This window comes from Pleurodeles waltl, chromosome 2_1, assembly GCF_031143425.1.
Source record: "Pleurodeles waltl isolate 20211129_DDA chromosome 2_1, aPleWal1.hap1.20221129, whole genome shotgun sequence".
In the NCBI taxonomy this organism is placed as follows: domain Eukaryota; kingdom Metazoa; phylum Chordata; class Amphibia; order Caudata; family Salamandridae; genus Pleurodeles; species Pleurodeles waltl.
In genome coordinates this window covers 260,368,601-260,512,779 of record NC_090438.1, presented here as the reverse complement: position 1 = coordinate 260,512,779, position 144,179 = coordinate 260,368,601, and positions in this window count along the sequence as shown.

Below are 144,179 nucleotides of genomic sequence, written 5' to 3'. Positions count from 1 at the left end.
TGTGACAGGAGAATAAGCCAAATGGTCCGCAGGCACGTTTATTGATTAAATGCAATATTTATAGTATGCTATTTCGAAACGACGCAGTGGGTGCTCGGAAAGAGAGATGCTGCAGTGACCCTAAAATGGGTCACACATCATGCTACACTGTCTCCTGTCTTCTTATGAACCCTCTTTTGTCGATGGAAAGGGAGACACTCGAAACAGCAGGGCAAAAAAGACTTAAAAAGAGGTCCGCTCTGGCATGGACCCACATCATATACAGGAAGAGACCTGCTATTTAAATGAGAAGACATCAGCTTATCTTCCATTTGTTTGAGATTAGTAATTCCGTGGTCTAACTTCTAGAGGCTTGCCTTTGAAGTGCACAGGTACCCTACCTTTCAGGTTCCTCATTGTGTGTGGTTGTCTAGGAGGAATACACAAATGCCAGCTACCACCCACACCCAGTCATGTGACTCAGAGATGGCCTGCAGTCACCAGATGGCAAGAAAATATCAACTTCCTAAAAGGGGCATTTTAAAAACTGTAACCTAACCATAAGTAAAGATTTTCCTTTACAATTCCAGAGAAATCTAACATGAAGGGTTTACCTGTTCCCATTTTGAAATTACCCTTATAAAATATAATAAGATATCTCCAATGTTGTGCTATGGAAGAGGAAGGCTTTGCCATAGTGAAAAATTAATTTAAGAGCTTTTCCCTACCAGGACATGTAAATCTTCAAAGTATATGTTCTACTTTTTAAATGCATTGTCTCCTGCCCTTAGGCTGTTCAGTGCCTACCCTAGGGGTTATGCATTTGTATTAAAAAGGACGGTTTGGGTCAGGCAAAAGGTGTATTTTCCCAAGTCAAAACAGCAGTTTGAACTGCACACACACAGGCTGCAGTGGCAGGCTTCTGACATGTTTAAAGTGCTTCTTGAGTGGGTGACACAATCAGTGCTGTCTGCCCACTAGTAGCATTTAGGGCCAGATTTACAAGGCCCTAGTGCCAGGAGAGCATCACTTGCAGTGATGCTTGGGTGGCACTTTTCACTGCACCATATTTACATGGAGGCGTTACGCCACCTTTTGTTGCTGGAAACGCGCCCGGTCCTTAGTAAGTAAACTTACAAGGGGACGTGTATAGGCTGATGAGCCTTTTGAATCGCATGGAGTATCCTAGTCATGCAGTAACCATCAGGTGGTAGCTAACAATCTTTAACCAAGAAATAAATTATGCAAACAACTTTATCACTATAACATTATAATCAAAAATAACCACTACACAAGAAAAGGTTATCAATTTTATTCCCCTACAGTTTACAATACTAGATCATTTGTTAATACAACCTTTATTGCAAATCAAATCTTTATTAAATTCATTAGTATATTATCCATAAACTCATAAGCCATCATATACGACAACGCAAAACCATAATTAGTGTAATTCAGCAATATGATTCGTTGGTCAATTGTCACCGTCAGTGTCACCTATAACAGCCTACCTAACCAAGATTAATATTAGCACGTGAGACTTAATGCAAAAAACAATTTGGAGAAAACATTAATTTGGAGAAAAAAATTGCGCAGTTGGTAACTAGAAGGTAAAGGCAAGAATACATTTTAGTCACAATTTCATAGCTACCTATCCAATTTGGGTCAGCATCAAGTCAGACTTCATCTCCAGGTCATTCACCAGTCATCTAAGGATCAGGCTCACAGAGTGTGAACCCAGTATCAGCACTTCGGTCAGCGTCTCCGACATCAGCTACTCTCCTCGATTTTGTTCTCGAACTCGATCTTGATCTAAACTTTTAGTCCCTTGTTATGACTTTTTATCAAGTTTTCTCAGTCCATCCTACTAATTACTGATTGGCCCTTTAATCGGCAGATATGACTCTATCCTATAGTTTTTGTTTACCCTATCTCTTAATTTATGCACAGTTCAGTTCTCATCGAGTGGATTGGTTCCTTTATGATGTTCTCATCATCAGTCTCTCCGAATATCAAAATTGTTGCATGTGTCTTCTTCAGTCAGAGCTTCCATTGTTCAGGTCCTGGGAAAGTACATTCAGCTCGCTCTCCATAAAATTGTATCAAACTGTTTTCATCCTCTCCTGTTCATCAGTGCATTGCAGAAAATTCTAGCTCTGTTAACATGAACTTTGCACGGTTCAAGGTTGCAGTCCCCAGTTACCAGTCTCTGCACAGCGTTCAGTTTCTCCATGTTTAGAGCGTGCGAGGCCCAGCAGAACTAAGCCTTTAGTTTAGTCAACTTAAGAATATAAAACAAAGGTTATGCATCTAGTTATGGCATATTACTACAATTTCATATACTTTTATAATTAATAACACACAATTTCAGTACATTAGTACACTTTCTATAGAGATGGCTGTCGTACCCCGTTGGCACATTTTTGAACGTGCACATTATTTTTCTACAATTAATTTCTCTACGTATTTTCTCATTAGTAATAAATAACACATAAATGATTAATAATTTTCTTAATCGCATTTCTGCTTCAACATGGCTTAACGCCTCCTTGTAAATATAGGCCCCTCCAATGCAGATTTCTGCATCAGAGGGGTGTGCAATGGGTGTTGCTGTGGGCATTCCACCGCAACACCCATTGCTTTTGACGCTGCCCCAGATTTACAAGAAGGCATAAATCTGAGGCAGCCCAGTTGTGGCGTTAGCATAGCACAACGAGGAAGAATACTTTCATTCCTCCTTGCTTTTTGCTCTTTCTATGTGTACTGTGTTCTGCAACAATCTATCCCCTCAACACAGACACCCTTACACTGTGGTGCAAGGATGCCTGCATTGACTCAGGCAGCTTACTTCAGCCCCTGCGCAGGGGGAAACACAGGGGTGCACCGTAATCCTGTAAATATGGTGCATCCATGGTTTCAAAAGTGGAGCAGCACGACAATGCTATTTTTGGTGCAGCACCATACTGCGCCACTTTGTCGTAAATCTAGGCCTTAATTTACAAACCCTGGGCACAGGTAGTGCCACTTTGCCAGGTTCATAGAAGTAAATTACATTTTCCATTTGGGTATAAGCAAATCGTACCATGTTTTAAGTGGAGAGCACCAACACTTTAGCACTGATTAACAGTGGTAAACTGCACAGAGTCCTAAGGCCATTCAAACATATTTAGCAAAATGGAGGAGTGCAGGCAAAACGTCTGGGGATAACCCTAGAGAAATGGCCAAGTCCAACAGTAGAGCAATGATGCAAATCAACCAAAATTGCTTCACTGTATTGTACTATGGGGTAAGATCAATTCAGAACCATACCTACAAAGATATGATGCTGCTACTCTCATCCCCAAAGTTGGTGCAGAAACAGGCTGCTTCGCACCACACAAGTACCTTTGCGCCATAGTGCAGAGGAATGTGCATGGTGTCTAGGATAGGTTTAATTCCAATACAAAACACTATGCCTAGTCAAAATGTGTAACTTTTCATACATTGGATGAATGCTGTAAAGTGCAGCACACATAAAATATTTAGAAAGTTAAGAAACATTGAACAATTTCTCAAACTTAGCATCTGATTTGAGAATGTGTTATTTTTTGGCTTAAAGCCCTGTCTACCATTTAGTGGAGAAGTCTTTGCATCAAAAATCATGAGTGGTAACATGAAAATGCCCATCACAATTCATGGGATGCCATCTTGATGTAGAGTAGTGCAAAACACTCTTTATGCTACATTACAGGCTACTTTACAGCACAAAGAAGATTTTGTGCTGGCAAGTAAATAGTTTCTCATCCTTTACATTGGTTTGCATCACTTCTTGTTACTCTGTACTAGCACAAACGTTAATAAATCTGCTCCAAGCATGCTTCCTCCTTACTCTGCTTCACCATATGCATTAAAACTAAAGTCCTCCTATATTGTTTATACATTGCCTAACAAATCCGCACTGAGCCCTATAAATCAGTATCAGTGAAATATCACGTAGCTTGGTTCACAGGACCGATGCTAACATTATAGCAACTTTTTATTGTGGAAAAATGGAAATTTAAGACATTCGCTGTCTGCAACACTGTCTGTGTTGGATAATTTACTCCCAAGAGACCATTTACCAAATCAGCAAGTTTATTGACCACAATATTCTAGTAATATTTATAAACCTGACAATGATTTTCTTCTGGTGCTTTACCAGTCTTCCTATATCTTAATGCTAACATCAACTTCTGGAATTGCAATTACTTCTAGCCCATTAATGTCCTCCTATTACATTTTTTGGGAGGTGGAACATATTTAAATATTCATACATCCTCTGGTCAGACCCTGAAGAATTCAAGGTGAGCAGCATTTGGTAATATTGCCCACATTATTCAACCACGTAGAAATTATCATGAAACTTGCTACAGGTTCAGGGAGGGAGTTTGTCCACAACCCAATGTCCCTGTTGGTCCTTTAATCGGGCTGTTAACAACACATTCACCTTTGCTATAAAATGTCTGCTTGTTAAATATTAACTTTATTCTCTGTCTGCAACTAGAATAACACTTAAATCCACCTGGGTAAAATGCATTATTTGTCAACAATATGTTTTCCAGTCCCTAATTCCATCACTAGCCGTCTTAATCACAATGCTTCTCTCATGCTTTCCAGCATATCTTCCTTCCTAAACACCCTACAGAGTTTTGCCTTAATGCCCTTCCAAAGGATGCCACACTAGTTTTCTTCTTTAAAATAGAATGTGTTTCCATCCACTATGCCTCATTAAATATCTTTTCTTGAGGAAAGGTGAGGCTATGGCAGGGCTATGACAGTTCTACAGAGTGTCTTGGTCATCCTTCCAAAATCATGCAGAAAAGATCATCAGCCATCCTTGGAGTACAAATAGTATTTGCAACAAGGAGCTCCAAACAATCTTCTTTTAGGAGAAAGAGATAAGCAAGGGCTGCATAAGAATTATGCTGCTAGGACTAAGAAAATTACAAACAGTGGTGTCCCTATCCCCATGTAAACATGTCTCTTTTACCATTGAGCAAAAGAGTTGCTTGTTCGGTTCTTGAACCTCTTGTCTTCCTCTTATTCAAAGGCCTTATTACTTTGGATTTTCTCTTCTTTCTTCTGCTTCCTCCCACAAAAATTCCCTGTTTTGGACCGGGCAACACACACCTGCCAAGATGGCCTTAACCAGTCTTGATGAGCAGATTTCTTTCTACTTGGTCCTTCGTTATAGATCTCACTGGCGACTATGACTATGACTCTTTGGCCCATATTTATATTTTTTTTGCACCAAATTTGCATCATTTTCTTATGCAAAAGCTGCACAGACTTACAAAATACAATTATATTTTCGAAGTTTGCCCTGCTTTTGTGTAAAAAAATGGCGCAAATGCACTGCAAAAAAAAAATATGAATATGGGCCTTTATGCGCCCTGTGATTTGGATTCCTCACTGTGATTTGCATGTGTAGAAACGCGAGTATCCTATCACAAGTATGTAATGCAACCTCATAGTTCACATGAGATATTATATATATATATATATATATATATATATATATATATATATATATATATATATATATATAGTTAAGATCTAGTTTCTTTGGAAAAAGTGTTTTTTTAATTGCCTACTTGCTAGATCTTTGGCGTCGGTCGATGAATCTTCACAAAATGTTCCAAAAACATTTAACACCCACCGCAGCAGCTGTCTTAAATGTTTCAGGGTGATCCATCAAGCACGGCTCAGAAAAAGGAGGGCTCCCAAACTTGACTTCTCCATGATAATTCCCATAGGGTTCTGAACAGGTCTACTGCCCGAAGTGCTGGACGGAATTACATCAAATTTGGCAGAAAGGTAGCTCTTGGTCCAGAAAGCACCCTTTTTGTTATTTGGTGTAAATCTGTTGAGTAGTTTTTGAGATATTGAAGAAAATTCAAATTTGTATATATAGGGATCCAAAGGCTCTGCAAATCCTCCAGATCTTGTGCTGAAATCTGATTGGCTGCGAACACTTCCTTGTGCCATCCTGGCACTTGGCTTATTTATTTTTGGACACCCTATCTGTATTTATCCATATTTATTTTGAAGTTTATAAATAAATAAAGCTGTACCTCATATATTTCCATATTTACATAACCAATAAAAATGCACTTATACTTGATGTCTAACTGATTTTAGGACATTAAGCAGACAAATATAATAAACAATAAACCCACATGAAAATATTTGCATAAAAGCTCAAACATACGTTGAGATATGTAGTTATTTACAGAAATTTAGTGTGTTTTTAACTCCACATTCTCTCAATCTGCACAACTATTGGGTGGGAATTCATGAACAACAACAGGGAGAGTCACTGAAAGCATGCTCAGTTTTCTGTATTTTTCCACTTCTAAAAATAAATACAGACAGGAAACACATTGTGTTCTACATGTATTTATCTGTATAAATCTGTCAAAATGGGAGCCTTAATCCTAATTGGCTCTGACAACCTACGTGAAAGTCCCTAGTATATGGTAGGGCATGTAAGTATAGAGACCTAAGGCGCGTTAAGGCACTTATGGGTGCCTGCTGTGGTGTCTGTTGTCATTTTAAAGGCAGCCCTCCCTTCAGGCTGCTTTTAAAATACAATTAAGCCCAAATTCGACTTTGGAATGATAAGTACTTCCAAAGTCTCAAACTACCTTATTTTTACATTTACACCACCCCTAAGGTCTGTGTAGATGGTCCAAGGGTAGGGTGCCTTGTAATTATAAGCAAGGACATTATAAAATATGTTGTATATGTCATGGTGAAGGAAAAGCTGCCAATTTCTATTTTTCTCATTGTAGTACATCTCCATAGGCCAACAGTGGCAAGCTTTATTTAAAACTAATAAAGTATTTCTTCTGATAGGAGTAAACTAAAAATGTGATTCAAAGTAACAAAATAATAGTTAAGCTAATTCCAACAGCTTGCCAATGTTGGATATGTCAAAACTATTATAGGTAAAGAGCTTTAGAACTCTTTCCTAAAGTTAGCCCTGTAGCAGCCTCTCCTGATTGGTCAATCTTTGACAGGCTGGCCAGGCTGCTCTGATGAGGTGTGAAGTGACCTGGGCTGAGACAGAGGAGCCATCTGGTGGGTGCAGAACTGCTGCAGCAGATGCCAGAGCAGGAAGGGCACTGGGCAGCCAAACTGGTTTTCAAAGTGGTAAAGAAAGTTGGGACAGAAACCAGACCTCCCCCATTTCCTGCACCCCCGGTCAGGTGGGTGCCTCTGTAGATTAGGAGAGGGGCTGGAACAGGAGAGTAGGGAAAAGTTAGCCCTACCTGTGGGTTGGCTTAGCCAGACCTGAACCTACAGGAAAGATTGTCTCCATTTTGGATTTTTAGGAAACAGTGCTTCCTGGATCAAAAATATGCTTCACGTCTAAGGAAGTGGTCACCAGAGAGGCTGGCACCTGGCACCCCATTGGTCAGGAGTGCCATAAACCTGATAAAAGTGGGAAAGCTGCCCAGCAACTCATATCCCTGCTGGAAGAAATCAAAAGAAGGACTGCCATGCTGAACCCTTGTTCTGCACCAAGAAGGACTGCACTTTGAAGACCTGCACCTACTGCACACTCTCGGCTTCACCACAAAGTGGACTTTGCCTTGCTTCAAAGATCAAGGAGTGTACTCCTTATAAGCAACAGGTACAAAGGTGCTACCAAGAGTCCCATGTATCAACTCCTGCAAGAAGAGCCCAGCTGACCAGCGTCCATTGGTTTTAAGGGTTTGACCAAATGCATTGTGAAAATTGTTATCCCAAATCTCCAAGGAGCAACTCAGAGCTTCTGGAACCTTGGCTGGTATTGTGAATGCTTCAAGATCCCAAAAAGACCATCCAGAAGAAGATCCAGAAGTTTGGAGACATTTGGAACATTTTTGGAAAAAGCTCTATAAGGTGACCAACCCGTCATCAAGAGTCAAGCTGACAATGTCGAACCGCGACCTGGCCTGGATTTCTGATTCGTCCCACTAAAAGCTCTGGAGCTACAAAACCTCCAGGATTTCACAGAGGTCTTGTGCTGAAGCAGGCTGCCATTGATGACTCAAAAACTGACCTGCCAAGGGCATCCACTCGACGTTGAGGAAAAAAGAACCAAAAAAGTAACTAAGTGCTCAGTGTATCCAACTTGGGCTCCATCGCAGTTGGCCTCAAAGTTTGACTTTGACCCGGTCAGGTGGGACCAGATAGCCGCAGTTGGCCCTTTTCACTTTTAAGTACTAGAAAGTACATTTTTAAAATGTATTCTTTAAAAAGTCATATCTCTGGTTCGCTATGTTAGATTTGTGTTGTTTTGGTGCCATTTTAAAGATAAACATATTTTCTATGTTTATACATTGGTGTTGGATTTTTAATGTGTGTTGTGTTTTTACTTACTTACTGTTTTTTTGACTGCCCATGGGCCAAGCTACCAAGGGTTGAGCAAGGATTAATTTATTGAGACCTTAACTGGTCTTTATTTATGATTGTGGTGTTATCACTAAGTGTAGGTATCTACCTGCCCTCACTAATAAAGCACTTTCCAACAAACCTGCATAGGATCCCACAATTGTTGTTCATAAAACTGCAAGCTCTTATTAACACCAACAGGGTGCACACAAAAAGTGTGTAGAAGCACCTTTTGATGAGAGGATGTGCAGTATATTACTGGGCAGTGCAGCTGAGGTTGAAAAATGACTTGCTCTTTGGAGAGAGTTGACTTTTTAACTAGAATTAGCTGGATTCCAGGGCTCTGCTCCCTGGTAATGGTTGTACGGCTCCCTGCAGCATTGTCCTAAATTATGATGGTGCCGAATGATTTCCGGCACAAGGCTTTGCAATGGATGGGCTTGGTTAAAACACCCACCTGGGGTTCGTGTCATTGCTGAAGTCTTCTATACAACTGAGGGGCTCTGGAAATTAGATCTCTAAACTGGGTGATTTTTGGACTACTAGGCATAAGATTTTTTTGGCATAACTGAGCAATGAGTATGCACTGCACCAGTCTCAATTATTTCTATATCTCCAATTGCAACAAGACCTGGAGCATCTAGGAAGGACCCAGACCCAGTCCCTGAAAATAATCTCTTAGAACCCAAACACACAATGGGAGAGATTGGGGGGGAAGGGTATCTCATGTTTATAGAATGTGCTTATTGTGAATGTGCCCGATTGGGTGGGGTGGGCTCAGGGAACATCACATTTTGGTGGGCTGTATGCTGGCAAAGCACAATATCGCAAAGTATTGGACATTTGGGGTGTCTCTTCGTTCCAGGACAAACATACACCGAAAAAACGTACATATGTCCAGCCGCATTGACCATGATAAGCCTGATGCCCCACTGCCAGAGAACCAGCTGATAATGGGAAAGGCAATATACATTTTTTCAGTGTCTGACAAATATTCATTACTAATATAATCTTATAGAGGTGCAGTATGGTTGACTTGAATTTCATTGAGAAGAAGAGTATCTTACCTGTTGCTTGATACTGTGAGTTTTATATTTCAGCCTTGATAAAGTCCATGGGACAAAACACGTCTGCTGCAGCAGTAAGAAGAATGTATCTACATCTGTTTTGATGCTTGAGAATAAACCACGCTAAAAGGAACTAAAACTGTCTGACTAGGACTTTGTAACCTATATACAGTGTGTTTTGGGTACCCTGTTAATTAATGGTACCTCCATTTTACTATTCGAAACACACTTTCAGATGTTAGGACCTATAAAGGATTAGGCTAGAAGATGGGGTATAGTCACTTTAAATATACCTAAAAAAATTCTTAACGTGTGTTCTTTGTATGGAGTCAATTAAGGAGATTCTACACTTTGTAAAGAGATGCATGCAGCTCGCTTGGATAAATCATGGGACGTTCCAATACTAGATTATTATAACTTCATACAGTCTCTGTTGCTTGACTCTACCCATATTAACACACATCTTTGCATGGCTAAAATGAGGAAAAATGTGGAAAGTTATTCTTCTGTTAAGGGACAAATTTGATTGATAGTGATAAGCATGCTGATACATTCTTCTCCCTGGTCCACCAAATTTAATATAGGAGTGATTATTTTATTTTTAGCAGAAGATTAATAGAAGATTAGCATATTATTCTATCCAGCATGGGTATCAAATCACTCTCTGTTATTTCCAAATCAGATGTGGACCTTTACGAAATGTTTGTTGTAAGTAAAGCAGTATATTAATGAATTGCTGAAATATGGACAGAAGTTCAACCAAAAGTCAGCGATTATATGTATAATTTGCGAATTAATGAAAGCATCAATAAAAAGGTTCATTAAAGAATTTGTAAAATGTGCTAAGTGAATGAAGAAATCTGAAAAGAATTAGCTTAGAACAAATTACCTGAACTAGAAATATAACATTCACAGGTAATACTGACACCAGGTGAATCAAAAATTAAATTGATATTGCAAGAAATATTAAAAGTTCAGTCAACATTGGAAATATTATCTAGCAGTGCGCAGTTACACCGGGTGAGGAAATATAAACATTTCCAGTTTGAATATGGAGATTAGATAGGCACCCTGTTAGAGACACAGACACCAATGGACATGAACCTGCATAGTATCCTGCTGAACACTTCAAAAAAATTGGAGCTTGCATTTCAGATCAGTCTGGAATACTTACCAAATTCCTTAGCTTTTATAAACAACCCTATACCACTGGACATCTAGACCCCGAGCTAGCCGGGGGCTATGATGCAGATATACCTACCCTTTCAGAAGTGGATGAGGCCAAACTGACAAGGGAAATCTATCAATAATTAATTGAAGCCAATAAATCTACTTAAACTGAAACAGTAACTGATACAGACACGATTCTGTCTGAAGTTTATAAACTTATAATACCAGTAATAGCACCATTATTTAGCCAGCAGTGCATTATGGCAAGTGGCTGAGGTGCCTGAATCATCCAATAATGCTTGGTTCATAGCGGTTGGTTGGATCAGATCACCCAATTTCACTTCTATGCACAGATTATAAAATATATGCCAGACATATACCTGCTAGTTTTAATAACAAAATTAAAAAACTGGTTACCCCTTTACCGCATGGTTTTGCCCCAGGAAGAAACACAAATGCATATATAAATTTAGTGACAGTCATGATAGATTGTGCTGAAACACTGCAAAAACTATTGGCACTTATAGACATCGATAGGGTGGAATGGCCGATCCTCTGGGGAGTTATGCAACAGATGAGGTTGTCTTTATGCACTTTATATGGAACCTCTTCTTAATGTGCTTATAAAGAATCCATATATTGAATCCAAAAGACTTTCCCAACAACATATTAAGGTTATGGCATACAGAGATGATGTGATGTTCCTCACCCCAAATCCAGAGAGAACTGTATTATAGGTGGAAGAAACAGCAGTGAGAATCAGCATGCTTTCTGGCTATAAAGTAAATATGATTAACAGTGAGGGCCTCATTACAACCCTGGCGGTCGGTGTTAAAGTGGCGGTAATACTGCTAACAGGCCGCGGTAATGAAAATGGGATCACTACCGTGGCGGAAACCGCCAACACAGACAGTCACTTGAACACTCCGACTGCCACGGTGGTAGCAACAAACACTGTGGCGGTAACCACCAAAAGACAGGCGGAAGACAATGTACCGCCCATCCCATCACAACCCACTTATCCGCCAGATTTTCCCGGGCAGTACCAACGCCATCAAAAGCGTGGCAGAAACAGGACTTGGAAGGGAAACCACTCACCTCTCGACACTCAAAGAGGAACAGGACACCATGGAGCTCGAGCTGCACGTCCTGCCCATGCTGGTGTACCTCCTCATCTACCAGGAATATGAAAGGCGGCAGCGAAGACCATGGTGAGTACTGCACCTAGCACACAGGGGAGGGGGGGAGGAAAAAGAGATTGACACACACACACACAACACGCAACACCCCCACCCCTAGCCACAACACCACAAACACAAACACATGCATCAACATTACATTTACACCCGTAACCCTCTGGAAGAAAGCTAGGACAAAAGGAATGGAGTCAAATCAGTGATATATTACAAATAGTCAGATATACGTAAGAACTTGAAAAACAGTATTTACAAAAATATATAATATGTACATAAGGCGGTACATTGTCCATTAAAAATGTCCGTGTGCCACTGGGCCAAAAATCATGGGCCAAGCCTACACTTGACTCCTGCCTCAATACGGAGAGAACACTGCAGGGGCATCAGGTCGAAAACACACAGGCACCACAGGGGGATGGGAAATGGGGGGCACCTCAGCTGGAAGTTGGACTGATGCCACTGCTCCTCGAGGGGGCTTCATGCCCACTGCTTGGTCCTAGGGAGTGCAAAGCCACAGTCTCACAAGTCTCTCAAGTGGGTAGTTTGCCCACTGCTTGGTCCTGGGGAGTGCAAAGTCACAGTCTCACAAGTCTCTCAAGTGGGTGGTTTGCCCACTGCTTAGTCCTGGGGAGTGCAAAGCCACAGTCTCACAAGTCTCTCAAGTCGGTGGTTTGCCCACTGCTTGGTCCTGGGGAGTGCAAAGCCACAGTTTTCCAAGTGGATGGCTTCTTCCACTGGATCTGGAGGGGGCCTTGTGCCCAGTCTGCTTCATCCTGCCAAGGATAGGGTGAGTGGATGCATATCTCCACTGGTTCTGGAGGGGGTCTTGTGCCCAGTGATGTAACACTTGGGGTGTGGCAGCTCACAGACCCTCACCTGGGTGTCTGAGGCACAAGATTTGCAGGGAACAGGTTACATGATAGTCCATGGAGGCAGGGCTAGACTCTATCCTGCGGCGGCTAAGGCTGCAAACTGGTGGTAGTGCCAGTGCTGGTGGGGGTGCTGTCACTGGTGGTGGGAGGCTCCAGCCCTTCTCCTGCAGCCTCGGACTGCTGGCAGTGGTCCTACTGTCAGGGGTGTAGATGGCAGTGCTTGCGGCGGGGCATGCGGCGGTGCTAGCAGCGGTGCAGGTGGTGGTGCTGCCAGTGGTGGAGGGAGGCTTCAGCCCTTCTCCTGCAGCCTCAGACGGCTGCCCACTGGGGTTGCTGCTGCTGCTGGCAGTGGTCCTACTGTCAGCGGTGCAGGTGGCGGTGCTTGCGGCGGTACTAGAGGCGGGGCCTGTGGCGCAGCTAGCTGCGGTGCAGGTGGTGGTGCTAGCGGCGGGGCTGCTGGAGGTGCTGGCCACAGTGCAGGTGGCAGGGCTGACGGTTGTGCTGGTAGCCACCAGGCCTTCACCTGCAGCCTCCGACGGCTGAAGTGCCTTGCCTTTTCTGCCCCTTCAACACCTTGGCAGATGGTGGTGTGACCTTGGCTCTGGAGCTTTTGAGGATGCCTTGCTGGGTGGTGTGTGCTCCTTGCCCTTGCTGCATGCTGTCCCATTCTTCACCTTGACAGGTGGCGGAATGATGTGGTCCTTTGCAGGGGAAAGTGGCACACTGGCTGGGCTGACGGCTGCCCCCTTTGAGCCTCTGTGAGATGCAGGTACCACAGAGGACGTCAACTTGGTGGCTGAGGTGCTGGTCTGGGCTCTGGACACCCTGGCCCGAGATGAAGGACGGGGGAGGGGTAGGGAAGATGTTAATGTTTGCCAGGAAAAGCTTCTTAGAGACACTGGGGCCGGAAGAGTCAGAGGGTTTGGGAGTGGAGGAAAAGGGAGTGGTTGTGGGAGGTGTCTGTCTGCTGAGTGTGGGTGCAGGTGCATGGGCTGGATGCTGTTGTGAGGTGGATGGCTGTTGGGTGGGTGGGTGCTTGCATTTGTGTACTTTGGGAGGCGGGGTCACAGACACACTGGGAGAGGACACAGGGGATGTGTGCATGGATGTAGGGGTAGTGACTGCCCGTGAGGGGTGTGTTGTGATGGGCATGCTGATGATGGAGGTAGTGGGTGAGGATGTAGTGCATGCAGGTGTGAGTGGAGACGCTACTGGGAGGGAGGTGGACGATGAGGAGGAGGGTGACACAGTGGAGGCAGTGAATGTTGGTGTGTCTACATTGGGATGGTGCTTGTGTGAGTGCCTGTGAAATGAAGTGTGGTGCTTGTGTTTGCCTGAGCCACTTTTGTGTGTTGATTTGGGTGAATGCTGGTCTGAAGGTGTGCTTGGGATAGGCTGGGGTTGAGGGGATTGGGTCTGGGTAGAAGAAGTTGGAGGGGGAGGCTAGAGACAGGTACAAGGTCTGCCATCAGTGCTGAGGCCAGAGCCTGAAATGCTCTCTGTTGGGCCGCCATGCCAGAGTGAATGCCCTCCAGGTATGCATTTGTTTGTTGCAAATGCCTCTCAACACCCTGGATGGCATTCAGTATGGTTGATTCTCAAACAGTTAGGGATCTCAGGAGGTCAATAGCTTCCTCACTGAGGGCAGCAGGGCTGACTGGGGCAGGGCCTGAAGTGCCTGGGGTGAAGGAGATGCCCATACTCCTGGGAGCAGGCATGGGAAACATGCTGAGGGGCTGCTGGGAGGGCGGTGTTGGTAGGGGTGGTGGCAGCTGTACCTGTTGTTGGGGTGGGCACAGAGGTGTCCGTCACCGCCAGGGAGCTTCCATCGGATGAGGAGTCGCTGTCTGTGGTGTCCCCTCACATCCCCGTCGTGGTGCTCCCTTTGACCTCCATCCCACTGGTGCCCTCACCGTCAGTGGATTCGGCCTCAAGGCCCATGTGGGATGCAGCTCCCTCCGTCACCAGTGCCTCTGCTCCTCCGCCAGATGATGCTAATGCACACAAGGACAGGGTGACAAAACAAAAAGGGGGGGAGACAGAGGATACACTTGGTCAATGCCAGCAACAACACTACCGTTGGTATACACAACACACAGGGAGCAGCCCTATGCACTAGGCCATGGACTACCAGTTACTAAGACAGTCACCAGCCCATAGGGGAAAATGCCTACCGCCATTAGCTGCACATCTGACACCCACAGGACCATGCCCAGTAGTAGATGCCCACTAACACTATTGCGATAGGAGTGCTTTAGAGGCTGCCCAACAAGGGACCTACCCTGCCATCTTTGCACTGGCCTAAGGGCACCCATAACCCACATCCCCCACCAAGGTAACTCTTAAGGCGCGCAAAGTCAGGATTCAGAATCTGTACTCAGCCCCTTGTGGCTACTGTGATGCCTTCAAGCGCCCATCCAACTCCTGATAGGCCACTGCCAGGATGCAGACCACCAGGGGGGGTCATGGTGCGACGGGCACCCCTTCCTCGTTGGGAGGCCTTCCCCTGCTGTGCCTCCGCCGTCTTCTTTGCCCAGCAGCGCAGGTCCTCCCACCTTTTGCAGCAGTGGGTCCTCCGCCTGTCAAAGACCCCCAGGGTCCGCACCTCCTTGGCAATGGCACGCCAAATACCCTTTTTCTGGTGGGCGCTGACCTGCAGAGAAAAGACAGAAGAAAAATTATTAGTCTTACCGTCTGGACTGTCATACTCATGGCCCACCATATCCCTCCAATCCCCTTAGGCACATACCTTGACCAACATACATGCAGCACTTTGCCCAGGACCCCTCTGCCTCCCCCATATGTGGCTTACACACACAGCACTCCATACATTCATGATCGATGCATCATGCTCACAGTGCACTCACCTGTTTGTCTGGAGGACCGTAGAATAAGGTGTAATGGGGTAGGACCCCATACACCAATTTCTCCAACTCCTCCGCAGTGAAGGCAGGGACCCTTCCCTGAAAACATGAGCCATTGTCGCATCCAGACACAGGTCACAGCAGCCCTTGCAGTGTAGGTCCTCGCCTGTTGAAGGTCAGGTAGCAAGTGAGTGAACAGATAGAAAATGGCGGTCACGTCCGCGGCGGTGCGTACCGTCACCACCAGCGTACATCGCCATTGGCTCATGGAACCCATAGGGCCCAATGATAACCAATGCAAAGTTGGAGGGCGGTCTTCGACCGCATACCACGATGGCGCACAACGCCAGTGGAATTACCTCATTTCCACTTGTCCCTCCTCACAGGTCAGGCAGCCGCCATTTCAGGGGGGCACAAGGCATGACACCTAACTGCGTCACAGCAAACACTGGCACAGCAACTGACTGTCGGATTAGCATACTGGTTCTGTAAAGGAACAAAATCATCATTAGTGCAATAGATGTGTGAATATGACCCTCTGCTCACCATTTTCTTCCATAGGCTTCAACCGCTGAGGGTGAATATGAGATGGCGAGATCCTCTGGTTTACAGACCCTGGTGTACCTTGCGACATACAGACCATTACATACAGACTTGATCGGGCCACAATCCAAGAACTGTATGCCCAATTGGAGGCAGACCTGATGTCAGCTATCCGCCAGCTCACAGGTATCCCCCCTCTAGTGCAGGTCCTGTCAGTGCTCCATTTCTTGGCAAGTGGTTCCTTGCAAACAACAGTGGCCATGGCATCAGGGATGTCTCAGCCAATGTTCTCCAACGTGTTGACCCGAGTGTTGTCTACCCTGCTGAAACACATGCGCAGCTACATCTTATTCCCCCAGGTGGAGGATTGGGCCACAGTGAAAGCTGACTTTAATGCCCTGGAACATATCCCCAACATCATTGGTGCCATTGATGGTACACATGTGGCATTTGTCGTCCCCCCCCCAGAGAAATGAACAAGTGTTCAGGAATAGAAATAGCTATCACTCTATGAATGTGCAGATGGTGTGTTTGGCAGACCAGTACATCTCCCATGTGAATGCCAAATATCCTGGCTCTGTGCATGACGCCTTTTTCTTGAGGAATAGCAGCATTCCATATGTGATGGGCATACTCCAGAGGCACCGGTTGTGGCTAATAGGTGGGCCCAAGGTCCCCACACAGTATAAGTAGGTGTCTGGGTATGGGGTTGTCCCTAAGGGTTAGTGTGTGTCTAACAGTTGTCCCTCAAATATTTGCAGGTGACTCTGGTTACCCCAACCTCCCATGGCTACTGACCCCTGTGAGAAATGCCAGGACAAGGGCAGAGGAACATTACAATGAGTCACATGGTGGTACAAGGAGGATTATTGAAAGAACCTTCGGCCTCCTGAAGGCCAGGTTCCGGTGCCTCCATCTGACAGGTGGATCCCTGTGCTACTCACCCAAGAAGGTGTGCCAGATCAATGTTGCATGTTGCACAACCTGGTCTTGAGATGCCAGGTGCCTTTTCTGCAGGAAGAGGAGCCTGGAGATGGTCTTGTGGCAGCGGTGGAGCCTGTGGACAGTGAGGAAGAGGAGGCAGAGGAAGATGTTGACAACAGAAGTAATATAATTCAGCAGTACTTCCAGTGACACACAGGTAAGACACTGTAACTTCACTTAACGTTTCAGTTTTCTGTTGGACATTGTACATGGCAGCCTGATTTCCCTATGTCTATGGCCACTTACTGTACACTTTGGCATCTCTATTTTCAGAAATCTGGGTCCCACTCTGCCTCCTACTTTGTGTACTGCTGCCCACCAAAGGTCATTCCAATGTATATTTACTGTACATATGACTTTCAATGCTTTGATAATGTTGAACTAATACATATTTGAATCATTGGACAGACTCCAGATTTGTATTTGTTCCAAGGGTGTTTATTTAAGTGTTCATAAGTAGAGGGGTATGTGCAATGGGCTGGGGTGATGGTGGAGGAAAGTCCAGGGTAGAGTCCAGTCCCTTGGTATCACAGGTGCATTGTCCAATGGGGCTTAGGAAGGGGAGTAATGGCAGTTCAAGGTGGACAGGGTGACCTAGTGGGACAGAAGGGTGACAATCAGGAGAGTCCTATTTCCTGGCAGGGGTCTTGGCAATGTTCTCTGGCTTCTGCCTGGATCGCAGGGACCATTTGCGGGGTGGCTCTCCTTCTGCAGGGGGTGTGGTGCTGGTGGCCTGTTGTTCCTGTGGCGGGGCCTCCTGTCCATTAGTGCCGGCGGAGGTGGAGGGCTGTTTTTCAGTGTGGCTAGTGTCAGGGGCCCGTTGGTATGCCACTGCCTCCCTCACGGTCTTGCCATGTCAGCCAACATCCCTGCAATGGTGACCAGGATGGTGTAGATGTTTTTGACATCCTACCTGATCCCCAGGTACTGTCCCTCCTGCAGCCGCTGGGTCTCCTGCAACTTGTACAGTATCTGGCCCATGGTCTCCTGGGAATGGTGGTATGCTCCCGGGATGTTGGTGAGTGCCTCCTGGAGAGTTGGTTCCCTGGGCCTGTCCTCCCCCTGTCGCACAGCAGTCCTCCCAGTTTCCCTTTTGTCCTGTGCCTCTATCCCCTGAACCGTATGCCAACTGCCACTGACCCCAGGTCCATGATCGTCCTGTGTTTGTGGGTTTGCCTGGGGTCCCTATAGTGGTGGACACACTGCTGATTGACGTGTTCTGGGGACAGTGGCATGGGCCCACTGGGTGGATGCTGTGCTAGTGTTTCCTGAGGTGGGAGGCTGTGTGGTGGTATGGGAGTGTGGCAGGGTAACCGACTGTCCAGAGGTCCCTGATGGGCCAGGTTGGTCATCATGATCCAGGTGTGCAGAGCTAATGTCATCACTGTGGGCCTCCTCTGGGGGGGGGACTGGATGTTGCTGGCACCTCCTCTCCGGTGACGTTGAGTAGGGGTCCTGTGGGGATGCAAATACTGTGTTATTGTATCTGCGTGTGCCATCTTGTGCATGGGTGTGTTTCCCTGTATGGTTGTGATTGCCCTGTCAGCTTTGCCTTGTGTGCGTGGTGATTTTGTGGGCTAGGTGATTCTCTCTAATGGGCATGCTGTGGTGATGGGTGTCCATGCAGGTCTGTGATGTGGGTCTATGGATTTGTGTTACATGTAGGGCTTTGTTTTGGGATGGGTGGGTTGTGATAGTGGGGTATATGTGAGTTGGTGGAGTGATGCGGTGAGGGTAGGGGTAGGAGTTTGTGATGTCATGCAGGTAGGGTGGGGGATATAGTAGTAAAGATTTGACTTATCAGAGTCCAGTCCTCCTGCTACTCTTGCGAGGCCCTCAGTATGCATTTTTGCCAAGACTTGCTCCTTCCATGTTGTTAGTTGTGGAGGAGGAGGTGGAGGTCCACCGCCAGTCCTCTGTACGGCTACCTGGTGTCTTGCAACCACGGAACGCTCCTTCCCTTGAAGGTCATTCCACCTCTTCCTGATATCATCCCTGGTTTTGGGGTGCTGTCCCACGGCTTTGACCCTGTCGACGATTCTCCGCCATAGTGCCATCTTCCTAGCAATGGACGTCTGCTGCAACTGTGATCCGAATAGCTGTGGCTCTACCCGGATGATTTCCTCCACCATGACCCTTAGTTCCACCTCTGAAAACCTGGGGGTGGCTTTGGGGTGCCATGGATGCGGTGTGAGTGGTATGTGTGAGGATGTGTGGGGTGATGTGTGAGATGTTATGTTGTGAGTTGCGTGGATGGTGTATTGTGTTTCTGATTGAGTGGGTGCTCCTGGCTTGTCTCTCTCTGTATGATATCTTTTTTTTCATTGCAAGGGGTTGTGGGTAATGTGTATGTGTGTTTTATAGTGTTGTGGGTGTGTGGGTGTGGTGTGTGTATGTGTGTCAGGTGTGTGTAGTTTGAATTGTCCAATGTGGTGTAGTTGTGTAAGTGTGTGTGTATTATGAGCACGGCAGTGTGTACCGCCAATGGTTTACCGCAGTTGAAAGACCCCCACGATGATTCATGGGTCGTGATACTGTGGGCGTATTCCTGTTGGGGTAACGTTGTGGGTTTTGCTATCGCCAGTTTATCACTGACCTTTGGTCTGGCCGACTTGTGAGGGTGTCTGTATAGTGGCAGATTTCTCATTGTGGGTCATAATACCCATAGCGGAATACCGCCACGGTCACAGTATGTTGGCGGCCGTCAGCACAGCGGTAGGTGGCATTTACCGCCAGGGTTGTAATGTGGGATTGAGTGTACATGCATATACAGTACAGAAATAATCCTAAATGCACAGTCGCAAGAGAAATATTTAGGGATTAATCTAACTAAATATTGTTAATTAAGATGAAATACTATCCAAAATTCTCAGTCTACTGCATAAATGAAAAGGATTACAAATATCAGTTATAGGTCGAGCTAATATAATTAAAATAGACTTACTCCCCAAACCTCTGTTTCTAAATAATTCATTGATCATCTATCCCCCAGTTGTTTTTTTTAAGAACAGGAAAGACTTGTGCCATCATACATTTTGGCTCATAATAAGTCTAAGGGCTATTTCTAATTTTCAGTTTTATTACTGGGCTGCCCTCTTCAGAAGACTTAGGGCTGATTTAGATCTTGGTGGTTGCACTGTGAAGCCGAACTGGCCATGGACCCAAAAAGACTGTCAAGTTGATGATTTTCCACCCTCCATATTTAGATGTTTTGTGGCTGAACCAAAGCCTGCCACGATGGAGTCCAATCCATCGCACAATCTGCATCCTGCAGCGGGTGTAGCAGACTCCAATGTTGACAATTAGGGCCTCCATCAACGTCTTAATGATGGAATCCCAGAGAGCATAGTCGTGCTGGGGATGTTTCAGCGGTGGGCCCATGACAGCCAGAGTCCGTTGTGGGACCCGTTCAGGATAATACTATGGCTTTGGATATTGGTTGGATGCTATTAGCTCAAACCTGTTGTACATTGGACAATTCTGAACACTTGCAAAACACACTATAAAACACACTCCATTTCAGACAAAGATCCTTTCCCATCACTCTGCTGCAGACCGTTTGGATGCAGGAATTGCCATACAGGAGCCACATTTTTTCTCTTTGTGTCTCCTCCTCTGTGTCTTTTGTTAATAATATTTTTCTGGATTATCCTTCATCTTTTTGGGCATTATATTTTTTTCTTCTCATAATTATACACTATGGCAGGGAGGAGAAATCCACGTTTTACAGAGGGAGAGGTATCTATCATAGTAGATTAAACCATTACAGTAAAGCCACAATTGTTTAGAGCACAATTAAATATCTCAGAAAAGCCAAATTTGGTCCAGAATAGTTGATAGAGTGAATGTTGTATTTAGCAATCTGCACACACAGGAGGATATTAGGAAGAGGTGGATCAAGGTATGCTGTTTTTCTCCCAAAAACAGGTCCAAAATGCCATCCTTTACACAGGAAGGCATAGTGTTTGAATGTGGTATTTGCACCTATTCACATCATACCCGTATGTGTGTACATGTTGTAAATGTGTGTTCATCTCCACTCTAGTCATTGAAACAGATATGTGTAACTCATTGTTTAAACAAGTGTTGTCTATGGTGACAATAGATGACTACAACTACCATGATGCCCTGCAAAACAATAGTGCAATGTATTGTTGCTCCACCTTCCTTCACTTCCATATGTGCACACATCTCAAAACCTTCTGCACTTGACAGCCATCATGTCATGCTGTGAATTAAAATGTCACTTGTTGTGTATCTCAGGCATGTTGACACCTTCTCATAGCTATGTTGAAGTGATGTATATGCCATAACTGAATTAAGATGCACTGCTCCAACAGAACAGGCTCCATTCCACCAATTAATCCAACATGTGGTTCCCTGAACCCCCTGCACAGTGTGCCTAGCTTTGCACACCACATCGAGGGACACCTCCAACAACCACAACACACACCACCTCAAAAGACACATCCACACACACATACTGAACACAAATTCCCACTCTCACCCACACAACAGACACCCAGTAAGAAACACAAATTAAAACATACAGCACATATATCAGACCATCAGGCACCCACACCTTAAACAGACACATGCAGAACAGTCAGAGCCACTCCCTCTACCTCCCAACCCAAACTCCCTACTAACCACCCTACCCATTTTTTTCCAATGGAGTACCCACTTTTTGCTCTGGCCCTGACCCTTTCCACATTCCAAACCACCCCTTAAAAACCCAAACCAACCCCTTGCACATCCCACCCCTCCCAAATGTAAATCCACCTCTCCCAAACAACTTTCCAACCCTTCCACATCCCAACCCACCCCTTCTAAATCCCAACCCACCACTTCCAAATCCCAACACATACCCTCAAATCCAAAACTACCCCTACCAAACCTAAACACACCCCTCCAAAACCCAAACACATCCCCCAAATCCAAAACCAACCCTCCCAAACCTAAACACACCCCTCTCAAGCCCAAGGACCCCATCTCCCAGTGACATCATTGGGGTGCCTACTCTCTGCCCCATGGATGCCCGTTCCAGAGGAGGTTTATTTTGGCAGGCTAAATGTTGCAGGCATGCAACCAAACTACGGACTACAGGCAGAGTGCCTTTTTTCCTAAGTAAAGTTTATTTAATTTGTTTTTGAGAGAATTATATAATTTTTATAAAACGTTTTGAATCCATTGCCGTGGCCTTTATTAATGAATGTTACTAATTGCTTGCTGATAATGTTATTTCTGTTAATGTGTGTGCTATGCACTTACTCTCATTTGTGACAGTGATCAGCACAGTTTGTGGCTCATTCTTGTTTTGGTGCAAGCATTCACTTTGTTACTGAGCACTTACACCAAAATTAAATGTGTTTTTGTTATTGTGACTGGAGAATGCATGTGTGTTTATTTTGACATGATGTTTCAATGATATGCACATATGCATTAGACAGGGAACCTGGCATATTGCAGTTAAGTGACATCTAATGTGCGTGATATATTGCACAAACCAAGGAGACATGTGACCTTCATACATGTGTGCCATATCTGCATTTTAGAGGTAAGGATGGTGGTACATTCTGTGTACACCCATTTGTAGCTTGTTGTAATGGAATTGCTACATTATCTTGGGATTGTTTAATTCCTATTTGGCATACTGTTTTAGGTAATGCTTTTGATTCTATTGGGGAATTATTTAACACATCCATGCTGACACATTCCTCTTTGTGATTGATGTGACTTTTTGTGTAGGTGTCCATTGCCATGAAGGCAGTTCGTACCAGAGTGGTGGGTGCTACTTATATCTTGAGGTGTGTTCTGGTACATTTTCTAAGTACAACATTACACACATAAGCATTGCGCATCGTTATGTTGTTGTTTGCCAAAAGTATTTACACATGTACGAGTCCAGTGCTACTGTGGAGCAAGAATTCTGAGGATAACAGGTATGACTGTGAATTATCTTCTGTTGTGGTTACAATGGGGTCGATTTCCATCTTGGCCCAGGAGCAGCAGCAATGACAGGACAGGTTTGACAGGGTTTGTGGTGACAGGAAGTGGCAAAAGTAGAAAAAAGTTGAGTTTCCTCCTTTTATCCTTCCCAATCCCCCTACTCAGGTGTGGAGGTTTAGCCACTACAGTTGCATTGGAGGGAATGCACATCATGATTGACTCAGTGGTAAACGTGGCTGGCATCCCACCGCCAGCCGCTTTAGCTTATGGCGCTGTTGACGTGGGTAGAGATTCTCGGTGGTGACTGTGGACCATTGGCGTTCTTTTGACTATGCTCCTGCTAACATTTAAATAGGGCGGGCAGACCTTTACCACCAAGTTCTAAATCAGGCCCTTACTGAGTTAATTAAAGATCAAGCAATACTTATTCACCCTCCCAAAATGTTTGTCTTTCCATATTCTGACTCCAGACATCACCCCAAACATGTCAAATAAAATATCCAAAGTGATCTGCATAAAATTTGGCAATACATATCTAGATGTTTACAGATACTAAAATTACATGGATATGTCATCTTCAATCCATTATGGAATGACAAATCGAGATTCCTAAAAACACTGCGTGGAAGAACATTCACTTTATTTATCACCTACATGATAAAGGTATTAGTAAATACTTTCAAGCTATCCAGAAAGAATGTAACATGCCCTGTGGTAAACTCTTACAATACCTTCGAATTAAGGCATCTTAATGAGTATAAAACAGAGTATCAAACCCCTATCCTCCTCAAACTAGACACTGCTACGAGAAGAGACATCATTAAGAATATCAGGATATATACAATGAGAAATTCGTAGATAATGTACCTGATCAGCTCAAAGGTGGGAAACTAAAATGATCAGAGCTGCTATCTAACGAGACTACAAAAGAAAAAATTACTAAATCAATGGAAATATTAATTGATTGAACTTTAATTGCTAATCTACGGATGCAGTTCTATTAAGATCTGTTTGATTTCTCTGTTACGTTGGTCAACTAGTGTAAATGGTATTCTCAACAAAATGTAAAGTGTCCAAGCAGTAAGTTAGTGGAAGCAGATAGGTGACACATGTTTGCAACTTGTCCTGTTATTAAGCACTGCTGGGAGAAAACACTCATTGAAATATCTAAGGCTGCTGAATGCAATATTATGTACAATCCAATACTGATAATGTTGTGATTAAACAAGGGTATATCCAATAAATCCTAGTTTTTTTTAGCATTAATAATTGCACAACTACAAATTGCAAGCATATGGACAAGTAATGTATCACCTGACTTAAATCTTGGGACTCAGGGAATCACAGATATTTACTATTTTAAAAAGTCTAAATATGGATGCATACCATCTAAAAGGTTCATGTATGCCTGAGGTTATACTGAAATTGATGTTATGAGTATTTAATGATAGTAGTTTTGTGGATCAATTTACACCCGATATAATGATTTGTGCATTTATATTTTAATATGTATGTAATTGCGTTGTTAATTTAGGGGTGGAAACCCCACTCAGGCAACAATCACAATCCTTCTCAGGGTGAACCACAAAAGTCACTAAATTGTGCTTAAACCTCTGGTAGGTTGGCACAAAAGCAGTCGGGCTTAACTTAGAGGCAATGTGTAAAGTAGTTTTGCAGCATTCAAACAGTAATTCAGGAGCATATTTACAAGTCGTCTGCACCTCCCTAGCTTCACTTTATTTAAAGCTCTGGCGGGGCAGACTGTGGAACCATATGATTTTGCCCCAGCTTTATTAAATGATGTAAACCTGGGACAGCACCACAACCTTACGCCTTCCCATGGGTGGCATGACAAGAAAAAATCTAATTATTCTGCAGCACACATAGAAAGAAGAAAATTCCCCTTCCTCCACAAAACAAATCCTACATGGAACGCAGACACCCTTGCACCATGGTGCAAGGGTGCCTGCATTGGCATTAGGTACATAATTGTGCACCAGTCATGGGTGAAAGGACAGGAATGCACTGTATTACATAAATACTGTGCATTTCTGTTATTTCACATTTGCGTAGGGCAGCACAGCAAAAAGATGCATTTAGGCAATTTCTGCCTATTTTGGGTGGGCCAATCTGCCCCCAAGGGGGGCAGAAAGCACTACACACCAGGGATTGGTGTGTATGTATGTGTGTGTTTCATCTGGGGGGCAGCAGCTTGGGCAAGGGTAGCTCCCAAGGGGACAAATTACTGTTGGCCATATCGGCCTATTCTTGGAAGGCCCATCTGCCCCCAAGGGGGGCAGAAAGCCCACCAGAGACCAGGGAAGATTTGTTTTCAAAATAAGAGGGTGGGGGTATGGCCATAGCCTCACCCCAAATTAATGGGGCCAAAGTTGTTCAGCCCACCAGTGGGCAGATTGGGCAATTACCCCTGATCTACACCCTGGAGGGGCAGAAAGTTTACTAGATGCCAGGGAATTTTAAAAAAAAACAAATAAATAGTGGTGTGGTGGCTACTAACCAGTATGTTTTAATTGCTGAAGGGGGTAACAGTCTTTCAGCTCTCCCCCGGCACACTAAAACATCTTATCACATGGCAAGCAAGAGGACAATTGATTATTTTGGGTTTTAGTTTTACATTTGGGCCATGAGAGCTTGGTAACTCTCAAAATTGTCCCACTTGGAATGGTGAGAGCTGCACTTTTTTGACTTTGGGACGCTGCCATGTAGAAAAATCCACAAGACCTAGATACATCTGAAAACAAAACATCTGGTTGAATCCAGGGTAGTGTGCTTCACATGCACCGCTCCATTTTCTTACCCTCAATGCCTTGCAAACCTCTAACTTTGCTGGAAATCACATATTTTTTCCATATTTTTGTGATGGAACCTTTGGGAATCTGCAGGAATCCACAAAATTCCTACCACCCATCATTGTCTCAACTATACCGATAAAAATACTGCTGCACTTGTCAGCCTAAAAATGTTTTTTCCAAACTGCCCTTTTGGACCCGCTTTGGTTCCCCCTCAATTTCAACATGTTTTTGGCTCCTCCCTGTCACAGACACTTGGCCCACCTACACAAGTCAGGTATCATTTTTACTGGGAGACTGAGGGGAACGTTGGGTGGTAAGAAATTTGTCCCGGTGTGGTGATCCCACACAGAAATGTGGGAAACATGTGTTTTTTTAGCTAAATTTGAGGTTTGCTGAGTATTCTAGGTAAGAAAACTTTGGGGGATCCACGCAAGTCACACCTTCCTGGACTCCCTTGGGTGTGTAGTTTTCAGAAATGTCTGGGTTTGGTAGGCTTCCCTAGATGGCTGCTGAGCCCAGGACCAAAAACACAGGTGCCCCCCGCAAAAACAGGTAGTTTTGTATTTGATAATTTTGATGTGTCCAGATAGTGTTTTGAGGCATTTCCTGTCACAAGATCTAGGCCTACCCACACAAGTGAGGTACCATTTGTATTGGGAGACATGGGGGAACGCTGCGTGGAAGATAATCTGTGGCTCCCCTCAGATTCCAGAACTTTCTGTCACCCAAATGTGAGGGAAAAGTGTTTTTTTCCACATTTTGAGGTTTGCAAAGGATTCTGGGTAACAGAACCTGGTGAGAGCCCACAAGTCATCCCATCTTGGATTCCCCTACGTGTCTAGTTTTAAAAAATGCACAGGTTTCGTAGGTTTCCCTAGGTGCCGACTGAGCTATAGGCCAAAATCCACAGCTTGGCACTTTGCTAAAAACAGCTCTGTTTTCTTTGGGAAAATGTGATGTGTCCACGTTGTGTTTTGGGGCATTTCCTGTCGCCGGCGTTAGCCCTACCCACACAAGTGAGGTACCATTTTTATCGGGAGACTTGGGGGAACACTATGTGGAAGGAAATTTGTGGCTCCTCTCAGATTCCTGAACTTTTTGTCACCGAAATGTGAGGAAAAAGTGTTTTTTGGGCCACATTTTGAGGTTTGGAAAGGTTTCTGGGTAACAGAAAGAGAGCCCCACAAGTCACCCCATCCTGAACTCTCCTAGGTGTCTTTTTAAAAAATGCACAGGTTTGGTAGGTTTCCCTAGGTGCCGGCTGAGCTAGAGGCCAAAATCCACAGCTTGGCACTTTGCAAAAAACAGCTCGGTTTTCTTTGGGAAAATGTGATGTGTCCATGTTGTGTTTTGGGGCGTTTCCTGTCGCCGGCACTAAGCCTACCCACACAAGTGAGGTACCATTTTTATTGGGAGACTTGGGGGAATACTGGGTGGAAGGAAATATGTGGCGCCTCTCAGATTTCATAACTTTTTGTGAGGGAAATGTGAGGGAAAAGTGTTTTTTGGCCACATGTTGAGGTTTGCAAAGGATTCTGGGTGACAGAACCTGGTGAGAACCTCAGACGTCATCCCATCATGGATTCCCCTAGGTGTCTAGTTTTTGAAAATGTGCAGGTTTTCTAGGTTTCCCTAGATGCCGGCTGAGCTAGAGGCCAAAACCTACAGCTAGGCACTTTGCAAAAAACACGTCAGATTTCAATGTAAAAATGGGATGTGTCCATGTTGCGTTTCCTGTCGTGAGCATTAGGCCTACCCATGCAAGTGAGGTACCATTTTTATCGGGAGACTGGGGAGAACACAGAATAGCAAAACAAGTGCTATTGCCCCTTGTCTTTTTCTACATTTTTTCCTTCCAAATGTAAGTTAGGGTCAGATATATCATGATATGGCCTTGTGAATCGCAAATAATTTTTTTTAAGAAATCGCTATTTCCGAGTCGCAATAGATATGTGTCACAATTGCAAATCGGAATTAGCGAATTCTTAAAAATCGCTATTTGTGGTTTGCGAGGCCCAAATACCGAACCGCAATTTGCGAGAACGCAAATTGCGATTCGGTAATTGAAAATCGCAAATTGCGAGAACGCACGCCTGGAGGAGCCTGATGACAGCACAAGCAGGAAGTGAGTCATCCCAGGCAGTTTGCAGGTGCCACACCCAAACTAGCACTCAGAGAGAGTCAGCCCAGTCACAGTGAGCAACTCTGTGAAGAAGGCAGGACTGCAGAACCACCATGGACACCTCTGCACAGGGAAAGGAGAAGGGAGAAAGGAAGAGGAAACTAAAGTTTAGTGAGCAAGAGCTGGAGGTGCTCACAGAGGAGGTTGTGAGGAGCCATGACCATCTGTTTGGCAAAAGCTCACTCCAGGTGCCTGAGAGTAAAAAGCTCAGACTCTGGGCAGACATTCAGACCAAAATCTTCGCTGTTGGAGTAGCGCAGCGCTCTGTGGAGGAAATAAAGAAGAGGTGGTACGACCTGCGGTCCCATGCCAAGGAGAGGGTGGCAAGATGACTGCAAGAGGCCAGGAGCACAGGAGGCAGCCCACCCACAGAGACACCCTCCACCCCAATGGAAGACCTAGTGGAGTCGACACTCCTCCCAGAAGCAGTCAGTCGGGTCACTGACATCGACACATCCGGCACACCAAGTACCAGTAAAGGTAAGTGCACTATTGAAATGTAACCCCATATGTGTATGTACAAAAGCCCCTTAGGAATTAGCAAGTAGGGCAAAGCATTGTGAGAAGTAGTCCATTCCACATTTTAGAAGCAGCACAACAATGCCTTATGGGAGTGGTAGTCCACAACCCAGAGCTGAAAGTAGCACATAGAATGTAATTAGGCAGAGCGACACACAGAAGAGCAGGACACCCACAACATTGTGATGAGAAGTAACTGTGCATCTATTTCCATTGTGTGACCTTTGTTGATACATATATTACTGACATGCTGCATATTGTCGTTGCAGGTGGCCCAGGCCCAGCAGCTACAGCATGTGCTGTTGCAGGGGATACAGAAACCCACCCTGCTTCTGACTCAAACACCAGCGATTCACAGAACATAGTGCCCATCCAAAGCAGGGCTAGGGCAGTACCACTACCAGAACTTAGCCAGGACTCTGATGACCAGCAGGATGACTCACACACACCTTCCCCAAGTGCAGATGCATTGGTATGCAGGAGCCCCGGCCACAGCATAGCTCACCCCACAGGATGCCTACGTATGCAGGCGCACAGGCTTTTGAAGCAGGTGAGGGACCATCAGTGTTCGGTGGCCTGGAATCTGCTATGTATCTGCTATGTTAAAGCAGCAGTGCCTGCAAAACAAAAAAATCTCTGCATTACAAAGGCAGATGCAGGCACACAATCCAAACACAATAAGCTGCATGAGGGACAGATCCAAGCATCGGAGAACACCAGGGAGCTGATTAGTGCAGGGAGGGAACTGTGTCGTGAGCTGCGCCACGACAGAGTTAGCCACCGCAGGCAGGAGCGACGTTTTATGGGGATGTTTGGTGGCTTTTGTCGCCCTGTCAATCGGTGGCAAATTCAACAGCCCTCATATCGCGGCGTGCTGTGGCCGCACAGGTGGAGGCAGCGCACAGCAGTAGGGCTGTGGCACAAGGACTGGTGGAGATCACAAATGTGATAGACAATATGATGGGTAACCGCTCAGCCACACCAAGTGAACTGGGACACATCTAGCCTCAGCAGCTTAGCTGTGCCCACAACTGATGCTAGACGTCGCAGTGCCAGGCACAGCACTGTCACTGAGGCAGAAAACAGAGGTGCCAGTGAGGCAACTGCGCACTCGAGTGGCTTGCGTGGACGGAGAAAATTAGAGTATTGGCCAGAGGGGACAGTAAATGTTTGTGCCATACAGGAAACTATGAAGGAATAGTGAAAATCTGTTAACTGCTTTTGTTTATTGTTTCATTTACTTATTGTTGCTACTAGTGGAACTGATATTACCTGACATTAAGGTAATACATTTACTTACTACAAGTACAATTGTCAGTCGATTTGTGTTGTTCATACTTACATCTTAAATGGTTGTGCGTGATGTCAGCACGCCTTTGCCTGCCCTCTGCTGCACTGGTCTGGTCTGCTGGCTGTAGGGGTGGTATGGGATCATCATCCTCATCAGATTCAGAATCACATATTTCCACAGGTATGCCCCTGGTGGTAGCTATATCGTGCAAGATTGCACAAGTAGCCACTATTCTACATGTTGTCTCTGGGCTGTACTGTAGTGCCCCTCCACTTTTGTGGAGGCACCGGAAGTGACTCTTCAGCAGCCCAAAGGTGTGCGCCACCACATTGCGGGTTGCCCTGTGTGCTGCATTCTATCTCCGTTCAGCAGGTGTTGTAGGATTGAGGTAGGGCATCATCATATAGGTGCGCACTGCGTAGGCACTCTCTCCTGGAAGGAACAAAGGGTATAATGAGTAACTGAGCCATCTGACATCAGTACACCATCAATGCACCAGTGTGCAGAGGGTCAATACCTAGTAGATATCCTTCACCAAACTCCCCAGCTAGCAGTCTTGTGTGAATCCCGCTGTGGCGAATGATGTACAAATCATGTGTGCTCCCTGGGTACCTGGCCACGAGATCAGTTATGATATAGGAGGCATTGCATATCACCTGTATATTCATGGAATGTTGGTATTTACGGTTGCGGTACACATACTCTGTGGCTGATGGTGGACAGATTGCTACATGTGGCCCATCTATGGCACCTAGGGCGTGTGGGAACTGTGCTATCTGGTAGAAATCTAATTTTGTCTGCTGTATTTCCTGTGGGGTGTGGGGGAATCGGATGTACTGGTGTATTCTGCTCAGCATGGCGTTGATAAATGCATTGAAAAATCTAGAGATGGTACTCTGTGAGACCCCTCCAGCTGCTGCTATGACCCCTTGATAGCTCCCTGAGGCAAGTAGGTGGAGGGAGCATCATACCTGCACATGGGTGGGGATGCTATGAGTCCTATGTGTTGTACACTGCAGTATGGGTTGTAGATCAGCTATCAGGTCAAGTATCATGGCTGAGTTCAAACTGTACTTCTCAAATATTTCCTCCTCAGTCTGGTCAAAAAGTGTAATGCACACTCTGAAAATGCGCTCCTGTCTCCTCCTCCCTCTCCTCAAACCTGCCAAGATCCTCATTCTCCTCGCCATGATGTAGAGTGCAGCCATTGCGGAAAAGAGGCTGAGGCATTCTGGGCCTCTTTATATAGGTTGCACCTGGTTACCACTTGGTTTCACTTAGTGGTATTTTGCATGTGCAAAATGCCATTCTGTGAAAAATCGCAATTTGAGATTTTTTGGTGCATCGAATTGCGACTTGGTTTTGCGAGTCGCATTTTGCGTCTCGCAATTTCCTACTTTAAATACCGAATCGCTAATTGCGACTCGGTATTTCATGTCGCAAATTGCGAGACGCAAAATGCGATGCGCAAAGCCAAGTCGCAACGCAAAAAAAACACTATTTTAGCAATTTCTGAGTTTTTGGTCTGCGAATGCCTTTCAAGCATCGAATACCACGTTTTTGCATTCGCAAACAGCCAAATTTTGCGATTCCCACCGTTTGCGAATGCAAAAACGTTTGATACATCTGGCCCTTGGTGTGTAAAAAAGATGTCTATTTGGGAAATGCCCTGTAATTCACATGCTAGTATGGGCACCCCAGAATTCAGAGAGGTGCAAATAGCCACTGCTTCTCATCACCTTATCTTTTGCCCATTTTGGAAACACAAAGGTTTTCTTGATACCTATTTTTCACTGTTTATATTTCAGCAAATGAATGGCTGTATACCCGGTATAGAATGAAAACCCATTGCAAGGTGCAGCTCATTTATTGGCTTTGGGTACGTAGGGTTCTTTATGAACCTTCAAGCCCTATATATCCCCGCAACCAGAAGAGTTGATCAGACGTAACGGTATATTGCTTTAAAAAATCTGACATCACAGGAAAAAGTTACAGAGTAAAACGTGGATAAAAATGGCTGTTTTTTTTTTCACCTCAATTTCAATTTTCTTTTTATTTCAGCTGTTATTTTCTGTAGGAAAACCTTGGAGGATCTATAAAAAATACCCCTTGCTGAATTTAGGATTTTGTCTACTGTTCAGAAATGTTTAGCTTTCTGGGTTCCAGCATTGGTTTCACACCCATTTCTGTCACTAACTGGAAGGAGGCTGAAAGCACAAAAAATTGTAAAAATGGGGTATGTCCCAGTAAAATGCCAAAATTGTGTTGAAAATGTGGTTTTCCGATTCAAGTCTGCCTATTCCTGAAAGCTAGGAAGATTGTGATTTTAGCACCACAAACCATTTGTTGATGCCATTTTCAGGGAAACAAACACAAGTCTTCTTCTGCAGCCCTTTTTCCCCTTTTTGTAAAAAACCCGAAATTTTCGCTTTATTTTGGCTAATTTCTTGGTCTCCTTCAGGGGAACCCACAAAGTCTGGGTACCTCTAGAATCCCTAGGATGTTGGGAAAAAAGGACGCAAATTTGGCGTGGGTAGCTCATGTGGACAAAACGTTGTGAGGGCCTAAGTGCGACCTGCCCCAAACAGCCAAAAAAGGCTTGGCACCTTAGAGGGGTTTGAAACACTACCGAGATCAAAACTAGCATAGACCAAATTAGGAATTTCAGCAGCTGTTTTAATGTGATACGGTCCCATTGCTGCATCACATAAAGTGGGTGCTTGGAGCTCAAAGTTATGATACAGTCCCTGCCACAGATTTGGGAAGACTTATTTCCTTAATAGTTGAAGCGCTTAATGATTGATTGCCACAGGTTCTGGGTGGAAATGTGCCAGTATTTGGTGACATCTCTGCAGTAAACAACAGAATATAACACAATAACAGAAGCGAGGGAACATGGCACATTTAAAACAAAACAGACACGTCGTCAAAACAGAGAGCAACACAACAATACGCAGGACGTCTAGACAAAATCACATTGCAGTACAGAAAAAAGACTACCTCCACAACATTCAACAATAAAAATATACACAGTCATTCTTGTTACACCTTACAACCTTCCGAATCTTGTTTTCATAATATGGAGGCAAACGGTGTTTGGAGCAAGCACTGCCTTTATTTACCACTAAGCTCCATATGTCATACAGTTCTGGGCAGAACACATGGCTGTGCCATGTTACTGGGGACATTTTAAGACTGCCTATAGTAGTGACAATGTGTTTACAGTAGCCTAAACCTTAAAACAACAACGTGTCAGTACTGTGTTATAAGCCTTGTTATTTTGCTGCGGTGGAGATATTAACGTCTATTTGGATTTGGAGGTAAGGTGCATTGGCTACGCGTGTTTTAGCAATGTTGGACACTTCCTAGTGGCTTGGTATTGATTCGAAGACAATAATTTATTCTTCTTTAAGAGCTGCCGCAGTGTACTCAGAGGTGGTGAGGGATAGGGAGACAGTGGAAAGGGTGCTCTTCGATGGGAATAGGTAAATATGCATGTCACCCATATGTGTGCATTTAGATACTTTGCTGAACTGGGATGCTCACACCCAGCCAGAATCTGCTGCTGATAGGTATCAATTTGTATCTGCAAGTCAGATGCGTCACTTCCCCATTTTCCTCTGATACAGAAGGAGGGTCCCTGTGAGACTTTCCGGTTTCAGCAAGAGTGGTGTCAAGTATGCCTGGGTTAATTAAGCACAATGTGAATGAGCAACTCAGTTCAATTTAAAAAGGTATTTGTAAACATCAGTGAAGGATGAAATCAGATGTACTTCTCAAGAATAATCAATGGCAAGTATAGGTCTGTGTATATTGATGTATAAAGCCCTTAGGTTTCCTTCTGAGCAAGGTAGCGTGGTTCCCAAAGTGCTCACTTTAAAGATAGCATAACAAATGTATGAATCTTTTCTGGGAAGGGCTTTCACATTCTTCCATTAAAATATGTTCACCATCTCTATGTAAAGAACAGGTGTGACTGTATGTCCATGACTCTAACATATCATCCGATCATCTCATCACTTTCAGACTATAAATAGTTTAGTATTTGACTCTTTCTTCATTACAGTGACACATTCTTAGCATTTTAAACGTTATTTTTTTCCTAGGAGGAATATCCAGCTTACTCCCTTTAATGAACTGGATAAAATACCCAATAAAGTTGTAGTTATTGAGTTTACTGATTCAAATGTTCTCTTATTTCTTAACCATGTCTTGTCAAGCTAGGCTCAATTACGTAGATGATCAAAAAATAACCTACCATAGGCATTGTCAGACTCACGGATTGGTTTACAACTCATGTAGGAAAAGCAGAGCAAAACGCTGCTTTGCATTGCTTTGCATCGCTTTGCATCAAGGGGGCATCACAGGGGTTATACATGGGCGTACCCATGCTTTTCGATGCTAACCTATTGTGAAAGGTCAGAAGAAAGGGCTTAGCGCCCAAAGTTAACACATTTGAAAAGCAGGCGCAAAACCAAGAAATGCTTTAATTTATCCCTGCTTTTCTGACTTTGCATGTGTGCCACACAAACAAAGTAGGAAAAGCATTTTGCACTTGTCTAGGCATAGAATTTTGTACAGAAAGGAAAGCCTTCCTGTACAAAACCTATGCTAGACTCACGTACACACTCTTACTATGGCGCTGAGAGAGCGTAGGTTAAATATTACATATACTAGAAGTGTAATGCTTATATAAATGCCTAACGATGCTGCATAGAAAACGACAATAAATAGTGATTTGCTTAACGTGCATTCGAATTATAACTATGATAACTTGCAGCTACCATTGTGTACACGAACTAATGACATTTATGTGTATTGATTGTTTGCATTATGATTAATCAAGCTTATATTAGCGTTTACGATATTGCATTGAAAAAAAAAAAAACCTATAGGCCTTAAGTTAGCGTGGGCTGTGGATTTAGCTGCCTAGCTTTCATATTAAAGCATTTTTCTCTGCTTTCCAGTGTGCTGACTCGCAAAGGGCCATGACCCTGCATTTGTTCCTTTTCTCCGTTTTATGTAACCATACAGACTCAGTTCTCATCCGCATGCTAGCTGCCTTAATATGAGTTTTATACAATTTTGAAACAAAAGTAGATTAAAGCAATGTACAAGGACATTTGACCATGGACAAAGGAACTCATGACCCGAGGAACGCGCCAAATGTTGATGAAATCCCCCAGATGTGCCACCTCCGAAGACGTCAATTATGAAGACCAATCAAAATGTTATGAATTATCGTGGGGTGACAATTGGAATTACCTAATGTATAATTTGATAGGTTGAAGATAGTGGGGTATAGTGAATGTGCAATAGAAATTTGGGGGAAGGTATTACGAAAAAGGGATAAAAACTCATGTCATCGAAGGGACGTTAGAACTAGGTAGGGAGTGCTATTGATTTCATCCAGAAACTCTGTCACTCTGTCTGGTGACTTTGAGACTTAATAAACCATCCTCACCCATAGACTGCCCTTTACACTTCTCCTCCTTATGAGGGAAGTGTCCCCTGTCCTTTAGACGAAGTTAGACTGATGGAGATTTGACTGATGTCCTGAAGACGAAGACTGATCCTGTGTGCTGACCTATTCCTGGAGGGTAATTATGACAATGCGATTTGCAATTTGTCTGTTTGCTTTTCCTTTCTAGGTACCAACTGCTCATTTTTTTGAATAGAGGCCGAAGCTAGATGTTTTCCAAATTTGTGTTCTAAACTGTTTTGCCTGAAGCCCAACATGCTGATGCTAATTAGGGGTTAGGTTAGGAGTTCACTCTGATTGACGCAAAAGACAATGACTGACATTACGCTTTGCTGAACTGAGATGTAATTGACACTTACTATGTTCTGATCTATGTACACGCCGTGCTACGTCCTTACGTTTGTGATTCTTGCATTAATGAAATCTTATCACAGTTGCCATATCGTGACTATGCTCTTATGCTTCTTGTTGTTAAGATTAACTCTTCTGCTCGTAGATTGTAATCAATAGGGAATAAAACTCATAAAATTCTATCAACAGGTGTGGTTATTCATGGCTGAAAGGTCATGGTTGCGTTGAATATTTGATTAATGTCTTTTTCTAAAATAAGGTGCATTGTAGTAATAAATATTGATGAAATTATTGATATATTGCTTGACATATTGATCAGTTATCTCGTCCTACAGTGTCTCTCCACTGGGTCACAAGATTCATTGGCCTTAAATGAGTCCTAATGTGTATAAAATTGACATAAAAGGACGCATTAAGAGCGCTATGGTGTGTGTGTGGCGCACAACTGCTGAAATAAACATCAGCTTTAAGGGGAAGGACGGAGAATGCCATTTCTATGTGAATACAGCACTCTCCTGCTCTCTCCTTGTCACGCAGTGCAGCACAGCTTTTTTGGATGCTGCACTGCGCTTTGTGACACCTACCACAATCTAGGCCTACATGTTATGATACAGAAACTGACTCAGTTGTGCAACAGGAACTTGTTCCTGTTTTGTGCTTTCCCCGGGGACCTGCAGTATTACATAAAGGGTCATGGGCATGTGTGCTACTTCCTTTGTAATGTGGATCGGGTAAGCACAAGCACACACATTTTGTTCATATATGATCCCAGGGAACCGAACCTCCTTTACCCAATGTATGGGCCTTTTCAAATGTTGAATTATTATTTTGTTTGCTTCTGCACCCACGATTTATTAAAGAAACAGACAAAGGGGAGAAAAGGCTGTCAGAAGGCCAACCATTTTTGTCACTCATATGAAGTAGTGCAGCATCAGTGCACAAGCCCTGATGCTGGCTGTCAGCAGGGGATCACAGGAGTCCTAAGGCCTCCCAGTAACCCAACATGAGTGGGTGCTGTCACAAAATGAATCTACCTATGGGTGATCTCTTACTTCTCTTGGAAATGTTGCTCTATCTGCTAGGTGTGAAAATCAGAGTCACAGCTTTAAAATGTGGCTATGTCTTTCACTGACACTCTCTTTCCAGATCAGGTGCGAACTGCTTGTAATGTCTTTCCCGTGATGAAACGGAGTCGTGTGCACTATCATCTTGGTCAAACTGTGTGGGGTGTTGCGGACACGACCCCTCCTATTTTGTAGTTATGTTGTGACCCGTGGGTCACGTGTGATACCCAATAAATAGGGTGTGGCCGACAGGTGTGGTCAGTGAATGTGGAGAGCTAGAAGTGAGGTGTGACCACGACCGCCGAGCTACTACCCATTGCAAACTACGCAGTGGTCCTGTGATAAATTTCTGCTGCGCCAGGGCGTTTCAACTGCACTATAAGTATACCACACCATCGTGTCCATAGACACAACATTGGCAATGAGTGTGGCTCACCCACTGACCTGTCCTCAATGAGATGGCCACTCGCTCTACTGAGTGGTGCACGGTGCTCGTGCCTCATCCCTTGCTGCTGGCCAGTTCACCTCTGGCTCCACGGACCACTACGGTGCCAGTGTGAGCGCAGCCTGGACAAGTGCTAAAGAAGGGTGCCCCCGCCTGGCCTCCACGGAGTGACGCACTCGTTGCTGCAGGCCTGGGAGTCAGTACTGGCTCTGCCTCCCTTCCAAGGAACAGTGCCCTCCGATGCCAGGGACACTTGTGGCCATGCTCCCTCCTGCTCAGTAACGCTTCTAAAAGGCACAGTGCCTTGCAAAGTTGCACTCTCCTGCCTCAGTGAGGAAGGAAGCCCTGCATGGCAACACACAAATCCTTAAAGACATAGGACCTCATTACGACCCTGGCGGTGGGTGAAAAAGTGGTGGTAATACCTCCAATAGGCTGCCAGTAACTACCACCAAATTATGACCATGGCGGTGATATCTCCGATAGCTGCACTGTGGTGGTGGTTGTGGGAGGCACCTGCTCAGACCCTACACCCTCCAATGGCTGCACTGTGGTGGTGGTTGTGGGAGGCTCCTGCTCCAGCCCCTGCACCCTCCAATGGCTGCACTGTGATTGTGGTTATGGCAGGCTCCTGCTCAGGCTCCTGCTCAGCCCCTGCACCCTCCTATGGCTGCACTGTGGTGGTGGTTGGGGGAGGCTCCTGCTCAGCCCCTGCACCCTATGATGGCTGCCCAGCCCCTGCACCCTATGATGGCTGCAGTGTGGGTGTGGTTGTGAGAGGCTCCTGCTCAGCCTCTGCACTCTCTGATGGCTGCACAACCACTGCTGGTGGTGGGTCTCAGTGACAGCTGCTGGTGCAGGCTCCTTCCTCTGCTTTGTGGCTGATGCAGGCTCCTTCCCCTTCTTTGTGGCTGCTGCAGGCTCCTTCCCCTTCTTTGTGGCTGCTGCAGGCTCCTTCCCCTTCAGTGTTTGTGGCCTGGAATCCTTTCCAGCATGAGCAGGTGCTGCTACCACTGGGCCCATGGACTGTTTGGCTGAGGTGCTTGGCTGGGTCTTTGCTACCCTACCTATACGTGCAGGACGGGGGTGGAGGGGTAGGGAAGAGGTCAGTCTGAGAAAGGAAAAGCTTTTTAGGGACGTTGGGGCAGGAAGAGGGAGGATTAATGGGAGTGGAGGATAAGGGAGTGGTTGTTGGAGGTGTTTGTCTGCTGGATTTGGGTGCAGGTGCTGTTGTGAGGTGGATGGCTGTTGGGTGTCTGAGTGCCTGCGTTTGTGTACTTTAGGAAGGGGGAAATACACGGTGGGAGAGGACACAGGGGATGTGTGCATGGATGTTGTGGAGGTGTCTGCCAGTGAGATGTGTGCTCTGCTTAGTGTGGTGATGATGCTGGTAGTGGATGATGCTGTAGTGCATGCAGGTGTGAGTGTGGACATAACTGGGTGGGAGGAGGAGGAGGAGGAGGAGAAGGAGGGGGAGACAGTGGAAAGTGTGGATGTTGTTGTGTCTGCAAATTAATGTTGTTTGTTGAGTGCTGTGGGATGAAGTGTGGTGCTTGTGTTTGCCTGTGACACTCTTGGGTGTTGTCTTGTGTGCATGCTCGTCTGGCTATGTGCTTGGGATGATTTGGGGTTGAGGAGAATGGGACTGAGAAGTGGAAGTTGGAGGGGGGATGGTTGAAACATGGACAATGGCTGCCATCAGAGAGGAGGCCAGAGCCTGAGTCGATCTCTGTTGGGCCGCCAATCCACCGTGAATGCCCTCCAGTAATGCATTAAATTGCTGCATCTCCATTTCAGTGGGGAGGGGGCAGGCCTATGGATTAATGCTGTGTCACAGGATAAATAGGCACATACTTCACAAACTAGACAGTCCCATTACATGTGTGCAGATTGTGGACTGCTGTTGTGACTCCATTGTTCAGTTTGTGACAGCCTCTGCACTCTTTTTTCCCTGAGATACCTACCACTGCAGATGAATAGGAGATGGAGACATACCCCCGTGCACAGACCCCTGGTGAACTTGGCTACACTGGAGGACAGGCCCATTATTTTCACCTATAGACTGGACAGGGCCACAGTGACAGAGCTGTGTGCCCAATTAGAGCCTGACATGATATCTGCTATCAGTCACCCCACTGGGATCCCCCCTCTTGTGCAAATGCTATCAGTTCTCCATTTCCTGGCAACTGGTTCTTTCCAAGTGACAGTGGGCTTGGCAGCAGGGATGTCACAGCCAATGTTCTCAATATTGCTGACAATAGTGTTGTATGCTCTGATAAAACACGCAGCTTTATTGCATTCCCCCAGGTTGAGGATTTGGCCACTGTGAAGGATGGATTCTGTGTAATGGGACATATCCCCAATATAATTGGTGCGACTGATGGAACACATATTGCATTTGCCCCCCCTGCCAGAATGAACAGGTGTTCAGGAATCGTAAGAGTTTCCACTCCATGAATGTGCAGATGGTGTGCTTGACGGACCAGTACATTTCCCACGTCAATGCTAAGTATGCCGGGTCGGTGCATGAGGCCTTAGTCCTGAGAAATAGCAGCATCCCAAATGTGATGTCCCAACTACAGAGGCACAGAGTGTGGCTAATAGGTGAGCCCTGGTTCCCAACCAGTATATGTTGGTGTATGCCAATGGTGTTGACCATATAGGATAGTGCATGGCTAAATGTTGTCCCACAATATTTGCAGGTGACTCTGGTTAGCCAAGCCTATCATGGGTGCTGACCCCTGTGAGGAATGCCAGGATAAGGGCAGAAGAACATTATAATGAAGCACATGGGCAAACAAGAAGGATCATAAAAAGGACCTTTGGCCTCCTGAAGGCCAGGTTCCGGTGCCTCCATCTGATAGGGGGATCCCTGTGCTACGCATCCAAGAAGGTCTGCCAGATAGTAGTGGCATGCTGCATGTTGCACAACCTGGACCTCAGACGCCATGTACCTTTTCTGCAGGAGGAGGAGACTGTAGATACCCCTGTGGCAGCAATGGACCCTGTGGACAGTGAGGATGAGGAGGCAGAGGATGAGGATGTGGACAACAGAACATCTGTGATCCGTCAGTACTTCCAATGACACACAGGCAGGACAGTGTTACTTCACATTTCAGTTAAATTTGTTTGAATTTCTGTGACACTGGCATGCTGGTATTTTCCACTTCTATGCCCACTTACTGTTCCCTCTGGCGATTCATTTTGCAGATGTTGGTGACCTCCTATGTACTCCTGTTGTGATCACTGCAGCCAGCTACAGCTCATTAATCTATGCTCATTTCCTGTGCAGTTAAATTGCAATGTTTGTACCTGTTTCAATGAGTACATAGCTGAAAAACATGACATACTCCAGCCATGTTTATTTCCAAGGGTGTTTATTGAAGTGCTAAAATATTGAGGGGCAAGGGGATGGGGTGATGATGGAGGAAAGTCCAGGGTATTGTTCCAGTCTGTTTGAAGCACAGGTGCAATGTCCAAGGGGACATAGGAAGGGGAGCAATGGTAGTTCAAGGTGGACAGTGTGACTGAGTGGGACACAAGGGTAACAATCAGACTAATTTCCTGGCGGGGTCTTGTCAAGTGCCTCTGGCTTCTGTCTGGATCACAGGGAATGTTTGCAGGGTGGTTCTCCTTCTGCAGGGGGAGGGGTGCTGGTGGCCTGTGAGTACTGTGGCGGGGCCTCCTCGCCACTAGCTGCAGCGGAGGTGGAAGGCTGTTCAGATGTATGGCTAGTGGGAGGGGCCCACTGTTGTGTGACTGCCTCCCTCATAATGTTGGTCATGTCTGCCAGCACCTCTGCTATGGAGATCAGAGTGTTGTTGATGACCTGCAAGTCCTCCCTTATCCTCTGGTACTGTCGCCGCAGCCTGCAGCCTGCAGCCTGCAGCCGGCTGTTCTCCTGCAAATTGTCCAGGATCTGGCCTATCGTGTCTTGGGAATGTTGATAGGTTTCCAGGATCTCCGCAAGTGCCTCCTGGAGAGTCGGTTCCCTGGGCCTGTCCTCCCCCTATGCACAGAGCAGTCCTCCCAGTTTCCCTGTTGGCCTGTGCCTCTGTCCCCTGAACCATGTGCCCACTGCCACTGACCCCAGGTCTCTGATTGTCATGGGTATGAGATGTAGCCTGGGGTCCCTGTAGAGGTGGGCACACTGCTGATTGATGTGTCCTGGGGACAGAGGTTTGGGTACGCTGGGTGGGTGATGTGGTGGTGTTTCCTGATGGGGCAAGCTCTGTGGTGGTTTGTGACTGGGCCTGGGTAACCGTCTGTCCAGAGGTCCCTGATGGGCCATGTTGGCCATCCAGATCCTGAAGACCAGAGTTGCTGTCATCACTGTCGGCCTCTTCAGTTGGGGGACTGGATATTCCTAGCACCTCCTCTCTGCTGACATTGGCTGGGATCCCTGTGGGGATGTAAATGATGTGTTATGGTTTCTGTGTTTGACATATTGTGCTTCCATGGCTTGCCCTCTTTGGTTGTATTTACCCTGGCAGCTTTCACTTGTGTATGTTAGTGTATGGTGGGATTGTTAGTTTTCTATGGTGTTCATGCTTTAGTCATGAGTGTCCATGCAGGGCTGTGAGGGGTGTCCATGCAATGGTACAACATGCAGGGCTTGGCATTGGGATAAGTGAGATGGGATGGTGGGGTGCGTGGGAAGTGGTGGACGGATGGGAGTGAGGATGAGGGTGGGGATATGTGATGGCATTCAGGGGGAGTAGTAGTAGAGAGTTGACTTACCAGAGTCCAGTCCTCCTCCTACTCCAGCCAGGCCATCAGGATGCAGGATTGCCAAGACTTGCTCCTCCCATGCAGTTAGTTGTGGGGGAAGAGGTGGGGGTCTACCGCCAGTACTCTGTACAGCGAGCTGGTGTCTTGCTGCTATGGAACGTACCTTCCCCCATAGGTCGTTCCACCTCTTCCTGATGTCATCCCTAGTTCTTGGGTGCTGTCCCTCAGTGTTGATGCTGTCCATGATTCTCCGCCATAGCTCCATCTTCCTAGCTATTGATAACTGCTGCACCTGTGCTCCAAATAGCTGTGGCTCCATCCTGATGATTTCCTCCACCATGACCCTTAGCTCCCCCTCTGTGAAATGGGCGTGTCTTTGTGATGCTGTAGGTGTTGTGTGAGGTGTGTAGGTGAGGGTGTGTTGGGTAATGTGTTGGGGTGTGTGATGTGGGGTGCGTGAGTGGTGTATTGGTGTGTATAGTGTGTGGCTCTGGTTGTGTCACTGGTTTTGGTGTCAATCTCCTAGCAGTAATTGTTGTTTGTAAAGGGTTGAGGGTAATGTGGGTGTATGTTTTATAGTGGTGTGGGTGTGTGGGTGTGGTGTGTTTATGGGTGTTAGGTGTGTGTTGTTTGAATTGTCCAATGTGGTGTTGTTTTGTATGTGTGTCAATTTTGAGAGCGGCAGTATGTACCACCAATGGTTTACCACCATTGAATGTCCGCTGTGGTGATTCATGGGTCATAATATAGTGGGTGTTGTTCTGTTGAAGGAACAGTGTATGTTTTGATACCACCAGTTTATCACTGACCTTTGGTGTGGCGGATTTGTGTCTGTGGCTGAATACTGACAGATTGGTGTGTGTGTGTCATAATATGGTAAACAGATACCTGCCGCAGCGGCGGTGAGTTGGCGGCAGTCACAGAAGGCCATGGAAGGGCTGTACTGTGCTCGACAAGAGTTGACTGTCAGCGACGAAAGGTGTCTCCTTAGAGGGCACCAGTTAGTGATTTCCACCAGTGTCACTGACAGAGCTGGCCAACAAGGCATGGTGAAAACCAAGAGCTGACTGCGTACCAAAGTGTGGTTCCCGATGATGGATGAGAGAGTTGAGGAGCTGCTGCGTTCCTGCCATTGGTGTCAAGCAACAGGGGAGCCAAGTGCGCCGGTCCCCATAGAGACAGAAAAACGGCCTAAAAAACCCCTGGACCTCAGCCAGCCTTGAGTTTGGGAGCCCACCCAATGGCAAGCACATGATAGTGCACATGATAGTGCTGATAGGCGACTACTCCCGCTACCCAGAGGTGGAGCTAGTCCATGCTCTGACAGCACTTAAAGTAATACCAAAGCTGGAAACAATTTTGGCCACCCACGGAATGGTCAATGGTCAAAGAGCTAAAGACTGACAATGGTCCCAATTCAAGGGACGGTAGATTGCAGCTGTCTGTGCTCGCTTGGCATAAAACATGGAAGGATCACACCAAGATGGCCCCAAACCATCGGGGAGGTCGAGAGATTCCTGAGGACCCTAAACAAAGTGGTCCGAATTGCGACTGTCAAGAGGGAGGCGCCGGAGCTAGCAGTATATTCATTTCTTTGTGACTACCATCAGACTCTGCATTCCACGACGGGGTCGCCCCGAGTCACCTCTCAATGGGTCACGTGATGGATGTCATTCCCCATCATGAGTCATGGACACCTGCACCCTTGAATGAGAAAAAAGAATATTACAAAAGGAAATGGTCTAATGACATGGCAAGCCGTCACCAGTGATCACAACCTTCAGACTTGCAAGTAGGAGATCGAGTTCTCATCCAGGATAGGTTTCCAGGCAGCAAATTCTGGCTACCGGTGGAAAATAGCCCATGGACCATTTTCAGGCGCCAGGGATCCCTTGTGGTGGCGAAAAGGGGAGCGGACCAGATTGCTTGCAACATTTTGTGGTTTGAACGATGTCACGCCCCCTTGCCTGTGTCAGACGGAACACTCCATGATGATCCCTGCCCAGCATATTCCGATGAAGCCTCAGATGATGGCTCCCTTGTGGTAGCGAAAAGGGGAGCAGAACAGATTGCTCGCAACATTTTGTGGTTTGAACGATGTCACGCCCCCTTGCCTGTGTCTGACGGAACAATCCATGATGATCCCTGCCCAGCAGATTCCGATGAAGCCTCAGATGATGGCTGATCAGAAGAACCCCTGCCTGAACAGTGACACTGGTGACCGGGAGGCATCTGAACCCAACAGTAACCCTGTCCTCAGCCCCGGAGAACTTGTGACAGCTGCTAGATGAGCTTCTGAGTCTTGATACAGTTTGCGGAGTAACCCAGCCCCTTCGACTACGCTGCATGATTAACTGTATGACTGCTCAGTATGATAACACATGACTGGGTTGAGCCCAGATGCTAACAGCAGGTTGAGCTGAACGTTTGTTTTGTTGCCTTTCATTTTGTGATTTTCTGGAGGGATGTAGTGTCACGTCCATGATAAAACGGAGTTGCGTGCACTACCATCTTGGTCAAAATGTGAGGGGTGTTGCGGACGCGACCCCTCCTATTGTGTAGTTATGTTGTGACCCGTGGGTCACGTGTGATACCCAATAAATGGGGTGTGGCTGGCGGGTGTGGTCAGTGAATGTGGAGAGCTAGAAGCGAGGTGTGACCATGACTGTCAACCTACTACCCTTTGCAAAGTACTCAGTGGTCCTGTGACAAATCTCTGCTGCTCCAGCGCGTTTCAACTGCACTATAAGTATACTACACCATTGTGTCCCAAGACATGACCCTGCTAAAGCTCACACCCATTCCTAGGAGAGCTGGGTTTTTAAAACTAATTTGGTGTACTGACCTAGACTGTGCAAGGAGCACCTATTTAAGAATTTGTTGTGGTGAAAACCGAGTCAGGATACATTATTATAGTTAATGAGTGAGGTGTTATTTATTTATCTATCAAGAAGCCCCTGCAAAATATTGATTCAAAACATATTGATAAATAGAAACAGTCACTTAATGACAATATCTTCTGTTTTACTTTGCATAGCTAGAGAATCTCAATGTCTATTTGCATAACATAACAATTGAGTTCACTCATATGCGCATACCCATTACCAGAATCTTTTATACAGTTATAGAAAATAATTCTATCTTATCTACGTTATCAGTAGCAAACACACCCAACACATTTTGCACTTTTAAGCAAGAAATAATCATCATTAACTGTAATCTAAATGTATACATGTTTACCAACTAATTATATTTACTCGGTGGTACCTTGTAGTTGATTTGTTTGATTAGTAGTCTATTGAGAGATAAAAATACAACACATTTTTATAAACTGCTGTCAGATTTGTATTGCGTTACTTTGTCTTCTTACTGTACTATTTTGGTGCTTCTAAATAGTTTACACTTGTTGTCTGACAAAGCCTGAAGGCCCTGAGACACAGCTAACCAGGACTACCCAAGACTGAGATAACATTTTACAAACAAACCTGACTAGATGTGATACGCGGTGGGATCCAGAACTTGTGTTTTGTAGTGCCATTCACTTAATAAGTTAGAAAACTTAAACAAAATCCATCATGTCAGTATGTATAAGGAAGTATTTGTAATCTACAGTTTTGGCCTGGGATGATGGCTATGAAACACAGGCTTGGCACTGATGCACATGGGGCCACGACTTAGCTACTGACCAACAACCAGGTCCAAACTAATAAAGAGACAGAACCTGAAGCATGGCCTATAACACTGCCTAGAGAGTATAACGGGGCTAGCTGCCACCTTAGTTACATAACACACCAAAGCCAAGAGGAGGAGAATTCCCTCTTTAACAAAAGCAATCTTATTTTCAGACCTGAATATAAGTCTAAAGGAACTCATGACATCCTGAACAGAGGCAACATACTTCGACTTCTGGAAAACATTCCATCTCTATCAGGGTTGAAGTAACCAAGACAATCTGGAGAACACGCAACATAGCTTTTAAAGGCTTAGTGGAAATCTCTGCATTTAAACTATGGGGGATCCACATTACACCTCTCACGATCCCGGCTTCTCCACCCCCTTGCTTACAGGGGGCAGGAGCATCCACCTGACAAGCCAAATAAAATGACTACTTCCGTTCTCAGAGTTGCAAGGGGCTGTTCCTCTAACAAGATAAAGCCACCTTAGATATCCAACAGGGTTCCTCAGGGGATAACTGACTCTTTCTTTGCGTACAATGAGTACAGGTGGATCACTAGAACAACCACCTGCCAATCAGACAGCAAATTACATCACCAGAGAAGAGCAGCAGCCCTAATGTCATGCACCAATCAGCTCTGGAGAACAGAGCTGAGTCTGCATTTTTCAGGAAGCCGAATTTGGATCAATTTTAGGTTGGGAAAAGATGGTAGGACACTTCTTGGTGTTGTTTTTACCTCTCCTTTGGTATTATTTTGTTCTCATTATCAGATCCCATTTCAATAAGTGGGGGATCGGATGAGTTTGGGGTTACTTGAAGCCTCCTTTTCCGCTTTTTCCCTTCTGTTTGTGCAGGGGGAGGCCCCTTGTTCTCCCAGACCTCATACTGAGACTGTGAAATGTGAGTGTGATTATGACCTTCCAATGGGCGGCGTTGCTACTCCCCTCCTCATTGATGAGACCTCTAAGAGCAGAGAGGCACGATTATGCACACCTTACAGAGGAAAGGCACCTATGCTGTCACACTGGTGTGCACTCCAGTCTTCCTTTGAGGTCTACCTTGATGTGTCTTTTGGTGATTCCTACTGGATGATATTGAGTCCAGCTCCTACTGGCTTATATAAAATGCAGCTCACAATGCATAGGCCAGTCTCAAAGGCCGGAGGAAGGCTGACAAATGTCAGGCAATGTGTTGGTGCCCTTGGTTAAGGCTTGGGCTGAGAGGGTGGGACAGGCAGCCAAACACATGCAAGCTGCATGTCCTAACACCAGTCCCTCTTTGAAATGGTGGTAGTTCCGTGGGATTTGTGAATTTTGCATCCTGATATCCCTGCTCTACACAAAGGGCTGTTTTTTTGTTTTGTTTTTTTACCTGCGGCTGCTGGATGGTTCTGCTTGTAGTCCTGGATTGTCCTCTTGCCTAGTTATACCAGAAGTTTGCAAGAGGCTGTCTGTGTTTAGAAGAGATGCCCAGATGCTGTCCGCATTGGACTTTCCTTTGCCCGAGGAACCCAGGGCCACAAGGCTGTCCTGTGTTGCAGCTTCCACACTGGTATCTGGGGCAGCATCCTGATTACTGTGTGTGTCCTGCATGTAGGCTGCTAACATATCTTCCCATTTTTGTATCCCAAGATACAAGAGCTGCCCTTGCACTTCAGACTGCAGCCTGTGGGCTCCATTCTGGAGGGGGAGGGAAGAAGGAGACGAGTGGCTAAGTTTATCGGTGTTTGTTGGTAGGGGAAACAATGTGGATCTACAGTCCTTAGAGGGGCATCACAGTATTTGGAGATGTCGTGCTCATCAGACTATCAAGCTGCAGTATTGTTAGAGAATAATTTTTTCCACAGTTCTTCCTCCTAAGAATAGACCGTTGACGAGCCCCCATGTTGGGCGGTTCAGTGCTCCAGTTATTCTCCGATTGTGAGGGGTGGGCTGAGTATGCTACCAGATTCCTTTCTTGAGCAGCAATGATGTCCACCCACACTACCTGAACTGGATGTCCTATCTGCTGTGAGGAGGAAAAAATGTGACCCGGAGATATTACATCGGTGAGCAGTGCTGGGGCAGCCCCAAATTGTAATGAGGGCTTTTCCATGGATGGATGGAACTCTGATTGTGCTCCCGGAACATTATGGCCTTCCCATTAAGGATGCAAATCAGGACTTTTTTCATTACTTAAATACCTTTGATATCATTGCCTTACAGGAAACCTGGTTTGGAGGAACTAATACACCTGCAGGGCTACCTGTGCTTCTTTACTCCAGCTGTCAGGGGGGCAAAGCACGGTCACTACAAGGCGACATGGCAACCTATGTTTCAATCACTTGCACAGCATTGGCGCACCCCCTATGGTCTGCCATGCCATCTACTAATTCAACAAAAATAACAATCACTTTCCAGAACCGGACCTCCAAACTAATTATCACCAATGTCTGCATTAACCAAAAACACAAGGCTAAGGTGTCATGCCACCTGATGGAACAGTTGATGAAATATATAAGAGAGGAGGAAACAGGAGACTTCCTCCTGAAAGGGGATTTCAATCTATTCCTGTTAGGTGCCCCCCCCCAAAGAAGCACTTGATGCTCAAACTTCGCTCTGCGATGTTCCTTCGCAAGGGGTAAGCACCCAGAATTGCACAACCAAAATGAGCAGATGCCTATTGGATGACCTTTGGCATCTCAACTTAAGGGCTACCAATGGTAGGTTGCTTAAGGATAACCCCCCCAGAGGCCTCCTATTAATCCTCAACAGCTTGCTCAACAATAGACAAAACATTTGTCTCCCTCTCACAGTTCTGTTGGGTTGCTTCCTTTTGGCTAGGTGACAAGGGGAAAAATGATAAGTGCCCTCAAGAGCTCTCTCTGAAAGAAATCAGACCCATTTTCAATCTGACATGGGTGGAACATGGGACAAAATACACAAACAACTATAAGAGCATCAAATTTTCCCAGTCAACTATTGGGGTCCTTTCGCAGTCAGCAATATCCCTTTTTCTAGCACAGAGGTTATGAACATTAAGGGGCTCATTCTGACCCTGGCGGTCAGTGTTAAAGCGGCGGCCAACCCGCCAACAGGCTGGCGGCCCAAAAAATTGAATTCTGACCCTGGCGGAAACCGCCAACACAGGCCGCCGCATTAACACTCCGACCGCCACGGCGGGACAAACAAACAGCGCGGCGGTCACCGCCAACAGGCAGGCGGCAGACAATGTACCGCCCACCCTATCACGACTCACCAATCCGCCACCTTTTCCGGGGCGGGAGCCCCGCCGATAAAAACACGGCGGAAACAGACATCTCCAATGGAAAACGCTTACCTCGACACACTCCAGGCGGAATCGGAACAGCATGGAGCCCGAACTCCACATCCTCCCGGCCATTGCCTTCCTGCTCTTCTTCCAGGATCACGAACCTCGGCGCAGACGACAACGGTGAGTACTGCACCTACGACACAGGGGAGGGGAGGAGGAGGAAAGGTTACGGGCACACACATACGCCACACACCCACCCCCACCCTCACCCCCGCCGAAATACCTACACACCTATGCAGATAAAAAAGTCAGAGTGACACCCCCAACCCCCCCCCAAAAAGCAAAGACAAAAGGCAATGAATGTAAAAGTAGAACTATATTATTGCAACAATAAAGTATAGCGACCTTAGCAACATATGAAGAAGCAATACACATCTAGAACCATATCCACACAAGTAGCAAAAGTCCGGCCCAGTTATTCAAAGTTCAAATGTCCGTGGGCCAATGTGCAGCAACACATGGGCAAAGCCCACACACGAGATCGAGTCCATTGGAGAGAACACTGCTGGGGAATCACAAAAATTTAAAACAGGCACCTCAGGGGGAAGGGAAGGGGGGGCACTTCAGCCACATGAGTCCACAACGCCAGATCCACGAAGGCCCTCCATGCCCACTGTGCCATCCTGGGGAGTGCAAAGCCACAGTCTCACAAGTCTCTACAGTGGGTGGATTTCCCACTGTGCCATCCTGGGGAGTGCAAAGCCACAGTCTCACAAGTCTCTACAGTGGGTGGATTGCCCACTGTCACATCCTGGGGAGGTCAAAGCCACAGTCCATCAGGTGGATTACAGAGACCATTGGTCATGGAGGAGGCACGGTGGGCAGAGTGCGCCGTGAAGGCCTGCCCGACACAGAACCAGGACGTCCAATGGGCCAGCGGTACTTGACAGGAAGGGCCCAGTGGAGCGGTGCTTGAGACGGCGGTGCCCAGCGGAGCGGTGCTTGACAGGAAGGGCCCAGCGGAGCGGTGCTTGACAGGAAGGGCCCAGCGGAGCGGTGCTTCACAGGAAGGGCCCAGCGGAGCGGTGCTTCACATGAGGGGCCCAGCGGAGTGGTGCTTGAGACGGCGGTGCCCAGGGGAGCGGTGCTTCACAGGAAGGGCCCAGCGGAGCGGTGCTTGACAGGAAGGGCCCAGCGGAGCGGTGCTTGAGACGGCGGTGCCCAGCGGAGCGGTGCTTCACAGGAAGGGCCCAGCGGAGCGGTGCTTGAGACGGCGGTGCCCAGCGGAGCGGTGCTTGACAGGAAGGGCCCAGCGGAGCGGTGCTTGACAGGAAGGGCCCAGCGGAGCGGTGCTTCACAGGAAGGGCCCAGCGGGGCGGTGCTTGAGACGGCAGTGCCCAGCGGAGCAGTGCTTCACAGGAAGGGCCCAGCGGAGCGGTGCTTGAGACGGCGGGGCCCTGGTCAGCGGTGTCTGTCTTGTGTTTCCAGTGAACCACACCTGCCCAATACTTGCAGCTCAGTCTGCATCGGACCTTTCCGTTGCAGGGTCCTCCTGTGATGGAGTCCTGGGTCCCTGGGTCTCCTCCGATACCCCCGGAATGGGGCTGGTGGGGCCCTAATGGCCAGGTCGGCTGCTCCCTGCCTTTTGCTCCTTGCTGCCCTTGCCCTCCTTGGCAGACTGTCCGTGGCCCTTGGCTCCCTTACCTGATGTGGCAGGTGACGGTGCAAGGCTCCCCTCCTTGGGGGCAGGCGTATCAGGCCTGTCGCGCCTGCCCTTAACTTTTTTGCTCCTCTTCCCAGGGGGGGGGCTGGCTGTGCCTTTGCTGCTGGACGATGTCCCAGCCCAAGGAAAGGGCGGACTCCAAAAACCAGGCACGACGTTCTTGGGAGTTGCTGGGCTGGTGGTGGCTGAGGTGTTTGTGGAACTCTTACGGGATGGAGGGGGTGGGTCAGGTGAGGAAAAGAGGTCAATTTTAGAGAGGAAAAATTTATTTGGAGCCATGGGAAGGGTAGCTGGAGTGGGTATGGGAGTGGAGGAAGAGGATGTGGTTGTAGGAGAGTCAAGTGTGCTGTCTTTGGGTGCCGGTGCTTGGGCAGGAAGCTGACGTGAGGTGGATGGCTGTTGTTTGTGTGTCTGCCTGCGTTTGTGTGTTTGGGAAGTGGGGGTGACAGACACACTGGGAGAGGACACAGGGGACGTGTACATGGCAGTGGGGGTGGTGACTGCACGTGTGCGTACTGGTCTGGAGGGTGTGCTGGTGATGGGTGCAATGGCTGATGGTGGTGTGCTTGCAGGTGTGTGTGGAGACGTCACAGGGAGGGAGGAGGGAGCCGAGGAGGTGGGGGACACAGAGGAGGTAGTGACTGTTGGCATGTCTGCATCTGGATGTTGCTTGGGTGAATGCTTGTGTGTCCTGTGGTGCTTATGTCTGGATGAGCTGCCCTTGGGTGTTGAGGTGTGTGCAGGCTGGTCTGTAGGTGTGGATGGGATAGGCAGAGGAACAGGGGAGTGGGACTGGGTGGAGGGAGTCAGAAGAGGGAGGCTGGAGACAGGGACAATGGCCTGCTGTCAGTGCTGAGGCCAGAGCGTTGAACGATCGTTGATGGGCAGCCTGATCCAAATGAAGGCCCTCCAGGTATGCATTGCTTTGATGCACCTCCCTCTCCACACCGTGGATGGCATTCAAAAGGGTAGACTGCCCAACAATGATGGTCCTCAGGAGGTCAATGACCTCCTCATTGAGGGCAGCAGGGGTGACTGGGGCAGGGCCTGAGGTGCCTGGGGCGAAGGAGATGGCCGGCTTCCTGGCCTTGCGGGCATGGCCCAAAGGCCGAGGGGCTGCTGGGAGGGCAGAGCTGGTGCGCTGGGTGGCGGCTGTACCTGTAGGATCGGTGGGCACGGATGTTGCTGCCACCGCAAGGGAGCTCCCTTCCGAGGACGTGTTGGTGTCGCTGACGTCTCCACGGGGTCCCGTGGTGGAGCCCCCCTTGCCCTCCGTCTCACTGGTCATGTCGGAGTCCATTGCATGGCCCTCCGGGGCCATGTGAGATGCAGCTCCCTCTTGCGCCGATGCCACTTCTACTCCGCCTGATGATGCTAATGCACACATTCACAGAAAAACAAAGAAAAGGGGGCGGAGGTTGGAAAACATAAAGACAAGTTGAGTCCATGCATTGGGGACACTGTTGGCGGAGAGGACAGACACAGAAGCCCCCTGCACTATGCTGCGCACTTGGGGTACACTACTCATTCACTGGGACATGCCCTACAAGCCTATGGGCGATAACTGCCCATACAGTATACACTGGTCCATGAATCGCGTTACTAGGCACCCTTCAGAGGTGGGGGCGGGGGCACAGGACCATACCTCACGGGCGGGCCTATCCTACAGAAATCGCCTTGGCCTAGGGATACACACAGCCCTCCTCCCCCACCCAGGCACCTCCACTGCGCGCAAAATAGCAGAATGTGCTGGTACTCACCCCCTTGTGTCTGCTGTGATGTCCTCAAGCGCCCATCTAAATCGGGGTAGGCCACCGCCAGGATCCGGGACATCAGGGGGGTCAAGGTACGACTGGCACCCCTCCTAGGTTGGGAGGCCATCCCCAGCAGAGCCTCCGCGGTCTTCCTGCTCCCGCAGCGGATGTCCTTCCACCTCTTGCGGCAGTGGGTGCCCCTTCTGTTGTGGACCCCCAGGGCGCGGACGTCCTTGGCGATGGCACGCCAAATGTCAATCTTCTGATGGGCGCTGACCTATGTGACATGGACAGGATGGGAAGAGAAACATCATCACTTTTCTGCATTCTCGATGTGAGTGGCCCCCCCTCCCCAACCTTGCCATGTGGCACATGCTCTCATCTGTCGTGCCATGCATTCGTCATTCGCTGCCCTCCCCTCCATCGTACATCCTCCCCACTCAACCCACGCATTGGCCACTATGCATTGCCCCCCGTGTACTCACCTGTTGGTCTGGAGGCCTGTAGAGTAGTGCATACTGGGGGAGGACCCCATCCACGAGCTTCTCCAACTCCTCGGAACTGAAGGCGGGGGCCCTTTCCCCAGTTGCAGCAGCCATTGTCACTTCCAGACCGAGGTCACAGCAGCACTTGCAATATAGGTCCTCTCCTGTGGATGCTCAGGTCTCGTGTGATCAAGCAGAAAGAAAATGGCGGTTACGGCTGCGGCGGTGCGTACCGCGGCGGTGCGTACCGCGACCGCCGGCGCTCACCGCCATTGGCTACTGAAACCCATAGGGTTCAATGTTGTCCAATGCGCCTTTGCGCCGCGGCCTGCGACCGCCTACCGCCACGGTGTGCCACGCTTGCGCAATGACCTCACTTCATATTGTCACACTTCACAGGTAGGCATCCGCCATTTCAAGGGCCCACATGGCTTAATTCCTACTGCGTCACACATGGCTAGGCCTTGCACCGACAATCACACTACCCATTCAATCCCGAGAGATTCGTGTACTGTGCATGCTGTGGGCACTTACCTGTGGGTTGCTTGACTCTGTGCTCCATGTTGTCCTTCCTAGGCATCGTCCGCTGGGACTTGCGAGGAGACGGAGGAATCTTCCTGTGTACAGACCGCTGGTGGACCTGTCGACAATGGAAGAAAGACACGTCATACTCACCTACAGACACAACCGTGCCACTATACAGAAACTGTGTGCCCAGCTGGAGCCAGACCTGATGTCACCCATCCGCCAACCCACAGGGATTCCGCCTCTAGTGCAGGTGCTGTCAGTACTGCATTTTTTGGCCAGTGGATCATTTCAAACTACCGTGGCCATTTCATCTGGGATGTCTCAGCCTATGTTTTCAAAGGTGTTGTCCAGAGTGTTGTCTGCCCTGATGAAATACATGCGGAGCTACATCATTTCCCCTGAGGTGGGTGACTTGCCTACAGTGAAGGGTGATTTCTATGCCCTTGGGCACATTCCCAATATCATTGGTGCCATTGATGGTACCCATGTGGCCTTGGTTCCCCCAAAAGACGATGAGCAGGTGTACAGGAACCGAAAGAATTATCATTTGATGAATGTCCAGGTGGTCTGTTTGGCTGACCAGTACATCTCCCATTTAAATACCAAGTTCCCAGGGTCAGTGCATGACGCGTACATCATGCGAAATAGCAGCATCCCTTATGTGATGGAACAGAGACAGCGTGTGTGGCTAATTGGTGACTCTGGTTACCCAAACCTGCCTTGGCTATTGACCCCAGTGAGGAATCCCAGGACCAGGGCAGAGGAACGGTACAATGAGGCCCATGGGCGTACCAGGAGGGTGATTGAGCGGACCTTCGGCCTCCTGAAGGCCAGGTTTAGGTGCCTGCATATGACTGGTGGATCCCTAATGTACTCACCAAGGAAGGTGTGTCATATCATCGTGGCCTGCTGCATGCTTCACAACCTGGCTTTGAGACGCCAGGTGCCTTTCCTGCAGGAGGATGGTCCAGATGGTGGTGTTGTGGCCGCTGTGGAGCCTGCGGAGAGTGAAGAGGAGGAAGACGAAGAGGACGACACAGACAACAGGGACAGAGTGATACTGCAGTATTTCCAGTGACACACAGGTAATAAGCTACTCCTGCATTGTATTATATCTGTAACTGTAGTGGCTCTCTACTGTCTGACCTTTCAGCCCAATGTATGGTAACTTAGTTGTGTATATCACTTCCTATTACAGTGCTCTGATCCCCACGGAGTGCCCTTTGTTTTTTTTCCACATGGACTACCGCTGTGTGACACTGGTATGTTGTCATCACAATGTAACTTGAAATGTTTTGTTGGTTATATCGAATACATTTGGTTTAAATAAATAGAAAGCAGAATCCAGTTGGTTTTTGTGCAAAAATTGTGTTTATTGAAGTTTTCAAATAGGTGTATAGTTCAAAAAGGGTGCTGGGTGATGGTTGAGGCATGTCCATGGCAGAGTCCAGTCTCTCGTTCGCACAGGTGCATTGTCCATATGCCTGTGGAAGGTGGAGCAGGGGCAGTTCTAGGTTGGACAGGGTGAACAAGTGGGACAGTGGGATGGCATCCGTGGGTTTCCGTGCATGGCGGGGGTCTTGACATCCTACTCTGTCTTCTTCCTAGATCGCAGGCCTTTCTTGCGGGGTGGTTCTTGTTCTGCAGGGGGTGGGGTCCGGGTGGGCCGTTGCTGTTGTGTCGGGGCCTCCTGACCACTAGCGACGGCGGAGATGGTGGGCTGTTCTTCCTCCATGCTAGTGGCAGGGGCCCTTTGGGGGGCCACATGGTCCTGCAATGTGGTGACAATCTGGTTGAGTGCCACCACGATTGTACCCATTGCGGAAATGATGCTGCGCAGTTCTTCCCGGAACCCCATGTACTGGCCCTCCTGCATGGCTTGGATCTCCTGGAACCTGGCCAGGACCGTCGCCATCGTATCTTGGGAGTGGTGGTACGCTCCCATGATGGTGGTGAGGGCCTCTTGGACAGTGGGTTCCCTAGGCCTGTCCTCCCTCTGTCGCACAGCAGCCCTCCCAGTTCCTCTTTGTTCCTGGGCCTCTGTCCCCTGGACGGTGTGCCCACTACCAGTGCCCCCAGGTCCCTGTTGTTGTTGGGGTTGTAGGTTACCCTGGGTGCCCTGTACTGGTAGACACACCGCTGCTTGACCTGTCCTGGAGACAGAAGCATGGGCCCGCTGGGTGGGTGCTGTGCTGGTGTTTCCAGAGGGGGGTTGGTCTGCTGTGGCCTGTGGCTGACTGAGGGTAACCGACTGTCCAGAGGTCCCCGATGGTCCGGGCTGGTCATCAGGTTCTAGGTCGACAGAGCTGCTGTCATCACTGGGGGCGTGATGGACAAATCTGGACCCTCCTGGACGGTGTGTTGGCGTTCGGGCCCTGCAGGGGTAAAATAGTATGGTTATTGATTTTGTGTGTGCCATGGTGTGCGATTTGTGGGTGCCCTTGTCGCCCAGTGCTGGCAGTCCCATGTGGGAGGAGTTGTGAGGGTGGTTTGTGGGGGGGGATGGGTAGGTGCAGTGGTCATGCTTAGGTGATGGGTGTCCATGGTTTGTGTTGGCATTCAGGGGTTGGGGTTGGGTTGGGTGGGTTGTGCTGGTGAGACATTAACAGGGAGTATGTGTGCTGGGGGGTTAGGGGTGAGGGTGGGGGTGTGGGTTGGCATGCTGGTGGTTGGGGGGGGTGAAGTAGTTGAGATTAGACTTACCAGAGTCCATTCCTCCGCCTACTCCAGCGAGGCCCTCAGGATGCAGGATGTTCAAGACCTCTTGCTCCCATGCTGTGAATTCGGGTGGAGTGGGTGGGGGTCCGCCGCCAGTCTTCTGCACAGTGATGTTGTGTCTTGACACCATCGACCGCACCTTCCCCCGTAGGTCGTTCCAGCGCTTTCGGATGTCTTCCCGATTTCTGGGATGCTGTCCCACAGCGTTGACCCTGTCGACGATCCTTTGCCATAGCTCCGCCTTCCTGGCTATTGTGGTGTGCTGCACCTGTGTGCCGAAGAGCTGGGGCTCTACCCTAATTATTTCCTCCACCATGACCCTGAGTTCTTGGGGTGTCTTTGGGGTGCCATGGGGTGGTGTGGATGTGGTGTGGGGTGGTGTTTGTGGTGAGGTGTGTGGTGGTGTGTGGTGTTTTGTGCGTAGATGTGGTGTGGATGATGATGTTGGGTTCCTGTCTGTGTTGTGGTTTGCGTTCCCTGTGCTCTCTCTCTGTGTATTGCGCCTTGTCTCTGATTTTCGATTTGTGGGGGTTTGTGGGTGATGTGGGTGTGTGTTTTATATGGTGATGAGTGTGTGGGAGCGGTGTGTGTATGTGTATCAGGTGTGTGTATTTCGAATTGTCCAATGTGGCTGTGTTTTGTAAAGGTGTGGGTATTTTGAGCGCGGCGGTGTGTACCGCCAATGGAATACCGCGGTTGAAAGACCGCCGCGTGGATTCGTGGGTCGTAATGGCATGGGCGTGTTTGTGTTGGCGTGACGGTGGATGTTTGGTCATCTCCAGTTTATCGCTGTCCGCTGATGAGACGGCCTTCAGTGGATGTCGGGTTTTTGGCGGTTTGGCAGTTGTTGGTCAGAATGACCGTGGCGGTTTACCGCGGCCGCGGCAGTATGTTGGCGGTCTTCTGACCGGCGGTAAGAGCCTTTAACCGCCGAGGTCAGATTGACCACCTAAATGTAATATAGAGATGGGAAGCATTCACTAGCACCCTGGCAGAGTCGTATGCGGTTCCACTTAAACCTAAAGTCAACCTTTCCAGTAATAAGCCACGAAATATCGCAAAAGGGCAACGGACCAAAATTAAGTACCCTAAAAAAGAGATAAATTGAAGTTTACGGTCCCTCTACCAAAATGCAGAGGACAATACTCTGCAGACACTCTTACGGAAGAAAAAATCCCAACACAAATAATTAAAGTGGCTGTTAATAGATCGAGGGAAGAAGATGTCTGGGTAAAGCTTTTTGCTGATATAAAGCTGAGCAACAATGCAAGGTTCTGGGGGACGATCAACAGACTCACCCAAGCATCACACAGGGGTGTGACCTCCTGTTGGACCCGGCTCTTTTTGCGGGCTCATCCCCAGACGTTTTGCCTCTTTCCTCCTATTTTTTCTGACCTCTTGTTGGCTCCAGGACTCTGAGCACTTTATCACTGCTGATCAGTACTAAGGTGCAGGTGCTCTCTTTTCTAACATCAGTATGATTGTCTTATACCTAATTGGCACATTTAATTTACCTGTAAACCATTGTACAGCAGTGATATCCCTATACCCAGGGCCTGTAAATTAAATGCCACTAGTGGGCCTGCAGCGTTGTTTGCACCACACACAGAAGAAGGCTTTCAAACCTGTCTCAGGCCTGATAGCGCAGGGCCTGTGTGCAGTTTCTGCCACAGGAACCTCACATCTAATTTTACTTACCAGGCCCAGAACTCCCGTTTTACCACATGTAAGTCACCTCTAAGGTAGGTCCTAGCTAGCCCTATGGGTAGGGTGCTATGTATATAAAATGCAGGACATGTGCCTGGTTGCATGGCCGGTCCTGATAGTGATAAACAGTCTATTTGGTTCCTCATGGCTGTGAGTGCTGCATTCTCATATGATTGCATTGGAAATGCCCAGCCTTTTTGTCTAGGGGGTATTGTCTGATTTATGAGGGGAAGAGTAGGCATGTTTGGTATGCTTGTAATGGTAGTGAGAAATGCTGCTTACTGGTGTGGGTGGATTTTTTATCATTACTGAAATGCCACTTCAAAAAGTGAGCATTTATCTTTGCTTATAACTATGGTGTTTTGCAGCTTGACTCCAATCCACGTCTGGGCAGAGTGACAGTTGGGCTTTGTGCATACTTCTCTGACAGCATGTACACAGGGAGGGTGGAAGTGTCACAGAGGTGCATCTGCATTTTGAATGGTCTACCTGGGCTGAGAGTAGGCAGGCCACAATTGCATCTGTAAAGGCTGTGCCCTGGCCTCATACACAGGGCTCCTTTACCCCCAACTGATGTTTGGAGCCTGTGCTGGAGGAGAGAGGGGGCACTTCCAGAACCAGTAGTAACTGGTTGGAACTTCCTCTCCACATCTTTGTGAAACCTTTGAAAAACTGAGTATAAGTACAAGGGATTTTTTCCCCACAATTTGGAGACCCTCTGGACTTTAACATGCGTGTAACTGGACACAGAAGGCTGCTGGAGGGACTCACCAGGAACCGTCTTGGATTGCTGCTGCTGTTCTGACATGTGACCTGCTGGTCACTTGGAGGAACTGCCGCTGACTGCAACCCTTTGTGCTGGCCTGCTGCTGGGCCCTGCTGCCCTGTGTTCCCTCTTTGATGTCCCCCAGGGCCTTTGTGCTGTGGCCCCTGTCCTTTCTGCAATTGCTTGTTAGCAGTGCATGAGGAGCGCTGCCTGTAGTCTACTCTCTGGACCATAGTGCCTTGTGAACACTTTATTTCATAGTCCATAGTGCCTTGTGAGTGCTTTCTCTAAACCTTAGAGCCTTGTGTTCACTATGCCGCTGAAAAGGAATCACCTCTGCAGCCCGGGAGCTTCAAATCTCCAGTGCTGGAAAATGCGCTGCCCCCAGCACCCCCGCGGCATGAAGGTAAGGAACCTGGAGCGAGCACACTCCTTACAGTGCGTGAAGCACGCTCCAAGGAGCGCCCCCACCCAGGGCACCAACTGTCTCCAACTTGTGGAAGGAGCACTGCTGCGGCCTGGTAGGGTTGTCCGAGGTTCCTGCCCAATGTTGGGTGCAGGAGCCCTTCTCAGAGTGGGGTGGAGGCCTCATCGGAGGCCACCGCTCCACCGGGCCCCATTGTGCTGTGTGCGCAGCGGGCGGGGAGGAAACCTCATTGGAGGCCCCTCTTCCCACTAGGCCCCCAGTGAGCATCGTGTGGATGAGCGAGAAGAGGCCTCATTGAAGGCTCCCCGCCCCACCAGGCTGGCATCTTTTCAAGGAGGTTGCAGACGGGGAGGAGGCCTCATCGAGGCCCCCTGCACCGCATGGCCTCCTTACTCAGTTTGTGGCTCTACTCCCCCCCTTTTTGGAGGGCCAGCTTTGGCCCAGGGGGGAGGCTATAGAAATCATCAGCGCCAGGTTTGGGCACTGGCCCCAGGAGGGGCCCAGGTATAAAAAACGGCAAGGGTGCATGCCGCCCCCTTCCTCCAATCATGAGAGAAGCCCCCATTTGTCACAGAGAAGTGCCAGGGGTCCCCTTGTCTTTCCCTATGGCACTCGAGGTGCCTACATCATCGATGAAAGAGAGGTACAATTTTACTGGCGTTTAGGGGCATTCTCAATGCCTGACTGGACATATGTATCTACTAATGTTCCTTTTATGGGCATTCCCTGATAATATGTGTTATAATTTACCATGGATCTTCTCATTTTCCTGTTATGGACATTTTTTATTCTTTCATGATAAATGCATTTCTATGGTAATGTGATGTATTGGCTAATGTTCCTTTTACAAACATTCCATGATAATATGTTGTATGACTTGCCATGTATTTTTTAATGCTCCTGGTATGGGAATTCATGATACTTCTATGACAAGTAAATTTCTCCTGACTAATAGTATAGAAGAATACTGAGTAACACGTGTGTTATTTGTGACTACTGCTGATTTTTGCAGGGTAACAGTACTGTGTAATGTTCTGACAACTTCTAGCGTAGCAGGGTATTACTGTCATGGTGTGTTCGGTTTAATAATATTGTGCACAATACAGTTTATTTTATCTAACTTGGTGTTGTGTTTCCTTTGTGGTGGGGATACTGCGTCATGTGTATGGTGTGTTTTGTGCAAATGATTTACACATTGCCTCTGGGATAAAACTGACTGCTCGTGCCCAAGCTACCAAGGGGTGAGCAGGAGTTATCTTGGGTTTGTAACTCCCTCACCCTGATTAGAGTTGGTGGGTTCTGCCTGGCTTAGGTGCATACCCTAGCCAACCAGAAACCCCATTTCTAACACCTCCCATATTCCAGGAGAGGTCTGGGCAAGGTACTTTGGGGATCACTTTCAGCACAACTGCTGTCCACAAACTCATGACCAAATAACAAATAAACGACCAAGGGAAAACATCCAGAGTGGCCCCTCTGCAGCTGACCTTCCAACAATTAAATGGCAAATCAGCAAAGGCAGAAGAGAGAGGTCCCTGGGCCCTATTGGGATTCCACTGGCAGTATATAAACAGCACGCTGAATGTTGGGCAAATGCATTTATACCACTCTTCTCTAAAATAAGGCCATCTGGGGCAATTCCATCCTCTTGAAGTGGGTCTATAGTCTCTCCTATATTTAAAAGTGGCAACAAGTTTTCACCAAAAAGCTATAGACTAATAGCGGTTATAGATAATGAGGCAAAATACTTTGCAGGAACACTGTTAGAGGCACTCCTGACATGGGCTACAGAGAGATCAGTAATAAAGCTTAACCAAACTGGTTTCTCAAATTCCTGTTGTCCAGTAACAAACATCATGCCCCTGTCACTGCTAATAGATACGGCTAAAGTATCAAACTTGCAGTTACATCTCTGCTTTATCGACTTTAAAGCAGCTTTTGATCACGTGAATCGAAGCAAGCTCTGGAGGAAATTGGCTCATAATCTGCTGGGCAAAACACAAATGATGGACGGAATGTGGAACCAATCAAACATTCACCCCCAGTCACAATCTGGATTTAATCCATCAATTCTTTTGCTCACCATGCCGCCCCAGTTTGAACCCAGCCATATGCAAATCAGTTTTGACCCTGTTCCTCATGGAAACAGTCCAGCCCGAGCTGCCAGGCCAGGTCATCCCTGGACCGGAAACAAGCATCCTGGGACCGGTTTCAGGGTTTCACCCTTCATCAGCCAGGCTAGCTTGAATTCAGTGGCATAACGAGCCCGGGGCCCACGTCTGGGCATACCCGGTGCACTTATGGCGGCAAAAGCAAAGCAAAACACAATAGGGGAACAGGGTCAAGACTGATTTGCACATGGCTGTGTCCAAACTGGAACGGCATGGGTAGCAAAAAATTGGTTTAAGGCCCAGATCTCTGTACTGGGGGTGAATGTTTGACATTGTTCAGCATTCCATCCACCACTTGTTCTTTTTGCATTTTCGGCCCTAAGTGGGAAGGATATGCCCAGACGTGGGTCCCGTGCTCCCCATGCCACTGAAATCAAGCTAGCCTGGCTGATGAAGGGTGATACCCTGAAACCGGTCCTAGGATGCTTGTTTCAGATCAGAATCTATCACTCAAACAGTATTTGAGGGTAGCCCTAATGTTAGTCTATGAAAGGTGCAGGCCTCACAGCAGTGTAAAACAAATGGGGGAGGCAAACAGTTGATGGTGACCACCCCAAGGCTGTCAGGTCTAACATGTGTTCCCCTCCCAGCTTAAAGTGGGGAGAACTACCCAACCTCTTGGGAGCTCTCATCAGTAAGGCGGAAGTATCTGGAGAGACCATCAGCATTGGCGTGGTCAGTCCCCTGGCGATGCACCAATGTAAATTCCATCCCCTGTAGGGAAATGGACCACCTCAAGAGTTTAGGATTTTTCCCCCTCATCTGCATGAGCCATCTGAGGGGCCTGTGGTTGGTCTGAACCAGGAAGTGATTCTAAAACAGGTAGGACCTCGGCTTCTTCAGTGCCCAGACCACAGCAAATGCTTCGCTTTCTATGGCACTCCACCTCTGTTCCCGTGGTAATAGCCTTTTGCTAATAAAGGCTACTGGTTGGTCTAGGCCCTCCTCAATTAGCTGCGCTAGAACCACCCCTATGCCATGCTCTGAAGCATCCATCTGCACAATAAACTCCTTGGAGTAGTCAGGGGCCCTGAACACGGGTGCCGTGCATATGGCTTCCTTTAGAGAGTCCAAGGCTTTCTGACAAGCATCTGTCTAATTCACCAACTTGGGTTGTTTCTTGGATGTTAGGGGGGACACCATGGTTCCATAACCCTTAACGAATCTAGGGTAATACCCAGTGAGGTCCAAGAAGGCCCTCACCTCTGTCTGGGTTCTAGGTGGCTGCCAGGCCGTGATGGTCTCAATCTTGGCCTGGAGCGGCTGCACCTTGCACCACCTACTAGGTGTCTCAAGTACACCATGGAGCCCTGCTCAATCTGGTACTTACTGGCCTTGTTTGTCAGGCCTGTCTGCTGCAGGGCCTGAAGCACCTCTTGGAGGTGGAGCAGGTATTCCTCCCAGCTGGAACTGTAGACGGCAATGTCATTTAGGTAGGCTGCGCAGAATGCATTCTTACCATCCAGGACCCCGTTAACCAACCGTTGGAAGGTAGTGGGGCATTTTCCAGTCCAAAGGGCATTACCCAGAACTGGTAATATCCCTCATGAGTGGAAAAAGTTGATTTCTCTTTGCCCCCCTCAGTCAAGGCAATCTGCCAGTACCCTGATGTGAGATCAAAAGTAATGAGGAATTTGGCAGCGCCTAGCCTGTCTACGAACTCATCGGCTCAGGGATGGGGTGAGCATCAGTCTGTGTGACTGAGGTGAGACTTCAGTAGTCCACACAGAACCTTAGTTCTGGCTTGGCACTGGGTGCAGCAGCCTTTGGTATCAGCACCACAGGGCTGGCCCAGGGGCTACTGGACTTCTCAATCAACACCCATAGCCAGCATCTTGGCAACTTCTTCCTTGATGCTGGCCTTCACCCTATCTGAAAATCTGTAAAAAAAATTCTTTACAAGGGGACTGTCTACCATATCAAATCAAATCAAATCAAATCATTAACATTTATAAAGCGCGCTACTCACCCGTGCGGGTCTCAAGGCACTAGGGGGGAAAGGGGGGGTTATCGCTGCTCGAACAGCCAAGTCTTTAGGAGTCTCCGGAAAGCGGAGTGGTCCTGGGTGGTCCTGAGGCTGGTGGGGAGGGAGTTCCAGGTCTTGGCCGCCAGGAAGGAGAAAGATCTCCCACCCGCCGTGGAGCGGCGGGTGCGAGGGACGGCAGCAAGTGCGAGGCCAGCGGAGCGGAGGGGGCGGGTGGGGACGTAGAAGCTGAGGCGACTGTTGAGGTATTCCGGTCCCTTGTTGTGGAGGGCTTTGTGTGCGTGGGTGAGAAGACGGAAGGTGATCCTTTTGCTGACTGGGAGCCAATGCAGGTGTCTCAGGTGTGCGGAGATGTGGCTGTTGCGGGGTACGTCGAGGATGAGGCGGGCCGAGGCGTTTTGGATGCGTTGCAGGCGGTTTTGGAGTTTGGCGGTGGTCCCGGCTTAGAGGGTGTTGCCGTAGTCCAGGCGACTCGTGACAAGGGCGTGGGTCACGGTTTTTCTGGTGTCGGCGGGGATCCAGCGGAAGATCTTGCGGAGCATGCGGAGAGTGAGGAAGCAGGCGGAGGACACGGCGTTGACTTGCTTGGTCATGGTGAGAAGAGGGTCCAAGATGAAGCCGAGGTTGCGGGCGTGGTCTGCGGGGGTCGGTGCGGTGCCGAGGGCCGTGGGCCACCAGGAGTCGTCCCAGGCGGACGGGGTGTTGCCGAGGATGAGGACTTCCGTTTTTTCAGAGTTCAGCTTTAGGCGGCTGAGCCTCATCCAATCTGCGACGTCCTTCATACCCTCTTGTAGGTTGGTCTTGGCGCTGGCGGGGTCCTTGGTGAGGGAGAGTACAATTTGGGTGTCGTCGGCGTAGGAGGTGATGATGATGTCGTGCTTGCGTACGATGTCGGCGAGGGGGCTCATGTAGACATTGAAGAGTGTCGGGCTGAGCGATGAGCCTTGAGGTACGCCGCAGATGATCTTGGTGGGTTCTGAGCGAAACGGAGGGAGGTAAACTCTTTGGGAGCGGTTAGCGAGGAAGGAGGCGATCCAGTCCAGGGCCTGGCCTTGGATCCCGGTGGAGCGTAGGCGGGTGATTAGGGTGCGGTGACAGACGGTGTCAAAGGCAGCCGAGAGGTCGAGGAGAATGAGGGCGACTGTTTCACCGTTGTCCATCAGGGTTCTGATGTCGTCTGTGACTGAGATGAGGGCGGTTTCCGTGCTGTGGTTGGTTCGGAATCCGGTTTGTGAAGGGTCGAGCAGGTTGTTGTCTTCCAGGAAGGTGGTCAGCTGTTTGTTGACGGTCTTTTCTATTACCTTGGCTGGGAAAGGTAGAAGAGAGATGGGGCGGAAGTTTTTCAGGTCGCTTGGGTCAGCCGTAGGTTTCTTTAGTAGGGCGTTGACTTCAGCGTGCTTCCAGCATTCGGGGAAGGTAGCAGAAGAAAAAGAAGAGTTGATGACGGTCTGGAGGTGCGGGGCGATGATGTTGTCGGCTTTGTTAAAGATGAAGTGCGGGCAGGGGTCCGAAGGGGCGCCGGAGTGGATAGAGTTCATGATGGATTTGGTTTCTTCCGTGTTGATGTGGGTCCAGTTGTTGAGGGTGATGTCCGGGGAAGCGGGTTCAGTGGTGTATGGTTGGGTCTGGTGTCCGAAGCTGTCGTGGAGGTCGCTGATCTTGCGATACAAGAAAGTGGCGAGGGATTCGCACAAATCCTGTGAGGGTGTGACGGCGTTGGCGCTGGCGCTGGGGTTGGAGAACTCTTTGACGATGCTGAAGAGTTCTCTGCTGTTGTGGCTGTTTTTGTCTAGTCTGTCGGTGAAAAAGTTCCTTTTGGCAGTGCGGATCAGGTGGTGGTGTTCGCGTGTAGCGTTCTTGAGGGCGGTCATGTTGTCAGCGGTGTGGTCCTTGCGCCAGGCCTTCTCAAGGGCACGACAAGTTTTCTTTGATTCTTTGAGGGTGTCAGAGAACCAGAGAGGTTTTTTGGTGTTGGTCTGTCGATGCGTGCGTTTGAGGGGAGCAAGGTTGTCAGCGCAGTTGGAGATCCAGTTTGTGAGGTTGAGAGCTGCGTCGTTGGGGTCGGTGGTGAGGGTGGGTTGGTTGGCGGCGAGAGCGGAGAAGAGTTGCTCTTCAGGGATCTTGTTCCACTGTCGATGAGGGATGGGTTGAGTGCGGAGGTGGGAGGTCTCGCGTCGGAATGTGAAGTGGACGCAGCTGTGGTCGGTCCAGTGTAGGGCAGAGGTGTGGCTGAAGAAGACATGTTTGCTGGCGGAGAAGATAGGGTCGAGCGTGTGTCCGGCGATGTGGGTGGCGGTGTTCACCAGTTGTTTGAGGCCGAGGTTGGCGAGGTTGTCGAGCAGGGTGGTGGTGTTGGGGTCGTTGTTTTGTTCCAGATGGAAGTTGAGGTCGCCTAGGAGGATGTAGTCCGGTGAGGCGAGGGCGTGCGGGGAGATGAAGTCGGCGATGGCGTCGCTGAAAGAGGCGCGAGGTCCGGGAGGACGGTAGACGAGGGATCCTCTGAGGGTGGTCCTTGGGTCGGTGCGAATCTGAAAATGCAGGTGTTCAGCGGCGAGGGGGGGGTCTTCGGTGGAGGTGGTGACGCTGATGGAGTCTTTGAAGATGATGGCGACACCTCCTCCTACTTGGTTGGTGCGGTCTTTTCTGGAGATCTTGTAGCCTTCGGGGATGGCGGTAGCGATGTCTGGAGCAGAGGAGGCGTTCATCCATGTCTCCGTGATGAAGGCGACGTCCGGGGCTGTGGAGTCCAGGAGGTCCCAAAGTTCAACGGCGTGCTTGTGGACGGAACGAGCGTTGATCAGGATGCACTTGAGGTGGTTGATGGCGCGTGGGCTTGTGGTCGTGGTAGTTGCGTGGTGGAAGATGCGTTTGCAGGAGTTGCAGGCGAAGGGTCCATGGGTGCGTTTGGGGTGAGCTAGGAAGCAGGTTTTGGAGCGCCCTGGGTTGAGGGCGTGGAGGGTGGTGGGGTCGTAGCGGATCAGCGGGGCTTGGGGGAGCTGGGGACCAGGGGTCGTGGCGCTGGGCGCGGGCCAGGCGCGGACGGGCGCAGACGCCATAAGAGGTAGGAGCGGGGGGGAGGGGTCAGCTGGGGGCGAATGGGAGCTGGGGGGGCGGGGGCGTGCAGGAGGTCGCGGCGGGAAAGCGCGAGGGAGGGGGGGGACAGGTAGAGTGAGAGGAGCTGGGGGAGGGGGTTTAGGGTGGAGGAGGGTGAGTGTTAGGAGGTTTGGAGATTAGGGAGAGAGATAGGAGTAGGGTTGTGAAGATAGGGGAGGGGGGGTTGTAGAGGTGGGTGAGGGAGAGAGGTAGAGTGAGAGGATAGGGAGATAGGTAGTAGAGGGGGTGGCGGGAGGGGGGAGAGATAGAGAAATAGATAGAGAAAATAGATAGAGAAGTCGATAGATATGGAAATAGATAGATAGACAGATAGGTAGGTAGGAGGAGGTGGAGAGTGGGGGAGTTAGATAGTGAGATAGGGAGCTAGAGAGATAGGAAGATAGGAGGAGTGAGGGAGGTAGATAGCGAATGGGTTAGCTAGGGATGAGAGAGGGGGAGGCGAGTGAGGGAGGGGGATGAGGAGGGAGCAGGAGGGCAGGTTCGGGGGAAGAAGACGGAGGAGGTAGAAGAGCCGAAGACAGGAGAACAGAAGACAGAAGAACAGAAGACAGAAGAACAGAAGACCGGAAGAGCAGAAGACAGAAGAACAGAAGAACAGAAGACAGAAGAACAGAAGACAGAAGAACAGAATACAGAAGCACAGAAGATCGGAAGAGCAGAAGAACAGAGAAGAACAGAGAAGAACACAGAAGAACACAGAAGAACCGAGAAGAAGAACACAGAAGCACCGAGAAGAACAGAGAAGAAGAACACAGAAGACCGGAAGAACACAGAAGAACAGAAGGGAAGAACAGAAGAACAGAAGAGAAGAACAGAAGAACACAGAAGAAGATTGCAGAGGGGGAGCGAGGAGGAAGAGACAGAGAGGAGGAAAAGAAGCAGGAGCAGGAGAGAAGGTGAGTGGCGCGGGGCAGGGCGAGGGGCTGGGAGGAGGGGGGTACTTACAGTTAGGTGGGTCTCAGGAACACAGGAACTCGGGAACTTGGAGGAGCTGCAGCGGCAGGGGGAGCGACCTACCCTTGGGTCATGTCAACATCATGAACACACAGGTGTGTGAGTCCAGAGGTGAGGGAAAACCAAGAGGGGTACTGCTCCAGAAACTGGTAGGCATCACCTCGCTGGTCCGGGGTCAAGGAGTCAGAGAGATTAACATCCTACACTGACCCATCCCCTTCCTTGGCAGAGAGGAGGTCAGGGAGAGGTTCACTCTCCTCCACACCATCATCGGTTACCAGAAGCATGCTGACCTTCGTCCTTTCAAAATGAGGCTTCAATCGGTTGACATGGAGCACCCTTAGTGGGTTCCTAGGGGACTGGAGAACCACTAAGTAAGTGGCCTCCCCTTTTCGCTCCTTGACTTCAAATGGGCCAGACCATCGGTCCTGGAGAGCTCTTGGCTCTACTGGCTCCATCACCCACACTTTGTCTCTATGTTAAAACTCCACAAGGGTGGTCTTCCGGTCATACCAGTGTTTTATTACCTCTTGACTGGCCTCTAGGTTACTTTTGGCCATCGTCCAGAAGCGGTGCATCTGGTTGTGGAGGGCCAGCATGTAGCTCACCACATCCTGAGCGGGTGCCTTAGGAGCTTTCTCCCACTCCTCCTTGACAATGCTTAAGGGTCCCCTGACAGGGTACCCATAGAGAAACTCAAAGGGACTGAATCCCACCCCCTTCTGGGGTACCTCTCTGTAAGCAAAGAGAAGGCATGGTAAGAGGGCATCCCACTTATGCCTCAGGGCCTCAGGGAGGCCTATGATCATGCATTTCAAGGTATTGTTGACTCTCTCCACAAGACCATTAGATTGGGGGTAATAGGGTGTGGTGAACTTGTAGGGTACCCCACACGCATCCCACATAGACTTCATGTATGCAGATATGAAGTTAGTGCCTCTGTCAGACACAATCTCCTTTGGGAATCCCACACAGGTAAATATCCCCATCAGAGTTCTGGACACCACCAGTGCAGTCACTGTCCTCAGAGGGATTGCCTCTGGGTAGCGGGTGGCATGGTTCACCAAAATCAGGATAAACCTGTTGCATAGGGCAGTTTTGGGGTCCAATGGACCAACAATTTTGATGCCCACCATTTCAAAGGGGGTGCAAATGGCCTGGACTGAGATCAGAGGGGGGTCTTAGTTTTTTCCCTGTCTTCCCACTGGCACAGCAGGTAGGACAGGACCTACAGAAAGTATCTGAGTTTGTCCTCATCCAGGTCCAATAGAAGTGGGTGACAAGCCTGGCAAAGGTCTTGTCTCGCCCCAAATGTCCGGCCAGGGAAATATCATGAGCCAGACCAAGTAGGAAGGCCTGGTAACACTGGGGGACCACCAGCACACGTGCTGCCTCACACTCCAGTAACTTAGGTTCACTGTAAAGGAGGTTATTCTCCCAATTTATAAGGTGCTCACCAGAGGCTTCTCCTGCTGCTTGGGCTGAGGGCTGTTGCCTCAAGCCCACAAGAGTGGGACACTCTTTCTGCACCTTGCAGAATTCCTCCCTTGTGGACCCACCCTCAACTTGCCAGCCAGAAAGCTCAGGTAGGTCATCTAGGGCTGCAATTTCTTTCCCAGTTGGCTCAGGGGCCTCCTCCTCGACAACCCCGTCAAACACCATGGGGATTTCTGGCACCGGTTTCCCTTGCCCTTTGCCCCTTTCCTTGGCAGCTGTCTGGGCCATTCTTCCAGGCTCAAGATGCCACTGACTCCCTTCCCGGGCAGCCATGGACTGTGTGGTCATGCAGGCCCATTCAGGCAATGTCAACATTTCCAAGTGAGACCCACCTCCTTCCAAGTAGTGTGCTCAAGGTCATTGCCTAACAGACACTCTACTGGTCTGGCAGGACTCACAGCTACATTTAGAGTACCAGAGACCCCCCCTCCACAAAAGGGAATCAGAGCTACCAGTAGGTGGCTCTCACGATTGTCAGCGACTATGACTTGGAGGAATGTATTAGGGAGGGTCTGCTCTGCTGACACCAGCTGACCCTTGACAGTGGTCATGCTGGCTCCTGTATCACGCAGAGCCTCATTGATAGTGATCCACTGCCTAAACTTGGAAGTATTGGCAGGCAGGTAGGCTTTTGGCACCATCTTGGTATCCCCCAGGTATACTAGGGTTACATGTCTCTGTTCCCCAAAACTAACTGGGACTTCCTCCTCCCCGAGTGCTACTCTAGCCAACCCAGGTACCTGCCCTCCAATGGGGGGCTGAGCCCTCTTGAGACACTTAGAGTCATCTTTAGAGTTACCATACCTAGTACACTCTATGCATTGGGGTACAAACCTCCCTGTCTCATGGTCAGTGAACCTTTTCCTTTTGGAATCAGGCTAAGACGGGTTACCACTATTCCCTTGGGAACTATTTTGGGGGCCTTTTGAGAACTCCTTGTTTTTAAGTTTTTCACCCCCCCCTCTTTCTTTTGGTGGGAACACAGCCTCTTTTGTGGGTGTCACCCCCAGATACCTTCTTGGACATTCTGGTGCTAGCCCAGAGGTCAGCCTCCTCAGCAAGCTTCCTAGGATCAGTCAGCTTACTGTCTACTAAGTGCTGGCGCAACTCTGTAAAACAATTACTGAGCATATGCTCTCTCAGAATCAAATTATATAACCCTGTGTAATCATTTAGCTTGCTGTCCCGCACCCATCCATTCAGTGCTCTACTGGAAAAGTAAAAAAAGTCTAACCAAGTTTGTGTGGAAAGTTTGGTGCTGTCTCTGAACCACTAAAGGTATTTCTCAGGGGTCAGCCAAAACTTGGCAAATAAACTGGCTTTCATGTGTGAATATGTGTTCTGATCCCTTGCGTCTAATTTAAGGAGTGTGTCCCTCCCAAGTGCTGGCACATATCTCCACAGGGCTGTCCCCCATTGCTCTTCAGGACACCCATGAGCCCGTAATGCAACTTCATAAGCAGCTAGCCGTTTATCAATGTCATCTCCCACCACAAAACTGGGCACTACATTTTTGGATATACAAACCTTCTTTTACCCAGCAGGTCCTTCGTATATGCTGCCACCATCACTGGTGGACTCAGACTGCCTCACCTTGATATCCAGTTCTTTGAGACTCGGTTCATGAGCCAACAAAAGATTCTTTTCAGCCAATGCTCTCTCAGCTGCAGCCTCAGCTCTCTCAGCTTCAGCCTGTTTGGCGTCTCTCTCTGCCTTCCTCTCTTCTGACTCCATGTTTAACTTTGCATCTGCAGTTGGAGCTCTCTCTCCACCCTCTTTTCCCCTGCGGTCAGGCCATGGCTAGAAACACTGCTCCCTGGTTTACCAGGGGGCACAATTCCAGGGGTAACATCCCCCATTGCTGGTGATAAATCCTCTGAGGGGCCATCCTCTGGCTCTTCCTCCTCAACATTCACCTCTAAATGGGCTTCTGCCCAGGCCCTCAGCGCCTTTTGGTATTCTTCCTTTCTGGCGGCACCCCGGGTAGGTACTCCCATCCCTTTGCAGAACCCCTTCAGCTGGTTAACAGTGTATGTCTCCAGCTTGGCTAGGTCAAAATCTTTAGCTCCTGCTTGTGACACAGCAAGAAACATGTTGAATGAGGATTAAGTTAAAATGTCAGGTAGGAAAATGAAATTGCAGAAAAAAGATGAAAAATCAAGATGACCTTCAACTGTGGGTAGGTAGTGTACAAGTAGCTATTGTATGTCAATGCATAAACACAGGTCCTATCCTCACCGCTGATCACCAATGTTAGAAATGGGGTCTTTGGTTGGCAGTCAGGTTACCCCTGTCCAAGCAAGAACCCTCTCTCTGGTCAGGGTAAAGCACTCACAATCCAAATGATCCTTTGCCCACCCTCTGGTAGCTTGACACTGGGCAGTCAGGGTGTAAAGTATTTGTGCAATAAGTCATGCAATAACACAGTATAAACACCACAAAAATACACCACACAGGTTTATAAAAATATAGAATATTTATCTGATTAAATGCTGGTCAAAACGATCAAGATTTGATAAGTACACGTTGAAATATCACTTTAGGAAATGATAAAAAACAGTCTTAAGTTCTTAAAAGCAAATAGTGTCTCTTGTAAGCACAAAGTACCTAGTTTGCGTCTTAATTAATTATCCGTACTGGACCACAGAGGAGGAGATGCGTGAAAAACGGGGTGGTGTGTGTCAGTTTCTCCGGGTGCACACAAACGATGTGTTGATTCTTTTCAACGCAACAAGGGCTTTGCCTCAATTTCCGGCACACAGACTTTGATTCTCTTTGGGTTGCGGGGTATTTGGATGCCCGGGGGACGATGCGGAGAAATCTTAGGCATGCAGGATGGTGTCACAGAATCTGCGTCAATCCAGTGCGCGATGTGGAGAAATTTCTGTTGCACAGCACGCGCTGCGTCAAATCTTCTCATACAAAGTTGGGCTGCATCATTCTGGCTTGGCTATGCGTCGATCCAGTGGGTCGTGCGTCGAAGTTCCGGTTGCAATACTGGCGCTGGGTTGATCTCCACTCGGGGAGCCGGGCTGCGTCATTCCAAATTTCCTCATCGCGATGCAGACTGTGCGTCGATTCCGGCAGGCTGTGCGTCGAAATTTCGCCTCACAAGGAGATCTTTGCAGAGAATAAGTCTTTTTGGCCCTGAGACTTCAGAAAACAGCTGCCAAGCTCAATCCAAGCCCTTGGAGAGCATTCCTCAGCAGAACCAGAGGACAGCAAGGCAGCAGGGCAACAGCAAGGCAGCACTCTTTTTCAGCAAAGAAGTCAGGTGAGTCCTTTGGGCAGCCAGGCAGCTTCTCCTGACAGATTGCAGGTTCAGGACCCAGAAGTGTCTGAATTGGTAGGGTCAGAGGCCCTGTTTGAATATCCAAATGTGCCTTTGAAGTGGAGGAGACTTCAAAGAGTGACTTAGAAGTGCACAAGGTCCCGTTTCAGTTCCATCCTGTCTGCCACAGTCCCAGTAGAGGGTTTGGCAGTCCATTGTGTAAGGGCAGGCCACTGTCCTTTGACATGTAAGTGTCAGGCCCTCCACCCTCCCAGCCCAGGAAGATCCATTCAGTATGAAGATGTTTGCAGGCGTGACTGAGCATCCTCTGTTTGGGGTTGTCTGAGTGAAATGCACAAGGGAGCTCTCAATTAACCCAGCAAGACGTGGCTTGTAAGGCACAGAAGGATTTAAGTGTAGAGAAAAGCTCACTTTCTAAAAGTGGCATTTCTAAAATAGTAATATTAAATCCAACTTCACCAGTCATCAGGATTTTGTATTACCATTCTGGCCATGCTAAATATGACCTTGTTACTCTTTTCATATCAAAATCTACCATTCAAACAGTATATGAGGGTTGTCCTAATCTTAGCCTATGAAAGGAGCAGGCCTCACAGCAGTATAAAAGGAATTTAGGAGTTTAACACTCCCAGGACATATAAACTACACAGGTACATGTCCTGCCTTCTCCTGACATAGCACCCTACCCTCTGGAAGGTGACTTATATGTAGAAAAAGGGGAGTTTAAGGCTTGGCAAGTACTTTTAAATGGCAAGTCGAATTGGTAGTGAAACTGCACACACAGGCCTTGTAATGGCAGGCCTGAGACATGGTTAGGGTGCTACTTATGTGGGTGGCACACACAGTGCTGCAGACCCACTAGTAGCATTTAATCTACAGGCCCTGGGCACATGTAGTGCACTTTTACTAGGGACTTATAAGTAATTTAAATAAGCCAATTGGGCATGAGCCAATGCCACCATGTTTTAAGGGAGAAAGCATATGCACTTTATCACTGGTTAGTAGTGGTAAAGTGTGCAGAGTCCTAATACCAGCAAAAACAGTGTCAAAAAGTGGAGAGAGGGAGACAAAAAGTTGAGGGTGACCACTCTAAGTCTGTCAGGTCTAACAGGGTGAGACACATCTTTAGGAGGCATCCGAATACAAATACATAGGGGCAATTGTTGACGAGGGCCATTTTTCTTGCCAGAGAGAGACAACTGAGAAGAGACTCCGGCAATCTTACCAAAGAACCTCAAAACCAAAATTAAGGGGCCATTGCTAACTCCTTTAGTTTACGTAATGCAAGCTAAACTGGTGCCAACATTAACATATGGCAGTGAACCCCAGCGGGGAAGGGACAACAAGATTCTAGTTAGCACCATCATAATAGCTCACACGATCATTTTAAGACCTCCACCAGCCATGCTGTGTTAAAAAAGTGGTATAATAATCAATAAAGTATTTTTGCGTAGACTTTTCTCGTACAATCAAGGAACTATTTTTTAAATACCGCTTAGGTCTGCTACTGTGCGCACTACACCTACCTCCTTGTCAAAGAGATCCCACAAGGATGACCTGCTGCTTATGTGACACAGCCAAGGAAGATCTGTTGCACCTACTGAACGGAGAATGCTGCTAAATGCACACTTCAACCAAACAGGAATCCACACTCGGAGGCAAGCCCTGTTGGCCTGCTTCACCACTGATGTCCGACAATTGAACTGCAACTTTGCACGCTTCCTCAGTTTGGTGGGCAAAAGGATTGCAGAAGGGTCAGTGCGAGCCACTGATTAAATCCTGCAGACTAAATCCCTCTCAAATCTGACTTTGCTTAGCCAGCTGCCTCCTGGATGGACATGAGCTTCAGTTGCAGGCACCCCGATTCCTGCATGTGTGCAGCTAAGGGCAGGTCCCCCAACCCAATGTTCAGCGGTTAACCCAATGGTGTCCCAATATTTGTAACTTGGGGAGACCGTAAAGGGAGACATCTCCCCAATTGCTTGATCACTTACCTTTTCTTTTTATATAATTGCACATCTCATGTATTTAAGGTTTTTTCTGACTGTTTTGTTACCTCTGTAAGGGTTTCATGAATTGGCGTTAAGGCATTTTTGATGTTTGCAATGCTATATTGTGGCTTCTCTTTTTTAATAATGCATTAGTTTTAAGTAAGAATGCTAAATAAATATTGATTGATACCTAGGCTGGACTCAGGACTTCCTTGACTGCCAGGTAACTGCTTTACTCAACTTTATTGATCCCAGTGACTGGCTCCCTGCTGGCGTTGGTCTCCACAAGAGTGCCTTTATAGCCATTTTAAAGTTACTTGTTGTGCATAAGCCTAAAGCGCAATTAATTATTACGCTGAATAAAAATCTATGATTTATTGTTTCTTTAACATTTCATATTGCTTGAACCATCTGGTTGATTTCTTTGATTAATGTGTCTATTTAGAGATACAAATACAGCCTATTGTTATACATTTTTGGTGGATTGTTTTGTGTTGCATTATCTTCTTATTCAACTGTGTTGGTTCATCTAAATGCTTTATACTTGTTCCTTTGATAAAGCCCGATTGCTCTGAGCCACTGCTACCCATGACTGAGATAAGGTTTTACAACTGAATCTGACTAAATCCGATAAAGTTTCGTAACTTTATTACACAGTGAGTTCATACAATACATTATATAATAAAGCAGTTTCCTAACACTTGTCTTGTGAACAAATGTACATGGTGCTAACAAAGCACAGAAGGATAATAAATAAGAAATTAAAGAAGGGATTTGAACAAGATTGGTATTTGTTGAACGTCAGCCCAGCAACTTGTTCTGAAAGGTCGGATTCCAATATGAAATGTTTGACAAAGAAAGATCATTATTGCCAAATGCTGCAACCCATCTTCCCACAGCTCCTAAGTGGTGGTTTATATGTTCTATTGTCCAAAGAAGCATGACAGACAGAGTTATACTTCCATATCATACTCTTTTCAGTGGATGCTTTTGTTCTGTTCTCTTGGGATGGCCATGCTCGGTCTTAGGCTCACTCGTTGACAACAATTTTATGTCAAAAAACTCATTTACCACAATATGTTGTTATTATACTGATAATGGTTAAGTACAAAAATATTGGAAAAAAATAGCATCCAACAATAGACCAAATTATTGATTATTTTAAATAGAAATAGATTTTCAAGTAGTAAATATTAAATAATTAAAGATTTTAATACATAAATGTAATATAGTGTATTTTATTAGGATTTTTATATATATATATATATATATATATATATATATATATACACATATATATATATAGACCAAAAAAAAATATATATATATATATATATATATATATATATATATATATATATATATATATATATATATATATGCAAAAAACAGAATAGAGAACTCTGGGGAGTTCCCAAGTTTAGGTGGAGAGCAGCTCTAGTAAGGAGCACCCTGCAACACCAGCGACACTCTAGATTTGCTCACCTCAAATGTCTGTTTATCTAGCAAAGTATTTAAGCATTGGATCAGCACAGTGCTATCCACGCCGAGCTAGATAGTGACAAAGTCTTTTGCCACTGTCAGGGGTTGCTTTTACTCATTTCAGGTTGGCTTGGATGGTATTTTATCAGTCCAAAGCTGTAATACTGTGCCTGGAGTGGTAAATGGCTTTTGTCATTTTACAGCTCGGCAAGGTTGATACTGTGTCAAACCTACGCTTAAAGACTTTGCTGTATAAATGGCAAAAGACTTTGTCACTATCTAGCTCGGCGTGGATAGCACTGTGCTGATCCAATGCTTAAATACTTTGCTAGATAAACAGACATTTGAGGTGAGCAAATCTAGAGTGTCGCTGGTGTTGCAGGGTGCTCCTTACTAGAGCTGCTCTCCACCTAAACTTGGGAACTCCCCAGAGTTCTCTATTCTGTTTTTTGCATAATTTATGCGTCACTCTAACCCTGAAAGGGATTTGTTTTGATTTATACTGGGTGCTCCCTTGTGTCTGGACAAAGCTAAACCTCTCTGATGAGCTCTAATGAGAGCGAAACACGTGTCAGGGGTTGCTTTTACTCATTTCAGGTTGGCTTGGATGGTATTTTATCAGTCCAAAGCTGTAATACTGTGCCTGGAGTGGTAAATGGCTTTTGTCATTTTACAGCTCAGCAAGGTTGATACTGTGTCAAACCTACGCTTAAAGACTTTGCTGTATAAATGGCAAAAGACTTTGTCACTATCTAGCTTGGCGTGGATAGCACTGTGCTGATCCAATGCTTAAATACTTTGCTAGATAAACAGACATTTGAGGTGAGCAAATCTAGAGTGTCGCTGGTGTTGCAGGGTGCTCCTTACTAGAGCTGCTCTCCACCTAAACTTGGGAACTCCCCAGAGTTCTCTATTCTGTTTTTTGCATAATTTATGCGTCACTCTAACCCTGAAAGGGATTTGTTTTGATTTATACTGGGTGCTCCCTTGTGTCTGGACAAAGCTAAACCTCTCTGATGAGCTCTAATGAGAGCGAAACACGTGTCAGGGGTTGCTTTTACTCATTTCAGGTTGGCTTGGATGCTATTTTATCAGTCCAAAGCTGTAATACTGTGCCTGGAGTGGTAAATGGCTTTTGTCATTTTACAGCTCGGCAAGGTTGATACTGTGTCAAACCTACGCTTAAAGACTTTGCTGTATAAATGGCAAAAGACTTTGTCACTATCTAGCTCGGCGTGGATAGCACTGTGCTGATCCAATGCTTAAATACTTTGCTAGATAAACAGACATTTGAGGTGAGCAAATCTAGAGTGTCGCTGGTGTTGCAGGGTGCTCCTTACTAGAGCTGCTCTCCACCTAAACTTGGGAACTCCCCAGAGTTCTCTATTCTGTTTTTTGCATAATTTATGCGTCACTCTAACCCTGAAAGGGATTTGTTTTGATTTATACTGGGTGCTCCCTTGTGTCTGGACAAAGCTAAACCTCTCTGATGAGCTCTAATGAGAGCGAAACATGTGTCAGGGGTTGCTTTTACTCATTTCAGGTTGGCTTGGATGCTATTTTATCAGTCCAAAGCTGTAATACTGTGCCTGGAGTGGTAAATGGCTTTTGTCATTTTACAGCTCGGCAAGGTTGATACTGTGTCAAACCTACGCTTAAAGACTTTGCTGTATAAATGGCAAAAGACTTTGTCACTATCTAGCTCGGCGTGGATAGCACTGTGCTGATCCAATGCTTAAATACTTTGCTAGATAAACAGACATTTGAGGTGAGCAAATCTAGAGTGTCGCTGGTGTTGCAGGGTGCTCCTTACTAGAGCTGCTCTCCACCTAAACTTGGGAACTCCCCAGAGTTCTCTATTCTGTTTTTTGCATAATTTATGCGTCACTCTAACCCTGAAAGGGATTTGTTTTGATTTATACTGGGTGCTCCCTTGTGTCTGGACAAAGCTAAACCTCTCTGATGAGCTCTAATGAGAGCAAAACATGTGTCAGGGGTTGCTTTTACTCATTTCAGGTTGGCTTGGATGGTATTTTATCAGTCCAAAGCTGTAATACTGTGCCTGGAGTGGTAAATGGCTTTTGTCATTTTACAGCTCGGCAAGGTTGATACTGTGTCAAACCTACGCTTAAAGACTTTGCTGTATAAATGGCAAAAGACTTTGTCACTATCTAGCTCGGCGTGGATAGCACTGTGCTGATCCAATGCTTAAATACTTTGCTAGATAAACAGACATTTGAGGTGAGCAAATCTAGAGTGTCGCTGGTGTTGCAGGGTGCTCCTTACTAGAGCTGCTATCCACCTAAACTTGGGAACTCCCCAGAGTTCTCTATTCTGTTTTTTGCATAATTTATGCGTCACTCTAACCCTGAAAGGGATTTGTTTTGATTTATACTGGGTGCTCCCTTGTGTCTGGACAAAGCTAAACCTCTCTGATGAGCTCTAATGAGAGCGAAACACGTGTCAGGGGTTGCTTTTACTCATTTCAGGTTGGCTTGGATGCTATTTTATCAGTCCAAAGCTGTAATACTGTGCCTGGAGTGGTAAATGGCTTTTGTCATTTTACAGCTCAGCAAGGTTGATACTGTGTCAAACCTACGCTTAAAGACTTTGCTGTATAAATGGCAAAAGACTTTGTCACTATCTAGCTCGGCGTGGATAGCACTGTGCTGATCCAATGCTTAAATACTTTGCTAGATAAACAGACATTTGAGGTGAGCAAATCTAGAGTGTCGCTGGTGTTGCAGGGTGCTCCTTACTAGAGCTGCTCTCCACCTAAACTTGGGAACTCCCCAGAGTTCTCTATTCTGTTTTTTGCATAATTTATGCGTCACTCTAACCCTGAAAGGGATTTGTTTTGATTTATACTGGGTGCTCCCTTGTGTCTGGACAAAGCTAAACCTCTCTGATGAGCTCTAATGAGAGCGAAACACGTGTCAGGGGTTGCTTTTACTCATTTCAGGTTGGCTTGGATGCTATTTTATCAGTCCAAAGCTGTAATACTGTGCCTGGAGTGGTAAATGGCTTTTGTCATTTTACAGCTCGGCAAGGTTGATACTGTGTCAAACCTACGCTTAAAGACTTTGCTGTATAAATGGCAAAAGACTTTGTCACTATCTAGCTCGGCGTGGATAGCACTGTGCTGATCCAATGCTTAAATACTTTGCTAGATAAACAGACATTTGAGGTGAGCAAATCTAGAGTGTCGCTGGTGTTGCAGGGTGCTCCTTACTAGAGCTGCTCTCCACCTAAACTTGGGAACTCCCCAGAGTTCTCTATTCTGTTTTTTGCATAATTTATGCGTCACTCTAACCCTGAAAGGGATTTGTTTTGATATATATATATATATATATATATATATATATATATATATATATATATATATATATATATATATATATATATATTATATATATATATATATATATTCACTGGAAAACCAAAGGTTACAGGGAGGTTTTGAATTTACTCACACAAAACCATAAAAATTCAGCAGTTATAGTTAGAGTTAATTCAAGTAACTGAAACTCTCGTCCTAAGTTAACTATAACTGACGCATTTGCCATCCACAGTTGTCTCATCAATAATTTAATTGAAAATGTTGCAGAGAGAATATTATAAATGGGATACAATATGTCATCAATTATATAATATGTGGATTAATTAGCTGTGCAGAGCTGTAGCCGAGCCACAGCAAACCCAGGGGTGGGTATCTCAGGACATAGCTGGAGCTGACCCTGGGGGGGTGGCAGTCCCCAGGGCCATCTGTGGCTCCAATTAGAATACCCCCAGGAGGTGGTGATCCCCAGAGCTTGGGGTTCCCAAAGGATTACTCTTTCTTTTTTTAAATATTTTCTCCTGGAGTGTGGTTTCCCCAGGGCAGTGGGGGGCTGTGTGTCCCCAGCAAATAAATTAAGTTTTGCCCTACCAGTGGTGGTCCCCAGGTTAAGGGGGCACGTGGCCCCTTTATGTAAAATAATGAAAGCCCTATGGAGGTGGCGTCCCCCGAGTAGCAGGAGTGCAGCGGGCCCCACCACATTTTTAAAAATGAAAGCCATGGGGAGGTGGCGGTCCCCAGGGCAGTGGGGAGGCTGTGCCCCCCCTGGATTTTTTAAAATAAAAGCCTTGGGGAGGTGGTGGTCCCCTGTACAGTGGGGGATGGGAGGCACCCCACATATAAAATAATGGAAGCCCTGGAGAGGTGGCCACCCCCAGGTCAGCAGAAGGGCTCGAGCCCCACCCACAAATATAGTAATAAAAGCCCTGGGGAGACGCAGTCCCCAAAGTAGCGAGTGGGCTTCGCCCCCCCACATTTTGTAAAAAAAATGCTTCAGGGAGGTGGTGGTCGACCGACACTCAGGGACACTAAAAAAAAGACTAGCAAGGGAGCCCACACTTGTTTTTTTTTTATTGTTCTTGCCGCAAATATCGCAATTTTGCAGCAAAAAATAATTTTAAAAAATGCCCTGGAATCCTCTCCAACAGTGCTAAGGGGTCAGGGTGACTCTACCCTGGCCCCTTTTATTTTTTTGAAAACTTTTTTCCTGGGACTGGTGCATTTATTTATGTATCTATGTATTAAAAAGCTAGCTTACATAATGACTATTCCCAAAAATTTGACGATCAATGAAACAAAAATTATTATTCAATTTTATAATGAATTGACATCCCACTCTGTACTCCGAACCTAGAAGTGCACACCTAAAATATAGCTAAAAAATAACAATACCATAACTTACATTTTAAAAATAAATTAAGAAATTAACAATTAATTATTTATTATTACTTAATTACCTTCCCACCCTAGCCCCCACAACCCTACCACACAGCAACTGAAATAAGATAAAATTAAACGTTTTTCACAATGTATTTATTTCACTTCCTATCCTATACCCCTACAAACATAGCAACCCACAACTAAACTAAAAGTAAAATAAATCTGTATTCCATATTTTACATATATAAATTCAATACCATAAATAATTTATAATTAATAATAAATTGTTAATTTATTATTACTCATTTACCTTTCCACCCTACACCCCTACATACTTGGCAGCCTACATCTAAATTATAAGTAAAATAAGTAAGTATTACATGAATTCCATAATTAAAAAATAATTTAATAATGTCTTAACAGTTAATTGCTATTTAATTATTACTTAATTATTTTCCCACCCATTACCCTACACACCTAACATCCTTCAAATAACCTATAATGAAAATGAATCAGTATTACTTGAATTGCATAATAAATATCAATCATACAACTAAATACAATGTATTAAATAATTATTAATTATTTACCATCTAATTACCTTCACAATCTATTCCTCTACAAACTCAACGACCCCTAACACTATAAATTAATATTTAAATTAGTAAAATAATACTAAATCACTTAAAAGTATGAGTTATATTAAAAAATAATAACATTTATGTAAACAGAAACACATACAATAATATATCAACTAAATCACATTAATATAATTAAACAACAATATTTTCACCTCTATATTAGTGAAAATGATAATGAAAACATCAATATTATTTAGAGCGATATTATTTGACTAAAAAAAAGATATTCTTGTCAATGATAATTGTGCATCACTAGATTTATGTCTTATGATGTTTAATTACCTATTTCCCAATATGTTTAAAACAATATTTTGTCTGAACACACTGTCCCATGTATATTTTTGAACGTGTGGTAGCTAGAATAAACCAGGACCTCTGGATTCTTTGAATGAGAAATTTCAGCAGGTGCTTCTTGATTTTAATCACAATCTGTGGTATGATATACAATCTGAATGAGATAATAACCATACCAATGATGTGAAAGTCTACGAAAAATACAGACTTCAGAGCACTGCCACTTGACTTTGCCCAGTTGAGCTGGTTCACTATTTTGCACTAGTTTGACGATTAGAAGTAGTTTAGTAATGGCTGTATTTTGGATCAGAAATGTCCCTTCAAACACTAGTTAACCCACTGCTGTAAAAATCAATTCTTATTAAGTTCACATAATGTAAGAGACGAGGCAGGGGTTTGATCAGAGACCAGTGAAGGTTAAAATATTATATACTAAGTTCCAAATTCAGTATTCGGCTATGGTATAATGTTCTGTGGATGATACTGCCAGAGAACACTGTAATGAAATCTAGAAATTTCCACTTTCACAGTTTGCACTTGCGAACTGTTTCTTCCCTTAATGCTCTGTCCACTTCATCACATTTGCAGAGTTCACTTAGGAAACCACATTGATTTTTCCAAATGAGTTTGCTGAATTTCTTGAGCAGATGAATCTTCAGGTGATGTGGGGAACTGGAGACATTGTTGGCAATTTTCTTGTCATTTAAGTCCAGCAGGACGTAGGCTGAGGGTTGCTTAAATGCTCACTTGAAGAATGTATGTGGCTGAGATCATTTTTGTACGTTAAGGAGGAGTGTGTTTTCTGTCAGCACTAATGTGAGCTGTATTTTAAAGGGGGAAAGTTGTGGTCTCTCCGCCAGGCAATACACATGCTGAAATGTGTTGTAGTTGCCTTTGCAAAGTGCTTGTACAGCTGATCTGTGAGAGGTCAGTTTTCATTGATAAGATACATCTGGTGAAGTCTTAATTGTGAATGACAGTTTATATCAGTGTTAAGTAGTGTATTTTAAAGACACATACTCAGATGTGTTTGTTCTCAGTTCTAAAACCTACCATGCAGAAGATGAATAGTTCCCTGCCACATGCATTGGATACGTTGTGATTCTATTAGTTAGGTACTTTTGCATGGCAAGCTGTTGTATCCTATCCAATTTCCTGTACAATCTTGTTTTGCACATTTTACTTTCAAGAAAAGAAATGCTTCTTGTGCCCCCACTTGAGGGAAGCAGGCCTTTGATCTCATACTGCTGCATTTGATTACCTACAAGGTTTGGGCAATGAAACTGTAATTAAGACAGTATTTAATTTCGTTTTAAGTATATAAAACATTTGATCTATTTACTCATAACTTAAAGCAATCTCTTCTTTTAAAATGGCAAATTGTATTGGTTGATATTTATATCTGGTCTAACTTTTATGGTTTTGAGGAAAGCTGGTTGTAGGCTTTATTTTATTGGATTTGAGTATTTATAGGGTCTGGAGTGTGTCAACGTGAGCGAGGCAAAATCGAATGCCATCTCAAGCACTTTAAAAAGTTAGTTTTACCTATTTGTTAATTTAATGTAACATTTTCCTTTTCTAATTATGTCATATTTTAATGTGTGATATATATATATATATCACACAGGTTGTATGTGAGCAAGGCTACGGTTGAAACACGTTGTACTGGGAGGGAGCATTGGTGAATAAAGCATTTTGGACTTCCATTTGGTGTTCGGGAATCTTCTATATGGTACTAGAAGAATTGTGTAATATATATATATATTCTATGTAACATTTATGGATTGTTGTGGCCGAATAAAGTATTTACTGACTGACTCACTCCTATACAAAGCTTTAGACTGAACTTGAATCTATATTTTTGAGTTATAGGTGTGATAACATGTGATCTTTATTGTATGTATTGCCGACCTTGTGGGATAGGTGAATGAGCAGTATTTCTGAGAGAGTTTTGGATTGAAGGTGAAATGCTTGGCAGGCTTAGAGTGTGATGGATGGTCAGTTATGAAAAATAATGGAAGGGCACGGACCCTTACAATTTTCCTTCTTTAGCATCCTTAAATCTAAAGTAATCTCCTAAAAATCTAATAATTTACAAGGGACTGGTGTAATAATTTAAATATGAATACACTGAAACCCAAAAATGAATAGTTGGCATTAATTCAAAGGAACCTACCATAGACTGTGTTGAAAATCTAGAAAGGGTTGTACAAGATGGTCAAAGACAATGTGACAGAAAAATGCAATCTGTTTGGTTTGAAAATGTAAGTCTCTTATTTAATACACGAACAGACTCCTTTCTTTTTTTTACTTTTCTTTTTCTTTCTTGGACTCGATGACTCCTTTGATCGAGTGGGCGATTTAGGCATTTCTTTAGCATTCTCATGATGTTCCTGGAATTGGGTTTTATGAGAGTGATGAGAAGAAAGCGATGCTAATGGTGAAGGCGGACATGGCTTTACTCCCTTTCCTGGCAAAATAAAATATCTTGCTGGTCCCTGAATCACACCGGGATAGCATACATCTTCTGGAATGTCCCTAGCAATACAAAATAAATATATGGTTACTTGTCTTGGCTTTTGTAATGATACCATTTTAATGAGATACTAAAACATAAAGGATATACATTATTTAAATCTAAAGAATATGTCAGTCATATTATAATTTGTTAACAAAATTGTTATATATTCTTTCATTTTCATTGACTTCTGGATTGTAGCTGAAATAAAATATACAACTACTCAAAATGCACTCTTTTTTTGGGTGAGTGAAGCATTTATTTGAGACTGTATCCTGGTATACAGTTTCATACAAGTGCATGTAAAACAGCATGCCTGCTATCCTCTGGAATCTAACAAAACATGACCCATTATTGTGTCACAAACAGCTGCTAACGAAAATAAATATGAATGGGAGCTCTGTGTTAGAAACTAGTAAAACTCTTTCCAAAAAAATTAACAGTCTTTTAATTGTCAATCCAACAATCATGTGCCTGAGCTGAATGTAAGGGTTTATAATGGGGGTAAATGGCAATTAATAGATGGTAATACAGAGAAGCCTCTGGCCAACAAAATTATTATCCCTTGTCTCCTCAATTAACCATACTGTCAGATAGGGTAGCAAAGTTTCTCACCTGCTTTCTGTCTCTGCATCAAGCTTACACTAACTCAGAATGATACCACAAAAGATGATAAAAACACTCTCTAGATTGTGAAATTAAGATCTTACATCCTTTCCATTTTGAAGTCAATTTGAGTTTAGTAGCTCTGGATTTTGAAACTAGGGTTCTACCATCATAGAAGATCTCAGAGCAGAACACTCAGAGATAGTACACCAGCCCCTCAGAACATAACTGTGCTCAGTCAAATATCATAAAAATGAAGTTTTAGCTGCATGTGAAGAGAACTGAGATGTGACCTGCTCTGTACATGGATGCACAGACTGGAAGGGCTCTAAAAATTCAGGCGACTGGCATCCTGTTAGTCTCAGACACAGAAAAGGCTGAATAAGACATTATCCTTAATCGAAGAATTAGCTGCCTGGTTGAGGTGGATCATGCTTGAGTTTTGGCTAGAGTGACACCTGGTTGTTTAGATTCTCCCATGGAAGCCAGTGAGCTGAGTGTTGACCAGGAGGACTTTTTTCAGCAGATTTATAAAAGTGTTTTGAAACTCCCAAACCAGGAGAACATGCCAAAGATTCTTGCCAAAAATGTGACCCAGGCCGTCAAGAGTTGAGAGTTTCTCCTGTAAATAACTTTTTCAGGCAATGTTCGAAGGTACCACAAACCCGCACAAAGTAGTTCAAGACATCAATTAGGTGTTATCTAATTCAACCTGTTTTTAGGGGTTAAAACAAATGTCTGCTTAGCAGTTTCCCAGTGCACAGAATCAAAAGTATAGCAGCATCAGTCTTTGAAAATGGGAGTGACCATGAAACAAGTAGCACTTTCCCACTGGTCAAAATTTGGAACAACTGTTTTTTATATTTGGTTTTATTATAAAGTCTACAACATTTTCAAAAAAAGAACATAATGTAAATTCTGACTGATTGCTAAAGAAGAACCTATCAAGGTACAAAGGAAAGTAGGTACTGTGGCTCTAGAATTGTGGATGGGATCTCAAGCAAACTAAAGATGTGCTATTCTATAATTAGATGTTTGAGACCATCATTGACTTTGGTTGACTCAGGGCATTATCACGCAGGAGGAGATGTGACTTTGCGGGCTGTATTTTGAGGCCTGAATAAGGGTAACAATGTGATGTCAAGTAGGATTGAGTTCTAGTACATGGGTGCTGTAAAGTAATGATAACTGATATTAAGCAGCTCCAAAATGCAAATTTGGATTAATAGGTTGAGTGATTCTAGAGACTTGAAATGGTTGTAAGGAGTGTACGGTGTGACTGATTCAGTTGCAAGGGAACAGGGAGCAAGTCCATGAAGAACCAACATCATGTATAGGGGATTTGAAAAGGACCTGTTGTTTAATGCCAACCCTAGGGTATTCTGAGTTATGGCTGGATCATACTACGTTGGCCATTGTCATTATGGAAATAGAATATTGTCTGAGGGCTGGGACAAGTATTTGCATAGGACCAATACATTTGAAATGGTAATGTTGTTACAGATATTGTATATGTTTAGCAGAAAAGGTGAGATGTGGTGGTGGTGATTTGGTGAAGAAACCATTACCTGTCAAAGCAAACATTCAGATTCTGCTCAGAGAAAGAGTAAAAAATAGTAGCAGGTCGGAATGGATTGATGCACAGAAATTCATTGCATTTCATGGAAGTTCGAATTACGATGTATGTGTCTGTGTTATGCACTGGGAAAGGAACTGCCATTCAGTGACTGAAAACAGACATGATCTTTAATTCTGCTGAGGGATCTAGAGAAGAGGAATAATACAGAAGTAGATTTGTCAGCCACTGATAACATGGATTTGAGCTAAGCACCACAATTGGTTATATGGGACCCTTACAAGAACATAGTGAGAGGGAGACATAAATCGTCTGGCTGGAAAATAGTTCTTCCAGGAATCTTTAGATTGCACTGAGTACCTAGGAGAATTCAATGATTCATCGTCTTGAATGTGGAATAGAAGTTTCACTCAATGAGATGGTGAAGTTATTATGGTGAGCCTATATGGGAATGTTTGATAAATGCATTAAAGGCTGTGTGTTGCAGAAGTTTGACTTTAAAGAGTTGAAGAGTTAGAGTGTAAAATGGAATATTATAAAGCGTTTTTCAGTAGTACAAAAGAGAAAATAGGCTAGTGATTGTTGATGCTCAAAATCCTTTATGATTGTTTGGATGATTTTGCATGTCTGTAGCAGGACAGTAAGATGGTTGCAAAGAAACAGAGGTTCAAGATGCAAATGAGGATATGAAGTATGAATGGTTAGAAGGAGTATCTAAGGAATTGCATTTACAGATTTATATATTCCTTGCAAAAGCTTGAAGGCAAACCTAGTCTGAGTGAAACGCTTGCCTGCAAAATAATACTTTTTTTGTAAACACATTTTATTGACAGTTTGCATAAAAGCCATAATAAACCAGTCCATATTTGAATGGAATATGAAAATCTCTGTAGAGCAGTCAGATACAACACAATAAATAGCTATAAGAGTCTTTTTGTCCAAGGTCAGGAAATACAGTCAATCAACCCTGAAGTACTAACCCAGCACCCCCCATTCACTAGTCTGGTCTGAAGAAATCATTCAACTTTCACACACAGCACATCACAACCACATGGTAGATCCTTCCTGAGGGCATGGAAGGTCCAGATGGGGGAGGCCACAATGGCCCAGGTCAGCTCTGAGAGCTGTACCAGCCCTATGGAGATAAGGGGCTGAGGGACACACTAAGGGGAGGTACTAAGGCATTTTGATCCCTAGAGCAGGGTGAGGGAAGGGCCATTGAACCAGCTCCCTCCACTCACAACTCCTACAGTAAAGTATCCCAGACCCATGCCACAGCTATCAGGCAATCACCCCGTATTTGCCTCCCTGAGTAGATTTGTGGCCTCATAATGCACCCATCGCAGCAAATCCAAATGCCACCTTGAAACCTGTTGTCTTATCCAGGTGACTGGTTGACACCTGTTCTGTATAAGTCAATAAGGACGCTCAATGAAGGACCACACGCCAATTATGAACACAATTTAGCTTTACTAGAATTTCAGGTAAATGTATGCATTTGGCACATCAACGTGGTAGAATAAAAATAGCAATAAAGAGCATCTATTTATATATGAGTACACTACAAAGAGCATCTATGTATATATGAGCAAAGAGTTCATTGACAGGTATAAGCTTTGATACCAAGATGCATCACACTACGATGTTCAGGAAGAAAAATATAAACGAGCTGAATACTTCAGATAAGCTTTGATTAACTGCATACCAAAATGCATGTTTCAATTACTGCAGCAAGCTCACACTACGATGTTCAGGAAGCAAAATATAAACAAGCTAAATAGTTCAGATTAAAAACACAGTGCAAGCATGATGATCAATCATATATAATAGAGCAGAGAAACAAAGGCCTTTCATCCCTGGGTGGAACTTAACTTAGTCCACGAAATGCTGGGAAGCCCTCTACCGCCCGCTTGGACCTCTCCCCCTCAAGCGTCATGGTCTCTGAACAGCAAACAGGGAGGCAGCGATGTCAGCTTCTACAACCCCATCTGCGCGCTTCAATTCCCCCACCTGCACTTCAGTGCTTAAATAACTTGAAGCTTGGATTCTATCCCTTTCTGGCATTTTCTGACTATGTTCTCAGAACTTGTCTCTTGGCTGCTCTGCCATTCCCTGGCCATTGTTTTAATTCCATCTTCTCCCTGTACTCTCGTTCTCAAGTTTGAGACGCAGTCTCCTACACAACCTGTTTCTTACACATGCAGCTGCAAAAACTTTATCTATGGAATGTCGGGAAACAAGCTTGAAAATAACATCATGAACTTTTCCACGTTGTTTGGGTTTCAGCAGGCATCACACTCATCTACACTGCTCAAGCTAATTAACCCTTTGCGTCACAATGTCTTCCGCACCTTTCCCTATACTGATCACCTGTGGATCCCTCGCAATCTTCCAATTAAGTGGGATTTGACGCTTTGCCAGGTTCAAGGAGTGATGAAGAGACCTAGTGATGGCCCAGTCAGTAGGCCACAGGGGAAAAGGAAAACCATGCGCCATGGTATCCTTCATGACCAACACCTCTTTTATCAAATACTCCCCCAAGTGGGTACAGCTCCACACCATACGGTATATGTTTACCCCCACTGAGGTCGCATGTGGGGCAGCATAAGTTAGCTCCTGAATAGAATATGTTGATCCTTTCAGGAGTAAAATATATCCTATGAATATATTAAAAATGCATCAGTTTAAACCGCACATTCCGGAGACATGGGGAACTCCATACAAAATTTTAACCCAGTCCATATCAGTAACTGAAGCGCCAATATCAACTGCCCAGCTGTCTCTGAGAACATGGAGGGGTACACTACAATCCATGAGCAGTGCTCCGTCCAATCCCGTTATTGCCTTATACCTGCCAGACACCATGCAAAGGACATGATATCCCTACAGTGTAGTCAGTTCATCTTATCCACAATGCCATCGCCTCCAAATGGGCACAGTGAACGTGTCCAGGAAGGAAAAGTGACCCACCAGTAAGTCCAAGGCCACCTGTAAGCCCTCAGAGAATCACAGAATCCGGGCCCCATATAAGTCACCAAGGCTCTCGTTACGAGTTTGGCGGGCGGCAAAGGTTGGCCACCAAATTCTTCTTTCCTTCAGGCCGCCTGTGCGGCCTGGACCCTGCTGGTCCTATTAGGAGTTCACCACAGGGCTGGTGCCCGCCGGCCCTGTGGTGAACTGGGCCTTAACATTGACAGCGGCTCCTAATGGAGCGGCGCCAATGTGGTGGTGTGGCAGGTGCAGCAGCACCCGTCGCTCATTCCACTGCGCCTAATTTGGGCAGTGGAATGTGTGATGGTGCTGTGCATAGAGGTCCCTGCACTGCCCATGCCAAGTACACGGGTAGAACAGGGGCCCCCAGGGGTCCCCCAACACACCCATTCCATCAGCCTTTCCATGGCGGTTTACACCAAGCAGCGCTGCCCTAGAGGATGAAAACCACTGGGACCGCGATGCTGATATCTTGAGGTAGCCTGGCACTGTCGGTGGTCCAACCATGGCGGCTCCGCCACAGTCATAATGTGGCAGTCGCTCCACCAGCCTGTTGGCAGTGGTACCGTTACTGCGAGTCTGACGGTCATGCCACAACCAGACTCGTAATGAGGTCCCAAGTGTTTTAAGTCCAAAGGGCACCCACTCTCCTATCCACCAGGTAGCATCCTCCTGGAAAAAGTGCTCCAATCAATAGGAGGGCAGTGTCAAGGAATATGTGGCAATAACCATTAATCTCTGCAAATACGGAATTTAGCAGTGCATAGTCCCCAGCTGTGGGGTACAGGGCTTAGCTTGAACCCGTTTAGGCTCAAGCAAGAGTTACGACAGCCAAGAAAATGATGGACTGCTTCTTTCCTTCTGTGGACCCCCTCAACCCTACCGGCCACCCTTCGGTTGACTCATTGTAGTTGGGTCACCAGATATGTTGCCTCAAATTACGGTGGCCAATAATCCACTGTCCTGAACCAGGCATGGGAGCTTCAGAAGGTCTGTCGGGCAGCAGCCTGTCCCCCAGATGAGAACAATGAGCATTGAATCTAGTTCTCAAAATGTACCTGTTTGATGGGGTTGTTATTTAATATAACAACTAGAGGTACGGCTACCATTTTGTTGACCACTACTCCCCCCGTCACTGAAATTGGAGACCCACACCATAGGAGCTGCGTACAAGAAACCTGTCCATGTATTGAACCCCTCTCCTTGGCCCATAAGGTGCATTACTGTTTATAATTACTCCCAGTCTAGGCTATCGAAAGCTTTCTCAATGTCCATGGACAGTACTGCTGTCTAGACATGTATTAAGGATACCACAAGTATCAACTCTGACACCTTTTCGTCATTCATCCATGTGTTTCATGACGGTATAATGTCCTTCCGATCCGCATGTACAAGTGAATGCATATTTGGCAACAGCTGAGTTGCCAATACCCAGCTCGTGTTTTCATAGTCAACATTTAGCATCAACAGTGGGCAATTCTATAATAGATCCTGAGGAGGGCAGCCCAGATTGAGGAGGGAGACTATCAAGGCATCCTGCATTGTAGTGAGCAGCACCTAGGCCCTATATACCCCCTCAAGATGACAGGCCAGTTGAGTGTTTTAAGCAGTATATAACTCCACTGGCAGACTGTCCAACCCTGATATCTTACCCCTGGCCATAGTTTGAATTGCATCTGATGGAGGTGGAATGCAGGCTGCCAATTGCCCCACGGCTGTGCTCACGCCATCTTCATGGAGCCTCCAAGATCACTTCTTTGTGGCTCCATTGTTGCCAGTCCTTTTGTGTGGCACCCATATGGGAGGCTGCATTGGAAGGTGCTGTACTCTGGTTGGGGCAGAGAAATTTTGCAGAGCAGCTTTGCAGGGTGGGGTCAACCACTCAAGGTCTCCAGAGACCACTAGAGATCTCCGCTCTGGTTGACAGTGTGGGGAATATTCACCACCACCATGTTGAGGTCTCATGGCCATTGTATCTGCACCAAAGCTAATTGGCAATGCCAACACCTCAGGAATGCCCACTCAGGGGGCAAGAATGTTGCAGGGGAGTTAATGGCGTGCCCCTTCAAATGTATGGGGTGTTTGGGTTTTGATTGCCTGTTGAATGGGGCTGGATGATGATGAGGGCCCAGGAGATCGGTGGTTCCTCTACCTAATCCACCGACACACAGACCATGCCCCTGTGGGCAAAACAATACTTGAAACTGAACGTTCTCGGTCAGGATTTTTTACAAGGAGGACATACAAAATTAAATAAAAGAGAAACACTATAGGTCATTGAAAGGCCCCAGGACTAATTACTGGATTAATTTAGGAGGGAAATTGACAACCCTATTGTCCATATTTGGATATGAGGGTACAATTCTGCACAGGTATACAACCTTCAAATAAAATCTATTGAACGTCACAGCATATCTACCAACTACTGACCTTTCTAAACACTATACCTTCAAGCCTTACCCTATCTGGCCTTAAACTCAATTATACAGACCTATTGTTCCAAACATTTATTTGTAGACTGCAGAACTGTGTTTATGCAGATGTTACATTTAAACCATGGCATATCAAATAATTTAACTCATAAATCCCAAATTGTTTTCTTCCAAGATTGTTTTCCCCACCTCAATGATGAACTGGATTGTTTTAAATGCTGGGTGACTCATTTCGACAAATATGTTTTCAAATGTGATTATATTTCTTATCAATGGAGGTTGCATGTTTTGAAACTTTTCAGTCCAATACTTCTTAATGTATTTTAATTAAAATATAGGATATAACAAAACACAATAAGAGGGAAGCAAGGAAATTGGAAATGACTGAAGTCTTTTGAGTGGTTCCCACTGATAGTCTTGGAGTAATAGTCATTGAGTTAATAGGGAGAGCAGAAAAAGATTTTTATTAGGTTGAAATTGCAAGCAAACTGGAAGGGAATTCCAGAGTGTGGCGCCTTAAGCATTAAGTGCTCAGCAACATACTTCTTGGCCTTATTTTAGAGAGATTGATTACATCCAGAAATATTGACTAAGTCACCGGTCAGTTCATAAGCTAGGAACAATATTGAGTTAGGCACAGAGTTTTGAAGTTTTCTTATTCTTTTGTTGAGAGATAGTGCAAGTACATCAATGCTCTTCAGTCTGGGCACATCAAACCAAAATCATCCACACTCTAAATAGTTGGTTCACCTGACACTATGATATGTAGATGTTGCAGTAACTAAGATGGAATAATTACACAGCATTGCCCAAGGTCAACATTTGTAATGGAAAAAATACAGACCAAGGCTTGTAGCTCAGTTGGAAATTCTAGTGGTGGACCAAAAGTGCAGTGCCTTGAAGCTCACTGAGTCTTGGAGATGATATGAGAAAATGCTATATTCCATGGTGTCAAATCATCTCAGATCAAACATAACAATTTTGTAGTTAGGGCCCATCCTTTAAATATGAACTCCTATTGCTGTAAGTTAATATTGAATGTTCTGAGTGCAACAGCATTGGCAGGTGCTTGATTGAAACTCCGAGGACACCACACACTGTATATCCTTAGAGAAACAGAGGACCCCAGAGATAGCCCTGTGACTGACCGGACCTTCCTGGTCCTCAGTGGGTTTCTTTAGGATACCTATAACTATGGCTCTCATTTAAAAATGGGGGTATAACTGGCCACTATCTGTGTGCCATAACCCGTCCACCCATTTTAGATATCCTTCAATGTTGGTATGATCTTATTGCGAAAGTGCACCTGGTGATATAGCAGAAGCACTTTCAGTAAAATTCGATGCCCGATGAGCCACAACCAATTGATATTCTTTCTTGTTTTTCAGAAACAAACCCTGAAAACAGTGGATATTTATCACTGTGCTTGAGAGGCCAGATCTGCCATGCCTTGACCTACAGACCCAGGCATTGCAAAACTGCAATGAATTGTCCACCAAAAATAGGGCAGATCTCTCAATGCACAAACAGAGATGTGTCTGTGGCAGATGGGTGCTGGTAATTAGGTGCAAACAGAGCTAGCAAAGGCCCAATGATGCAAAATTAGGCATTATTTAAACTCTAAATGGCATGGGAGAAGGAGCAGTTTAGCAGACCATCTTTTGGCCACTGCACAATGGTCATTAGCCTTGGAAAGGTACCTCTGTTTAGACAAGTTCTCATTTTGTTTCAACCCTATCTATCTATCCACAGCTCAGACTCAGCTAAATAGCTACTTCCCGCCAGTCTCAAACATATAGGGGTCCAAACAATTTTTAATACTGAGGATGCAGTGTGTGGGTGTGTGTGTGTGTGTGTGTGTGTGTTTGCATGTGCATGTGCGCCTATGCATTTGCATGTGTCTGTGTGTGTATTTATATATATGTATATATCCAGAGGCTAGTGAACCAGTCTAATTAACAATCTGATTCCCGGCTAGTGCAAGGCTTACAGTGAGACCCATACAAAAGACTCTTGCAATTCTGCAATCCAACTGTCATAGCAAAAGCAGTAGGAACAAGTAGCAAAAGCAGTAGAAACAAGGGAGTTGTAGCCCCTAAATACAGAATCGACCTTCTAAAAAATGAACACCTCATTCTCTTAATGATGGTTTCCTCTTTTCCTACCATTTGACCCTCACATCTCATGGACCAAACATGGAAAAAGGGTGACATGCCTGGCAGCCTAACCCCTTACTATCCATTATATAAATTCAGACGAAAGGGAAGGTGGAATTAGAGGCTAGGAGCCTTCTGAGAGCATCCTGACAGCTATTTTACCTCACTTTTCAGGCAAGTGCTCGTGGCTTTTTATGAGGGGTAGGGAAGGGCGGAGGAATCCTAACAACGGGAAAAGGTGAAAGAATTAGGAGAAAAGGTTTAGGGTGACCCACTGAATCCTTCCTGTTGCTTTCTCGCCATTATCAGGGACTGAATTATCAGGACTAGGACGAATACATAATCTGAATTTAAGACTTGGAAAAAAATACTTCGACCCCGAGCAGAAGATATAGTAATGAGGGGACTATGGACTCAAGAATAACTATGAGTATATGATAAGAATATTCATATAGTAATGACCACAGCATCAGAAATTGATATTGAGAAATGCCCGAATTTATATTATTCACTTTTAATAACTTGACATTTTACATCCATGATTTAGGTACTCTGTGCTGCTACATATAGAGATCAGCTGCAAATCACTCAGGGCATATTTATGAGTCTCTAGCGCCACTGGAGCATCACTCCATGGGATGCTCCAGTGGCGCTAACCTCTCCTCCATATTTACAAGGAGATGTAATACAACTTTTTGTGGCATTACACCTCCTTGTAAATAATGGCCCCTCCAACTCAGTTATCTGCATCAGAGGGGCGTGCAATGGGTGTTGTGGTGGGCGTGCCACAGCAACACCCATTGCATTTTGACGCTGCCTCAGATTTACAAGATTTCGTAAGCCTGAGGCAGCGCCAAAATCTAACGCCACCCACAGGGGTGGCGTTAGCAAGGCATAACAAGGAAGAATACTTTTATTCTTCCTCGTTTTTTGCTTTTTCTATGTGTGCTGCATTCTGCAGCACACTTAGAAAGAGCAATATGCTAGAAATTATTGTTTATCTGCGGGAAGGTGTCCCTTCCTGCACATAAGCAATCATTTGAAAATGACGCTTCGGCACTTCTGTGCGTGCTGCTTTCTGCAGCACACACAGAATAGCCAAAGCACCATTAGTGATTGTTTATGTGCGGGAAGGGGCACCTTCACGCACATAAACAATCACACCCCTCAACACAGACATTCTTGCAGGATGATGCAAGGATGCGTGTGTTGGCAGCAAAACTTTGGACCAGAGCAGGGGATAACACAGAGGTGCGCCAAATTCACTTAAATACCGCGCATCCCTGCATTGTGAAAATGACAGAGCGCAGCGCTGCCAATTTTGACGTGGCATCGTGCTCCGTCATTTTCCCATAAATATGGGCCTCAATCTTTAAACTTCACGAAAAGGGACAGATCACGTCACCTTTCAGAGGGAACAAAGCAAGTTCAGGCACGCTTTTGTATTTTTTGTGAAAATTTGAAAGTACAGGGCAAGCTATGTTCTTAACAACACTGTAAAGTTAATCAGTTCTAATATGAATGTATGTGCCTGTATCAAATTGTGTCCACCGTTTCTAATAGAAGTAACATTCTTCTGTACATGTCTGTATACCATTCTTTGATTACATAGTTACATATATAGGTTCATAGAAAGGTAATTAGGTTTTTCACATATCTCATTTCAGGCAACTCTGGTCCTTAAGTCTTGCTGTACTTGCTCATGTCTTGCTATTGCTGCATTCTTCGGGATATATATATAATATTCAGTGGTGTGTAGCGTTCCAAAGTTTAAGTTTTCGTCAAAAGTTTGGAACCTCAGAAGCATTTGCGAATGTTGCTCAATCGAAATTTAGAGAAAATAATTTGACGAAGTACATTTTGAAAAGTGGAAAAAACTCAACTCTAGTTTGAGAATTCTGCAAAAATACTTTCTTGAAAGATAATACTTTTCGAAAGAATGTTCTGGAGATTTTACAAAACGTTGGTGCTCCTTTGAATTACAAAGTTTCACAAAGTGTCCCCCAAAATATGCTATTAAGTGCTTTATGTTCCCCAAAAATGTGTTATTTAAATCTGTCAAGTTCATCAGTGGCTAAACTAGCATACCCAAATATTTATCTCATCGTAAGCCTTATTGTGGAGGGATTCTGTATCCAAATGTACAGCATAACGTGCCTGAGTGTCCCACTGTTAAAAAATAATTAGAAATAGCAATGATGGTGTAACTCAATGAATCTAGTTAGGTCTGTAGTTCACATAGAGTAGTTTTCATGCACGCAGAGAGCTGCATGGTTTTAAGGCGTTTATGTTCACTGGAATACTCGCATCACTTCTACCGCTGGTCGACCCAGTCATTTCAGCCATAGCAGTATATCTGCGTCAATACACCTGTCCCAAGCCTGAACCCAACAGGACTCCCTTGCATCTACTTCTCATTTCCTAGCAAGAAATTCTTGTCAATCCACCCCGGGGTCTCTGATATACATTATATACACAGCTTGTCATTTGCAAGTAAATTAAAAAACGGAGGGGTTTCAGTGCATGTGCAGAGGTAAAGTATATATATTTTCCATTCCACATGCACATATCTAGATCAATATGCCTAAATATTATCGATAAATAACTTCCAGCACTGCAGTTACATAGAATTGCAGATGCACCTGTAATTAGGTGCATGTGAGTATTTAGTTAATCCCTATCTGTTCTACACAATGGCAACTAACACTGATATAACGTATTTCTCTGTAAACCTTACCTTTTTCGCATACATTGACTGCAGCATACAAAGCACATCATAAATAAAATGACTGCAATGAAGACCACTGAGACACACACCAGGGCGATAATTAACTTCCTTTTCATTTCATTCCCAAGTGATCCCTCGTCTTCCTCTCCATTTTCTTCATTGTCTTCCTCTAAATGTTGACAAAACCAACACAACAATAAGACAGAAAAATTGGTACGAAGTTAAATACACAGTTTGATAAGGGTGATAAACAGACAGATATTTCAAGTTACGCTGTTCATTGTGCATGTGTACTACATCATTCAAAAAGTAAAGGTCGATGAACAATTTGATGAGGAAGGTTTGCCTCTACACTATTGAGTTAGGAGTACCATGATAAATAGAGGTACAGATAGGCTTGTAGGTCACAGAGGGTGGGAAGGTGACAGTTTGAAGTGCATGCATTCATTTTACTACGGGTTTGACGGAAGCCAAAACAGAGCTCTGAGAAGCCATGCAGCATAATACTGATGGCCAAGTTGTCAAAGATATTAATTTACCTAACTTTAAGTTTGGTACAATACCCCTCAGCCTTTGTCACAATCATAATACTCAGAGACTGAAAAAAAACACAGGGAGTAAAAGGCGAGACGCCTCCTGACCTATAGTAGACTAGACTACCCATAGTGCTTCATGTCACGTATTCCTGTCTCATGAACAAGAAAAGGACATGAAATAGGAACCTTGCCAGACTTGGAATTACAATAAACACTCCTGTGATCTCTTTGTGCCAGGCGCTAGGAGAAAGGATCTATGTAATGCATGGTACTGCACGGGGGGGACTAATTTGTTCCCCCTATCTCCCAGAATAAGATTTGGCTGTCGCCGAAAGGACACATTTTTAACTATGGAGTTTACTGTGGTATCCTTGATGTACATATAAGGTCAGGTTGAATGAGTTCCACTGTCTTGGTGCACACGTTGAGCAGTAAGGTTACATTTCAAAGTTTCACTCTTTTGACACACCTGGGGCAGTCAGGTAGGAGTCAAGGTTTTCTCTCCCAACACGCATGAGAAGTTGGTCAGTATTAACTAGTTTTCCACTGTTTGTGTATGCATGGGGAGCTAACCCTGTGCATTTGTACAGACTTTTGTATCAGAAGAGCATTCTTTGCATATAGTCTGTTTACATTTTCATTTTTCTGAGCTCTGAACCTGATTTTAATGTGAATTATCTCAACATTGCACAGTGTTTAAAAAAGACACATTTTGTAGATGAATCCTTTCCTCCTAACTCTTCTTCTTTAATGGCACACAACACATATTGTACACATGCACAACTGTCAATATGGTGCCAGTATTAATTGGCAAATGAATGCTGAAACCACAATGACAGTACACACACACACCTGCCAACTGTGTTAATGTGTGCACATTGCCAGGGGACCTGTACGTGTCATGTTGTGGTGCGAGTTGTTTGTGTGAATCAGTATGTGTATGTGTGTATAGGATGCGATTGTTTGTTTAACTGAGTGTGTAGTTGTGTTGTTTGTTGTGGTTGTGCCATGTATGGGTGCAGTGTCAATGATGTGTGTATGTTGTGTTATGGATGTATGTCACTGTGTGTTTTCTGCATGTGTTGTGTCGGAATGGCAATGGGTAATTGTATGCATGTGTACGGCAGGTGGAAGACCATTGCAGTGACACTATTTTTTGGTCTGCGCCAGACCCGGCTTGGCGGTGCGACTTCCGACATCTAAATCAAACTCTATGTGAGCTGTGCAGTTCCCAACTCCTACTCCTCAAACTGATGCACCCGATATTATTTCTTTGGGGTCTCATATGAATGAGGAAAAGTTGGACAGGGTCGGACTGGGACAAACATATAGCCCTGGGCACCAATAAAAGGTGTCACCCATTAGCAAACCTGACAGCTAAAAATTGACCCACGTTTGCAAATAAAGCTAGTTTTTTGAACTGGTAAAGGCCCACCACATGGGTATTTTGCAGTTGGGAGATTGGTTGTATTTCTGTTTGCTGCAGGCAATATTTGTGGCAATATCAAGAAAATCAACAGTAAAAAACGGCCCACCTGGCCATAAAATAAGGAGTTTCAGTGGGGCCTCTGGAGCTTGTTGTGTCCTTTTAGCTCAGAACACGAGGTTAGCTAACTAGCTCTTGGAGTCACAGAGGTAGCCTGGGATGAAGGGAGCAGGTCCAATCTTCTTACTCAAGTTAGACAGCAGGACAATCCTCTGGCAGCAGGGCTCTGCTTCTCTGTTAGCGTTCATAGGTCCATAAGCATACACAAATGTTGGTCTGAGGGTCCTATTTTATACCTGGTGCATCTTTGAAGTGAAGCAGGAGAAGCTTCTGGATCCCCCCAACAGAGGCATCTAGAATTAACTAACTCCCTGCTCTGGTCCCAAGTTGTCTGTTACCAAAATTACCTAGTGTGAAGCTCCTAGAGAGTGTGCTGAGGAATCCCCTTTTATGAAATAGTTCCTACTAAGGTAATAGGACTGCATATTAGGACAGCAGAACTTCAGAATGTGGTGGACTAAGCCCATCCAAACCATCAGAAACTGTCGTCCCAATTTTGTGGCTAGCTCAGAGTGCCTCACCGAACCCCTAAATTTACTGGGTTGGTAGGTGATTACAGCAACCTGAGCATGGCACTCTGACTCCCCAAAGAAGTCATGGAAAAAGTCTCACTCTTTCGTTGGATTCCTCATGCATTTTGAGGTAAAAATGCAAGAGCAATACACGATAAGCTTTCAATATATATATTGAAACAATTGTAATCTTGCATAAAGAGACCGAGCAGCAAATATTAGGTAGACAGAACAAAACAAAGTAACTACTATTATGAACATGGTAAAGAAAATGAAATATGGTAAATGAGTTCTAGAGATTCTCGAGGTTCCTACCTAAACATAAGAGCATTGAAGGTGTACCCTTCTGCCTGGCCCGAACTAAAGGATTAGCCTTAGCCCCATACCTGGTGTTCTAAGCCTCAAAGAAAATGCACTGATTATATGTTGAGAAAAGACTAACTAAACAAGCAATTTGTATAGCATATTCCTAGAAGAATATCAAGTGTGTAAAATGCCATTGCCAGAAGAGTTGCAATGTGTAAAATGTAAAATATAAAAGGAAACTAAAACTGGGAACCAATCTGGGTCCAAGAGGTCCTTACAGCACTTTGAAATACGAGTGTGGTAGGTGATAGCTCTGCCCCCGCCATCCTCCCTATATGTCCCATCCCGCCACCCCTCAGCTTCTCAAATCTGTGGCTGACTGGGAAGTATATATGTGACCAAGCAGCAGGCTGCAGACACATAAGTTCAAGAAAATTCCAACTTTCTAACAGTGGAATTTTCAGGATTGTGACTTAAAATGTAATTGTACCTTCAAAGACGTTTTCAAATAACAATTCTTAAGAGACCAAACTCGAAATTCCTACCTTCTCCCAATCAACCGTTATCACGTTTTTAAATGTGATAAGGTAACCCATTATTATCCTATAAGAGAGGCTGGTCTTACAGTGAATGAATTAGGGAGTGTTTCACTACCAGGAGATGCACGCTTTAAATTACATGACCAACCTGTTAAGTACACTACACCCTGCTCTATGGGCCTAACCTAGTGGTACCTTATTTGTACTCAAAGGACATTTTAGGCTTGGTGAAAGGTTTATTTTGCCAAATTGAATTTGCAGTTTAAAACTACATGCAGGCTGCATTGGCAAGCCTGACACGTGTGTTACAAGGCTACTTACATGGGTGGCACAATGAGGGCCACAGGTCCACTAGTAGTACCTAATTTACAAGCCTGGGAGTTAAAAGTAAATAAAATTGTGTGATTGAATGTTGTTGGACTTGGTCCTCTCTGCAGGGTCATCTCCAAACATTTTACCTTCACCATCCTGTTTTTTAACCCATTCTTTGTTGGATATTAGGACTCTGCTCACTTTACCGCTGCTAACCATTGCTAAAGTGCCTCTGCTCTTTTCTTTAAACATGGTGAAATTGACTTACTCTGAATTGGCATATTTAACTCATTTTTAGGTCCCTAGTAAAGGGATAGCACCTGTACCCATGGCCTGTAAATGAAATGCTATTAGTGAGACTGCAGCACATTTTGTGCCACCCACTTAAGTAGTTTTTTGAATATGTCTCAGGCTTGCTATTACAGCCTGACTGTGCAGTCGTAAACTGCCAAAATAAATCATATGCCAGGCCTAAACCTTCCTTTTTAATAGGAAGGATTGGAAAGGGCTTTGGAGTGATGTCAGTCAATGAAAGTATGTCTTCAACACCATGGATTACTGATCAATTTCACAAAGTCTAATTTGAATCCTTCTTCAGAGCAGATGTTGGTATGGTGTACCTACCAAGGGAAAAGCAGTGAAATTGAGATCATAGTATCTCATTTACAATTTCTACCCAAGCTCCAACATGTAGTTGAAAGTTCATAGACACATGGCTTCATGGGTTTCTTGGTGGCCTGGGCCAGACGGCATCTAAGAGCTCTGCTGATGCATCTCCTGGAATACTGAAAGCCTGTTTGCAAAAATATGGAGTCGAAAGATACAATACCTGCACAGATCCATTTATGTCAGTGGTGAATGAATCTGAACTGTAGGAAAGAGAAGTCCCCTTTCATTTAGGATCACCAAACATAGTGAAAACAAATGTTAGCTGAGAAGGCTGAAGAACAATTTGATTGAATATGCCAGTTTCAGAAACATGGATACACAAGGAAAAGATGACATCTTCATGTTTGAGAGAACTGACAACAGTACATCATTCTTTGGTGTACTTCCAGTATTTTGTGTCTCAACAACATGTATTAATATGGACAGACAAAATGGTTGCATTGTCATACATGAACAGACAAGGCAGAACTAAATCTATTTCTCTCAATCTAATCACTTTGAAGATTTGGACATAGGCAGAACATCATCCCTTTTCTCTGAAAACAGACCATATCACTAGAAATGGCAATGGGCAGCAGAGATCTTGGGAGAGATTATCTGCCATCTCAATATCTATCACTAACTAGACAGATGCTCTGAGTTACATGTCAAAAACTCTGGGGAACCCATTTCGAATATTTTTGCTTCACAAGAAAATACTCAACTTCCAAGGTTATTATTTAAATTTTTGGGATATGGAACATTCAGGAAGAAACAGCAGAGATGATAGCGGGTTGACCCTTTTGGCCCACAAAACCTGGTTTTCTGTCCTGAGATCTGAGCTCTCTCACCACTTTACAGAATTTTATTATCAGGATTTCCTTTTCATGCACAAATATGCCTATCTCTGTCAAAACATGTTCTGTCATTTTGGATGTTATTAGGATCAAGCTACAGAGTAGAGGGATTCCACAACTTGTAGCTGAAATGATTCAGAAATCCAGATGCCAGTCTACTCTGAAATATTTTTCAAAGAACTGCAATAACTTTCAACAATGTGGGTATTTGATGTCTGCTGTTCTTCAATTTCTGCATGATGGCTTTGAGAGCCCAGTGACTCCACACTCAGATCTTCAGTGTGGAGGAGAGGCATAGATAACATTCTATTATTGACATTGCTAACCAGTTTTTTAATCTCCCAGACAATAACTCAACCTTTTTGTACTTCCCTTGGTTCTGACAACACTTCAGGCGGTCCCCTTTAAACATTTAAATTCTATTGACCCAAGATACTTGTGGATGAAGGTGACCTTTCTCTTGGCTATCACATCTGCCAAAAGAATAGGGGAGTTAAGACCTTTTTTTTGCTTGCAAGTCTTCTGTTTCTTAAAGTAGTGAAGAATGAGATTATATTAAGACCAAACCATTGTTTTCTTCTAAGGGTTGCTTCTAGAATGCAATTGTAGCAGGAGATTTTGCTTTGTGCATCTTTCCAGTTCCTTCTTCTAGGGAAGGAAAATTATATCAGTTACTGAATGTTACAAGGGCAATGTCTACTTATCTGGAATGAATCTGATAATCTATTTGTCACCTTTGGAGAGACAAATTAAGGACATGAAGCTTCCAGTATTAATGTTAGCATATGGATTTGATCAACTGTTGTCAAGGCATATCACTTTCTAACAATGCTATTCCAGAATGAATTCAATGCATGTTTACAGGGGATGCACTGACTCTTGTTGGTAGTCTGCTACTTGGGTTTCTGCTCTCACTTTTGACAGACAGTGGAGTGTCACTCTTTTGGCTAAAATGTTTTGAATTATTTTTTTAATTGATGGTGTTACATAGTTAATAATGAAAGGTGGTGTACTTAATTAATTCTTGTGTGCAGAGGATTTCTCCATTTATACTGAAGGCTATCTTAGCTTTAGCATACCTCAAAAATAATGACTGGGACAAAGATAAGGGGCATAGAGTGAATGCCCTGGGTATTTACCAGTAAACATCATTATCCTTAGTCCTACTCATCCTTATCTTCACCATTTTGAACCTCCCACCTTCCCTGGCTGCTGCCTTAAATTGGCCTGGTGCAACCATGCAAAACTAAGGATAGGCTACTCTATTATAGCACCCGGGGAAGGGGGCGGTATTTTCGCCTTTTGCTTTCAGTTCTTTCTCCTGTCTAAGGTGGGTAACATCTCAAAAGTAAGGACTATGACAAAGACGAGTAGAATAAAGGATAGCTAAGTTTGCTAGTAAATACCGGGGGCATTTTTGGGACCAACTGTTTAAAAAAATGTTAGTTAGCTTCTGTTACAAAGGTTCATAAAAACACTCTTGGACATCTGTGACACTCACAGGTTTCCAGAGATTAATTAATTCGAAATGTATCCTTGTAAAGGCAATTCTGGTTGTAAAGTTGTGCATAGTGTCGAATTGAGCATGCAATAATGTGTATGCTTCTTAATTTATATTCCCCATAAGGACTGAACTTCGCACTGTGTACAAAACTAAATGTAGATAGGTTGCCACTATTATATACTGTTAGAAATTAGGTCTTTGGTTGGCACTCAGGTTACCCCCTGTCCAAGCAAGGACGCTCACTCTAGACAGGGTAAAGGAGAATCACCCTCAGTTAACCCCGCTCACTCCCTGGTAGCTTGGCATGAGCAGTCAGGCTTAACTTCAGAAGCTATGTGTAAATGATTTGTACCAACACACACAGTAACTCAGTGAAAACACTACAAAATGACACAACACAGGTTTAGAAAAATAGGTAATATTTATCTAAACAAAACAAGACCAAAATGACACAAATCCGACATACACAAGGCAGGATATGAATTTAAAAAAACATAAGAGTCTTAAATCCTTTAGAAAACAGTGAGAACACTGTTATTGCACAAAAGTGCCTCAGTAGCATCAAAATAAAGCCGCACAGGAGAGTGTGCGTCGGAAATGGCCATTGATGGGTTGATCTTCCACTCGCAAGCAAGACCGTGTGTCATTCCTACTCCGGTTGGGTCGGCGTGTGTCATTTCTTCTCTCCCGCACGAGAGTGATGTGTTGATCCTGGACGGGCACCTCGGGTCCGGACAGGCTTTGTGTTGATTTTCTGCGTCGAGCGACGTTGCGTTGAAATGCGGTCGCACGTTGTCAAGAAACTGCCCTGCGTGGGAGCTTGTGTTGTTAACAGCAGCCGCTGCGGGTGTTGCGCATTGTTTTTCCAACCGTGTTGCTTCAATCTCCCAGCCGGGATGCAGGTGGAGTGTCGATTTTAGCTGCAAGGCCAGTCACTGGGTGGGTGATGTGTTAAAAGTTTCCCCGCACGGCAGTCTTTGCATGGATTTCTGTCCTTTTCCACCAGCTACACCTTTCAAGGGCCCAGAGACAGGTTAGGAAACCACTTTGCAGTCAGAAGTCTCGGTAGAAAGCCGAAGTGCTGGTAGAGAGAAGTCTTTGTTGTCTCTGAGACTTCAACAACAGGAGGCAAGCTCAGTTCAAGCTTTTGGAGATTCTTCACTAGTGGGAAGTCACACAAAAGTCAGTCTTTGTCCTCTCTCAGGCAGAAGCAGCTACTGCGGGCCAACCCAGCAAAGCACAGTCAAAGGGGCAGTAATCCTCCTCCAGCTTTTCCAGCTCTTCTACCGGGCAGAGGTTTCTCTTTGTTCCAGAAGTAATCTGATTCTCAGGGGTTTTGGGTGCTCTTCTTATGCCCCTTTGTGTCTTTGTAGTAGTCGTACTTCATAGAGAAGTCTCTGTTGTTTTCAGGATCCTGCCTTGCTCAGGACAGGCACCAGGCACACACCAGGGGGTTGGAGACTGCATTGTGTGGGGGCAGGCACAACCCTTTCAGGTGTAAGTGACCACTCCTCTCCTCCTCTCAGCCCAGATTGCCCATCAGGATATGCAGGCTATACCCTAGCTCCATTTGTGTCACTGTCTAGAGGAGAGGTTAAAACAGCCCAACTGTCAAATTAACCTGACAGGGAATCCACAAACAAGAAGAGTCACAGAATGGTTTAAGCAAGAAAATGCATACTTTCTAAAAGTTGCATTTTCAAACACACAATCTAAAAAACAACTTCACTGAAAGATGTATTTTTAAATTGTGAGTTCAGAGACCCCAAACTCCAAATGTCTACCTGCTCCTAAAGGGAATCTTCACTTTAATAATATTTAAAGGCAGCCCCCATGTTAACCTAGGAGAGAGATAGGCCTTGCAACAGTGAAAACCGAATTTGGCAGTATTTCACTGTCAGTACATGTAAAACACATAGGTACACTTGCCAAGTCAAATTGGCAGTTTACAATTGCACACATAGACAGTGCAGTGGCAGGTCTAAACCATGTTTACAGGGCTACTAATGTGGGTGGCACAACCAGTGCTGCAGGCCCACTAGTAGCATTTGATTCACAGGCCATGGGCCCTCTAGTGAACATTCGAGGGACTTACTAGAAAATCAAATATGCCAATCATGGATAAGCCAATGTACACATACAATTAATCCAGGGAACACTTACACTTTAGCAGTGGTCATAAGTGGTAAAGTGTCCAGAGCAAACGAACACAACAAAAACAAAGGCCAGCACACAAAAGCAACCTGGGAAGTAGTGGCAAAAAGTTAGGGGAGACCATGCCAAGGATGCCAAGTCTAACATATACTAAGATGGCAAACCACTAAATTCTGGTGTTTTAACAATAATGTGTAAGGGGGCAGATAGAAAGTACTGGGGTGGATTTTTCCAGTCTCAGACACTAGTTGCAATATTTCATAATACGATGTGAAGGAGCTCAGGCGCTATCAGATGTACTTTTCTTGTGTTCTCTAAAGTTGAATGAATAGTTAATGAGCTAAATTCCATCTGAACTCCCTCTCAGTCTCCCTGCAACCACTATGCATGTCACCCCCAATCTGGCTACGTGTGTCTAAAAAATCACGTGCAAGATTGATCCAAACCATTAGTGATTGAAACACTGATTTCCACTGCTACTAAATTGTCAAGACACTGGACTCCAGGAACACTTCACGCCAACTAACATGATACCCCAACACAATGATACAGGACTACATTTTGTTTTTGAGTAAGTGGAACCCAGATGACAGACCCTTTGCTCAGAGGGAATGTGATACGTTTCGAAGTGACAGCTTGGAACATTCTTTGTTAATTGTGTGCCATAATGCAAGACTTACTATCTACTAAATATAGACAAATTTGTACTTGTCCTTGATTCCCTTATGAAAAGACGAACAGTTCAGCTTACAAAAAGTGAAGTCTATGGCTAACTGAAAATCGTTTTCAAAATTAGACACGTAAAAAGTTAAATGCAGCCCTGAACGCTGTTGGGCATTGAAAATTGCAAGGTGAAATTTACCACCAGTCACATTACACTTGTAAGCAGTGCAAAAGATTTTGCACTGTTAAACGAGTGATGTGCACCACCCCTTCACCACAATGTGGCAAAAAGGAACAAAACTGCATCAATAAAATACCCTTATTGGACTCCACACTAGTGAAATTTATAGGAAAACATATTATTGTTGTTGTTGTTATTCTAATTGTTGTTGGTGCTATTTTTAATAATGCTATTGTTATTGCTTTTTTTAATTAAATTTACTTGTGTAAATCGTGTTGACTATCAAACTGGGATCCACTGTGAGATGAACTTATATGTATTCTAATGCAAGCTTGCCCTCAAGTGTACATTATTGTTTACTGCACCTGTTGGAAAGAGTGCGTCTCACAATTCTCTGGTAAGGCACATTAAAACTTGTTAAGGTCCTGATTTAGAGTTTGGTGGATGGTTACTCTGTCACAAACGACGGATATCCAGTCTGCCATATTGTTAGAAACGGGGTCTTTGATTGGCAGTTAGGTACCCCCTGTCCAAGCAAGGACCCTCACTGTAGTCAGGGTAAGTCACACATAATCCAAATTATCCAAATTATCCTGTGCGCACCCTCTGGTAGCTTGGCACTGAGCAGTCAGGCTTAACTTAGAAGACAATGTGTAAAGTATTTGTGCAATAAATCATGCAATAACACTGTATAAACACCACAAAAACACACCACATAGGTTTAGAAAAATATAGACTATTTATCTGATTAAATGCAGGTTAAAACGATCAAGATTTGATAAGTACATGTTGAAATATCACTTTAGAAAATGATAAAAAGTGTCTTAAGCTCTGAAAAACAATAAGTGTCACTTACAAGCACAAAGTATCTGGTCTGCTGCTAAATTAGTCACAAGCGACTGCAGAGGAGGAAATGAGTGGAAAACTGGGAGGTGTGCGTCGGTTTCTCTGGGCGCACACAAATGATGCGTCAATATTTTTCACACAGCAAGGGCCTTGCGTCAATTTCCGGCACCCCGACTTGGATTCTCTTTGGGTTGTGGGGTATTTGGATGCCCCAGGGAAGATGCAAAGAAATCCTGGGCGTGCGGGACAAAGTCACAGGAGCTGCGTCGATCCGGTGGGCGATGCGGGGAAATTTGTGTTGCACGACAGGCGCTGCATCGATTCCTTTTCACAGGAAGTCAGGTTGAGTCGTTACGGCTCAGCAATGCGTTGATCCAGTGGGCCATGCATCAAAGTTCTGGTTGCAATGCTGGTGCTGCGGTGATCTCCACTCGGGGAGCCGGGCTGCATCATTTCAGTTTGGTGCAGGCTGTGCATCAATTCCAGCAAGCTGCGCATCGATTTTTCGCTGCAAAAGGAGTTCTTTGCAGAGATGAAGTCTTTTTGGCCCTGAGACTTCAGAAAACAGGAGGCAAGCTCAATCCAAGCCCTTTGGAGAGCACTTCTCAGCAGAGCCAGAGAGCAGCTGGACAGCAGGGCAACAGCAAGGCAGCAGTCCTTCTCAGAAAAGCAGTCCAGGTGAGTCCTTTGGGCAGCCAGGCAGCTCCTCTTAGCAGGTTGCATGTTCTAGTTCACCCTAAGGCTGTCAGGTCTAACACATATTCTGATTTCCATTGGCTATAATGGGATCGTAATACTGCAGACGGGATGTCGGTCCTGTTTGTGACGGAGTACCCCCCTCCATCCAACTCTAAATCAGGACGAAAGGCACTGAAACCTGTCAGATGTTCTGGCAGATGTTGACTACAAGTGGGCTAAAACCCATGGTTGTTGTAATAATGACTGCGGGACTTCGACCTTGTTTTGACAGAGTAATATCCCATCTGGCTAACTCTAAATCTGACCCATTGTGTTGATTCTATCACAGTTACAATTTACTGATTGACTTTGGTTTGATGGTTAAATTGCTTTCCGCTCGAAATGGATGCTGATTACCAGCAAACAATTGTATAATATAGAAGCAATTTGGAATATGAACTGACTACTCATTTTCGACAGCACAAAGTATTAGATATTAAATGAAAAACTAATTTTGTATGCCAATAATCTCACCAGGGTAAGCTAATTATTAAATTGTACTTTATGTGTACCTACATAAGGTAAATATGTTGGAAAAACATTCATTTTCATGTGACTGAGTTGTATGGCCAGATGCAGAGACTTGATGACTAACCAAATTTGCGTAATACCCAGTGCAGTGGCTAGAAATGAAAGTACACGAGCCTGTAAAGTTGTAACAGAAGCTGAGGCCACCAAGGTTACTGAGATTCACACATTCTCATAATATGGAATAAAATAAACAACAAAAGTCTTCGTCAGATAATAATTCTGAACAAGCATAGGTATAATTGAATGCTGTAAATCACTATATGCTGGCAGACTGCAAATAACTGAACTTTTGCCTTACAACTAGGCATCACACCTGATGGTAATCATTTTTGGATCTTAGGGACTCGGCAAAAGCCAGCCTATAATAGCGCTAATATTACAATGGCAGAAGGAAACGTAGTACACTTTCTACATGGAGGTCGCTTACCACCTACTGTTGCCCCTGCCACTAAAACAGTGTTCAGTGTTTAGAGGCATTCCTCCGAGGACTGGACTTATGTAAAGAGAATATTCAGCAGAACCCACTGTAGACTGGAACACATGAATGGCCACAGTGGGGGGGATTCCCTGGGTAAAACACATTGGGAATTACTTTATTTGATGATGTCACTACTATTAATATTCTAACCCTTACAAGAGGAATTTGGTTTTTTGAGGCCCCAATTCTTTTGGCATTTGCAAATTGAATACGATGTGTTATCAAATTTGGTCAACTGCTGCATTTTCATCTAGAGGGAAATTGTGATACTTTCTTTCCCCAGTCTGAATTGATCAATTAACAAAAGGCATTTCAACAACAAAATGTATTAGAGCCAAGGATCCTCAAACCATGAGACAAACTTTAATGATATGAACAGTTTCAAGCAACACGAAACATGTCTCAGTTTACCAATAAATAGGCTGTAGAAATTACTGCTGCCCTCATAAATTTCAAGCATCATCTTAAATAAAAATAATCTTTATAAAAAACAAAACAAATAAATTCTTAGGCTATCACTAATTGGTTGTGGAAAGCTTTTAGTCCACAAGTGATAAAGTGCTTGTGAGTGTTGAGGGGTTAAACTGACCATCAAAGCCATTTAGGCCCATATTTACACTCAGTTTGTGCCGGATTTGCAAAAAAAAATTTATGCAAATCTGGCGTAAACTTAACTCCATATTTATATTTTGGCGTTAGACATGTCTAGTGCCAAAATATTGGAGTTAACAAAAAATGTTGCCTTTGGAAAACTACCTTCTGTCAAGGAAATGCAAAGTATGCGTTCCCAGGCAAAAAATGTCTCAAAGGCCTTAGCGCCTTATTTATCCTCCAGTGCAAAAATCACGCACGGGAGGAGGAGGAGGAGGACCTTAAATAATGGTGCTAAGCTTGCTTAGTGCCATTATTAAATGCCTGGGTATGGGCAGGCTTAAGGGGACCTGTATTCAGATTTCCATGGTCAGAGAACATGGAAATTGCCCACAGGTGCCCTTCCCTGTCCCCAGGGACACTCCCACCCACCCCTACCCACACCAGGAGGTCACCCATGGATGGGGGACCCATCCGAAGGTAAGTCCAGGTAGGTATTTTTTTTTCTGTCCAACGCTGCTCGGGGGTACTGACTTGGGGCTCCCTGCACAGCGCTGGCCCCAATGGCCAGAGCTGTGCCATTGGGGTGGTGAGCATGGCTCCTGTCTTTACTAAGACAGGATCCATGTCCATGGGGCTTGTGCACCAGAAAATGGTGCAACACTGCTTAGAAGCAATTTTTTTGCCCCTAAACAGTGTAGCACCATTACTTGTCACACAAGCCCCGGTTACCCCTACACCTCCCAGGCCCTGTTAGTGTCCTTTCAAAGGACGCTAACAGGCCCTTAGCACCGGCCAGTACCATTTGTTAAATATGGCGCCCTGCCGGCGTCTAGGAATGGCACTAGCCAGCGCTATACTTTTTGCCGCAAACCTGCGCTAACTCATGTTGGCGGCAAAAAGTATAAATCTGCCCCTAAGTATCATGTTGCCCAGTCTTCACATAACATTTCATAGTGGTAGTCATTCCATGGGTAGAGCATGGGTGTTTCATGCATTTCCATGTATTCTCAAATGGAATTTGACGAAACCCCAGATTTGCTGCAATCAGTAAACCTTGGATTGCCCCAACTAGTATGTAGACACTAGGTAGCCTCAAGTGCTTCAGTGCGGGAGAGAGCTGCTGCACCATATCTTAGTAGATATGGCACTAGCATTGTTCAGCTCTATCTCATGCATGCATCACAGTGCTGTAACTTTGCTTGTTGCTCTGTATTGTGTACATTTTTGATAAGTTCAGCGCCGCCGTGGCTGTTTACAACTCCATCTGCCATCACCAAATCGGGAATCATGTTCCTGGTGGAGACGGTGGTCCCTTGGTGGGTACGCCCACCAGGGTTGTAATGTGGCGGTCGGACCGCCACTGTTGTAGTGGTCCGACAATCAACTGGAACCCCAAGCCTCTTAATGAGGATCATTGTCAGACAAAGAACCCTGTCCACAAAATCCACGGCCTGCCCATCTCTTGTAGAGATGGGTGAACCATAGGTTTTTCATCAAAAGAGCCCTCTTGGTTCCACCCATGGAAATCTATCTCCGAGGGCCCAATGGGATAGAGGCAATTGGAGGAAGGATATCACACCACCCACCGTATTTAGGTTGGATAGTGTAATGCCTTTTTTCCTGCCCATATCCACCAGGAAAATAAAACGGACACTGAGGGACAGGACAAAATAAATTATGACTTCAACACTCTGAGAGAAGCCTTACAGGGTGTGGGGGTCATTAGTTTTTAGTTTTTCTGAAACAAACTCCAGCTTTGGGAATTTTTCTAAAAAAAAAAAAAACCTTCAAAACACTTAGTGAATCTCTATCAAAACCAAATTCAGCCACCCACTAAAATCTTTTTACAATGAAAGAAGCTGCTGTGTTGGTAATTCCTTTCATTGTGAAAGGAGAACTGCTAGTGCAAGGTCATCTCTAAATTTGACAGATGGTAGTCCATCAAACTCAAAATCACCACCTACCTTTTAAATCTTTTTGCTCCACAAACCACTTAAATGGCTGAATGCACATATTCGAAGAGGGAGAGCCCAATGTTGCTTTGATGGTCCATTTCCCTGCAGTAAATGGATTTCACTGTAGAGCACAAGGTAGAACTATCTCATGGGAATATGATCAACTTTCCCAACTGTTTGTCCACACGGATGACTGGATATCTCCAAGGAGTAAGTGTTTGCCAGACTTATGTGAGGGTGAATGAGGTTTCTGTTGTGATGGAAATCCCCTGCATGGCTTTTCTCCTCGGGGCCACTTACTGAATTGAAGGCTTCTTGTCATTTTCCTCAATTAACATTACAAACACACAAGTTCACTGAAGTCTCACTATTAACTGGATTGTGACCCAAAGCATACCTCTTAAGTAGGGAGAGGGACCCAAAGTGCACCGCTAACATGCAGAATAACTACTGTTTTTTTAGTAGATGAGATAGTTCTTTGTACTTTTGCCTTCATGCACCTACAGAGATATCTTTGTTGCCTGTTAAACGTTTAGGTTTGTCTCACTCAAATACGTTTTACCTCTGTAGATGCAGAAAGAGAGGGTGTGTGTACTTTGCATTTGAAACATCAAGGCCCTCATTATGAGTTTGGCGGTCAGTCTAACGCCGCAGTGGAGTTGGCGGCCTCACCGCAGCGGGCCCAGCAGTGAAGACTACATTATTACAAGTCCTGGAAAGGTACCTGCAAAACACAGCCAAGTCACCGTTTAGCACAACACAGCGAAAGAGCTGGCACACCAGGCAGCAGCCATCTCCAGCCTGGCGGTCAGTCAGCATCCCATGACCATATCACAAGGTTGCACACAGCCAGGATTTCCGGGGCAGAACCACCGCCACCAAAAGCCTGGCGGAAACAAACAATATAAAGGGAACACCTACCTTCAGGAAAACAGGCAAGTCGATAGGTGCCATGGCACGCAAATTGCAACTCCTTCCAACCCTCTAACTTGCCCTGCTACTCCCGGAGCTGCAACGGCAACCACAACACCAACTGTAAGTACACCAGCCTAGCACACACTGGAGGGAACGACGTTAGTACACACACAACATGGAAAGCCATGCCCACACACACGCAAACAAACACTTGTATCGACACACACACATACACCAATACCCACAACCACCACACATACATGGTGAATGAAACTACGACACCAACGGTGTAGTGCCGCATGAATACCATATATTGAAAAAATGTGCAATAACAAATGTACATACAGACCCAAGAGCAAGTCCAAAATCCATAGTGCACAAGCACACTGGGCACAAGATGACACCCAAACTTAACTCCTGAATGCAAAATGCAGACCTCCACTTGACAGGGCATCAATGGGGAATGCAGGCACCTCAGGGATGGGGGGTGAGGGTGGGGGATCCTTGGCCTTAGAGGTGGGTCCTTTCATCTGGGCCTGAAGGGGCCTTTTAGGGGTGCCCTTAGATGCGGTTCCCTTGGCCTGCCCTTGGATGAGGGGGCTTAACAAGGGGGGGGTTGGGCTTGCCCTTGGATGGGAGTGGCTTAGCAAGGGTGAGGGGTTTGAGCTTGCCCTTGGACGGGGGGCTTAGCAAAGGGGGGTTGGGCTTGACCTTGGATAGGGGATTTAGCAAGAGGGTGGGTATGGGCTTAGCCTTGGAAGTGGAAGTGGAAGGAGTGAGCTTGGTCTGGGAAGAGGAGGGCGTGGGCTTGGGCTTGGGAGTGGCAGCAGGAGCAGTGGACATGATGGGCGGAAGTGGCAGATGGTGGAGGGGCAGGGGCAGTGGCAGACTGGGATGTAGAAGGCTGGGGAAGAGGAAAGGTAGCAGGGTGCTTGGGGGAACAGGGACTGGGTCAGTGGTGGGGAACTTGGAAAACTCACAGATGAGCATTTTTGGGAACACATGGGAGGTCACTGGAAAGACATTTGGGAGTGGAGGGAGTGGGTATGGTTGTGAGGTGTGTACGTGGATGTGCAATTGGTGCAGGTGTGTGCGGTGGATGAAATGTGTGTGCTGGGGGACTGTTGGGAGGGTGAGTGTGTGCATTTAGATGTACTGGGAGGAGGTAGGGAGAAGATGCAGGGAGATGGCAGGGGGCAAGTGTGTGAGTGTATGTTGGGGTGGTGTCTACAGGTAGGGTGGATGTTCTGCATGTGAGTGTGTTCATAGTTGTCGTGTCTGTGCCAGTGGTGTATGGGGTGCAGTCAGAAGATGTGGTGACGGTGGCAGTGAGGGCACATGTGGCATGAACAATGACTGGTTCGATGCTTACTGCAGGTGTGAGTGTAGTGTTGACTGGGAGGGAGGAGGTGGTTGGGGAGTCGCTGCAGTGGATGTTGACATGTCTGCATGTGTGTGTTGAGTGTGTGCAAGGTGGTGGTATTGTCTGTGGTCCCTATGTTTGCCCTTGTGTACCGTGTCTGTTGATGTGGATGCATGTGGGTCAGTAGGTTTGCCTTGGATGGGTGAGTGGAGAGGGATGTGGGATTGGGAATCAGTAGCTGGAGGGTGGACAGAAGAAGAAGAAGAGACACTGGCTGCCATCAAGAAGGAGGCCAGCACCTGAAACTATCTCTGTAGGCCAGACAAGGCACAGTGAATGCCTTCCAGGAATGCATTGCACTGTTGCATCAGGGGTGCCAGTCCCTGCATGGCTATCACAATAGTTGTCTGCACCACAGAGATGGACCTCAGGAGGTCAATTGCCTCCTCAATAAGGGCAGCAGGTCTGACTTGGTCAGGTTCAGAGGTGTCTGCGGCAAAGGAGATGCCCATTCTCTTGGGTGAGCTGGCACGGGCAACTGGGTGGGGAACTACAGGGAGGGCGGTGCTGGCAAGGGGGGTGGCAGGCAAGGATGGTGCTGGGGTGGCCCCAGATGGGTCTGCCACTGCCGGGGAGCCGCCAGCGAATGAGGAATTTGAAGATGTAGGTGGTCATTACAACCCTGGCGGTCGGTGTTAAAGCGGCGGTAAGACCACCAACAGGCTGGTTGAAAAAAAAATTGGAATCACGACCGTGGTGGAAACCGGCAACAAAGACTTTAACACTCCGACTGCCACGGCGGCACAAACAAACAGCTTGGCAGTCACCGCCAACAGACAGGCAGAAGACAATGTACCACCCACAGTATCACAACCTACCAATCCGCCACCTTTTCCGGGGCGGATTCACCGCAAACAAAAACACAGCGGAAACAGGACTTCGAAGGGAAAACGCTCACCTCTACACACCCCATGAGGAATCCGGACGCCATGGAACCCGAACTCCACATCCTGCCAGCCCTTATCTTTTTTGCTCCTCTACCAGGAGCACGAACGCAGGTGGCGAAGACCACAGTGAGTACTGCACCTACGACACAGGGGAGGGGGGAGGGAAAAGAGAGTGACACACACATGCAACATGCAACACCCCCACCCCCACCCTCACCCACGACAACACACACACTAATACAGCATGATACATAACAGTTACACCCCCAAACCCCCGGGAAGAATGCAAGGACAAAAGGAAATGAGTGTAACCATTGTAATATATTAAAATCCAGTACGCAAAAATATATATATACACAATAAACAAAATATACACCAAAAATAGTAGTCCAGGTAGTGCTCCATTGAAGTCCGTGGAACAATGGGCCCACACGGTATGGGCAAGGCCCACACTCAATCCCCAAAATGACAGAGAGAACACTGAAGGGCATCGGATAGCAATAAAACAGGCACCTCAGGGGGAAGGGAAAGGGGGGGGGCACCTCAGCCGGTTGAGTGCACAATGCCAAATCCACGAGGGGGCCACATGCCCACTGTTCCATCCTGGGGAGAGGAAAGCCACAGTCTCTCAAGTATCTACAGTGGGTGGGTTGCCCACTGTTCCATCCTGGGGAGTGCAAAGCCACAGTCTCTCAAGTCTCTACAGTGGGTGGGTTGCCCACTGTTCCATCCTGGGGAGTGCAAAGCCACAGTCTCTCAGGTCTCTACAGTGGGTGGTTTGCCCACTGTTCCATCCTGTGGAGTGCAAAGCCACAGTCTCTCAAGTCTCTACAGTGGTGGGTTGCCCACTGTTCCATCCTGGGGAGTGCAAAGCCACAGTCTCTCAAGTGGATAACAGTCTCCACTGGTTCTGGAGGGGGCATTGTGCCCAGAGTGCTTCATCCTGCCAAGGACAGAGGTAGTAGATTTAATACTCCACTGGTTCTGGAGGGGGCTTTGTGCCCAGAGTGCTTCATCCTGCCAAGGACAGAGGTAGTAGATGTTTGTCTCCACTGGTTCTGGAGGGGACTTTGTGCACAGAGTGCTTCATCCTGTCAAGGACAGAGGTTGTAGATGTGATACTCCACTGGTTCTGGAGGGGGCTTTGTGCCCAGAGTGCTTCATCCTGCCAAGCACAGAGGTAGTGGATGTTTGTCTCCACTGGCTGTGGAGGGGGCTTTGTGCCCAGAGTGCTTCTTCCTGCCAAGGACTGAGGTAGTGGATGTTTGCCTCCACTGGTTCTGGAGGGGGCATTGTGCCCAGAGAGCTTCATCCTGCCAAGGAAAGAGGTAGTAGATGTGATACTCCACTGATTCTGGAGGGAGCTTTGTGCCCAGAGTGCTTCATCCTGCTCGTGACGGACTCAGTAGCGTCAGTGCCCTTGGCGCTCATGGGCCAGCGGTGCTTGTTGCTGCGGTGTTATTGGCAGCAGTGCTTGTTGCGGCGGTGCCCTGTTCAGCAGTGCTTGTAGCGGTGGTGCCCTGTTCAGCGGTGCTTGAGGCGGCTGTGCCTTGTTTAGCTGTGCTTGTGGCGGCGGTGCCCTGTTCAGCGGTGCTTGTGGCAGCGGTGCCCTGTTCAGAGGTGCTTGTGGCAGAGGGGTCCTTTGCAGTGATTCAGCTGCTGGCGGTCCTTCATGGCCCAGCGGGGCTGGTGCTGGCGGTCCTGTCTGTCCCAGCGGGGCTGGTGCTGGCGGTCCTGTCTGGTCCAGCGGGGCTGGTACTGGCGGTCCTTCATGGTCCAGCGGGGCTGGTGCTGGCGGTCCTGTCCTGGGCAGAAGGGCTGGTGCTGGCGGTCCTGTCCTGGGCAGCAGGGCTGGTGCTGGCGGTGGCCTCCTGGGCAGCTGGGCGGGTGGCGGTGGCCTCCTGGGTAGCGGGGCTGGTGCTGGCGGTGGCCTCCTGGGCAGCTGGGCGAGTGGCGGTGGCCTCCTGGGCAGCGGGGATGATGGCGGTGGCCTCTTGGGCAGCGGGGCTGGTGCTGGCGGTAGCCTCCTAGGCAGCTGGGCGGGTGACGATGGCCTCCTGGGCAGCGGGGCTGGTGCTGGCGGTAGCCTCCTAGGCAGCTGGGCGGGTGGCGATGGCCTCCTGGGCAGCTGTGCTGGTGCTGGCGGTGACCTCCTGGGCAGCTGGGCGGGTGTCGGTGGCCTCCTGGGCAGCGGGGCTGGTGCTGGCGGTGGCCTCCTGGGCAGCTGGGCGGGTGGCCTCCTGGGCAGCGGGGATGATGGCGGTCTTCTCCGCCATGCTGCTCTTCCCAGACTTGCTGACTTTCTTGTGGGCCTTCCCCACCTTGGAAGGTGTTGCAGCTGACTCCACACTCCCACCTGCACCCCTGGGAGCGGCTTTGGTGGCTGGAGTCTTCCCCCTCTCCCGCCGGGCACTGGCCAACTTTTGAAGCTTGACAGGTGGGGGACTGTCCGTGCTGTGGCTCCGTGCCACACTGGCTGCCCTGGTGGCCGGTGCACTCCAGATTCCGGTGCCTACAGGCACCACTGGTCCCGGAGATGTTGTGGCTGAGGTGCTAGGTTGGGACCTGGAGAGTCAGGCCCTAGGAGACGGATGGGGTGGGGGAGGGGAGGGAAAGAGGTCAAGGTTGGCCAGGAAACGTTTCTTGGGAACACTGGGATGGGTAGCTGGAGGGGGTTTGGGAGTGGAGGAAGAGGTTGTGGTTGCATGAGCTGTTCGTTTGGTGACTTTGGGTGAAGCTGCATGCGCTGGAGGCTGTCGTGAGGTGGATGGCTGTTGGGTGGGTGTGTGCCTGCGTTTGTGTATCTTGGGAGGGGAGGTCACAGACAGACTGGGAGAGGACACAGGGGACGTGTGAATAGCAGTGGGGGTGGTGACTGCACGTGAGCGGGGTGTGGTGGGGTGTGTGCTGGTGATGGAAGTAGTGGCTGTAGATGTAGTGCATGCAGGTGTGAGTGGAGACAAGACTGGGAGGGAGGAGGGAGACGAGGAGGAGGGGGACACAGTGGAGGCAGTGGATGTTGGTGTGTCTGCATGTGTGTGATGCTTGTGTGAGTGCCTGTGGGATGTGTGGTGCTTATGTTTGCCTGAACTTCCCGTGTGTGTTGAGGTGTGTGCATGCTGGTCTGAAGGTGTGCTTGGGATAGGCTGAGGTAGAGGGGATTGGGTCTGGATGGAGGAAGTTGCAGGGGGGAGGCTAGACACAGGGACAATGGCTGCCATCAGTGCTGAGGCCAGAGTCTGAAAAGCTCGCTGAAGGGCCGCCTGACCAGAATGAATGCCCTCCAGGAATGCATTTGTTTGTTGCAACTGCCTTTCTACACCCTGGATGGCATTCAAAATGGTAGACTGCCCAACAGTGAGGGACCTGAGGAGGTCAATGGCCTCCTCACTGAGGCCAGCAGTGGTGACTGGGGCAGGGCCTGAGGTGCCTGGGGCGAAGGCGATGCCCACCCTCCTGTGTGAGCGGGCACGGGGCAAAGTCTGAGGGGCTGCTGGGAGGGCGGTGCTGGTAGGGGGGGTGGCGGCTGTACCTGTAGATGCGGGGGGCACAGATGTTGCCGTCACCACAAGGGAGCTCCCATCAGAGGTCAAGCCTGTGTCACTAGTCTCAGCTCCTGTCCCTGCCGTGGAGCCCCCCTCGCCCTCCATCCCACTGGTGAACTCCGTAGTCTCGCCCTCCAGGGCCATGTGGGATGCAGCTCCCTCCTGCTCTGGTGCCACTGCTCCTCCGCCTGATGATGCTAATGCACACAAGAACAGGGAGACCACAAAAAGGGGGACGACGACAGGAGAAAGACATGTTGAGTGCATGCATTACCGCTACCGTTGGCGGACACGACAGACACAGAAGCCCCCTGCACTACGCTGCGCACTTGGGCTCCACTGTTCAATCCCTGGGACTTGGCCTACAAGGCTATGGCTGACATCTGCACACATGGATGACACAGGAGCCTGACTAGGTGAACTTGGCACTGTACACAGGTGGGGTGGGGTGACACAGGGTCTGCCAGAACAAGTGGACCTAACTAGCACACTCGCCCTGGCCTAGGGAAACCCACAACCCACCTCCCCCACCCATACACCTCCACTGCGCGCAAAATCAGCAGAATGAGAGTGTACTCACCCCCTTGTGGCTGCTTTGATGCCCTCAAGCGCCCATCCAACTCCGGGTACGCCACCACCAGGATCCTGAACATCAGGGGGGTCATGGTGCGACGGGCATCCCTCCCACTTTGGGAGGCCGTCCCCAGCTGGGCCTCCGCCATCTTCTTGCTCCAGCGGCGAATGTCCTCCCATCTCTTACGGCAGTGGGTGCTCCGTATGTGGTGGACCCCCGGGGTCCGGACTTCCTTGGCGATGGCATGCCAAATATCCTTTTTCTGGTGGGCGCTGACCTACATGAATTGTACAGGGGGAAGAGAAAAGTTATTACCAACTGCACCGTCACAGTCATTAGCCCCCATCCCTACCCTTGCCATGTGGCACATGCACTCACTGTTGTTTCATGCACGCCTCAATCCCCCCCCCATCTTTCATCCACCCCACTCCACACAGGCATAGCCCATACAGCATGCTCCCAGTGTACCTACCTGTTTGTCTGGAGGACCGTACAGTAGCGTGTACTGGGGGAGGACCCCATCCACGAGTTTCTCCAAATCCTCCGATGTGAAGGCAGGTGCCCTTTCCCCAGACGCACGAGCCATTGTCTCTTCCAGACTGAGGTCACAGCAGCACTTGCAGTGTAGGTCCTCTCCTGTCGAATTTCAGGTATTGAGTGATTGAACAGATAGAAAATGGCAGTCACGTCCGCGGCGGTGTGTAACGTCACCGCCGGCGTACTTCGTCATTGGCTCCTGGGACCCATAGGGTCCAATGTTAACCAATGCAGAATTGCGCCACAGTCTTTGACCGCCTACCGCGACGGTGTACAACGCCAGCGCAGTTACATCACATCCCATTGTCCCACTTTACAGGTCAGACAGCCGCCATTTCAGGGGCCCACATGGCTTAATTTTTCACTGCATCACACATACCTAGGCCATGCCTCAACACTCATACAGGCCAAATTTCGGATTATGATTTGTGGTCTGTGTAAGCTGTGGGTACGTACCTCTGAGTTGGTTGACTCTGTGCTTGCTGATTTCCTTCATAGGCACCGTCCATGTGAGGAGATGGCGCATCCTCCGGTGTACAGACCGCTGGTGGAACTGTCGACAATGGAGGAAAGACATGTGATCATCCCCTACAGGCTTGATCGTGCCACAATCCTGGAACTGTGTGCCCAGCTGGAGCCAGACCTGATGTCAGCTATCCGCCATCCCACAGGAATCCCCCCTCAAGTGCAGGTGCTGCCAGTACTCCATTTCCTTGCAAGTGGGTCATTTCAAACAATGGTGGCCATAGCATCAGTGATATCCCAGCCTATGTTTTCCAACATGTTGTCCAGAGTGTTGTCTGCCCTGCTGAAACACATGCGGAGCTACATCGTTTTCCCTTAGGTGGAGGATTTGCCTACAGTGAAAGGTGACTTCTATGCCCTGGGACATATCCCCAACATCATAGGTGCCATTGATGGGACACATGTGGCTTTGGTACCCCCCCGCAGGAGTGAACAGGTGTACAGAAACCGGAAGAGTTATCATTCCATGAATGTGCAGATGGTGTGTTTGGTAGACCAGTACATCTCCCATGTGAATGCCAAATTCCCTGGCTCAGTGCATGACGCTTACATCCTGCGGAATAGCGGCATCCCTTATGTGATGGGTCAACTCCAGAGGCACCGTGTGTGGCTATTAGGTGAGCACCTGGAAGCAAGTCAGTGGGAATGGTTGTCTGGGGATATCCCTACAGGTTAGTGTGTGTCTAACAGTTGTCCCGCATTATTTGCAGGTGACTCTGGTTACCCCAACCTGTCATGGCTACTGACCCCAGTGAGGAATCCCAGGACAAGGGCAGAGGAACGCTACAATGAGGCCCATGGGTGAACTCGGCGGATAATAGAGTGGACCTTCGGCCTCCTGAAGGCCAGGTTCAGGTGCCTCCATATGACAGGTGGATCCCTATTCTACTCACCAAAGAAGGTGTGCCAGATCATCGTGGCCTGCTCTATGCTTCACAACTTAGCTTTGCGACGACAGGTGCCTTTTCTGTAGGAGGATGGTCCGGATGGCGGTGTTGTTGCAGCTGTGGAGCCTGTGGACAGTGAAGTCGAGGAAGCAGAAAAAGATGACATCGGCAACAGGACCTCTGTGATCCTTCAATACTTCCAGTGAGACACAGGTAAGAATACAAACCTGTCTACTACATGTACTTTAACACTACTACCTCTCTACTGTCTGTCATTTTCACCCAGTGTATAGTCACTGAGTTGTCACTTTCCCTTACGATTTCACAGATGTGGGTCCCACTGTGTGACATCTGCTGTGTTTCCTCATGGAATAGAGCTGTGTGACATACGTATGTTGACATTACATTTGAAAGAGCATTTTGACACTGTAATTGCTAATACACTATTTTGAAATCACAGACTGACTCCAGATTGTTTTGTGCTTCAAGAGTGTTTATTTAAGTGCCCAATATTGGAGGGGGTTGTGAAATGGTGAGGGGTGATGGTGGAGGAATGTCCATGGCAGAGTCCATTCTATTAGTCTCACAGGTGCATTGCCCAAATGAGCATAGGAAGTGGAGCTGGGGCAGTTTGAGGATGGATTGGGTGACAAAGTGGGACAGAAGGATGACAATCAGGGTGGTCTCATTTCTTGGCGGGTGTCTTGGCATCGTTCTCTGTCTTTGTCCTGGATCTCAGGGACCGTTTGCGGGTTGCTTCTCCCTCTGCAGGGGGTGGGGTGCTGGTGTGGTGGTCCTGTGGCGGGGCGTCCTGTCCACTAGCGCCAGTGGAGGTGGTTGGCAGTTCATCGTCCAGGCTAGTGTCAGGGGCCCCTTGTTGTGCCACAGTGTCCCTCCTGGTGTTGAGTACTTCCTTCAGCACCCCTACGATGGTGTCCAGGGTGGAATTGATGAATCTGAGTTCCTCCCTGAAGCCCAAATTCTGTTCCTCCTGCAGACACTGGGTCTCCTGAAACTTGGCCAGTACTGTTGCCATTGTTTCCTGGGAGTGGTGGTAGGCTCCCAGGATGTTGGAGAGGGCCTCATGGAGAGTGGGTTCCCTTGGCCTGTCCTCCCCCTGTCGCACAGCAGCCCTCCCAGTTCCCCTGTTTCCCTGGGCCTCTGTCCCCTGAATGGTGTGCCCACTACCACTGCCCCCAGGTCCCTGTTGTTGTTGGGGTGGGGGGTTAGCCTGGGTTCCCTGTAGTGGTGGACACACTGATGATTGATTTGTCGTGGGGACAGAGGTATGGGCCCGCTGGGTGGGTGCTGTGCTGGTGTTTCCAGAGGGGGGAAGCTCTGTGGTGGCCTGTGACTGTGTGAGAGGAACCGACTATCCCGAGGTCCCCGATGGGCCGGGCTGGTCAACTAGATCCAGTTGGACAGAGCTGCTGTCATAACTGTGGATCTCTTCTGTTGGTGGTATGGACATGTGTGGACCCTCCTGTCTGGTGACGTTGGGTAGGGGTCCTGCAGGGGTATAAAAGGATGTTTATTAAATCTGTGTGTGCCGTGGTGTGCAATGGGTGGGTGACCGTGTACCCCAGTGCTTGCATTCCTGCGTTGGTCCTTGTGTGATGGTGGTTTAGGGGGGTGTATCGGTATGTGCAGTGGCCATGCATTGGTGATGGGTGTCCATGCTTTGTTATTGCATGCAGGGCTTGGTGTTGGGATGTGTGGTTTGTGATGTTGGGACATTTGTGAGGAGTTGGAGTAATGGGTGTGAGGGTGGGGGTATGTGATAGCATGCAAGTAGGGTGGGGGATGTAATAGTTAAGATTTGACTTGCCAGAGTAAATTCCTCCATCTAGTCCTGCGAGGCCCTTAGGATGCAGAATCAGCAAGACTTGCTCCTCCCATGTTGTTAGTTGTGGGGGAGGAGGTGGGGGTCCGCCGCCAGTCCGCTGAATCGCAAGGTGGTGTCTTGAGACCACGGAACGCACCTTCCCCCGTAGGTCGTTCCACCTCTTCCTGATGTCATCCCTATTTCTTGGGTACTGTCCCACTGCATTGACCCTGTCCACTATTCTTTGCCATAGCTCCATCTTCCTAGCTATGGAGGTGTGCTGCACCTGTGCTCTGAATAGCTGTGGCTCTACCCGTATGATTTCCTCCACCATGACCCTGAGCTCCTCCTCAAAGAACCTGGGGTGTCTTTGCCGTGCCATGGGGTGGTGTGTGTGATGTGTGGCGTGGTGTGTGTAGTGATAAGTGGGGTGATATTTAGTGGTGTGTTGTGTGAAATGCGTAGAAGTTCTGTGGGTGATGGTATTGTGTGCCTGTGGATGCTTGGTAGTTGTTTGTGGTGTCTCTCTCTGGCCTTCTCTCGGTGATTCTGATCGTAGGGGTTTGTGGGTGATGTGGGTGTGTGTTTTATATTGTATTGGGTGTGTGGGAGTGGTGTGTGCATGTGTATCAGGTGTGTGTATTTCGAATTGTCCAATGTGGCTATGTTTTGTAAGTGTGTGTGTATTTTGAGCGCAACGGTGTGTATCGCCAATGGAATACAGCAGTTGAAAGCCGCCGTGTGGATTCATGTGTTGTGATAGTGTGGGCGTATTTCTGTTGGCGTGACGGTGGAGGTTTTGTTTTTGCCAGTTTATCACTGACCTTTGGTGTGGCGGACTTGTGTGGGTGTCAGATTTTTGGCGGATTCCGAGCTTTGGGTCATAATAGCTGTGGCGGATTTCTGCGGCCGCGGCGGTGTGTTGGCAGTCTTCTGCACGGTGGTAAGTGGCTTTTACCGCCAATGTTGTAATGAGGGCCACAGTGGTCGATCTGGCATTCCCCGTGGCACTCCCCTCTCCCTCCGTCCCATTGGGCCACTCGGCTACACTGGTGTTAGCCTCCTGGGTCCTGTGGGCTGCAGCTTCCCCACTTGCCGGTGCACCTTCTCCTTCACCAGATGATGCCGATGCACACAAAGACAGAGGAGGACAGGAAGGGAGAGAGAGAGAGAGAGGGTGCAATAGGTCAATGATAGCACAACAGTCACACAGGGTAGAACAGCTGCATTTGATGCCATGCTATGCTACCTTATGGCCACCTCTGAACATCCTACAACTTGGGAACACCATGGAGAAAACCAAGACAATGCACATGTCAACCGTTGATGGTCTGACAGATACAAACATCAACATGAGAAGTGTCAGACCCTCCACACCTGTCCAGTACCTGCCCACTACCCATGGCTGTTGAGACAAGCATGCAAAGGACTGGACACCCAACAGGATCCTGCAGGTCTAGTTGGCAGGCCCCCTTGACTATTGTCAAGAAGCACTGTCACCACTTGGTGCACCCACCCCACCATACATGCAGTGCCTGCAAGCTGATTGAGATCAAGGATACACGCCTGGCACAGTGGTTGGCCAGGACCAATCACAATGCCCCGACACCCCAGCTCTGAATATCCAATTGCCATGTGTTGGCAAGCATATCTAGCAAGTAGCTGGCCACATCGTTTTTGCTTGGCAATGGCACACCAAATCCCCTTCTTCTGATGAGCAATAACCTCAATGGGTGACACAGACAGAAGAACACAGTCATGTAGGGTGGCATTCCTGGGATAGTAGTAGACAGCACACATCACACTTCCACACCCACACGTAGCCCTCAGTCCCTCACCCATTCCCATTCTTCATTCACACTGCTACCTACCAGGGCCCCCATCCCCATGCACACAACTCACATACAGGACATACACAAAGGAATTACCCGCTGCTCTGGTGCCCCATACAACTGTCTATACAGGGGCGGGACCCCGTCCACAAGCTGCTCCAACTCTTCCTGGGTGAAGGCTGGGGCCTGTCTCCTGCAGGAAGCGGCATCTTGGCTACCAGAGTCAGTACACAGCAGCACTCGCAGTCGAGGAGTTCAGTGCATGAGGTTCAGAAGTCAAGTGAACATGGGCACATGAAATGGAGGTCACAGCCGCCGTAGACATCACTGTCACCTCCAGAGGCGATCACCATTGGCTCCTGCCTCTCATTTGCAGCAGTGTGAGCCAATGGTGAGTAGCACGGTGGTCGTGTCTGCCTACCGCCATGATGTGTTACGCTGGTTGGATGATCTTACTTCCACCTGTCCCATGCATGCAGACAGGTGGCAGCCATTTTACATTTAGAATGTGTGATGTGTGTGAAATTTAGTGTGTCCTACGTCTATGCTACACGACATGTTACCACCTCTCCCCTGTTCCCAGGTACTATGCACGGTTGAGGATGAGGAATGCACTGGTGTACAGGCCCCTAGTAGACCTTGCCACCCTGGATGAACATCACATCATCCAGACCTATCCCCTGAACCGTGTGACCATAATGAAACTAGTGGCCCAGTTTGAGCCAGATCTGTTGAATGCCATTCGCATTCCCAATGTCATCCCTCCCACAGTGCAGGTGTTGTCATTTCTCCACTACATTGCCTCAGGTCGCAATGGGCCTCGCAAGTGGGATGTTGCAGACCATATCCAGCAACGCCCTGAGGGATGTACTGTGTGTCCTGATAAAAGATGTGGCCAGCTACATCTGGTTCCCCCGATGTGCAGATTTGCCCACTGTCAAGGCTGTGTTCAACGCTGTGGCACACGTCCCACATGTCATTTGGGCCATTGAAGGCACCCACATTGCCCTGGTGCTACCTAGGAGGAATGAACAGGTGTACAGTAACCGCAAAAACTTTAATTTGGTCAATGTGTAGGTGGTTTGTCTCGCGGACCAGTACATCTCCCAGGTGATGGCCAAGTACCCAGGCTCTGTGCATGATTTCTACATCCTGCGGAACAGCAGCGTCCCAGACATGATGGCACCACTCCAGAGGGACCGGGCCTGGCACATCGGAATGTACCCCTGCATATGTGTGCCCCTCAGCTCACTGCACCCTTGTGTCCCTGCCCTATTGCCCTCCTGGTCTTGACATGCCTCTTCCCTCTATGCACACAGGTGACTCTGGCTATTCCAACCTGCCCTGGCTCCTGACACCCTTGAGGCTTCCAACCTCAGCTGCAGAGGACTGCTGCAATGTGGCCCACAGTCGTACCAGATAGGTCGTTGAGAGATGCTTCGGCCTGCTGAAGGCCAGTTTCCAGGGTCTGCATGTATCCGGGGATGCCCTGCTCCAAAACCCACAGAAGGTGTGCCTGATCATTGTGGACTGCTGAATGCTGCACAATCTGGCTCTCAGGCATCACATCCCATTGCTGTATGCAGAGGAGGGAGTAGCTGTGCTAGTGGGTGATAAAGGGTACATGGGGAGTGATGAAGAGGATGATGATGAGGATGTAGCTGAATCCAGGGCGGAGCTGATTCGACATTACTTCGGTTGAGATGCAGGTATGTGCAAACTGTGTGGTATGTGTCCTCTACACATGTCTGCATTGTCCCTGATGCCACCTGTTGTCTGTGACCACTGACGCTATTGGTTGCAGCTCTGACTCTGATTAAGTTGGGGAGCTGTCACATGTGCCCATGACTAAAGTAGTCACAGTTTCCAGCTCAGGCCCAATGTCAGGCAGGTGTTGTGCTGGTGCACTAGTGCCATTAATGTGTATGTGGAATTTGCCCTGAGTTGCCAGTTCAAGTGCTATGTGTGTGCCACACAGGGTTGTTGCATCTGTGCAGCATCCATCCTGGGAGTTGACATTGGGTGGCAGTGTAACATTGTTGTTGGTGACAGTGAGTATGGGGCCAGGTCTGGCGCTGGGCGCTGTGAGGGTGGGACCATTGGGTTGGTATGTGTTTTGTATGTGTATTAGCGCTGACCATATGGTTGTGGACCTGACTGGCATATCTGCCCTGGATACCTGTTCCTACAGTGCATTAATGTGGGGTTGGCATCTGTGACTCCCACAGTGATTGTTGTCCTTGTCTTGCTCTCCTTTAAGGACAATGCTGTGTTGTTCTGTGCTCCCTGCCTAGGCTGTTGCCTCTATTGACACATATGTCCAGCCACTGCCTGCTCCACAATTGACATCCCGGTATTTTGCTCCCCGTTGTCACCCTCCCATAAATGTGCTGGGTGATGGGTTGCCACTTGTAAACGTATTGGCATTAATATACACACTCATGATAAATAAACACGTAGACATGGACTGTGCTCAGTCGTTATTTATTTGTGAGCGTAAGGAGTGATGAGTGCGGTCATGGAGGCAGAGATCATCAGAATGGTAAGGCCAGCTGTAGGTAGTCCAGGTGCAGTCTGCTGACCATGGGTAGACGGAGATGTGGGAGTGGACAGTCAACAGGATGTCACACACAAGGGAAACTATTCAAGAGAGGGTCACTTCCTGGTTGTGGTCGGAGTCTGGGCATCATGTCCGTCTGGATGTCTACTCGGCCGTCCTCACTTGCGTGGGGGTTCTTCAGCTATAGGGGTAGGGGTGTGCTGGATGCCTACTTGGCCATCCTCACTTGCGTAGGAGTTCCTCAGCTACAGGGGTAGGAGTTCTGGTGTCCAAGACCTGTGGAGGGGCTTCTATGCCACTGGCTGCTGCTGACTTGGAGGGCTGTGATGGGATGTGGCCAGTGGTAGGGGCCTGCTGCTGGGTGGCAGACTGTCGCATGACAGTGGTCAGTTCCTTGATCACCCCTACTATGGAGGCCATGGTGGTGCTCATTCCCAGTACCAGCAGGGCCACCACTGTCTGGGGTAGGTGCCCTTCACTATGGCCGCTGTACTACGGGGCACACATCTGATTGTGGGGCACAGGTTTGGGGTTCAGGGGCTGGCTGTGGTGTTGTTGCCACTTGGTGTTAGCTACTTTCCACTGTACCTTTTTGTTCTGCTATGGTGCGAACTGCCTATGGTGTCCGCTGTGCATGTTCCGAAGTGCTGGAGATTGAGTCTTAATATGACGGTCAGAATGGTGTTGGCGTGGCATGCTCAGTGATTTATCAGTCACTCTTTCACCATGGGTTGGCCTGGTGGTTTGGGTTTTGTGTTTGTATTTTGGCGGTTTGTGTTTTGTGGCTCATAATCCCGCGGTGGCTATACCACCGCTTCAGGTATGGTGGTGCCATTTCGCAAGACGGTCTTGTCCGAAACCCTCCAAACCCGTAAGGGGAGTCTGAAGTGTGCATGGCTGACTAGACAAAGGAATCCATATTGTCATTTTTTTATGTGAATGGAACTCACAATGTGGAGCTGAGGTGACGCTGCCTTAGACCTTTGTTTAATCTAGGAGCAGGCCTTGGAACATTTTTGAACCTTCCCCCTTAGATCTAATTGTACTTTGTGGTAGCGGGCTCCTCACTTTTATTACTTGGGAGCAGACCATGTAATCATCTCAGTGGGTGGTAGGAAGGTTTCAACATTCTTTCCTTCGGTACTGAGCCTTCTATCCACTGTAGGACACTACTACAGCCAAACCTGATTCCTCTTCCATCAGACTTGAAAAGACTTTGGCTTGACCAGTCTGACTCCAATAAACAAGAGCACAGCCCCAAACCAGATAGGCCTCCTGATTTTGCAGCCTTGAATTTTAGGGGTGCAACAAATTGTGAACATGGTAGACATACTGGTTGGTCAACCTGAGAATACACCCTGGCCCTTGCAAAGCCAAACAGCAAAAACAAGAACACAAGCCACCTGCTGCACAAAAGCCCTCAGAAAAACCAAAAGCAACTGAGAGAATGGAAATAGAGAATCTACTAGGAGAAGGTGGAAAAACATGCATTCAGGTCCGCACTGAGGGATACCACCAGATAATCCAGGAAACCCAGTAGAAGCCACTAGCTGAATAAATACCAGCTCCACCAGCAGCAAAGAAATGTTCACAGTCATAACGGATTTCACTACAGCAGCCACCAGCAACATCAGCCCAATTCAAGATCTGTGTGACAACCTCTCAAACATTTATGCAACAAGATCACAACCATATACAGTAACTTTGCACAGAACTGCATCCTTGAACCTTACCAGAAGTCTCTTGGTGATGAACAAGGAAAACACAATATCCAGATAGGACACTGTCAGCACAGAGGAAACCACAGCAATCATGAAGACCATATATCCCGGTACCCTGTTAGACCTCTGCCCCCATCACACCTTCGCCAAAGGATTGACCCCATCAGCAAAGACCTCTTTCCCATCCACAAAAACTCCATCTATACTGCCACCTTTCTGGAGCAGGCAATGCTCTCCTGAAGAATCCCTCATCCAGCTTGACCAAACTCACCAACTACAGACCATCGTTTCTCCTTCCTCATCTAGCTAAAGTCTGGGAAAAGCCATCAACTGGGGCCTCATAGAACACCTCTCCAATCATCAGCTTCATGATGCCGCACAATCAGGTTTTAGACCCAATCGCAGCATGGAAGAAGAAATATTTGCAGCAACTAATTATATCTGTTTGATCCTTGATGGGGGTAAACCACAGCCCTCATCTTGCTAGACCTATCAGCAGCATTCAACACCATCTCCCATCCCATCCTGATCAGATGACCCCATGAAATGGGCATTGTTAAACCTGTCAGCCTTAGGGCCCCAGACCATTTGCCTGCTTGCCTCTAAGTTTAATGAATTGATTTTAGTTGGCCTAAGGACTATGTGCACTTTACCACTGTTAATCAGTGCTAAAGTGCTTGGGCTGACTCCCTTAAACATGGTTTGACTGGTATATATGAGAAAAGGCCTCTTTTTGACATGGTTAGCCCCCACTTTTTGCCTGGTGTATGCAGTAGCATAGACATTGTAGTGCCAGGTCCCTTGCTAGCCAGGTTCCCTAGGCCACAGCTCTTTCCCATCACTGTTGTGATGCATTGACACAGTTGGATACATATTTAGCTACTTCTATAAGTCCCTAGTAAAAGGTACTTAGGCATCCAGGAAATGGGGTATTAAGGGTAAGAAGAAAGGGGGACCAGCTTCAAAACAGATCCCAAATCAGGATTCCTCTTCCCAGGAAGAGGAGTCAACCTTCTTGGATGGAACTGAGCCTGAAGAGCCTGGGCCTTACCACCCAGAGCTCTTGGGTCCAGGGGGACCCTCCAGGAAAGATCTGTGCAAGGGGCAGAGGAACTGCCCCACTCTTGAATGCCTGAAGCAGCAACCTGCAAAGGAAGAGTTAGGGAATGTCAGTGGTACCCATAGAGGTTATTGGGAGGCGGGGCTCCTGTAGACTGAGGCCAGAGACCACAAACCTGGTACAACCAGGAGAGTGGTAGTGCCTGAGCAGTTCAGAGAAGTTCTCCTCACTCTAGCACATGTCATCCCCCTAGCTGGGCATCTGGGCCAAAACAAAACTTAGAGTAGGTTAGGAAACCACTTTTATTGGTCAGGAATGTCCCAAAAAGTGAGGGACTTTTGTCAGTCCTGTGCCACATGCCAAGTCAGTGTCGAAGCACACTGGCTTGGCCCCCTTAATGCTACTACCTGTGTTTGGGACACCCTTTGAAAGAGTAGACATTGTTGGCCCCCTTGACCCTCAAACAGCATTAGGGCACAAATATATACTAGTGGTAGTGGATCATGCCACTGCATATCCCAAGGCTATACCTCTTAGGACCAATTCTGTGCCTGCAATTGCCCTCCTGAGTATCTTCACCAGGGTAGGGTTCCCTAAGAAGGTAGTATCAGACAGAGGTTCAAACTTCATGTCTGCATACTTATAACACTTGTGGCAGGAATGTGGGGTGGTATATAGGTTCACCACCCCATACCATCCACAAACAAATAAGCTTGTTGAGAGATTTAACCAGACCCTAAAAGGCATGATTAGAGGACTCCTTGAAAAGCTTATAAGGAGATGGGATGTCCTGCTTCCTTGCCTGTTGTTTGCCTACAGGGAAGTGTCACAAAAGGGAGTAGGTTTCCTTCCATTTGAACTTTTGTTTGGGCACCCTGTTAGGAGACAACTAAGTCTTGTTAAGGAAGGCTGGGAGAAGCCTCTCAAAGAGCCCAAGCAGGACATTGTGGACTATGTGCTTGGCCTACGTTCAAAATGGCTGAGTGCATGGAGAAAGCCAGCAAACATCTTCAGGCCTGCCAGGAGCTGCAAAAGCTCTGTTATGACCAGAGAGCTGCTATGGTGGTGTTCCAACCACAGCAGAAAGATTGGGTGTTGGATCCTGTTGCTCCAAGGAGCATCCAGGAAAAATGGTCAGGACCCCATCCCATACTTGAAAGAAAAGGGGAGGTCACTTATTAAGTTTACCTTAGCAGTTGCAAAACCCCCAAAAAATCATCCATGTCAACAAGCTAAAAACCTTCTTTGACAGAATTGATGTGACAATGCTCATGGTTGAAGATGATGGACAGGAAGATGAGAGTGAGCCTCTCCCTGATCTCCTCTCCAGCAACCCCCAAGATGGTTCCGCGGATGGCATGGTCTTATCAGACACCCTCACAGAACAACAGCAAACTGATTGCAGGCAAGTCCTCAACCAGTTTGTTGAGTTGTTCCCTTTGAGCCCTGGAAAGACAGACTGGTGTACCCATGATGTGGACACTAGTGACAGCTTGCCTGTCAAGAACAAAATTTACCGACAGTCAGAGCATGTTAGAGAGAGAATCCAGACAGAGGTTGAAAAGATGCTAGATATGGGTGTCATTGAACCCTCTGAGAGTACCTGGGCTAGCCCAGTAGTTTTAGTAACCAACCCTCACTCCAAGGGAGAGAAAAAGGAAATGAGGTTCTGTGTGGACTAGAGGGGTCACAACTCTGTGACAAAAACGGATGCCACCCAATTCCAAGAGCTTATGAGCTCATAGACTGACATAGGGACAGCCAAAAATCTGAGTACTTTAGATTTAACATCTGGGTACTGGCAGATTGGCCTGACCCCAGGAACAAAAGAGAGGCCAGCATTTTCTACTCCGAGTGGGCATCATCAGTTCACTGTTATGCCCTTTGGATTGAAATATGCACCTGCCACCTTCCAGAGGCTGGTGAACCTAATCCTTGCTGGACTGGAAACTTTTAGTGCAGCTTATCTGGATGACATAGCTGTCTGTAGTTCCAACTGGCAGGATCACCTGATCCACCTAGGAAATGTCCTTGAGGATCTACAGAAGGCACGCCTCACAATCAAGGCCAGTGAGTGCAGATAGGGCAGGAAAATGTTGTTTACTCGGGTCACCCCTCCAACCCAAGATTCAGACTGTTCTGGCTTGGGAAGCTCCCACAACCCAGACACAAGTTGGGGCATTCTTTGGCTTAACTGGGTACTATAAGAGATTTGTGAAGGATTATGGCACTATAGTTGCCAGCCTCAAAGAACTAACATATAAGAAAATGCCCCAAAATGTTTACTGGACAGTGAGTTGTCAAAACCCCTTTGACACTCTGAAGAAAGCTATGGACTCAGCTCTAGTCCTACAAGCACCAGACTACTAAAGGCAATTCATAGTACAAACAGATGCTTCTGAAATGGGGATAGGGGCGGTCCTTTCCCAGAAAAATGATGATGGCCATGACCAGCCAGTTGCTTTTACAAGCAAGAAACTACTCCCTCTGGACCAAAATTTGAGTGCCATAGAGAGGGAAGCCTTTGCTGTGATTTGGGCCCTGAAGAAGCTGAGGCCTTGTCTGTTTGGCTCTCACTTCATAGTTGAGGCTGACCACAGACCTCTCAGACTGCTACAACAGATGAAGGGTGAAAACCCCAAACTGCTTATGTGGTCCGTCTCGCTACAGGAAATTGACTTTCCAGTGGAACACAGATCTGGGACTGCCCATGCCAATGCAGATGGCTTTTCCAGGTTCTTCTACTTAGATGATAAAGACTCACTAGGGAAAGGGTAGTCTCATCCTCTTTTGTTTGGAGGAGAGTAGTGTGAGAAAAGGCCTCTTTTTGACATGGTTAGGCCCCACTTTTTGCCTGATGTATGATGTAGCATTGAAATTGTAGTGTCCCGGGCCACTGCTAATCAAGTTCACGGGGCCAGAGTTCTTTCCCTAAAATTGTTGTGATGCATTGGCACAATTGGATACACCTTTGGCTACCACTATAAGTCCCTAGTAAAAGGTACTTAGCTATCCAGGGCATGAGGTATTAAGGGTAGGCCTCTGAGAGCAGCAGCACTGCTTGTGCCACCCTATTTTTAGTAGCTCGATTCATCATTTGCCTTATAGGACATACTACAGCTTGAATTTAATAGCTGATTATGCTCTTTTCAATAGTGATGTACAAATTATATTCCTTTCTGCAAGGAGTCAAAAGCCACACATTGTTTTCATGAAGTTTGCTTAAACCTTAAGCGTTGAGGGGTTGGGTGTTTCCCTTGTGTTGGCACTTCCACTTGCGGAATATTTACTTGTTTGATATAGGATCCCGAGCGCTCTTTTTGAACCCTAGGACAACACCCTTTAGTTGTGTCATTGCTCGACCAAGCTACCTTAAAAATTAGAGCATTAGGTGATCTACTTTTTAACAATGTAAACCAAAGAGTGGCCGGCTTTGCACACTCTACAGAGGGCCAGCTCCCTACAGTATACACCTAATTGTCATATTTAATTTACTTACAAGTCCATAGCAAAGTGGACTACATGTGCTCAAGGCCTGTAAATGAAATGCTACTTGTGGGCCTGCAGCACTGATTGTGCCACCCAGGTGTGGTATTACAGCCTGAATGCAGTGTCACACTGCTATGTTGTCTAAGAATGTAAAACTCCAGCTCAAGCCTTAAACTCACCTTTTATTTCTTATATATGTCACCCCTAAGGTAGGCCTAAGGTAGCCCATTGGGCACGGTGCTACATAAGTAGAAGGTAGGACATGTGAATTTCAGTTTTACATGTCCTGGTAGTGAAATACTTTCAAATGGTTTCATTATTGCAAGACCTACCCCTCTTGTAGGATAACAACGGGGATTCTTTATTATTTTTTAATAAACTGTAATTCCTGAATGAGAGGAGGTAGATCTGTACTATTTAGTACCTATGGAATTGTAAGGATAAATTGTCTTTAATGGTAACGTTGGATTTATTGATCCAATTTTGAAAATGCCACTTTTAGAAAGTTGGCATTTTTCTGCTCTTAGCCCTGTGTCCTTTCAGCCTGTCTCTAAACACTTGTCTGGTGTTGGTGACAGTTGGGCTTTGTGCAGTCCCTCTAGGCAGCCACACACAATGGGAGCTGATGTGTGACTTGATTGGCCCTTATCGACCATCCTGACAGGATGGGAGGGAGGAGCTGGCCACAGCCTCACACTTACACCTAAATAGGCTGTGCCCTTTCCCTACACAAAGGGCTACACACCCCCCTGTGGTGAGTCTGGACCCAAGGCAGGACAATAGAATATCTTTACACTTCAGAGACTTCTTTGAAGTCTCCCCTACTTCAAAGACAACACTGGGTATAAGAACTGGACCTCAGACCCTGCCAATTCGGTACACTTCTGTAACTGTGGATACCCTACCAGGAAGGAAGACTGCTTGTGCCGAACTGCTGCTCTGGAAGAACTGATGCCTGGCTGTGCTGATCTAGTGACTGCTGCCCTCCTTTTCTGGGACCTGCAACTCTCTGAACCTAGAATCCAGAGTGACTCAAAAGGCTAGCTGACTGGTCTTCTGATCTGGTGTCTCAGGGACATAAAATAATTCCAACCAACTCAACACTACAATTGGACTCTGACAGCTGTGAGCCTGATTTGCCAAGTGGTGCCACCTCATTCTTGGGCCTTTGTAGTAGATCTTCAGGTGTTCTCCAGCAGAACCATTGAGTCACCATCGTTGCACGAATGGAACTTGGTGCATCTCTCGCATTACATGGATAAAACTGGTGCATCACTTTTGGAACCAGAACTGCAATTTTCCCTTCAGTGCAGGGAAACTGCATCTCCATTAATTACAGCTTTGACAACCATGTTGAATCCAGAACCCACATCTGAATTCCAAACCATCTCGGCTCCAACGCATCACCACTGCTGCATGGGGAACGTCAACTTATCTCCTTGACTACGTGGAGAAAATCATTGCACCTCTTTGATGGTCTGGTCCAGAACAAGTGCAAAGCTCCTGCACTAGAATTTAAGAAACTTTGGTTCAGTAGGCCTATGGTGTCGCGGTCAGCCTGAAAGTTTGACTTTGCCCTGGTCCATGCCACCAGATAGTCCCAGTTGGCACTCTTTGCTTCTAAGTGCTTTCCTACAGCTTATACTTTAAAAATTCATATTCAAGTTCTACTTATTAGATTTTTGCATTTTGATCTTGCTTTATTTATTAAATTAAGTTTTATTTTTCTAATAAAGTGTGGTATCTTTCTGTGTGATGTTTTCACAGTTTTATTGTTTGAAGTATTGCACAAATACTTGACACACTGTCTTTTATATTAAGCCTGCCTGCTCTGTGCCAAGCTATCAGAGGGTGAGCACATGTTAATTTTCAGTGTGTTTGTGTTTTAGCCCGACAAGGAGTGTGGTTCCTGCTTGATCAGGGTGTATACCCCTGTCAACCGGAAACCCCATTTCTAACAATGGTGATCAGCAGTTAGGATAGGACTTGTGTTTGTGCAGTGCCATACAGTAAATTGGTGTACACTACCAGCCCACAACTTAGAACAATTCGAGTAAATTCTCTCTGATTGCTCTTTTTGATTTGTTCCATATTTATCTTCACCCTGCCAGGCTGTTGTGTCCATGACCTCACCTGCAAAGATGGAGTTTCAGCTGGCCAATCTGGAGAGCTACACCGTGGCCCAGCTCACAGAGGTTTGTCAGGAGAGGGGGTTGCCTTGCAAGAGAAGCACCAAAAAGACAGAGCTCCAAAATACCTTGAGTGAGTGGGAAGAGGCCCACCAGGACCTAACAGATGATGAGGAGGAAGAGTTGGACAATGAGTAACAATCAGACAAGGACCCAAAGGGGGTGTTGGACTTCAAATTGATGAAGTGATTGGTAACGTTCTCAGGAGTGGAGACCACCTGATGTGCAGGTATCAGTGCATCTTCCAGAGGCCTGTCCCCAGAGGATCTGTAGGACAGTAGTGAGAAGAGAAAGCTCATGTTGGTGATTGCCAAATTAAAATTGGAGAAGAAGCAAGCTCTGGAGGAGAAGAGACTGGTAATGGAGGAGAGAAGGGAGGTCATTGAGCTCAGTTTCAAAGAGCTGAATTTGAGAGCTAAACAGATTCATTCCAGCAGTAGTGGTGGCCGCATTCCTGCAGTGTCCACTGGAGAAAGAAAGACCCACATACCCAAGGATTTGGCACCCAGCTATGTGTGGGGTTGACAATGATAAATTGTTTACAGTATATCAAATAGTTCTAAGGGTGCACAAGGTTCCTAATGAATACTAGGGGATAGTTACATGCCCATAGTGGGAATGGACACACTCCTTATGCTAGACAAAGAAGACCAGGCACAAAACAAATCCATGAAGGCCATACTCACTAATAAAGTTGGGTTGACCCATGAGCGATATAAGCAGAAATTGGGGTGCAGTCACAAACTTCCTGCACAATCCTGGGTGGACGTCCTAGATTATGCAAGTGTGGGAAAACCGGGATGATTGCTGAAGCCCCCTAACTTTTAGCCCCCATTTCTCATTCATACTGGTGTTTTTCTGATTCTGATGATGTCCTGGGCACTGCTAAATCGTCACAGGCCCTGTGTTCTGACTAAAATGGTAAGTGCAAATTAGGCTCATTATAATTGGCTGCACCAACCTACCTATAAGTCTCTAGTATATGGTAGGTCATGTGGATTAGGGACCCTGGCATAGATAGTGCACCCATCGGTACACATCTGTGGTGCCAATGTTATTTTAAAAGTTAACCCCAAATTCATTTTGGAATTAAAAGTACTTCCAAAGTTCTAAGCTACCTTATCTTTACAAATAAGTCACCCCTAAGGTATGTCCTAAGTGCACCCAGGGTTGGTTGCAGTGTAACTATAAGCCAGGGCTTTACAAAATATGTTTTATAAGCTCTGGTGAGGGAAAATAACCACATTTGTTTTTCCCCATTGTAGTGAATGTGCTCCATAGGCTAGCCAGGAGAGATTTTATTTTAAAATAATAAAGTCTTATTTTTAATAGGAAGGAGCTAACTATCGCTAGTTTAGTATCAAATAAAAGTTATAATGAATCAAACATCTTGCCACTGTTGAATGTAATGTAATGTGTACCTAGAAAGAGTTTTAGAACTCTTGTTAAAAGTTATGAACTTCAGTCCCTGTAGAGCCCTTCTCTGATTGTTCAGCCTCTGGCAGCCTTGGCCAGACTGCCTTGATGAGTTGTGAAGTAGCCTAGGCTAAAACAAAGGAAGCATCTGGTGGGAGCAGATCTGCCTCAGCAGATGGTAGAACCGGATGGGGGGAGAGCAGCCAAACTGGACTTTTGGGACAGCAACTGTACCTCCCCCAGTTCCTGCAGCTCCAGACAACCAGGTGCCCCCTGATTATATTAAGAGAGGGCTGGAGAGGGGGGGGTTAAGAGAAACTTAGTCACACTAGTGGGTGGGCTCAGCTTGATCTTAACTCTAAGAGTGAATTTTTGCCATCTTGGAGGAATATTGCTCCCTGGGTTTGATTTTTGTCACACTTCCCAGGAGGTGGTCACTCAAAAGGGTGGTGGCCTGCACGTGATCGGACAGGACCGCCCCGCTTACCTCCCCAGGAGCAAGGATAAATATGGCAGAGCTCCCCCACACTTCAGATCCCTACTGGAACAAGACAAGAAGAAGGACTGTCCTGCTGGCCCCTAGTCTGCACCTGGACACTGGACTAAGAAGAATTGCAGTAGTTGCACACTTTGGGCTTCACCAAGAAAAGGACTTTGCCTGGCTTGTACTACTCCAAGAAGGGACTCCATGTAAGCTACATGTGGAAAAGAGCTTATCAGAGTCCACTGCATCAAGTCCTGTAAAAATTGACCAGCTGACTAGTGAACAGTTGTCATTTAAGGATGTGAACCAGGTCCATTCTGGGAGTTGGAGTCCTAACCCCTAAGGTATAACTCAGAGCTTCTGGAAAATTGGGGTGAGTTGCGGACACCCAAAGGACCTTACAAGTACATCTGGAAGAAGATTCAGAAGTTTGGAGCAACTTTGGAGAAAAGCTCAATAAGTGGACTGACCCGACATTGTGAGTCAAGCCAACCAACGTTGGCCGCGACCCGGCCTGACTTGCAGGTTTTTCCACTGAAAAGCTCAAAAGCCCCAGGCTTCTAGGATTTCACTGGGGGCTTGTAAAAAGGTAGTCTGATGACGTCACATCTAAATCGGATTGCAGAGTAGTGTCATCGGAGGTCTGCGAAGAAAACCTCCACAAACGTTTCTAAGTCCAAAGGTAAAAGATGACCGAGGCTTCCAGCACAGTGTATCCGAGGAGGGCTCCAGCGAGGTTGAACCAGGTCCATTCTGGGAGTTGGAGTCCTAACCCCAGAGGTATAACTCAGAGCTTCTGGAAACTTGGGGTGAGATGTCGACACCCATAAGACCTTACAAGTACTTCTGGAAGAAGATTCAGAAGTTCGGAGAAGTTTGGAGCAACTTTGGAGAAAGTCTCCATAAGTGGACTGACCCGACTTGTGAGTCAAGCCAACAAACGTCGAGCGTGACCCGGCCTGACTTGCAGGTTTGTTCTACTGAAAAGCTCAAAAGCCCCAGGCTTCTAGGATTTCACCGGGGGCATGTAAAAATTTAGTCTGATGATGTCACATCTAAATCGGCTTGCAGAGGAGTGTCATCGGAGGTTTGGGAAGAAAACCTCCACAAAAGTTTCTAAGTCCAAAGGTAAAAGATGACCGAGGCTTCCAGCGCAGTGTATCTGAGGAGGGCTCCAGCGAGGTTGGCTTCAACTTTCGACTTGGTCCAGTGTGAAGATTTATGTCCCAGAAAAGTTTCTAAGTCTGAACATAGCACACTTGACTAAGGCCTCCTATGACGTATATCTGAAGAGGGCTCCATCGAGGTCGACCTTAACTTGTGGCTTCATCCCGGTCGGTGAGAAATCTTCAAAAGTTGTCCAAGTGTAAAGGTAAAACTTTGACCTAGGCCTCCCGCTCAATGTGGCTAAGCAGAGCTCCATCATGGTCGGCTTCAACTTTTCACTTTGCCTGGGGCGAGTGTGACCAGATGTCTAGATTGGTGATTTGAAGTGCTAGAAAACATTTAGGCCCTTATTATGACATTGGTGGGTGGGCGGCCTCCATACCGCCATCAGGCCGTCTGTGTGGCCTGAACCTCGCCGGCCCTATTGTGGCTTCCCCGCTGGGCCAGCGGGTAGAAACAGTGTTTCTGCCCGCCAGCCCAGCAGCGAACAGGGCCTTAACATTGCAGCCAACTCCTAATGGAGCCAGCAGCAATGTGGCAGTACAGGGGGTGCAGTAGCACCCATTGTGAATTCCACTGCCTGTAATTCAGGCAGTGGATTGCGCGATGAGGCTGTGCATGGGGGCCTGTGCACTGCCCATGCCAAGTGCATGGGCAGTGCAGGGGCCCTCAGGGACCCTTCAAGTTCCCCATTCCGCCAGCCTTTCCATGGCTGTGTTAATCGCCATGGACAGGCTGGTGGATGGGGACTCCAAATCCCCAGGGCAGCGCTGCTTGGTAGCCTGTCAGTGTCGGCGGTTAGACCGTGGCAGCTTTACCACGGTCATAATATCATGCTCGGGTCCCCACTTTGGTGGCAGTCCGACCGCGACCGTGATCCCCCTTCTTTAAAAATTCATATCTCCAGGTCCCTTTATTGGATTTTGTCATTTTTATGTTATTTTAAAGATAAAAATATAATCTATTTTCATAAATTGGTATGGTATTTTTATTGTGTTTTATATTTTACATATTTATTATGCTGTTGATATTAAATTCTTTGCACACCTGTCTCTTAAATTAAGCCTAACTTCACATTCCCAAGCTACCAAGAGTTGAGCCAGGATTAATTTATTGATACATTGGCTGGACCGTGTTGGGGTTTGTGGCCTATTGCTAAGTGTAGGTACTTACCAGCCCTTACTAATAATCCAATTTCCAAAAGCAAGGAAGGCACTGAAGGGATGGGCAGAAAGGTGGAAGATTATACTGGGCTGTACAAGCTGATCCTGAGGCGCACATGATTAATATTTGCTTTACAGATCTGCAATGACACCTGGTTTTTAGCAAGCTGACTGTCCCCAGAAAGCTTGCTGAGGGGGCAGATCTCTGAGTCAGCACCATAGTGTCCAAGAAACATCTTGGGGGACTCCCAACAGGGTGGTCAGGGTTCACACAAGAAGAAGGGCATGGATTAAAAGAAAGAGTTTTCTTCAGAACCCCAAAACGGTTCTCAAGGGAAAGGGTCATTATCTCAATCTGTCCACCAGAAGAAGGGCTTAGCTGATAAAAAGCACGACAAGCCTACTCCTAAGTGCTATAAGTGTTATGAATGTGGGCATTACATGGGTGATCCCATGTGTCCAAACTGGGCACAGACTCACACTGGAAGAAAGCCACCAGGGTTGGCTAGTGTAGTGTTTGGGGAGGAAATGGTCCCAGTCAGTGGGAAGGAAGGAAGTGAGATTACCCTAGTATCCCTGGGTGACAAAAAGATGGTGCCTAAAGCCTATACGCCTTTCAGGACTGAAAAGTATAGGCAGTAGGTCACCATCAATGATTATGATGAAGCTCTTAGGGACAATGGAGACAGTACGACTAAAGTAAACTGGTGGTCCCAGAGAAGATCATACCCAATATATTCCACTGGCTCACAGTAGCAGATACCTGGGAGAGTTGTTATTGTGTGGCTCTTGTTCCATTTGATTAGGGAGGTGGGGGGCTCAGGTCATCTGAAAGTTGCTGTGAACCCTGCCATGCCTGTGGACTGATTGCTAGGGAATGATTGATTGTAAGCGCAATACCTGGAAGGAAGTAGAGCTCAAGTCATACATATAAATGTTAGGGTTGCCTGAGTTGGTTTGTACAACCACCAGGTCCATAGCTGCCCAGGTAGGGAGCCAAGGAAGTCTGAAGAATGGAACAATGGCCCAGACAGCTGTCAAGAGTGGGAAGGGAAAGGGGTATGGGAAACCAGCACCTAAATGTTTCCCAGATGAGGTCGATGGGGCACCAGAGGAGCTCACCCCACAGCCTAATGAGAGGATATTGTCACCCTTGCTGACCTGCCTGAACTTACTGGATGGCAAGTAGAAGAACAGGATCCACCAAAGAGGAGTTCTATAAGGCACAGAAGGAGCACCCAACCCTGGAGGGCATGAGGCAAGGTGTTGAATCCCAAGCTGCTGGTGATGTCTCTGTCAGTCACCTTATCTAATGGGAGGGTGACCTTCTACATGTGAGCCCAAGGCACCTGGGCATGGGCAACATGGACTCTGGTGGTCCATCAATTGTACAGGTCCTTTCTACTGGAGCTGGCCCAAGAAATACACTTGGGAGGACATCTGGGAAGGACAAGACCTTTGCCAGGCTTGTCTCCCACTTTTATAGGACCCAGATGAAGATTTCCTCAGATACTTTCTGTCGGACTTACTTTACCTGCTAGGCAAGCTGGAAGATGGGACTGATGTTTAAAACTCCCCTAAATCCCTTGCCTGTCATTGGCACACCCTTTCAAAGGGTCGGAATTGACATAGTAAGGCCCATGGATCCACAGACAGCCTCTGGCAACAGGTTTATCCTGGTTGTGGTGGACCATGCCACAAGTTACCCAGAGTCCATACCTCCGAGAACTGTACCTGCACCTGCAGTGGCGATGGCCCTGATGGGGATTTTTATCAGATTGAAGTTCCTTAAAGAAAGCTGTGTCTGACAGGGACACAACTTTGTCTGCTTAAAAGCAATCACTTTGGAAGGAGTGTGAGATTAATCATAAGTTCTCCACACCTTGCCATCCACAAATCTATGGGCTTGTTGAGAGACTCAACAAGACCATCAAGAATATGATTGAGGGTCTACCTGAGGCGTGAGTAGGATGTCCTCTTAAGATGCATGTGCTTTGCTCATAGAAAGGTGCCACAGAAGGGGGTTATACTTAGCCCCTTGGAGCTTCTGTGTGGACACCCTGTAAGGGGACCTCTCAATCTGGTTACAAATGGGTGGGAGCACACAGTGTCTGCATATGAGCACAGGCTTCATAATTTGACTGAATGAATATAAATCTAAAATACTCTGGCGATGCATTTTAGCATTGTCTATTCATTATATAATGGAGAAAAAAAATTAAACTACCATCAAAGTGCTTGGATAAATTTGGCACCCATTTAATTTCTTTCCTGACGGGTTTGTAGAATGTTTATAGAAGGAGACTCTATGTTGCTGCATGAGTGAGGTGTTACGCTCAAAAGTACTCTAAATAAACAGGCGTTTCAGATGATTGCTTTTTCAATATAATGAAGTGAGTTCAGCGAATAAAATATGGAGATATGTTTTAAGTTGAGATTAGTATTTTAGAAAATAATTGTTCTGTTTTAAAGAGAGTTATTAAAGGAGAATATGGTGCGTGTGATTCTGCGTCAAGACAAGAAATTAGTCTAACTAGATGATTAGAAATAATTTTTTGCTCAACACGCTGAAAGTCATGTGAGTAAATGGCATTTATTAATATCCAAGTTCATTCAGTGCTATTTAATAGTCAAACTTATATAGTTATCTGATTTAAAGAAATATTAACAAAAGAGTAATTATTTAGATTACGAAGAGATACCAATTGGTATATATTAATATGATCAAAGTGAGACATTAATTAAATGTTGTATGAAGTAAATTAGATTTATTCATTTTGTTTTTAGAAAAACAATCAGACGTTTTCTACTATTGATTAGGAGACATTAATGGAAACTAATGCCAATAAACACTGAAAAATAGGTTAGTGGTGTCTTTTGACTCCTAATTGGGATTCATTAAGAGAAAATTAAATTAAGGATGAAATTATCTAAGAGACGATTACAAAAAGAAATAATTATTTGTATTTTGTTTCTATCTAGGTGCTAACGATAAAAAGGATTTTTTAGTCCTGAAGATGACCCACTAATGATTTATTATCTTTTATGGGGTCGAAATGTTTACTATTAAATGTGGAATAAATATATAAGGTGACTTCAAGACACCTGGAGTAAAGGGGTGTATTTGAAGTTCACTGTTTTTCTATGTTTTCTAACCACATTTTGTAAATATTGTATATAACACCATGGCACATTAATTTTCACTTTCATCACTTCACTGCACCGGTATATTTTAGGAGCACCTATGTTTGAAAATGTTTAAGGTTTTTATAATTGAAGAAAGGTCTGTTCTGGATGACAAAAGTAAAAAATTAATTTGTATTAATTTAATGATGGCATATTGGGTTACAAATAGCCTTTGATAAAAATTTAAAAGTGCTGCAGAAGTTTAGGCATATACTTCTCCCTGATGACCATTTTTGTTATTGAACTTTTAAAACGTTGGCATTTTCCTGCCCTTAGCCCTCTGTGCCTGAAACCTACCTTAGTTCACCTGACTGAGTATAACTGACAGTTGTGATTTTGTGAATTCACCCCAGATAGTCACACAATAGGGAGATTAGCAAAGCTTGAATGGGCCATTGACTGACTTGATGGCGGGGCAGAGCAAAGCACAGCCCCACTTGCAACTGAATAGACTGGGCTCTGCCACTACACATTGAGCTTAACAACCCTGTATTGTCAGTGCAGCCAGCTAGGAGCCTGGGCATGGGAGGCTGGAAATTGCTGGTACATCAGAGAACACTACTGGAACTTCTCCCATCTTCTAGGAGGAGGGCACCAGGGTATAAGAAGAGAGCTCTCAGGACTGCTTATCAGTTCACTACTGGACCTGTGGAAGGACTCCCAGAGGACTGCATGTTGCTGTGACCTGCTGTGCACTCTGCCAGACTGCTGCTGTACCTGGAAGGACTGATTTGCAGCCTGGAGCCTGCTTGGGACCTTCAGAGACCAGCCCTACTACAGAGCCCTGTATAACCACCTATACCCAGGACTCCAGGCGTGACTCCAAGGGCTAGTTCAGCCTGGTCTCCTGTTTTGAGCCACAGGAACATAACAGGCTCCAACCATCTTACACCTTCACCTGGACCCAACCTGACTGAGCTTTGCACCCCCAAGAGGTCTCCCTCCACTCTTGGACCCCTAGTTGTGGTGCGAAAGTGCACAGTTGGCCATTTTCTAAAACTGAGGTCTTACTATTTTGAACGAAAAACTTTAAAAAATCATAACTCTGGTTCTATTAATTGATTTTTGATGGTTTTGATATCAGATAATTTATTTAAATGTTCTCTATTTTTTACATTGGTTTTGGATGTTTATTGCGTTGTGTTTCCACTGTATTGCTGTCTGTGTGCCACATCAATGCTTAACACATAGCCTCTAAGTTTGTCCTGACTAGCTACCCAGCACAGGTTAAGTTAATGACTTTTTGTGGTTTACCCTGCAAGGGATTGTGGCTGCTGCTTGATCCAGGTTCACACCCCAGTCAACCAACAACCCAATTTCTCACATGCAGTCTCAGCTCCTAAGATATAGTTCATCGATGCAGAGTGAATAAAAGTATTAAAAATATTGACAATAAAATTTTGCTAAAAACAAGCCAAGTCCCAAAGTCTAATAAAGTGCATTCAGTCTTTGTTGAACCTACCCACTAGCACACCTCTTACCCCACTCGGATTTGACCTGGCTCTTAACCAAATTCATTGTGTCATTGCTCTGAAGCCGGTGTTATATTTGGTACGATTATGGCCCTCCGAACAGTTGAGCCCTTATAGGATTGCTATGCTAGTGGTACGTACATTAGACAAAGCTGCTTCAGTCCCCTGGCTCAAGCATATTAAGAATCTATACATTTGGATCAAAAGGGAGGAGGTATGGGGCTCCCCCAAGGAAATAACCAGAGATATGACCCTGTGCATGAAGCATATCTACTGGGAGGCTGTATTACTTCAGATTTGGCATGCCAGACAATAGGCAGCAGAACGGAACAATTTTTAA